Source organism: Panthera pardus, unplaced genomic scaffold, assembly GCF_024362965.1.
Source record: "Panthera pardus isolate Hobbes unplaced genomic scaffold, ASM2436296v1 HiC_scaffold_6, whole genome shotgun sequence".
NCBI lineage: Eukaryota > Metazoa > Chordata > Mammalia > Carnivora > Felidae > Panthera > Panthera pardus.
The window spans coordinates 94809851-94919103 of record NW_026526991.1 but is presented as its reverse complement, the minus strand read 5'-3'; the positions used below and the strand labels follow the sequence as shown (position 1 = coordinate 94919103).

The following is a 109253-nucleotide window of genomic DNA, read 5'->3' as shown; positions in this document are numbered from 1 at the left end:
GCCTTCATTTACCTCTCAAATTTTCCCGTCTCCTTCCCACTGCATTACCTCAGTTCAGCAGTCTCCCATGGGTTCCAGTAAAGAAAAAAAAAAAAAAAAAAAAAATCTTAGCCCCCTCAGATTTATTCCTTTAAGTCGCTCCCCGGGTTATCTTTCCAAACACATAAAAGTCATCCTTATTTTAAAACCTTGATCCGCTCTCTCACGCCCACTCCTTTATTATTGGATTCGCTGAAACCCTCCTCTCACACAGAATTCACACCCAATATACAAGGGAAAGAAGGGACGACTACGCAGTCATACAGAGTTATGACTGCAAAATCTTGAAGAACATAGCGGTGTGTGCTTGACTCCCTCGGACCTTTCTGGAGGGCCAAATTTGGTTTACTACTAACCCACAGAAAGTTTCAAAGTTTCAAACCTTGTTCCCGCGAAAAAGGATTTAGTCAGGCGCATGCGCAATCGTGCCCTTGGAAGTGCCGCTTTACTCTCGGGCAGATCTCGCGTTGTTTGGGGAAGCGCCCAAGAATAGCAAATTTTGTGCGGCGTTGTGAGGCCTTTTTTTTTTTTTAAACCCTCCCAAGCCGGGTGGATTAGTGTTGTGTACAGAAGATCAAAACTGCGGCGAGAACAAATGAAGCCGGTATAACTAGCTGACACGCTAGCGGCAGTTCTCGGGGGTCGAGGTATTCTACGGAATTCTCTGCAAGGCCCCAAGGCTGCGACACTCAGGAACCAAAGCCAGAAATAAATAAAAGTAGAAAAAGCCAACCAGTTTATCACCTCAAGAAGCAGCGTTTTGTTTTGCTTCTCCTCTTTTCGCTATACGAAAAATCCCCCATTGGCTACCAGGCCACCGCTTTACCCTCCTGCTGTCAGTGCGCCTGCGCGGCGTTTGTTTACCAACTCGGGCGACCGCTCTGTCCCGCTTCCTGGGCGCCGGCGTTTAGTCTTGATCTGTAATTCATACTGAAAGTCATGTTTTCAGTCAGGAAGGCGGACTGGAAGTTAAGAACAGGCCATTTTAAGTGTAATTCCGAAACTAGCGAAAATACGAACGGTAATGAAAACCCTGAAAGTTAGAAATCTTTGCCTTGTCAGACCTGTCGTGGAAGAGCTTTAGAATGAACGTGACGAAGGTGACAGCAGCACTCTCTCCATTACTGAGAAGTGACAGGCAGCAACAGTAAATCCAAAAGCTCAGGTAGTATTTAGGTACATATTTAAAATATGGGCTCTGTTATGGAAAAGATGCAAATAAACCTAGCCCCAAGGCCGTCTTGCCCGAGCAATGCCTCAGGATTAAGACTGACTTTTGAAGCAAAGTCAAAAGGCAGCCATGCAAATTTAGAAACCAAAAAGAGAGGTAACTCTAGAAGCAATAGCCATCAAAAGCACAAACCAATAAGCAAATGTTAAAAGGTGGTTTTAAGTTCCCTTCGGAATCCGTTTCAGATGGTTTAGAAGTCTGTGATACTAAGAAAAAAATGAGAAGACCTGGTGGAACTTAATGTTATGACTGGATCTGTTTGGGGAGAAAAAAAAAAAAAAAGGCAGGCAAGCTGATTTTTTTTTTTTTTTAAGTATCTTTATGGAAGAATTTCTAACGATGCATTTTAATGTGCTCAGATGCAAACTTACATAACTGGTAGATTGAGCTAAACCCGAATCTTAGAACTGTTATAAAAACATAGATGTTAGTAATTTGGCAACTTTATTGCGCTCTATTTGTTAAGTTTTAAATGATGAATTTGAAGACTTGGATTTGGGACAGAAGAAAATTTCTAGAAAGGAAAGTGTGATTTTTAGGTAGCATGAAATTAAGTAGAGAAAAACGTATGGATGTGTGCAGGTGCGGCCAAATTTTGAAGGCTTTGGACAGTTTCCAGCAAGGTTCACATAGAACCTCCATTTTAAAAAGCTAGCCCCTGGATTTTTCTATGTTCAAAATGATAGTAAAATTTAGTAAATCTTGTTAGTTTGGATACTCTACCTTTTAAAGCAAATTTGTGCCAAAGTCAGAAGTGACTTCAAAATCCTGCTCTGTTATCTAAAAGTACACTTATTTGGTTGAGGAAGGTGATAACCAGTTTTCGAAGCCAGGATTGAATTGACATTTTCTTCATGAAGGAAAAGAAATGTAGATAAGGTGAATTGATTCTTTGTTCACCTTAATGATTAAGACTGAGTCATAAAGACGGCTCGCTTACTTTGTCAAGGCAATCAACAACTGTAAAACAAACTGAATACTTTTATTGCACTAGATGAGATGGCTCTAATGAAAATTAAGTATGGGAATTGGATGAAGAGTTGATAAAGAACTGTGAATCCTTTGAGGCTCCTCGTTCATTTACATGTGATAAAAATGTTAGTGTAACACTGGTAAGTGGTCACATAAAGTTTCATCTTTGTTCCCGGAAAAAAATCCTTTGATGAGTAAAAGAAAGTCATTAGTGGGTTGGTTATCCATTCAGTCTGTCACATGACTCAGGAAATAGACTTACCAAAATTTCCACAATCGGCAGCTGAAAAAGCTACCCATACAATTTAAAACAAAAAAAGTTTTTTAGCAGTATTCTGGGTAGTGTGTCCTGTAACTACCCTGACACTATAAAGCAGTGAAAAACTGTTGTCATTTTTTATCCATGTATTTTTGTGAATCTGGGTTCTTGAATTATTGTGACCTCAAGACACATAAGAAATTGATGAACAATGAATCTGATATGCATTACCAATTACTCAAAATTGGTTGAATCGAAAGAATATGATCTTATTAACTGAGTGATGGAAATCTTTTTCAGGATAGAAAACTGTAAGAATTTTTTTTAAGTGTTAAATACTTATATAACAGCCAAATTGCAGTGTTTGTGCATGAAACCTTAATGATAAAATAAGGGACTTCAAGGAAATTTTGCTTCTGCTTCTAACTCTCCACTCTTCAGTGTTGGGAGTGATTTTAGCACTCTTGTCATACCTACAAGAATGTTCTCATCAGAAGGAACTGATTAGCCAGGGAGGGGGGTGGAAATGGAAGAAAAAAGGGTGAACTTCAGTTGTGAATATTAAGCAATGCCCATTGAGGATATCTTCTCTGCTGAAGCACCCTTCTGCTAGGTGACTCTGCTCTGACCTCCCTCCCACCCCCGTATTTGCATGGCTAGCTGCTTCATTGCATTTTAATCTCCGATAAGGAAAGATGCCTTTCTGTTCTGCCATCCTCAACATATTAAAGATTCGTCTATCATAGTCACAAGATGGCTGCCATAGCGTCAAACATCATGTTCTTCTATCAAATGTTCCAAACAAAAAGAAAGGGATATGGCGGGATGGGGTGGGGGTTGGGGTGGGAGGGGGGTGCTAGGTAAGCTTTCTCCTTGTGGCCTCTCTCTTATCAGGGTGAAACATTTTCCCATGTGACTTAACAGACTTCCCTTTACATTGCTCAGAACTGTATCATATGACTACCCATAGCTGAGAGGAAGGCTAAGAAACCATGTACAGGGAAAACAAGGTTCTTCAAAGTGATGTACTAAAAAATAACAGGACTTAGAGAAAATATAGGTTTAGGAGCAGACCCTCAAAACTTACGCAACTTTGTTACTTGAGGACAATAAAAGTTACTATGCTAATAAAAAATAATACCAATTAAATCTCCACTGGCCTTTGTATTCAACCTCACAGTCATCCTTTAAAGCTATACTGCCCAATATGGTATCCATTAGCCATGTGTGGCTCTTGGGCATTTAAATGTGTGAATCCAAAAAAAAAATTAAAATAAAAATAAATGTGCTAATCCAAATTGTGATGTGCTTGCTGTAAATGTAAAATATACAGCAGATTTCAAAGACTTAGTATGAAAAAAAGAATGTAAAATATCTCATTAATAGTTTTCATGTTGATTATATGTTGAAATATTTCACCTGTTTCTTTCTACTCTGCTTTTTAAAAATGTGGCTACTAGAAAACTTAAAATTGTATGTGTGTCTCATATTTCTATTATATAGCATTTCTTTAGAACCTTTAACCCTGGGACATGGGCTTCCCTCTTGTAACATGTAGGTCCTAGAGGACGCTGCTTCCAACTAAAAGCAGTTTCATCAAAATTAAAAATACGATTCAAGGGGTGCCTGGGTGTCTCAGTCGGTTAAACGTTCGACTCTTGATTTCAGCTCAGGTCATGATCTCACTATTCATGGGATCGAACCCCACATTGGGTTCCTTGCTGAGTGTGGAGCCTGCTTGGGATTCTCTCTCCCTCTCTGTCTGCCCCTCCCCCTCTCTAAAAATAAATAAACATTAAAAAATATATGTGATCCAAGATTTAGCCTTCTCAATCAGCACCCCCCCCACACACACACACACAGGAGAAAATGCTTTTATACTTTCATTTACACTGTGCAGTTTCACCATATAAGTTACTATTGTGAAAAACTGAAAGACTCTTGAAGCTACCAAACCTCTATTTATCCTAAGGAAAGGCATTCCCGAGAAATTGTCTGCTTTTTTCTTTTCTTTTTTTAATAATTCTTTTTTCTAAGTTTATTTATTTATTTTGAGAGAGAGAGGGAGAGAGAATTTCAAGCAGCAGCATGGAGCCCAATTTGGGGCTTCAACTCATGAACCGTGAGATCATGACCTGAGCAGAATCCAAGAGTCAGATGCTTAACTGAATGAATCACCCAGGTGCCCCATGAACCAACGTGATTTCTGAGTTATATTGACATTATTTCCCTATTTACCAATTGCAATGTGCTAATAATGACTATATCTAGCATATAAAGCTTTTATGGTAGGAGATAAGATTGTCAGTAGGCAAAACGAAGACAGAATTTCCTATATTTTTAAAGGATTGGTAAATTTGTGAGCTATCTTGGACAGTGACAATAAACAATAATGGGGGAATAAAATGACTCTTCAAGTTACCAAGTTAACATTTAATAAACTGTACCATTTGATTAATTCAGTTACTCCCCCCCTCTAGTTAAAACCCATTGAGTTTTCAAGACCCATTTCAAAAGCAACCTCTGAAGCCTTCCCTGATCTCCTCTAAAAACTTCGTTAACACTTTGCTTGTACTATCTTTTTAAAGCACACATATTTGGCTTTGCATTAATGTTATTGTCTCTTTGTTTGTATATATAGAATAAAACTCCCCCCATTGAAGGTAGTGATTGTATTTTGTTCACTTTTCAAAATTCCTCTAGTAATTATGGTTCACAAAATTACACACACTTAAATATTTGTTGAATTTTTTTAAAGTTTATTTTGAGAGAGAGAGAGAGAGAGAGAGAGAGTGTGTGTGTGTGTGTGCACGCGAGAAGTCTAGGGGCAAGAGAGAGGGAGAGAGAACTCCAAGCAGGCCCCACACTGTCAGCACAGAGCCCAACACAGAGCTCGAACCCACAAACTGTGAAGTCATGGCCTGAGCAGATGGTGAACACTTAACCAACTGAGCTACCCAGGTGCCCCAAGGGTTGTGTAACTCTTAAATCTAAAACATCAAACCACATTTAAACTCCTGAGAAGCCAGCACTCATGTTAAATAATGGTCATGATGAAATTAGTAATTATTAACCGTGTCCATCTAATTACACCATTCTACATCCCAATGAGCAAAGCACTCAAGAATGATGATTTAATTCTGTTCTCAACTATTCACTTGGGTGTACAATATGCTGACACAAATCTGTGTTAACTGATAAACTGGACTTGGATAGAAGAGCCCTATCAGGATGATGAACAAGCAAAAGAGAATCTACCACTTAGGCAATCGGTATACAATTTTTCCAAATTTTGTATAATTTGTTTCTTGTATAATCTTCCTATGTCTTTCCTGCTGAGCTTGGAGCCCCTCAAGTAGAGACCTTGCCTTATTTGTCTCTGTTGTTTATTTCTCTCTGTAACTCCAGCACTCATATAATGCCTGACATGTCATAAGTAATCAATAGATACTGAGTGAATGAAGTCCAGCTTTGATCATATAAGCATATGTTCTATGTGACCCTGGTTGGGATTAAATGTGGGTTTATATTGATTATGAAGAATATCTGTGGGTGATGGTATATAGTCTTTTGGTTGTGAGGAACAGTCCCGTTTGTTACCTTGAATGTGTGGGATATGTGTGCATGTGTGTTCACATGTTCTTAGCCATACTGCCAAGTCCTTAGAAAATACAAAGCCAAAACTGTGGGGCCTTGAAAGGGTCCCAGGTAAACAGGAATCAAAAGTTCATTTGGGATGTTGGGAATTCTAGACACGTATGCCTAGGAAGTCCATGGCCTGTCATTCTAGCACATAGTGACTACAGGGTCCCTACATGTCTTCTCTCTGCATCTGTCTGTTCTCTTTTCACCATGACCTTATGGTTCTTGCTATACTTCCTTGTTCTAAATCTTGAGTGAAAGTATAAGATTGACTTAGCTAATTACCATCTTGTTTCTTTCAGGCAGAGCTCTCTGTATCAGGCCCCATTATAAACCATAGCTCTTGGTCAGGAGCCCATGCCATAACCTTTGGTGGGGCTGTAGACTTGATGGGTTCTATAACTACCGTATCTAGGACCCCTACTAGAATGCAGTGGGAGGTATCTCTTTGAGCTATACTGGAATCGTGCGTATTGGTCACTAATACCTATTGGGTGCTATCTACTTTGCATTTATTTTGTTTAGAGCATAAGAATTGGCCTCACTGGAGACACAAAAAAGGCTGTCAATTTATATCTGAATTCAAGGTGAATATGTCATGGAGCCAGTACATGCGTTTTTATATGTTGGAGAGGCTGACTTTCTGAAAGAGCTAAGTTTAGTAGAAAAGAATCAGATTTAAGTTGTTACATTGACCTTATGCCTAATTGTGTGTGACCATAGATAAGTCACCTTTTATCTTTATTGTACTTCCTCACTTGTTAAGGGTTATAATACTTACCTTGATTGCATAGCTATTAAAACACTCTGCTTTGATAAAAGTTAAATTCAGATCACTGTGTGAGTAATGTATCTATTATTAATACAAAAAATAATCTGAAAACATTTAATAAGATCTATGTAAATTTATAGTTCAATTAAATTTGGTGGGGATTGAAACTCTTGTGTATGCATTTTAAGAAGTAAATTACAGTGGCACCTGGGAGGCTCAGTCAGTTAAGCCTCTGACTTGATTGTGACTCAGGTCATGATCTCACGGTTCATGAGATGGATCCCGGAGTTGGGTTTTTTTGCACGGACAGCACAGAGCCTGCTTGGGATACTCTCTTTCCCTCTCTCTATGCCCTTCCCTGCTCATGCGCTCGGTCTCTCTCTCTCTCCCCCAGAATAAATAAATAAACATTAAAAAAAAAAGTAGATTACAAATATGGTTGTGGTTTGGCATAGTTGCAGGATTAGGGCTGACAGTTCTGGCCTTGTGCTGCCCTCCTGTGCTGTTTAAATAGCGCAGCAGGTCAATTACATTCCTGCCTGATGAATGCTGTGGGGGGGGGGGGGAGGGAGAATTCTATCTTATTACTTACCCTCTTCTGTCCTCATGTGGCCACAGAGGGCCTAACTATTCTGGATGTTTCTGTTTCTTCAATAAAGGAAGAGATGGAAAACTACTCTGAAACATTCTAGGTCAGAAAATCTAATCCTGAGTTAAGGAAAAAGGTAACAAATTGCATTTGACACTGGAGATCTAATTACTCCACTGACACAGGAATATCCTAAGCAGATTATTGAGGTTTGTAGAATACCATTATGACAGAGTAAGGAAAGGGTTTTTGTCAAAAATAAATAAAAATGCAACTCATTGCCCTTTTGATACACCAAGAATTTATACTAGAGCCTTACATTGTTTATTTGGTAAATAAGACAGTCTATTATGATGGGAACAGAAGATGCTGTTGTACAATGAATTTCTATGCAGAACACTAGCTAGTTGAAATATGAGACTCCCAAGCAAAGCTAATTCCATACTAATTCTCTTAGCACAGGCTCCCAAAGCTATTCCTTTCAAAGAGGTTTAAGGAAGTTTGTTGACGTGATAATTTTTAGGAAAGTTAAGAAAAGATATTGAAGGAAGCCTTGTGAAACCATACAAAGAAATAAGTAGGGCAGGTAAGCAATGGGAGGCACCCTTATAATGTGTTTACTTCCCATCTGCCAATGCTCAGACCCCACCCCTGGCCTGCTTCCAGACTGATGCCTGATATTAGAACCTAGCTACCCTCCGCTTAGACTAGGTACATGTGTGCATATTTTATTCATGTGGATAGATAGCAGTCAGGCTTTCATATCTTCCAGTCTAGCAAAACTACTCTTGTCCAGATTACCAGTGACCTCCATGGCTAAATCTAGTGGTAGGTCTTCAGTCCTATTTCTCGTCAGCAGCAATTGAACCATTTGAACCAGTAATTCTCTCTTCCTTGAGACACATTCTTTAACTTGCTCTCTGGGTCACTTCTCCCTAGGCTCTCTTCTACTCCATCAGTGTCTCCTTTCCAGTCTCTTTTGCCTAGATCCTCCCCGTCTCCTTGATTTCTTACTGTTCAGGCCTCTTCTCTTCTCTGTCTAAACTCCCTTGGTGATCTTATCTGGTCCTGTGGCTTCTAGTCCCATCATCTAAATGCTGAAAATTTCCAAATTTGTATCTCCAGCACAAACCTCTCTCCCCTGAATTCCAGACTCATGTATACATCTACTTACTCAGCCTCTCCATTTGGATGTCTATGGATATCTCAGACTTAACACAAAGCAAAATTCGTCCATCCTTCAGCCCACCCCGTTTCAGTAAATAGCCAAACTTTTCTTCAGTTGCTTAGGCCAAAAAGCCTTGGCATCATTATGGACTCCTCTCGCTCATGCACACGCTCTATTTCCAATCCTTCAGCAAATCCCATTGGCTGTGTCTTTAAAAACACATCTATCAAGTCTATCCTTTTTCTCCTTACACTGCCACCATTCTGGTCTCAAATGACATGACCTCCTTTTTGGATTACTGCAATGGTCTGCTCACTGGTCTTTCTGCTTCTCTCTTGCTTCTTTGTAGTGCTTCCCACTCAGCAAAGTGATTAAAGTTAGCCAAAGTCCAATCAAAACTCTCAGCTCAAAGATGGCTTATCTTGACTGGAATAAAATCTAAAATCTTTAATCTGGCCTCCTACTTACTGTCTGATTTCATTTCCTACCTCCCAGGCCCTACTTTATTTCTGGCTTACCGTTCCCTTATTGTTCTTCAGCCATTCCAGGCACATTCCTACCTCAGGGCCCTTGGATTTGCTATTTCCTCTGCCTGGAACATAGAAAATTACATAGTCCATGCCCTCATTTCATTCAGGTCTCTATTCAAATGTCACTTTATCAAAGAATCCTTTCCTCTTGGGGCGCCTGGGTGGCGCAGTCGGTTAAGCGTCCGACTCCAGCCAGGTCACGATCTCGCAGTCCGTGAGTTCGAGCCCCGCATCGGGCTCTGGGTTGATGGCTCAGAGCCTGGAGCCTGCTTCCGATTCTGTGTCTCCCTCTCTCTCTGCCCCTCCCCCGTTCATGCTCTGTCTCTCTCTGTCCCAAAAATAAATAAAAAATGTTGAAAAAAAAATTAAAAAAAAAAAAAAAAAGAATCCTTTCCTCTTAATATTGCATCTGCCGTCATTACTCTCTGTACCCTAAAGTAGTTTGTTTCCTTTTAGCACTTGTAACAACATGACACACTATGCTTATTTGTTTGTGTATTGTCTGCCTTTCACACTTGAGTGTAAGCTCAATTCCATGAAAGCAGGACTTTGGCTATCTTTGTTTTCCACTGTGTCCCCAGAAAGGCTGGCATCTGGTAAGGGCTCATTAAAAATTTAATGAATGAAGGAATGAACAAATATTCATGTGAATAATTATTCAGAGAGTGATCAGGAGTAGAAAAAGAGCACTCCCCTCCCTTTTTAGGTGTAATTTTGCATAAATTAAATACAGATAATAATCGAAGGAGGTTTTCCCCATCATGTTTTCTCAATTTAAAGAATAGAATGTAATTGAAAACAGTGAATTGGTGGTGAACATATTTATTGTCCCAAATTCCATATTCTACTCACAGAAGTTGGCCACTTATGTTCCAGTCTTGGAAGCTGAATAAATCAGGTAAATAAATCATGTAAATCAGGTATGTGGTTATGACTCCAGGTTTTTCTATTTATTTCCCATTCTTTTGAAACCAGCAATACTAGTAAATCTGCCCTCGCTTACCATATTTTACTTGAAAATGAAGATTTTTCTCTAAGTAGAAATGCTTGATGCACTTTTTTCTTTAAAGAATGACCCCACCATATCAGTTTGATACCCTTCTTGCAACCCAATTTCTTTCAAAGATGTTATTTTTCTTTCCAGGAATTTAACTTTCATTTCCCCCAGAGATGGGGGGAAGTGTAGTGCATTGTAGGTAAATTAAGGCAATGATGCCTCAGTCATAAAATTTATGGAGTCCTTGCATCTTCTTCAAGTATCGTCACCATGGACTCTGGACTCTGCTTCATGAGAACAGGTATGCTCCTTCTAGTACCTTCCTCACTCTCTTCCTTAGCTTTGGAACACTCAGCCTTCCATCTTAGGACTTCATCTGAAAGACAACATGATAGCATTGGCCTCGTAACGGTTGTCTTATAAGGGCCAAATGTGGTAACACCAGAGAAGCTGCTTTCAAATATGTAAACCATTGAGTTCATCAGGAACATCTCAGGTTCAACAGAAACCTATAACAAACTAGCTTGGAAAAGAAGGGGGAAATTGTTTTATAAACATAGGGATGTCCCACAAAACTTAAGTCCAGGGAGAGGAACCTCATGAGTTGCAGGATCCAGAACCTGGGGAGTCTTTGGTTGCTAAGGGATATCTGTCTTTCTAAATCCCATGGTCTCTTCACTGCCTCTCTTTGCATGTCCGTTTCTTTCTTCTGGAACTCTACAGAAGATCATTATCTGCATCTCCATCACATGTGGGCTGAAGATATCTTTCTCTCTTTTTTTTTTATAACAATGCTCTTTTTAAAAAATTTTTATTGGGCACCTGGATGGCTCAGTCGGTTGAGCGGCCGACTTCGGCTCAGGTCATGATCTCGCGGTCCGTGAGTTCGAGCCCCGCGTCGGGCTCTGTGCTGACAGCTCAGAGCCTGGAGCCTGCTTTGGATTCTGTGTCTCCCTCTCTCTGCCCCTCCCCCACTCATGCTCTGTCTCTCTGTGTCTCAGAAATAAATAAACAAAAATTTATTTATTTTTTTTTTAATTTTTTTTTTAACATTTATTTTTGAGACAGAGAGAGACAGAGCATGAGTGGGGGAGGGGCAGAGAGAGGGAGACACAGAATCCAAAGCAGGCTCCAGGCTCTGAGCTGTCAGCACAGAGCCCGACGCGGGGCTCGAACTCACGGACCGCGAGATCATGACCTGAGCCGAAGTCGGTCCGCTCAACCGACTGAGCCACCCAGGCGCCCCCATAAAATTTTTTTTAAATAAAAAAATAATAATTTTTTAATTTATTTACGGGGGGGGGGGGGCACACAGTGGGGGAGGGGCAGAGAGAGAATCCCAAGCAGGCTCTGTGGGGTCAGTGCAGAACCTGAGGAGGGGCTGGATCTCATGAACTGTGAGACCATGTCATGAGCTGAAATCAAGAGTCAGATATTCAGGTGCCTCCTGAATATACCTTTTTAAAAAAAATTTTTTTTTAAAACTTATTCATTTTTGGGAGACAGAGAGAGACAGAGTGTGAGTGGGGGAGGGGCAGAGAGAAAAGGAGACACAGAATCTGAAGCAGGCTCTAGGCTCTGAGCTGTCAGTACACAACCCAATGCAGGGCTCGAACTTACAGACTGTGAGATTGTGACCTGAGCTGAAGTCAGACACTTAACCGACTGAGCCACCCAGGCACCCCTGAAGATTCCTTTCTTAAAACAACTCTTTCAACTCTGAATCTGCATCACTTTATTAATCTCTGACTGACAATTTACTAACCGGTTTCTGAGACCTGATTCCAAATTTTCATTAGAGGAATTTGGCCAAGTTTAGGTCAGATAGGACACCTGCTTTCCCCTCATCTGGTCAACTTCAGGATCAGAATGGGAACAGTGTCGTATAATCTGCTGTCCCTCAGCAGAAGAGGTTAAGTAAGAGGACAGACTCTCTGAGAAGAGAGCCTGGGGCAGTGAAGAAACAGTGTTGCACACCTCAAGTGCGACATAGACATCAAGGGATCGAGAAGCTACATGCATCCTTATTCCCATACCTTTGTAACAAAGTATCTGATGTGGCCATATGGTTAATGGCATATTTGTAAATATGGACGGGTCTTACAGAGCCCCACCAACCATGACACCCCTTCACATTATGGTTCAGATTTGTGTTTCTAATACCATCTCTGTTGCCCTCTTTTTTTTTTTTTTTTAAAGTTTATTATTTATTTCTGAGAGAGAGAGAGAAGGGAGGGGCAGAGAGAGAGAGAAAGAGGGAGACAGAATCCAAAGGAGGCTCCAGGCTCTGAGCCATCAGCACAGAGCCCGGCGCGGGGCTCGAACCCACGAACCACGAGATCATGACCTGAGCCAAAGTCAGATGCTCAACCGACTGAGTCACCCAGGCGCCCCTCTGTTGCCCTCTTAAGGAACACAGCCTCTCTTTCTTTTCTCGGGGGATCCAGTTTCAATGCACACACTGACTGTATCAAATTCTGAATCTTCCCTATTCCTTATTCCCTGATTTCCCCCTCTATGTTAATTAGAATTGACTACAAAATGCTATAGCAAATAGACCCAAAATTTCAACGAAATAGAAATCTATCTATCTATCTATCTATCTATCTATCTATTTATTTCTCAAGTCAGGCCAGGGACCCAGGCTGATGTAGTTCTATGTTCTTCAACATGTGGCTGCCAGGGGTGCTCAGTTGGTAGAGCATGTGACTCGATCTTGGGGTCATGAGTTCAAGCCTCACATTGGGTGCAGAGCTTTACGTAAAAAAAATGTGGCTTCCAAAATGGCGGTAGTATTCACCTTCATAGCCCATAGGAAAGGAAAGAGAGGCAGAAGTAGGAGGTTGATGTGACAGGTTTTATGTGCTAGGCCGGGAAGACACATATCCCTTTTTCTTACATTCTGTTGGGAAATACCTAATCCACAAGGCCACATCTATTTGCACAGGGGCTGGGAAATTTACTGTGGCTGGGCAGCTGTCAGCCCAGTTATAATTCTGATACTAAGGGAGAAAGAATGGGTTTTGGTGGACAGCTAGCAGTCTGTGTCACATTGACCCCCTGTGTTACTGTTCTTCATTAATGACAGTATTTCTGAAATACCCAAGCTTGAGTCCTTAAAGTTGTCCTCCATTTCTCCGTCTTTCTCTAATCTCCTTATCCCTTCTAACTACCGAGGCAATCCTACATTCGTTCTGTACATTTCATTTCCTCCTCCACAGCCCTGCTTAATGCTGTTGTGTCTCTTGCTTGAACAACTGCAATCAGGCTCCAAAATTACCTCACTGAGTCAGCCTCTCCAGGTTCATCGGACCCATGTTTTACTCTTGTCAGATGCCACTTCCTAATACAGAGATCTGATTGTTCAAGACAGTTTGGGCCCCTTAACACTTACGTCTCCACTTACTCTGGGGGCTGTAATCACCACATACAAAGCATCTAGAGCTATGCCTCTGTAGCTCAGGTGATCATGCCAGATTGCCTCCCACCTTCTGTTCCAAATACTCTCATCCTGGTCTCATGGTCCATGCTTCTACCCTCCTGCCTCACATTACACTTTGCCCAACAACCAGCTTCCTTAGGATTAACACCATAATGGGGCTGTCTACCCAGCTTTCCATTTAGCTCTGTCCCTGGACACTGTCTCTCAGGGCCCAGGCTTGCTCTTGTTCAAGAGACAAGCCTGGACAGTGATCACATTATTTACTGCACCAAAAGCTCCATCAGTTCCCATTGCTTGTTGAATAAACAGATTTTTTTTCAGCATGCCATCCATGGCCTGCCAACTGTCTGATCCCATCCCCCAACTACCAGCCCCACCAATACATCCTTATAATCTTGACATTTTTCTCATTTTATCAAGAACTGACTTGAACACTTCCTTGAAGACTTCCTCTTTCTGTTCTTCCATGTATTGCCTTCTACCTCTGTAGCTTTTTGTGCACCTGGTGGCCTCCCACACCTATGAAGTATACTCCCTAAAGGCAGGCTTTGTGACTTAAGTCATCCTTTTACCCCCACTGCTGCTGAGAATAATGCCATGGGGAATACCTTAAACACGGTAAGATCACATCATTCCCCTGCTCAGAACTTCCTAGTGTCCCAGTGGCTTCCCATGATAAAAACTCCACACAGGCCTACATGGTCTTGTACGACCTGAGTTTCTGCTACCACTCTCCCCTTGCTCCTTGCTGTTCCTGGAAGACATCGGACAAAGATCTCACATCAGGGGTTTTGCATTTGCTGTTCCTTTTACTGGGATACCCTTTCCCCAGCTACCCGCACGGCTTGCTTTCTCAAGCCTTCTGAGCTTCTCCAAGGCCAATTTCTCGATGAGGCATTTCTCTGCCACTCTGTTCGCACAGGGACTTCACAAACCCTTTGTTTTCTTTTCCTCTGCTTAGGGTTTCTCCATAGCATGTATCACTTCCCTTACATAGTATGTATTTTAGTCATGTATTTTGGGGTTTATTTTCTGTCTCCCCTCCCCCTACTTAGAAGTAAGCTTCATCCTAGTCTAAATCTGTTTGTTTACTTCTCTATCCCCAGAGCCTAGGATAAGGCCTGGCATATCCAAGGCAGTCTGTAACTATTTGTTGAAAGAAAAAAAGAATAAGCAAATTAATGGAAGGGGCCTAATAAATATTTGTTAAGTTGAATGCAAACGTCAGAAACAGATGACCGTGAAATCTTCAAACTGTAAAAGTATGTGGGTTTAGGAGGATAGTGAAATTGAGTGAAAGCTGCCTTATTATCAACATCGTCCAGGAAGGATTAAAAGCTCGTAGTTGTGGTGGGAGGGGCAACTGGGCCAGGAAACTCGGACTTTCGCAGAAACATTCGGGGCTGCCCAAGTACCCACCCCCCATCCTTGCCCCTAGGACTGCATCTGGGAGGCGAGCTGGCCCTACCACCCCCTTTGGACCCTTGTCTACTACGCAGGTGTTTAAAGTTATTTTGGTGTCTGCTTCTGTGTCAGTTTGTGAAGGACACAGAAATCTTGGCTGGTTTACGCGACACTTCTCAGCTCTAAGTAGGAAACCGTCAGGGGTGAAAACGACAAAAACACGGCTCAGGACTAGATTCTGGGTCTTGGGGAAGCAGAGCCCATTTTAGAGCAGTGCGAGGGGAACTTTCTGTCTTCTACCCAAGCTCCGCCTTCGCAGTGTTTTTCTGAAATTTTTCACCCTGGCTTACTCTTTTGCAGCCGCCCACTTTCCGCAAGGAGGATGGCGCTCGCTCGGATCTCCGCGTTCCCTCTTCCCTTGGGGACTCCATAGTATTTTTTTTCACGCTTCGTCGCTACTACTCATTATTTGCCTTACCGATCTCCGGTGCCCTGCCTGTAACCAAAACGCTTTCAGATCGCAGCAAGGTCGATTTAAGCACAGCCTTTCTTAAGGTGGCGTGACTGTGACTCATTTACTCTTCCAGAGTAACAAAGCAACAAAATGGTGCTCCCACATATTAATTGAAGAAAGATTCAGGGTGTGTAGGGGAGAGAAATATTAATTTTCTACTTTTATGTAAGATATTAATTCCATGAATAAAATCAAACTCTTGTGGTATGTTGTAATACTCTAGAATATCTCCTTTTACATCTATGTGGTAGTTTGTGTATTTATACATGTGGATTTATGCTTATGTATAATACAGAATTCCTGGGTAGTCTAGCAATTATGTTAAAATGTCAACAGTGATATAATTCCGGGAATAGTGTATAAAATATGGTTTTGAGGCCTACCCTAATTTTCCTGTCCCTCTCCCCCCTTCTCTAATCCAGGAAATTAAGTATAGCTCCTTAGGTGTACAAAAATAAAGGTGAGACCTCTCACGTGGATCGCAGGTGAAATATTTTCTGTCAATCAGGTGGAAAGTCCTGACTTTGAAACTAGTTTTGGGCACTGCCTCTCTCACTGCTCTCTTGGGTATCATCACCCTTGGCCTTCTGGAATCTGCGTTTTAGTTGAACTAGTGCATAGTGATACCAAAGGCCAGTGACAGCTGCATATAAATATCAGTGACCACAGGCCACATCTAGGAAACATCTGCAGGCAGCCCAGGGAATGAGCAGAAGCCATTTTGAATCCCTTGTAAGAGAGGAGGATCTGCAGACTACAGCACAGGCGAATCCAGGCAAAACCTGAACCATAAGGAAGGAAAGAAAGAGAAAATGAACCAGCCTGAGGGTTAGGGGACCTGGCTCTGCCGTCTACTGGATGTGTGTCCCTGGACAGGAAACCTCTCCTGCTCTCAATTTCCTCAGTGGTGGAAAGAAAGGGTTTGAGCCACAGGGTTCTGAAGGTCCCTGCCAGCTCTTACATTCTGGAGTGCCGAGGTGAGGCAGGCACACAAAGTGGAACACACTTTGGAACAATACGTGGTTAAGAAAAGTTAAAAATCAAACTCATCTGTAGCATAGATGCGTAAGAAAACATTGCTGCTGTGTACTATTAGAAGTGAAGGAGATTAGTTTCCAGTAAAATGTATCCACTTTGACCCAAACCAAGATTATATGTATGGGCGGGTGGTGGAGTCCGGTGTCTCAGAAACGACAGCCCTCCCCATACATCTTTAACTCTCACCATCCTGCTCAGGATCATGTTGATAGATAATTGCAAGTTGTAACGGGGAGCAGAGAAACGCCCAAATAATAGTATCAGAAGTGAGGACAGGGTTGCTGTGGTTTTATGAATCATTTCATAATCTGGACTTTCAGATTACTTTCACCCTTCAACGATTTGTAGCTATGTAAAGGCATTCACTTGCATCTAAATTTTGCTCTGGGTGGGTTGTAGCAGTGAATCTAGTGGGAGGGAAAGGTGGAGGAAGGAAGGAGCTGTTGTATTTGGCGGCGGGACTCAGGTAGAGGAAACTGCTACAACCCGGGAAAGAAGTGAAAAATACAAAGAGGAGACTAATTCCCACACGCAGCCCATGTCAGTGGCCTTAAATGTGCTCGGGAAGCAAGAACCTGGGTCAGGGGTGTGACCTCGCTTTTGAAACCTGTGTCTGAGACAGCTACAGGTTTTATTAGGGACCTGGGAGACCAGTCGAGTTTTTGATCTTGAAATCCTTATTTTTATTGAGGGAGAGAGCTTGGGTTCAGACTAGATTACAAATGCTGCGCCCACGTTCTCTTTGGCCTCTTCCCCAACCTCCCGCCACCCCCCAGAAGAGCAGAGACTTCTAGGTTAAGGGTGAGCTAACCACTGCTCACCCACAGCCGAGGCACCCAGGCAGGGGGGCTCCCAGGCCCTCGGCGAAGGCTCCCCCGCCCCCAGCCCCGCAGGGCCAGAGGTTGGGGCCACCGGCGAGAGCCCAGCTGGGGGCAGAACTCCCACTGTCCGCCTCCGCCCCCAGTGGCCCGCACCCGCGGCCCGGCGAGTGCCGGGAAAACACGATCGCCACCGAGGCGTAAAACGAGCCGCCAGCCACCTTGGAGATCATCTGATCCAGCCCCTCGGTTTCCCGGGCGCGGAGTGGGCGCGCCAGCCAGCGCAGCGCGGTGACCTGAACCCGAGGTCCCGCCGCCCCCGCCCCTCCCCGGCTCCCCGGCCGTTTGGCTAGTTTGTTTGTCTCGTTTTTAATTTCTCCGAGGCCAGCCGGAGCAGGTTTGCTGGCAGCGGCGCACCTCCGGCAGTCACGCGACCAGCCAATCTCCGGGCGGCGCTGTCGGAGTCGGCGCGCGCGCGCGCGCGGGCGGGGACGCGCCGGGCCACCTTAAGGCCGGGCTTGCCAGCCGCGGCGGGGCGGCTCCCGGCGCCGCAACCAATGGATCTCCTCCTCTGTTTAAATAGACTTGCGGTGTCAATCATTTTCTTCTTCGTCAGCCTCCCTTCCACCGCCATATTGGGCAACTAAAAAAAGGGGGCTCGTCTTTTCGGGGTGTTTTTCTCCCCCTCCCCTGTCCCCAGAGCCTCGCCGCTCCGCGACTCCGACGCCGCCAAGGTTTGGAGAGCCGCTCGGTTGGCGGGACCCGCGGGCTCGCAGCAGCCCGGGACCTGGACTGGCTTTGCCACCCCCCTCCTCTCTCCTCTCCCCTCCCCTCCCCGCCCTCCCGCTCGCCGGTACACTTGATCGGCGGCGGCTCTCGGCTGCCTGGCCGGGGCTTCCCCTCACCCCTCCCCCAGAGCCAGCGCGCCCCTGACGCTCGGGCAGTTACTTGTCCGTGTTTGTTTCTCTTGGCTCGGAGCGCAGTCGCAGGGCTTATAAGAGGGGTTCGGGCTGGGTCGGGGCGTTTTGTTTTGTTCAGTTTTGTTTTCGGAGAGCGCGCGCGAGGCGGTCGTAGAGACCCGGGAGGAAGATGTCAAACGTGCGAGTGTCTAACGGGAGCCCGAGCCTGGAGCGGATGGACGCCAGACAGGCGGAGTACCCCAAGCCCTCCGCCTGCAGGAACCTCTTCGGCCCGGTCAACCACGAAGAGTTGACCCGGGACTTGGAGAAGCACTGCAGAGACATGGAAGAGGCAAGCCAGCGCAAGTGGAATTTTGATTTCCAGAATCACAAGCCCCTGGAGGGCAAATACGAGTGGCAAGAGGTGGAAAAGGGCAGCTTGCCCGAGTTCTACTACAGACCCCCGCGGCCACCCAAAGGCGCCTGCAAGGTGCCGGCGCAGGAGAGCCAGGATGTCAGCGGGAACCGCCAGGCGGTGCCTTTAATTGGGTCTCAGGCAAACACAGAGGACACACATTTGGTAGACCAAAAGACTGATACATCGGACAACCAGACGGGGTTAGCGGAGCAGTGCCCTGGGATAAGGAAGCGACCTGCTACAGATGGTAATGACCCTTCCCCAAGTAGAAAATGTCTGTCTGTCTGTCCGTCCGGGGCACCGCTTTGCCTGCTTGAGGGTCTTAACCTAAGCTTTTTATTTATTTATTTGTTTGTTTGTTTATTCATTTATTTACTTACTTTTGTAGCATATTCTGATTTAGCTTGTGGGGAGCGAAGTGGCCTAATCTTGGGTTTTAAATGCTATCCGGCTGACTGCTTGCCTGTTTATTATTTTTAAGTCAGGAGCCTGAGATGGTATTATCTGATAATTTCTCTAACCGAAAACATGGCAGTTCCTCCCCGCTAGCCCGCGGTGGGTCTGTGACAACGTTGGGATGTGTATCCACGGCCTCCGTCTTCGCAATGGACAGAGAGCTTTGGGGCGTAGAATACACTTTCTGTTATGTGAAAACAACCTCATTCTGTGCCCTTAAAGGCCACTGGGAATGACGGATCCAGGATTGTGGGTGGAGGTGTGGGTTTTTCATCCCCTACCTATTGTGCCAACTTCTGTCAGCCATTGTTTTTCTAATAAAGATTGTGTGTTCTTTTTAAAATTCCCTCCTGCCCTTAGATTCCTCTCCTCAAAACAAAAGAGCCAACAGAACAGAAGAAAATGTCTCAGACGGTTCCCCGAACGCGGGTTCAGTGGAGCAGACGCCCAAGAAGCCTGGCCTGAGAAGACGTCAAACGTAAACTCATCGGTGGGTTGATGGCTAGGCGCAAGTAATTTACATCCCGAATTGGGCTTTCAAACCCCAAGATAACCTGATCTTAGTGGTTGCTGGCAGATTATAGAGTTTGTGGGTTTTTGTTTTTGTTTATATTTTGTGAGGTCAAAAAATAGGAACGGGAAAAGCTGGGGCATCACTGGATTCCGGGGTACTGTGGTGCTTCACGCTTTCCACGTCCTGACATAATTTTCCCTTGAAACATGGAATGACTAGACCAAGTGTCCTCGGCAAGTACTTGTGACCAAGGCCCAATGGATAGAAGGCCAATTTCCTGTGAATCCCACCAAAACATGTTGGGGAACAGTAGGTTCTTAACTTCTTCTGAACAAGAACTGGGGTATGCCCCAGTCTCACTTCATGAGAATTCATTTCCCAGGGATTCAAGTTGAGTCTGTAACAGATTTCGAGCCATACGTGGGGAAAATGGCAAGTAAATGATTAAAATTTGAGGGAAAAGTTAGGTACAAATGGTTCCTATTTGGTTAACCCAATGGTTACATGCTTTTATTTTTGTCATTTTCATAAACTGCCGCTTTCCCTGTTTTCTTACAAGTTTTGGGAACAAGAAAGGAACCCTGTGTATTTAAAAAAACCAAACTGGAAACCTCAAAAATACTAAGGTTCCTACAGAATTTCTGATGATAACTTCCGAAGTCACAAAGCAGAAGTTAAATTAACTCTGCTGGAGTAAGCAATCCAGGAACACGTCAGCATGTGTATGCTAATTGTGCTATAACAGGATGATTTGGATATTTTAGGGGAAACCGTGAATAGTCATAAGGGCCGGCAAGGGCAGGTCTGCCCCACAGAAGAGAAGTGGAGACTTTTTCCATATACTAAAATCTGGTCAATATGGACAGCTAATTTGAATAATTCAGCCCTCAATTTACCATGGATTGGCTATCTATAATGATCAAAGTGAATATGTTAATAGTTTGTAAACTTCTTACTGATAAGAACTGTGACCTCCCCCCCCCCCCCCCCATGCACTCGTAGCTTAGCACATAAAGAGATTTTAGTACATGTTGATCCTGGCTTTTAAAAATCCTCATTTATAAAAAAAAATAAAGGAACCTAGAGATTAAGGTGAGATTCAAGTTTGTTGTGTTTTTAAATCATAGTGTCATATATATGACTTCTTCACACACATCTGGCATTTTTCAAAGGTTATACAAAACATCACTATAGGACTTCTATATTACAGCTGTATACAAAGTGGGAAAAGTGCATGAAAAAAATTTTCTGAAGCCACCTGCAGCTTGGGACTTGTGGTTTGTGACCTGAAGCTTAGCTCATCAGATGAGCCACAGTGAATCACACCTATTGGATTTTGATCTGGTCCCATTCTGACATAGAGAGAGGCATTTGTTAGTAAACATTGCCAGTTCAGAGAATACTAGAAATAGTGGTAAGGACCTCCTCAAAAGCATTCTTGTGTATATTTTGCATATGACTGAGAAACAAGAATATTTTGAAAAAAAAAAAAAGTTAATAGAATTTTCTTTGGAGAGCATTTATAAGTTACAGTTCCACTTATTTTTCAAATTTAGAAAACTTTGATACTCTTAAGTGTTACAGTTTCTTAATTCTCCTTTCTTTCTCACTGTCTTTGACCCCGATTCTCTAGACCAGGGTTTCTCAACCTCTGCACTATTGACATTTTGGGCTGAATAATTCTTTGTTGTGGGAGGCTGTCCTGTACATTAGTAGAATGTTTGGCAGCAGCCCTGGCCTTTCCCAACAGATGCCAGTAGCAACCTCCCACCCCCAGTGTGACAACCTAAAATGTCTCCAAACATTGCCACACGTCCCCTGGGGGACAAATCTCCCCACTGTTGAGATCCCACTCCTCTAAACAAAAATAAACAACACGGAGAAAAGTAAAAAATCCAGTGAAGGAAACGTTGGATGGAGAGGACTATGGTCATCAGCTTTTAGTACACACTTTCTTTTCCATTGCTCAGGTATTTCACAACTAAGACAGTGACGAAATAATTCCTGTACTTTATTGGTAATGCTATTCTAGTGCTTTTTCTCCTAATTCTTTCTTCTTGTTTCTTTTGCAGAATTAAGAGCACGTTTCCTTGTTTATCAGATACATCACTGCTTGATGAAGCAAGGAAGATATAAATTAAAAATTTTAAATACATATCTCTGACTCCATGGAGTGGACATCCTGTATAAGCACTGAAAAGCAACAACACAATAACACTAAAATTTTAGGCACTCTTAAATGATCTGCCTCTAAAAGCATTGGATGTAGCATTGTGCAATTAGGTTTTTCCTTATTTGCTTCATTGTACTACCTGTGTATATAGTTTTTACCTTTTATGTAGCACATAAACTTTGGGGGGAGGGACGGCAGGGTGGGGCTGAGGAATTGGCGTGGGGGGGGGTTCTGAAGAGCTTGCTTCCATTTAGAGCAAGGAGAAAAATATTTGACTTGCATGAAGAGAAGCAGTTTTGGGGAAGGGTTTGAATTGTTTTCTTTAAAGATGTAATGTCTCTTTCAGTGAAAACTGATAATTCATTTTTAAAAAATCATCCAAATTTGAACACTGGTTGCAAATGATTGCTAATTTTTTTGTACATGAAGCTTTTTCTCATTTGGGAACTCTGATGATTCCGTTATGTAGTGGCAAATGGCTTTTTTTTTTTTTTTTTTAACAAAAAACTATCCTCTTATTCCCCCCGCCCCCCCCCCCCCTTCAGTTTCTCTTAAAATTGGAATTTACCATTTAATTATTCAGCAGTTAGGTAATCCTTTCAGGTAATTCTGGGCAAATATCTGGGGTGTATGGGGGAGTTCTAAATGCTCAGATTTAACCATCTAATTTTTATCAGGTTTGCTGAGAAGATTTCTTAATTTTCTTTGGACTTTGAGCTGTGTAGACACAGTCAAAATAATTCTAATACCTTGGATATTTTTTAAACATCTTTCAGTAACTTCACATAAAAATAATGAAATAATTTTAATTTAAAGGTTCTCGTTTTATTTGTTAATTTGCCCCAAGGAAATGGTGTTTTTAAAGGAAAGTGCATATAGAGAAAAGCATACGTGGAATTACTGAAATGGATACTACATCTTTAAACAGTATTTTTACATTGCCTGTGTATGTGTATGAAACAAAACCATTTGAAGTGTACCTGTGTACATAACTCTGTAAAGACACTGAAAAATTATACTAACTTATTTATGTTAAAAAGAGATTTTTTTTTTTTTTTAATCTAGACCATATACAAGCCAAAGTGGCATGTTTTGTGCATTTGTAAATGCTGTATTGGGTAGAATAGATTTTTTCCCTTCTTCTGTTAAATAATATGGCTATGCTTAAAAGGTTGCATACTGAGCCAAGTATAATTTTTTGTAATGTGTGAAAAAGATGCCAATTATTGTTACACATCAAGCAATCAATAAAGAAAACTTCCATAGCTATCGAGTTGAACTGTAATGTGCTTTACTAAGCTTTGAGGTATTTGACCTGGCATTATGGGTGTATTTACACAAATATAATATGAAGTGGCAAATATCTTGATAATTTAGGCCCACATCTCAGATGATGTTTGTGTGGTTCTGAATGTGATAGTATTTTCCACTTAGTTCTGTATGAGTGAACAAAGCTTTAGACGTGGAAAGTGGAAAAGCCACATTTTCATATAAATAAGATTGTCAAATCTCCATTAGTTCCAATATTTATATCTTCTAGGATATGTGTCCGACTCAAACATTTTTACATAAGTGTAGACTGTTCATACATTTGCAGGACTGAAAATGAAAGTAACATGGTGACTTCTCTAAATTCTGTATTTACACATGCAAGTGTTGTGGGAAATTAGAGCGATTGTTCAGACCACCTAATCTACACCTCTTGTCAAAAATATTTAGATATATATAGGTCCTTTAGAAATTGGAATTCCACACTAATTTAGATGGAACAGGTATTCTTCAAACTGGTCATAACAAATCCTTCAATCCTGAAATTTCCTGGTTATAATCTACACAACCCAAGACTGGTTAATCTAAATACCAAATCTGAGGGTTTGGGGCCCATGTTGACGTGGCAGAGGTAGATATTTTTTACTTTAATAAGAAAAACTTAAACAAGGTATTTTAAAGTCAAATTTACTAAAAATGATTCCTGTTATTACACATTCTCTTAAAAATGTGGCTAAGGTGTAAATTTTTTTTTCTAGGATTCTGCAAATGGTTAAATCGCAAACATTTGAACTTGGGTTAAATTGTTTACCTGAAATACTAGCATTTACATTATTGCACCCCAAAGGGGGCTCTACACAAGACAGTTTTAAAACTTATTTTGACCTGAAGCTGTTAAAGAAAAAAAAAAAAAAAAGAAGAAAGCAAAGCAAAAAAAAAAGAGCAGAGTTGACTCTCTTCGGCTGCCGGGAAGGAGAAAAGAAGGTCCTTTGGTGGCGGAGCTACATCTTCCAAGTAGGTATTATTTTAATTAAAGGCTAAAGGTGTTTTTGTGATTCTATTCAAAACACGCATACAGGGTGTTTTTCAGGAAGACACTGAGAAAGCAAGAAAAACAATTCAAAATGGGGAGGAAGGAATGGAGAGTCAGGAAATAATGAAATAAAATTAGTTTCTCTGAACCAAAAAGAGTACTTAAAAAGTGTCTCTAACAGAGGAAAAAAATCCTCTTAATTGCTGCCTGCACCCTATTTTCCTTCCCTCAAGCGGCATCCTTAATGTGAATTTTTAGAGACTGCGTTTTAGGAGTGTAGGGCCAGGAAGAAGTGGATGCTGGCCGCGCCAGGCACGTTCACAGGAACGCAGCCCCCAAGTCACCGGGTGGATCCTTTACACGTCTGTGTCAACTCTCCAAGTGCGTCCCCGAGATTCGGAGCGTCCCTTCCCTGGCCCCGGACCGCTGGGCCCGCCGCGGGCGTCCCTCTGAGGGGTCGCGGCAGCCGGCGCCAGCCAAACCCTGCTCCGCTACCCCGGCCACTGCGCCGTCGTCTCCCCAAACTGCCCCGAAGCCCCGCTCCCGCCTGCCGCGGCAGTTGCGGCGTCGGGCTGGCTGGCGCCCCGCGACGAAAAGGCCATCAAGTCTCGCTGCATTTCTGCCACTTGCAGCGCCCGCGCCGCCGGGGTGGCTGCGCGCAGTTCCCGCGCTCGGGGCGCCCCGCAGGCCGTGGAGGGCGGCTGCTCCCCGGCCCGCGCAGCGGCGCGGGGCGGTTTCTCGGAAACTTTCCTCCCTCATCATCTCTCCTCTGGGTTGAGAAAGAAGCGGAAGCCCCTACTTCCCTCCACAGTCAGACCCTCTACACCAAGCACCCTGCCATATTCCAGATCGGTGGGGGGATCTGAGCGAAGGGGAGAACCTTTCCGAATCTGCGGACCCTCCGGGGCAGCAGCCCGCTCCCACCCCCACCCTGGGCTCCAATGATCCGCAGCCCCGCGCATTTCGAAAGGCTTCCCGGCTCGCCGGCGGCCAAGGAGGACCGCAGCGACGCGCAGGAGGGGCCGAGCGCCACAGCCGCTTGCGGGGTCGCTTCCTCCTTTACAGCCGTTTTGCAAAATCCAGCTCCCCCCCAAACCCCACCCCCCATCGCATCCCCAGCTGTCCAACGCGTCGGACTGGGGCAGGGAAGAAATAGGAAAACGTGGGGCCAGGGGCATGACTGGGGGACAGAAGGGACCGTGCAAATCCACAGGATGGGAGCGGGGCGCGCGGCCTTTCAGGCCCGGGTGCGCCCACCGCCCCGGCCGCGCCAGGCGACCTTTCCCGGCGGCCGGGAAACGCCGTCTTCGCCATTTCATCTTCATCATTGTGAGCGTAACACTTGCTCTTCATAAGCTTTTTAGGACTGAAAAAGGTGTTTTAAAAGCCTATCTGGATCTCCAATCTGTTTTTCAGAGTGCGAATTTCTTTTTTAAATTTGCCATCTCTTTTACCTGAGCCACACCCTACGCCCGCTCCCCTCCCTCCCGGGCAACAGTAAGGTAAAAATCCTGTAAGCGAAACTGGGGAGGGGGGCGGCGGCAGAGAAGAAGCGCCCACAGTCAGGCTAGATCCCCCCCACCCCTGCCTCATCCACGGCGGGGTAAGGGGGAGGAAACCTCCCGGATCTTGGCTCGCGTGGGGGTGGGGTGGAGTGGGGTGGGGTCAGCCTCAGTCAGACCCTGCAGAAGCGAAAGTATTTACACGGACACTCAAGTCCCAGGCCTGTCTCGCGTGGGGACACACAGTAGGCAGGAATCAGAAAGCACAAAATACAACAAGAAATCGATGCGTGTTGGGCGCGAAGCGTCGACGCGCCTCAAAGGAACGCTAAGAAAAGGCAGGGAGAAGGGCGCGCAGCCGGGACGCGGGGCCGGGGGATTGCATCATTGCAGCTCCCCCTCCAGAAAATGGGCTCCGAACCGCGGCGACCATCATGGCGCTCGGGTCGGGCCGCGCTTCCCGCGCGCCTTCCCCGAGCGCTCGGGCCGCGGGCACCGAGCCCCAAACGAGCGTTTTGCAAACATTTACCCCCACCCTCCTCCCTCGGGCGCCTGTTCCACCACCCCTCCCACCCCCGCTTCCTTTTGTGTGCCCGCGTATGTGAGTGCGTGCGTCCGTCCGAGTGTGTATAGGACTAGGGAACTTGAAGATTATTTTTTTCCTCTCTTTTTTCCCTCCCGGGCTGGTGGTTGTAAACTTGATTGGCATTGGCTGCGCCCACTGACCCCTGCGCCGAGTCCACTGAAAATTTAAGGTGGATCCGAAAGCCTCCAGCTTCTCGCGCTTTAGCTGGTTTGGGAGGAAAGGGAAGAAAAAAAAAAAAAAAAAAAAAAAGCCCCAAACCTTGCGCCCGGCGCGTTTTCACGAATCCCCTGCGGTACCAGCCCCCGCGCCCGCCCCGCCCGCCCGCTGCGCTCTTCCTCCGCCCACCTCCCGCTCCTTCCCCATTGGCCCGACGGTGCAGTTTGAATTTTTTTTTTGGATGCTTGTTTGCTTGTAAAAAATACGGTACCCCACATCGTGTGACGAAACCTATTTCGGCGCCCCGAACTGGGGAGCTTCAGCTGGTTCTGGGGAGGAGGGTGGGCGGAGCATCTGTCTGTTCCAAAATTTTGCCCCAAAGTGCCGTTGACAGGGTGCAGGCGGGTGGGGGAGCGTGGGGCCGCGGTAAAGAAACCCGAGCAGCTTTGGCGGGGGCAGAGATGTAGTATAAAACGTTAATGGATGTCCGGGGCACGCCGTTTCGCCGGCTGCTGGCCAGAGGTGCTAGGGAGGCGCTGACGGAAGCCCAAGAGAAGATGCACCTTCCCCTGCCTTGGAAAGGTAGACTTGGGGAGGGAGGGGGCTGGGGATGAAGGTGGCCCGGAAAAGAGCACCTTACAACCTAGAGGGGAAAAAAAAAAAAAAAAAAAAGGAAAGAAAAGAAACCGGGGAGATGTAAAGACAGATCAGGTCTATTATTTCAAGTGCTACCCAGCCAGATTCCATCATAATTCAGCCAAGTCGCTGTCATTTTTATTGAAAAAATTTAAAGGAAGTTTTCTCTCTTTGATTTCCAGAGTGCTTTTGAGTAAGGAAAATGTTAAAATAAAATTGAGAAAAAAATTAAGAAAGGAAATATGACTTTTCAAGTGCCTTTTGATTTCTGGGTCTGGAAATTAATTCTTTTGATAAAGTACTTTAAGATTTAGGAGAATGTTGGTTGTATTACGGGTCTAATTGAAACGATATCCTGCATTAATTGTAACTCAATTATGTTTTACTTTGCTGTGAAAATTTCAAAAGTTTATAGTAATTCAAATTACTCTCTAAATCACTCTATTTTCACATTAGTGAAACTAGCATATATGCCTACATTTTGGGAGTCTCTTACTCTTGTGGCAGTGTAACTAATGATTTTAACCTGACGTCCAGCCCCAGCCTTCAGTCTTAACAGTTCTTAACTCCACTTAACTCCCCAGCCATTTTTTAGTTCTTACCTCCTCCAGTCCTTCCTAACCCAATCAATCCTTTACTTACACAACCTAACTTGGACCACCGTAAACTAACCTGCCTGTGCCCTTAGTAAGGAATTTGTTTGAGTTAAGAAAGTCCCCAGATGGACTGGCTAGCCTCAGGAAGTAGTGAGCTCATCATCCCTGGAAGTGTGAGTCAGGCACTAGTCTGGATGACCCCTTGATAAGGACATTGTAGACAGGGGAAAAATATCAAGTGAGTATGAGGACTAGTTACTTCCAAAGTCTGTTCTAGACCCTTGAGATATGGTATTTCCAATCTTGGACTTTATGGATATTCAATAAATTAAGCAATTTTCCTTGAGTTGCACTCAAGGAAGATTTCTTCTAGAGTTGTACCTTCCAATATGGTAGCCAGAAGCCATATGTAGCTATCGAGCATTTGAATGTGGCTCGTCCAAATTGAGATGTAACTGTGAAATATACACCAGGTTTCCAAGAATTAGTATGAAAAAGAATGTTAAATATCTCAATAATTTTTGTATTGATTACATATTGAAGTGATCATATTTTTGATATATTGGATCAAATAAAAATATGAAATTTAATTTTATCTGTTTCTTTTCCCGTTTTTTTTTTTGGTGTGGTTACTAGACCATTTTAATTTGCATATATGACTCCCATTATATTTCCGTTAGACATTGCTGTTCTAGACCAACACCTATGATCACTTGAAGCACTATCTTTGAGAGTAGCTGGTAACTTCCAATTGCTGTCCTAACTTCCCAACTGAAAGCAAGGCCCAAACTCAGCCTCTGGAAACTTTAAAAAGAATTCTGCCAACACCGAACACCTACTGTTTCATCTTTAACACTTAGTATTGGGTTTGGGCCCAGACTGTGGACCTATGGTACAGATATGTCTGATTAAATCTGACTTGATAACAGCTTTCCACATTATGTGAATAGAGAGAGACACTGGGGAATCCAATATGTTAGGAATGATGCTGGGAAGCAATTTAGACCCCAAACAAAGCCTCCACAGGTAACTTTTCACTACTTGTCACTCTTTAGTGGAGAGGAAGGCAGGGGGCAGATGGAGGAAGGTTCTCATTCTGTGGATGTATCTCTAACGGAAGACTTGAACAAATGAAAGGGTGTCCCATATTCTTGGATAGAAATACTCAAGATGATAAAGGGGATAATTAAATTTATGCTTTTATATTAAATTCTGTTAAGTTCTGATTATCCTATTCCATTCCATTGTTCTATTTGTTTATGCACTCAGGACTATATTATTTTAATTACTGTAATTTTACTTCTGGTAACACTAATATTCTACATCCAACCAGTCCCTTTAATCTGCTTTTTTCCCAGAATTTTCCCAGAATTTGGCTGCTTTTGCTTGACTTTTTTCCTATTTGGTTTTAAAATGAATTTGTCTAGCTGGAAATGTAATTCCTACTAGCATTTAAAAAAAATGGAGTGGGATCCTTATCTCATACTTTATACTAGGATCGATTCCTGAAGGATTAAAGAAGTGTAAAAACTTACACTTTTTTCCTGAAGTGTAAAAAAATGAAATTAGAGACACACTAGAAGAAACTTCAGGGGACTTTTCAAAAATATAATCTCAGAGCGGGGAAGGTCTTTCTAGGTATGAAACAAAGCAGAATCTATTAAATATAGTATTGTTAAATTCAATGACATAAGAGTAAAAATGTTCTGTATGGCAAAGGCTTTCAGAGCAAAGTCAGAGACAATGGCTTGGGGTAATAGTTGCACAACAACATGAATATACTTAATTCCACTGAGCTATGCATTTAAAAAATGGTTAGGGGCGCCTGGGTGGCACAGTTGGTTTAGCGACTGACTCTCGATCTCTGCTCAGGTCATGATCTCACGGGTCGGTTCGTGAGATCGAACCCCCACATTGGTCTCTGTACTGACAGCACAGAGCCTGCTTGGGATTCTTAATCTCCCTCTCTTTCTACCCCTCTCCTGCTTGCACTCTCTCTGTCTCAAAATAAATAAATAAACTTAAAAATAAATAAAAAATGGTTAAAGTGGCAAATTATATGCGTATTTAAATACATACATACATGCATATATACTTACGTACACTTCTACAGGCACACACACATACATACGCACACAACTACTGGAAACATTTTAAAGTCTGTCCATGTTCTGTCTAAAAGAATCTCCTACACAGTGTTCTGTGAATCCTTTGTGAGACATGGGTATGGTGGTTGCACTTCAGGCTCTGAAATCAGACTGCTTGGGTTTGAGTCCCAGTTACCTAACTCATTGCCTATAAGACCTTTTGCAAGTTACTTCACCTTTTAAAGTTTCTATTTCTTTGGCTATATCATGAGGATGCATTTACCTCTCTCACAGGATTATTAATCTATTCAGTGGGATAATGTATGGGCAGTACTTACCACAGTACCAGTTATATAATAAATACTAATCATTCCATATATTTATAAACGATATAATTAACAGAGACATCCAGTTCTTATCTTGGATTCTCAAGTAACCATCCACAATCTGCTATATTAACCTTGTAAATATGTTTCTCAGTTAAAAAAAAAATGTTTATTTTCAACAGAGACAGAGAGTGCGCGTGTGAATGGGGGGAGGGGCAGAGAGAGAGAGGGAGAGAGTGAGGATCCAAAGCAGGCTCAGCACTGTCAGTGTGAGCCCCATGCTGCGCTTGCTCATGAGCCATGAGATCATGACCTGAGTCAAAACCAAGAGTCAGATGCTTAACGGACTAAGCCCCCCGGGCGCTCCTATTTCTCAGTTTTAATTCTCACTTTTTTTTTTTTTTTAAGGTTTTAAATTTATTTGGAGAGAGAGAGTGCACGCACGCACAAGCTGGGGAGGGACAGAGAGAGGGAGAGAGAGAATTCTAAGCAGGCTGGGCACTACCAATGCCAAGCCTGAGCCCGTCATGGGGCTCAATCCTACAAACCATGATGTCATGACCTGAACCAAGATCAAGTCAGATGCTCACCTGACTGAGCCACTCAGGCACCCTGCTGCTGTTACCACTCTTAAGAACAATTTTTTTATGGAGTATTTAATAAACAGAATTAATATATTGCAAAAAATAGTTAAAATGGTCAAATTTTTGTTATGTATACTTAACACAATTTTTAAAAAAGTTTAAAAAGTAAGGCATTTGTTCAGTTTAGGGCCATCTCTAATTATCTCAAAAAGGACCTGGTATAGATTTGTTTGTGGTACTAAGTCAATAACATACACACACACTCACACAAATACAATGGCAAACTGGGAAAATGTTCACAACCCATATACTGAAGGGCTAATTTCCCTGATAAATATAAAGTTCCTACAAATCAATGAGAAAAAGCAAACCAACAGAAAAATAAGAAAGGATATAAACACAGTTTTCAGAAAGAGAACAAAAGGCTCTTAAAATATGAGAACATACTCAACTGTAGCTTAAAACTATTGGGATATAAATTACATATAGAATACATAAGTTTAGGCAACTATATTCACAATTAGCATCACTCAGATACAAATATCGCCATCATCCTTTCTTGATAGTTTAACCTTTGCTTCCCTCCTTTCTATCCAAGGCTGAGTGATTTTTTTTTTTTTTTTTTTTTTTTTTTTTTGGCTTCATTGGTGACCAGAGAAGCAAAGAGTTTGCATGTGTGGAAGCCATGACCACCTTTCAAATTCAGTGTAAGATTCCTCTCAATCCAAACCTGCTAGTCTTTGGCTTAGTGCCATCACCTTTTTTTGCCCATAGACATTCCCCTGAATCAGCCTCCTTTTTTTTTTTTTTTTTTAACACTATGGCCAGGTGGATTTATTTTATGTTTGCAAGTTTGGTTCAACATTTGAAAATCAATATAACCTACCACACTAACAGTCTAAAGAAAAATCATAAATCATATCAGTTGATGCAGCAAAAGTACTTGGAAAAATCCAACATCCTTCATGATAAAAACTCAGCAAAAAAAGGAATAGAAAACTTCCTAAATTGGATAATGAACATCTCCAAAAATTACCTAGGGCTAACATGATACCTACTGATGACAAACTGGATGCTTTACTACTAAAGCTGAGAGACAGCAAAAATATTATCTCTTAACACTCCTATTCAACATCATACTAGAAGTTCTAGCTGAGTCAGCCTCTTAAAATGAATACAACCACCTTTTTGACACATTTCATCCATTTCTGCTTTAAAATTTTTTTTAAATGTTAATTTATTTTTGAAAGAGAGAGAGACAGTATGAGCAAGGGAGGGGCAGAGAAAGAGGGAGACACAGAATCCGAAGCAGGCTCCAGGCTCTGAGCTGTCAGCACAGAGCCTGACTCGGGGCTTGAACTCACGAGTTGTGAGATGAACTGAGCTGAAGTCAGACACCCAACTGACTGAGCCACCCAGCTGCCCCCATCCATTCCTGCTTTTAATTTCTATATATCAGCTGGTAATCTGAGCTGATAAGTCATCACCTTAACTGGCTTTTGCTTCAACTTCTCTATTCTCTGAAAAGCTTCAAGCAGAATTTATTATATGATAAAACGCAAAATGTCAAATCAGTAGAGAGAGACTATATTATGGAATAAATGGTGTTAGGTTATAGCCAACCACATGGGAAAAATGTTAAATCTCTCCCCTGCCCCTCCCCACGCACACACACACACACACACACACACACACACACACACATTATATTTTACATTATATACTGTGGGTTTACTTTTTGATTTAACAATTCATCTTCTACAAGTTTACTTTTGGGAAATAATGACTAAAGATATATTTACCAGAATGACCATTGTGAAGTTATATATTTGATTATAAAAAGAAACAAAAAAGTAAACAACTGAACAACTCCTTAGATATAGGAACGTGGGATTGATTATTTGAATATGGTATATCCAAGAATGACATAGATCGCAGTCATTAAAACACCCCAGGTAGCTTTATCTGCGTTAATACGGAGAGTTTTCAATAATATTAAAGCAGGCACAGAGCAATATTTATGGTATGACCTCATTTTTGTAAACAGTTTTTAACAAGAAACAACTATAAACATGTTTCGAATTTGAAAAATAATTATCCTTACAGTTCTTTAATGCAGAATAAGTTTCTCTTTGTGTCTTAGTCTCTTTTCTCAGACATTGGCGGAGAACAAGCATTTCTATAATGCCTATCCCCTCCTTTTCTGTCTATTTCTGTCTAGTTTCAGATATCAGTAAATCCATATATGAATTATGAGGAGCGTGTGTCTTTGGGTATATGGTTTTCTTTCCAGGGCACACAAACGAGGTATAAATATCATTCCCATTAAGTCGGGAATATCTTAACAAACCATGGAAAATTGAGCCAATTCCATCTTTTTTGGCACAAGGGATCCTGTGGGTAACATTATCCCAAACCTCACATTCCTAGATCTTTGGGATTTGGCACACCCAGGGATTCTGCCCGGAATTCAACAGATTAACTAACTCCCTGTCTTAGTTTTGTTATGTCGGACATAGTGCTCAGGAGATTGTTTTAAATTTCTAGTTTGCTAACCAGACCAACCTTGAGCTGTCACTCTCCATGGGACTGGTTTGAGGCAAATCTTAGGATCTCAGAATACCGGGTATGGAAGATCACTGCATCCAGTGTTCATTTTACAGACGAAAATATTCTAATCCTTGATTTCCTGTAAAGTGGGGAAGTTAAACAAGTTGATTTATAGGTTCCTTCTGGCGCACAATTCTGTGATTTCTGTTTCCTAGTCAGGATCACGTAGTCTATCCCTGCGGATCAGGTTATTTTCCAGGGAAGCTAGAATCCTGATTTTTGGCTGAAAACCACATATTCGCAGGAGTCAAAGGAAGATGCTAGTACAACAGTACAGGCTGAACGGTGGACATTTATTATCTTGCTTCAAAAAAAAGCATGTGATAACTTCATGGTTGCTTAGTGATGCCAAACACTGCTTCATTGTTGCGTGCTAAGGGCCAGGCTCTGTTTTCAGCGTAACAAATGGGAGCATTGCCCTCTTCAGGCTGTTGGAGGAGATGGACAGGGCATCACAGCCATGATTATTACATGCAATTTAGGTGAGTGTTCTGAAGGATAAGTGTTGTGAAGGGATCTCAAAGATTCTGTCTTAGGCTCCCATGGTTTGGGCCCCATACAAAGGTGTCTAGCTGAGAGAGCAAAGGGGGACTGAAATCCAAATTCTTTCCCCTAGCCAGCCTGTGTTCACCAAAAAGAAACAAGTCTTGAAAAACCTGTCTCTCCACGAGGGGCTTTCTGTCGTTGGCCAGAAGTCCCCTGTGTTGTAGTCGTTGCCATGTAGGATGCTGTAAGCGTTAGAAACAGGGGGCCTAACCTAGTGGTGGCGGCTATCAAGTCTCTCCTAAGGAAATGACCTTCAGCTGAGATCTGGAGGCTGAGCGGGAGTTAACCAGTCTAAGGAAGGAGGGGAAGAAGAGAGACCCAGGCTGAGCCAGTCCAAAGCTCCAAGGCAGGGAAGGACTTTGAGGAAGTGAAGAAAGGTGCTTGTGGCTGGGAGTGAGTGCTGTGGGGGACCTGTGGGCAAGTCCAGATGGGCTTTTGAAGGAAGCCACATTAGGAATTCTGGACTTGACTTTAAGAGCAATGGGAAGCCATTGGATACTTGAAGAGTCTTGTGCAGCTTCAGTTAAACTTGCTTATTTCCTCATTTTATCTAATTCTGGTCAAAGCCCTTAGTCTTGATCAGGATTATTTCCATAAGAGGTGGGGGGCACCTGGGTGGTTCAGTCGGTTAAGTGGCCGACTTTGGCTCAGGTCATGACCTCCCAGTCCATGGGTTCAAGCCCCACATCAGGCTCTGTGCTGACAGCTCAGCCTGGAGCCTGCTTCAAATTCTGTGTCTCCCTCTCTGTGCTCCTCCCCTGCTCACACTCTGTCTCTCTCTCAAAAATAAATAAACATTAAAAAATTTTAAAAAATTTTCCATAAGAGGTGGGAAAGAATGTTTAGGCTTGCACCTTTTTATTTTTTATTTTATTTTTTGGGGGGAGAGAGCCAAGTGGGGAAGGGACAGAGAGAGGGAGACAGGATCCGAAGGAGGCTTCATGCTGACAGGCTGACAGCAGCAAGCCCCGTGTGGGGCTGGAACCCACGAACTATGAGATCATGACCTGTAGGCTTGCACCTTTATGTTTCTCTGTGATGCTGTTTAAACATACACCATATAAAACACATTTTAAAACTGGCTTCAGGGGCACCTGGGGACTCCCCTGCTCGCGCTCTGTGCCTCTCTCTTTCTCAAAAACAATAAACATTAAAAACAAAAAAACAAAAAAACCCCTGGCTTTGGGGCGCCTGGGTGGCTCAGTCAGTTAGGCGTCAGACTTCGGTTCAAGTCATGATCTCACGGTTTGTGCGTTGGAGTCCCGTGTCAGGCTCTGTGCTGACAGCTCGGACCCTGGAACCTGCTTTGGATTCTGTGTCTCCCTCTCTCTCTGCCCATCCCCCACTTGCTCTCTCTTTCTCTCTGCCTCAAAAATAAATAAATATTAAAAGAAAAATCCTGGCTTCAGTAAATGAAGGGGACACGAAGTCCTGGGACCATCAGGGGGGATACTGGCCACAACTAATATATTGTAGCTTCAATGCAGGACTCCTCCCCTCCTCCTGGAAAATACTATGGCCTGCTATGGGTCTTTAAATGATGGAGCTGAAGAAGTGAATCTCCCCACTTTGCCTACACCCACTAGCTGCTGGTTCACCTTGCCTCCTCACGGAAGCTGGTTGCCTGACTTGTTTTGGGTGCCGGCCTGTGTTTTGCCCTTTGCTGGTACAGGTGGTGTGAATCTTCTAAGCAGGTGAACAGTTTAGGAGTGGATACTGAATCCCTTTCTTCAAATAGCTCAACAGTTTTTGTCTTCCATTTTTACTGGGCGACTGGATTGAATGTTTGCAAATAATTTGGCCGAAGGAGTCACTATTTATTTGGTTTTGGAAAGAGACTTCAGAGGAGGGATGATAAAAATGGACAGCCCATGGAGTTGGGTTGTTGTTTTTTTTTTTTAACTGAAGCTTAGGAAAAGAGAGACCTCTGCTGGCTAAGCCGATAGAACCACCTGCATTCATTCGGTCTGCGACCCAGCAAGAAGCTGTCCCTTAGGCTTGTGCGAGGGGGGTTCGCAAATTCACTGCTCCCTGTTCATTTCCTCAGCTGTCAACTCAGGTGTTTTTGGAGTGAATCTAAGTGACCTGTAATTCCCAGCCCCAGTCATGGTTGTTTCGGTTTCAGTCTCTAGGAAGAGGGTGGGTCTTCCATACTGCTCGAAAACAAAAGCTCTAAATAGCAGCACCAGGGAGCACTCGGGTCTGAAATCACTCCTACACCTTCTCTTTGTTTCCTTTCTCTTCTCTGCCCTTCACCTCCCCGCCTCCCCTCTGCCAGGAAAACAAATCTTCACTGAAAAGGGAGCAGGCGTGATGGAGAGAGAGGAGGAAGTAACCGCTTATCTGTAGCATATCCTCCACTGAAGATTGTGGCTGGGGGCCCAGAGGTGGGGTTATATATATACCTGAGCAGCGCTGGGAACCCCGTGGATAGTGGAGTGGAGCTCCATCATCAGTGGGACACCCTTTACTCCGCTGCAGAAGATAGAGGGTGGTTATATGGGAGAAGGAAGTGGGGGGGAATCGTCTCCTTGAGCCCCTGGTTTGTCAGCAACAACAACGATGATGAGTGCCTATCACGTGCCAGGCCCTGGGCCAAGCATGTTACATACCTTAATTCTGCTTCTGCTTTGCCTCTCTGTTTACGATTTAAAAAAAAAATTTTTTTTTTAACATTTATTTATTTTTGAGATAGAGACAGACAGAGCATGAACGGGGGAGGGGCAGAGAGAGAGGGAGACACAGAATCCGAAGCAGGCTCCAGGCTCTGAGCTGTCAGCCCAGAGCCCGACGCGGGGCTCGAACGCACAGACCATGAGATCGTGACCTGAGCTGAAGTCGGACGCTCAACCGACTGAGCCACCCAGGTGCCCCTCTCTCTTTACCATTTAAAAGCCCTCTTTCTCTAGAAAAAAAATTAAAAATAGGTAAAGAATTTAGGACAAAGCCCGCATAAAAATAATAGCTATGTGTGTGTTTGCCATTTTATTAGTATTTTTTCGACTCTGGAGTATCCACCTTCCCCCCCCCCCCCCCCCCCAGCCCCCGCATAGGAGAAGAGGCCTTCCCTGTGCTGACTGGGCTAAGTCCTAAGCTCACATCCAAGATGACACCTCGGGCCTGTGGTACAGAGCAGCAAAAGGGCCTCTTTGGTCTGGCGCTTTGTTTCCAACGTTGGTTCCACGTCCCGTCTTCCCACACGTCCTGTCTTCCCCTGTCTAACCTGCTCTTGCTCCTTAAACACTCATTCTCGTAGATTTCAACAGCCTTTTCCGGATGGGCTGAAGTAGGAGCTCTTACTATCACCTAACGTTCACTTTAACGCTGTTGGGGGGACCTTGAATCATCTGGTTCAAGCCCCTCTTTGGGGAAAATTGAGGCCCAGAGAGGTTGTCGGCTGCCCAAAGTTACCCAGCTGGGGGGGGGGGGGGGTGGCTGAGGCAGGACTGGAACCCAGAGCTGGGGTCTTGATGCGGCACTCGTTTTATGACACCCACGCCGTCCTTGCTGTCCATCGTGCAAGAGATGGTTTCTGACTTTACTTTCTGCTTCTCCTCTCTGGTCGCCTGTCAGCCACCCCCTTTTCTAAGGGGTCCACTCCTTCATACTGCACAGGGGCAACCCGGGGCCAATTAGTACAGCCACCTGTCGCCCGCTCCAAGCAGCCCCCGGGCAGTTTCCCTCCCTCCCCTAAACTAACCTCTTCTGTTTGCACCTTGTTAGTGCAGTAACAAATCACTTGACTCACATTTACCAAGTGACATTCATGGACCTTTTACCCTGCTCTGAAATGCCTATTGATTTTGGCATTCCTGTGCTGCTAGGTAGTCTCGAGTTATATTTCATGCGTGCTTTAAGTTTGTGTGTGTCAGAAGCTGCCTTTACTTATTCTAACGCTCTCTGATTCCTCAGCATAACACAGTGCCTTTGACTGGAAACATAGTCTCTTAACCCAACAGAGTAAATCTCTTAACTCTGGGAATTTTAGTACTGTGGAAAGCCAATTATGCAGCTATTTTAAAGCGGGGTGTCCTCTCTTAAGAGTTTCAATCTGTGCCTGATAGTTTCTAATATGGTGCCCTGGGTCTACTTGTTAACATTTGCCAAAGTTTTCTAAGTGATAAATCGCCCTACTTGAGTACTGCCGCAGAATTTGTTCATTCATGGGGCTGGCAGTTATTTAAAGAGTGTTCCTGAAGTATGCTGGACTGCGTTAGGCCCCTGAAGGCATTTGAAAAAAAGTTTTCGACATCTGCGGCATTTGAGGAAAAGTTTGACATCTGCCCGTCCATCCCCTTCTGGCTGCCTGGAGGGTGGATAAGATGGATGCAACTTGAGGAGGCATCCTTTGTTTCTGAGGATAGAAGGTGCATTGTGGAGCACAAAGATACAGGAACTGTAGGCGATGCCACACCAGCTCTGTACCGCTTATCTCCCAAATTCCTCTAAGTAAAAGAAAAATACACTTTTATCTTGTTTAAACCACTATTATTTCTGGTCTCTGTTACTAGCTGCCAAATGCAAATCTTAACTGATATAGAAGTCCTTGAGGATTTTTGAGCAAGGGATTGATTCTGATTGGTAGCTATGCAAGAGCTAGATTTGGGGGGGTTGTTCCGGGCCATACAGAGAGATAAAGTTGGCTTGGCAGGTGGGGACGGATAGTTGGGGAGGCTTTGAATGAGGAGAATACAGATCTTGCACAGGGTCATTGATTTCGTTTTTTTTCCCCCAGGACACCTCTGCTGAATTCCTGTTCTATAGCGGTTATTTAAATATGTAGTTACTGAGTGATTTGCATTGTGCTATCGTCAGGTGGCCTGAAAGCTAGGGAGATTGAGAAGATGGGTATTCTTTGTGTTCTAAAAAGGAGCAGGCAAAAGCTGGCACAGGAAAAGAGTATCAGTGTTACAGTAAAGTGAAGTTACTATGTTTTCTGAACTCCTGCAGACTTTTTCAAGGAAAGGAACTTTTGTTACACGGGACTGTCTAATCAAGATACATTTGAAATGTATCCTTTCCTGGGGAGCAACTGTAAGTAATATTTAAAAAATATGTCTTGGAATAACTTGCAGGGTAGAGATACATTTCATATGTTAAAAATTTCTAAAAGGGGAAAATCTATTAACTTACTCTAAGCTTCACATCACATCTTCCTAGTGAACTTTTCATCTTCAGGTTGGGCAGATAATTTCACATCTTTTAGAAGCCATTTCATTCTTGTTTAAAAGGCTTATAAAAATATAATAGTATAGCTATAATAGAGCATAGCGTTCCTGTCAACTAGATGTGCTAACTTAGTATCTAGGTCTCTGTTTCCTTGAAAATGGGTTGGCCGTTCCAAAGTTCCTTCCCAACCCGGCTCAAACAGGTAATTGGAAGCTTACTACAAATCTCAAGGTCCCTTAAGGCACTTACCTTCAGTCTTTCTCTCCCTGCACATAGAAAGGCAGATGTGCCCAATGTTACCTGAAAATCCTTGTTCATTAATTATGTCTCCCTGCTCTTTCCTTCATTTGGAAAAAATACATTCGAATGCAAGTAACTGAACAGTAGGTTGTACCTGAACTATCTGTTGCAAACTTCATGCCAGCTCAATTTTAATAGTATCTATGATTGTCCCTCGTTCATAGTGGGAAAAAATAGGGGAAAAAATGATTGCAAATATTAGGTTTTGATTTATACCTCCCTGAAGTGCCTAGGTTGAATTTTGCACATAGGCAAAACAATCCCCAATAGTCTGATAAGCAGATGTTCTCTCCCTACAGATAGATAATAACAGGAACCAACTTTTATGGAGCACTCAATGTGTGCTAAGCCACTTATCTACATTTTTTCCTTTTAACCCTGACAAAAATTCTGAGAAATAGCTATATCAATGAGGAAACTGAGTTTTTGGAACTAACTCTTGCTCACCGTCACATTAAGCAGCTGAACGGGGGCTCAGATCTAGGTCTCGCTGACTCTTCTGACTCTCGCCTGGGTTTAGAGGCTGTCCTGTTATTCTTGTAAATAATCTCAATGAGAACAAGGCCAGCTGGCTCAGTGTGACACTCGATCCCAAGTCATTCTCTTTCACTTTCTGCCAGATTGGAAGACTGTATAGTGATTAAATATTTCTGGCCAGCAATGTCTTGCCATTTATGGAAAAATGATACCCCCTAATCTTTAATAATTGTTTCATTAAGAACAAAAACAAAGCTCCTGCTAAACTTTGGAATGACTATAGGAAAATCTTAGTACTTCTTCCACCTTAGTCTCCCTCTCTCCTCGGCAAGGAAAGAATAGTATCATTTTCCAAAGTTGCTTTAGGAAGAAGACAGAGGATGCTACTTAGTTTTGATCAGTAGACTTTTTTTTTTTTTTTTTTTTTTGTGGCAGGCTACAACTACCATGGGACATTTTAAGGTTAGGAAACCCCTTCTTAGGGGATAAGGCCATTTTACGGTAAAAGAGGCTCCGAAGGCCTAAGGAGGGAGGTTATTATTAAAGCATGAGCTTGCCTCTGAAGATCCATATAGATTCTGGTGTTTCTCCAAGGCCACCTTGTGAGTTAGGTAGGAAGACATCCAAGGCTTTATATTTGCTAAACTAGTTTGTGTTAGTTTCCTACCTCCTATCTCATTTGCCTGGGGCGGGGGGGGGGGGGGTGGGGGGGGGCCGCCCAACTTGTTTTTGGGGAAGTGTAGCAAGATAAGAGCCAAGTGAAGTTAGCTAATTTGTTAATTTGGTGAGAGGACTCACCAAAAAGATCATTTCATGGGGTGCCTGGGTGACTCAGTCAGTTAAGCGACCAACTTCATTCAGCTCAGGTCATGGTCTCACGGTTTGTGAGTTTGAGCCCCGCATGGGGCTCTGTGCTGACAGCTCAGAGCCTGGAGCCTGCTTCAGATTCTGTGTCTTCCTCTCTCTCTGCCCCTCCCCCGCTTGAGCCCTGTCTCTCTCAAAAATAAAATAAAATATGGGGCGCCTGGGTAGCGCAGTCGGTTAAGCGTCCGACTTCAGCCAGGTCACGATCTCGCGGTCTGTGAGTTCGAGCCCCTCGTCGGGCTCTGGGCTGATGGCTCGGAGCCTGGAGCCTGTTTCCGATTCTGTGTCTCCCTCTCTCTCTGCCCCTCCCCCGTTCATGCTCTGTCTCTCTCTGTCCCAAAAATAAAAAAAATAAATAAATAAAATAAAATAAAAAACCCTTAAAATTTTTTTAAAAAGTCCATTTCATTTGTGTGGATAAGAAGCTCTTAGGGTGGTTTTCTGTCCTTTGGGTTTTGAAGGTAATTTTGTAAAGAATAATTAAGCCTTAGGTTTTCTTTTGAGCCTGCGAGGTAGGTCCTGGGAAAGCCAGTTGCTTCGTGGATGGGAATATACCCACAGCTGGGGGTGGGAGTGGGTTGGGTGGGCAGAGGCAGATCTGATTAGATGAAGTCTACCGTCTTCCTTAATGAGCCACCACACACTTGTAGGTGGGGTCGTCATCTTCGCGTCACGATGTCTAGGCTAAGCTTACGAGGGAAAGGAATAACCTCCCCACAAGGTGGTCGACATGAGCCACTGAAATAACGTATCTGAGAGTGCTTTATAAAAACATTGTTATAATGTGTGGAAATGGTGGCTAAAGGAAGTGCTTCAAAATGTCAGCTATTATTAATGAGAGTGTAATTCAATATTAGGTCTAACTGGACACGGCTGATGGGGCACACACATGGGGCACACATGGGGCAACTTTTCAAAATATATCCTTTCCTTGCCTGTTCATGGATATTCCTCACCATCCATTCTCATTCCTCCCTGCTTTCTCCCCTTTGCATAGTATATTCATATAAATACATTTATCCATTCCGTTTTTGCCGTTGGGAGTGTGAGTGTGGTTTCCTTAGTTGCTCTGCTGTGTGTGAAGTGAACACTGACCACACATTATTCTTTACTTTGGGAAGGCTGGGAACAATTCAAAGCCAAGGGCATGTTGTAACACTACTTAATAATCTGATGTCACATGGCCCATTCTCGGAATAATAGGTATGTTTTCTTTAGGGCTGGTGTCTTAGACCTGCTTCCTAGGGTAGAGCCTCATTACTAAGCACAATATTTCTTAATTAATCAAATGAGAACCAGGCCATGTTGGTATGATGTCACTGCATTAGTGCTTGGCATAATTTCTTCTCTGGTCATCTGGCTGAATCATTAAGATAGCTAAAATAACTGTAGGAACAATGGCTCTCACACCTGGTATGAGGAAGAATTACCTAACGTAGCTTTGAGGATGCTCATTTGCACAAAGTTCTGGAAAATGTCGATATGGAAAGAAGTTCTGTGTCAGTTTTCTTTTCTTTTTTTCTGCGTCTGTTTTCTTTTACCTTCCTTCCTTCTTTCAATAAAAATGTATTAAGCACCTACTGTATGCTAAGCATTAGGTATAAAAAAAATCATCCCTGCTCTCAAGCCCTTAAGGAGCTCAAAGGTGTGTGCGTGACCACAGTACAATAAGTTATGAACAATGAGATAGGTTAGAATAACCCTCTGTGAGCATACACGTGGGAGAGGGCAGCTCTGGGAAGGCTTTGAAGAGAAGATGTTGTGTTAACTATTGAAGGATAAATAGGAATTTGCGGAGCCCAAACCCAACAAACAAGAGTAGCAGAAGGGGTATCCATGTGGCTGAACAAAATCTACAAGGGCACCAAGGCGTGGAGGAAGGTGATTGGGACGTATGATGTATAGTCTGCTAATACTCATAGTAGTCTTGTCATAGTCTGGTGTTACCAGTGCACGGATGCACAGTTTACAGCAGCAAACATTTTTGTGGACCTGCTCCTGAGGTGTCTCCACAGCTGTGGTAATCATCCGCTACAATCTGGTTTTGGCAGGCCACAACTCTTTTCCCTCTACTTCATGGTGTGGAATTCTGGAGGATCAGTAGAGCACTTCTCGGTCGATTCTCTGCGTGGAGATAGACATGAGGGAAGCTCTGAACCCTGAGTCAGCTACCAGTTGCCTACTGCCATGAGATGGGAGATGTGCAGAGAGTAGACTCCGGGATAAAATTACTTTATCTCATTTGAATGACCTGTTCTGGTAAATCATGCTAGATTTCAAGAGTTACACCAACTCCTTTTACCTAGACTAAGGTCGAGTTTAAGTGGCTTCCTCCGTCTCTTTTCTCCTGTGCTTCGATCTATTTCCTACCGACTGCCTACAACTGAGCCTTCCCCAGAAGTACAAACAGGCCCTGGACCATCTTACTTTGGGTGTGGAAGGATGCACAAAAGGGAGGTATGAGAAGTGACAGGTTTAAGATAGGAAAAGCCATGATGGATTGAGTGGTGTGGAAAGAACAGCCAGAGGAGTCTCATGGCTCCCAGGTATGGTCTTACTTCAGTATGGCTGTTGCGTTCAATCATTGGCTGGAGGCAGCCTTGGGAAGCATGGCCTCAGCACAAAGTCAAGTGTGGGTTTCAGGTGACTGGCTTGAGGACTCCCCAGTGGCCTTGCTGAACTTTCTTTACAACCGCACTGCGATCCAAGACACTTTCACTCAGCCTTCCTTCCTTCCCCCTCTCCTTCACTCAAGGTCAGATATGCATCATGGTTGGACAGCTTCCCCAACTTCTCTTGGCTCCTCTTCACTTCCTCTACAGATGTTTCCCCTGGTAAATGTCTTGCATGTCTAACTATATTTTGGTGGCTCCTTTTTGGAGGACCTGGAACAATACTGCATGGAAGGAGCAAAAGAATGCTGATTTTAGTTCTGTGCTATTTACTACTGAGATTCACCAGTAGGAAAATATATTGCTTTGATCAAAAGAAAAATTTTAAAAGAAAAGGGAGAACAGAAAGTGTGCCAATAAGGCAAGAGAAAGCTGTTGAAAAGGATTAAAGTTCAGTAAAATAGGGACAATAAGGAATGAGATACAAGAAGATGCAATGGTTTAAAAATATTTAGGGGCGCCTGGGTGGCGCAGTCGGTTAAGCGTCCGACTTCAGCCAGGTCACGATCTCGCGGTCCGTGAGTTCGAGCCCCGCGTCAGGCTCTGGGCTGATGGCTCGGAGCCTGGAGCCTGTTTCCAATTCTGTGTCTCCCTCTCTCTCTGCCCCTCCCCCATTCATGCTCTGTCTCTCTCTGTCCCCAAAAAAAAAAAAAAAAAAAAAAAAACGTTGAAAAAAAAATATTTGAATGAGCATGACGTGGAGGAAGGTATAATAAAAATGCAATGTCATGTGGGGTCACTCCCCCCCCCCCCCCCCACCAAGGTCTGTTTAGTGGGAGTCACTAGCCTTCACTTGTTCCTGTTTGAGTCTCAGTCTTGGGCTTCTGGAGCTTACTAGCTCACTCTTGTATAATAAAAACCCTCTTTCACAGTGTCAATTCAGTAACTAAAATTGTCCAGTTTGATGCTTAATCAAAATTCAATCTTCGGGGTGCCTGGGTGGCTCAGTCAGTTAAGCGTCTGACTTCGGCTCAGGTCATGATCTCGTGGTCCGTGAGTTCGAGCCCCGCGTCGGGCTCTGTGCTGACAGCTCAGAGCCTGGAGCCTGTTTCAGATTCTGTGTCTCCCTGTCTCTCTGACCCTCCCCCGTTCATGCTCTGTTTCTCTCTCTGTCTCAAGAGAATAAATAAACATTAAAAAAAAAATTAAAAAAAAATAAAACAAAAAAACTCAATCTTCATTCAAGTGAAAAACTTTTCTTCTCCTTACCTATTGACCAGGACAAGAAAGATCCTACAGCCTCTTCAATTCTAGACAAAATTGGTACTCTGTCTCTTCTGCTTCATTCTGTTTGCCAAAGCAAGTCACATGGTCAGCCCCAAAGGTAAAATCCAAGGAAATATACTTATTCCTGAGTCAGAAAAACTGAAATTACAGGGTAAAGTATGTGGGTAGAGGGAAAAGCAAAAGTTAGGGCTAGGAATTCAATCTCCCATAGTACTAAGGGGAGAAAGTCTCCAATTAGCTATGTGTGGCACCTGTGTTCATCCCTTGACCATTCCCTGTGGCCAGGGTGGGACATGGTAGTATGATTGGCAGCTACAATAGGACTACGTGCTTGATGTGAGTAAGAAGAATTGTTTCCCCAAAAGAAGGAGATGCTAATCCAGGAAGAAAGGAGGAGGCTAGAAACAGAACAATTCTACTCCCATGCTTCCCATGCCTTGGCTTCTTAGCCCTTATAATCACTCTTTCACATAGGTACTCCTAAGATCCTCTTTTTTTTTTTTTTTTTTTTAATGTTTATTTTTGAGAAAGAGAGAGAGAGAGAGCAGGGGAGAGGCAGAGAGAGAGAGGGAGACAGAGGCTCCCAAGCAGGCTCTGCGCTGACAGCTGAGAGTGCGATGTGGGGCTTGAATTCACAAACCGTGAGATCATGACTTGAGCTGAAATCAAGAGTTGGTCGTCTAACCCACTGAGCCACCCTAATATCCTTTTTATAGCTGAGAAAATTGATGTTAAGAGAGGTTATGTAACTTGCTCAAGATGACCCATCTTGAATGATAGAAATTTTGGATTAAAAAAATAGCTTTAGGAACTCCTGGGTGGCTTAGGTGGTTAAGCAACCGCCTCTTGATTTTGGTTCAGGTCATGATCTCATGGTCAGGAGACTGAGTCCTGTGTCTGGCTCAGCACAGAGCCTGGTTGGGATTCTTTCTCTTCTCTCTGCTTCTAGCCTGCTTGTGCTCTCCCTCACCCCCATCCTCCACCCCCAACCAAAATAAATAAATTAATTAAAAAAAATAGATATACCTAAGGGCAGCTGGCTGGCTCAGTCAGGAGAGCATGTGACTCTTGATTTTGGGCTCATGAGTTCCGGTTAGGTGTAGAGATTACTAAAAATAGATTTATCTAATCACCAAAGCCACAGTAATCAAGAGAGTGGTGTTTATTGAAAGGACAAACACAAAGATCAATGGAACAGAATGCAGAGTCTAGAAATAGACACACCCATGCATTGTCAACCAATTTTTTAAAGATGTTATTTCTAAGTAATCTCTACACCAATGTGGGGCTTGAACCCATAACCCCAAGATCAAGAGTTGCATGCTCTCCTGACTGAGCCAGCCAGGCACCCCAACCAATTTTTAATGAAAGTGCAAAAAGTCAATGTAGGAAGATAGTCTTTTCAGTAAATGATGTTGAAACAAGTAACAACCATATGCAAAAAAAAAAAAAAAAAAAAAAAAAACAAAGTAAAGAAAAAAAAAATCTCAACTTACACCTTTTACCTTGTGTAAAAATGGATATGCCCAAACCTCACAAAGAATCGTAGACCTAAATGTAAAATGTAAAACTGTAAAGCTTCTAGAAGAAAACATAGAAGAAAATGTTTGTGAACTTGGATGAGGGAAAGGTTTCTTAGATATGAAGCTAAAAAAGCACGATCCATCAAAAAAAAAAATCTGAATTGGGCTTCATCAAAATGAACAACTTTTGCTGTGTGAAAGTGACTGTAAAAGAGAATGAAAACACAAACCATAGACTAGGAGAAATAGTTTCAAATCACATATCTGACAAAGGACTTGTGTGCAGAATATATAAGAACTTTCAAAACTTATCAATGAGAAAATAACCCAATTAAAAATGAGCAAAAGATTCTTTTATTTTTATTTTATTCTTTTATTCTATATGTGAAAAATATATATATATTATCTTTAAATAATACTTTATTGTTATAATCTGAATTTTCTCCATGACATAAGCATTAAGGGGATAACTTAAAAATTTCAAATAGTTGAGCAATTTTAGAGGCTGCTTTTGTTATTTATCACACTACAAGGTGAAAATATATATAGTGATTTTCTGCCTTTTAAAATTTTTTTTTAACGTTCATTTGTTTTTGAGAGAGAGAGAGAGACAGAGTGCAAGCAGGGGCGGGGTAGAGAGAGAGGGAGACACAGAATCCGAAGCAGGCTCCAGGTTCTGAGCTGTCAGCACAGAGCCCTATGCGGGACTTGAACCCACAAAACACAAGACCATGACCAGAGCCGAAGTCAGATGCCTAACAGACTGAGCCACCCAGGTGCCCACCCCCCCCACCTTTTTTTAAGTACACTTCACACCCTGCATGGAGCTCATTGTGAGGTCTTGAACTCACGACCCTGAGATCAAGACCTAGGGTGAGATCAAGAGTTGGATGTTTAACTGACTGAGCCACCCAGACACGCTGATTTTTTGCCTTTCTGATACTTATCCTATTTTTCTTATCTAAGCGATCCAAACAAATAATTGACATGGACTTACTGAAAAAAAAAAGTTTTTCTTCTGTCTTGCCATTAAATTTTTACTATTACAGGGGTGCTTGGGTGGCTTAGTCAGTTGAACATCCAACTTGGGTCATGATCTCACAGCTCGTGAGTTCCAGCCCTGTGTCAGTCTCTGCTGACAGGTCAGAGCCTGGAGCTGTATGTATATATGTATGTATACATACATATATGTATATGTATATATACATAAATATATGTATATATTTAAGCTCTTCTTTATTCATCTATTGGTGGATACTTGGGCTGCTTCCATAATTTGGCTATTATAAATAATGTTGCAATAAGCATAGGGGAGCTTATCAAACTTTTCAAATTAGTGTTTTTCATATTCTTTGTAGAATTAATTTCTACATTAATTGCACTCATTAATGCAATTAGTGGATTATACGGTAATTCTTTTTCTCCTTCTCTTTTTAAAATGTTTTTTTATTTTGAGAGAGAGAGAGAGAGAGAGAATCCCAAGCAGACTATACACTGTCAGTGTGGAGCCTGAAGTGGGGCTCAATCCCACAAACCATGAGATCATGACCTGAGCTGAAATCAAGACTGAGCTACCTAGGTGCCCCTCATATGGTGATTCTATTTTTAATTTTTTGAAGAAACTTCATACTGTTTTCAATAGTGGCTATACCAGTTTGCATTCCCAACAACAGTGCACAGCAGTTCTTTTTTTTCCCCACATCTTCAACCTTCTTGTTTCCTGTGTTTTTGATTTTAGCCATTCTGACAGGTGTGACATGATATCTCATTGTAGTTTTGATTTGCATTTCTCTGTTGATGAGTGACATCGAGCATCTTTTTGTGTGTCTGTTGGCCATCTATATGTCTTCTTTGGAGAAATGTCTGTTCATGTCTCCTGTCCACTTTTGAATTGGATTATTTGGCTTTTTGGTGATGAGTGTTATAAATTCTTTATATATTTTGGATACTAACCCTTTAACAGATATAGCATTTGCAAATATCTTCTTCCATTTAGTAGGTACCTTTTAATTTTGTTGGTTATTTCCTTCACTGAACAGAAGCTTTTTATTTTGATGTGGTCCCAATAGTTTATTTTTGTTTTTGTTCCTCTTGCCTCAGGAGACATATCTAGAAAAATGTTGCTATGGCTGATGTCAGAGAAATTACCGCCTGTGCTCTCTGCTGCGATTTTTATGGTTTCAGGCCTCACATTTAGGTCCTTAGTCCATTTTGAGTCTATTTTTGGGCATGGTATAAGAAAGTGGTCCAGTTTCATTGTTTTGCATGTAGCTGCCCAGTGCTTTCAATGCCATTTGTTGAAGAGACTGTCTTTCCTATCGCATGATCTTTCCTCCTTTGTTGAAGGTTAACATAATAAAATAATCGTGATTTTACTGCTGGCTTCTCTATTCTGTTCTTTTGATCTATATGTCTGTTTTTGTGCCAGTATCATACTGTTTTGGTTCGTATAGCTTTGTAGAATATCTCAAAATCTGGGATGGTGATACCTCCAGTTTTGTTCTTCTTTTTCAAGACTGCTTTGGCTCGTTGGGGTCTTTTGTGGTTCTATGCAAATCTTAGGATTATTTGTTCTAGTTCTGTGAAAAATGCTTTTGGTACTTTGATAGGAATTGCATTAAATCTGTGGATTGTTTTGAGTAGTATGAACATTTTAACAATATTTGTTCTTCAAAAAATGGGCAAAGGGCTTTGAACAGATACTTCATGAAAGGAGATACACACAGATGGCAGATAAACACATGAACGTGTGTTCAACATCATCAGTAATTATGGAGTTGCAAATTCAAACACAATAAGATAATACCACATGCCTCTTAGAATGGCTAAAAACCCAAGCCAAGCCAACCCAACTAAACCCAAACTAAAACAAAACAAAACAAAACCTGAAATGCTCAATGCTGATGAGGCTATGGAGCCGCTGGAACTCCCATGCATTGCTGGTAGGATGCAAAATGGTGCAGCCACTTTGGAAAACAGTGTGGAGTTTTCTTACAAGGATAAACACACACCATATGACCCAGTAATTCTAGGTATTTACCCAAGAGAAATGAAAACTGAAGTTCACGTGAAAAAAAATGGTACATGAGTATTTGTTGCAGCTTTATTCACAGTCATCAAATACTGGAAACCAAAATGTCCATCAACAATTGAATGGATATGGGGCACCTGGGTAGCTCAGTTGGTTGAGCATCCGAGTTCGGCTCAGGTCACAATCTTGCGGTCTGTGAGTTCGAGCCCCTCATCGGGTTCTGTGCTGACAGCTCAGAGCCTGGAGCCTGCTTCGGATTCTGTGTCTCCCTCTCTCTCTGAGCCTCCCCTGCTCATGCTCTATCTCTGTCTGTCAAAAATAAATAAAACATTAAAAAAATTAAAAAAAAAAACCCAATCGAATGGATAAACACACTGTGGTGTAACCATACCATGGGATACTACTTAGCAGTAAAAAAGAATGAACTATACACACAGCAACATGGGTGAATCTCAAATGCATTTTGCTAAGTGAAAGAAGCCAGATCTGAGTGACTACCGATTGTGTGATGCCATTTGTATGGCATCCTCAAGAAGGCAAAAGTAAAGAGATGGAGACCAGATCCTTGGTTGTCAGGGACTTGGGCTGAGATGCGTTGGTTATAAAGACGCAGCACCAGGGGATTATTGGGGCTGATGTAACTCTTCTGTATCTTAATGGTGGTAGTGGCATCATGCTGCTGCTTTACTTCCAAGCAGAGAGAAGAGGACACATATTTTTACAATCTAGGGAGTTAAGAGGGAAGAATCTTTTGCTTTCTGACTAAATTGAGGTCGTTGTATCTACTAGTTGAATTCTCAAGGGCTTCTGTCAGAGCTCCAGCTGGAAATTTCAGGGTCAATGAGAAGCCTAGACACCTAGAAAATTCTATCACAGATAAGATGTGTAAGGCAGAATAATGGCTCCCCATGACGTCTACATCCGATTCCCCGGAACTTATGAGTGTTGCCTTAAGTGGCAAAAGGGTCTTTCCATATGTGATTAATGTTGAGGACCTGGAGACAGGGAGAATAGCTTGGATTATCTAGCTGGGCCCAATCTAATCAAATGAATCCTTCAAAGCAAAAGCAGCTGTGGTCAGAGACACGCCTATGGAAGACTGGTCATTCCTTCTCCCTCATCCCTGCTTTGTTTTTCTCCATAGCACTCAGTACCGTATTGTAGGCAGAATGATGGATCCCCAAAGATGCACACACTCTAATTCCCAGAATCTGTGAATATATGTTACATGGCTAAAGGGGAGGGAAGGTTGCAGATGGAATTAAGTTTGCTCATTTGCTGACCCACGAATAGGGAGATTATTTGGGATTATCTGGGTGGATCCAATGTCACAAGGGTCCTGAAAGGTGGAAGAGGAGGGCAGAAGACATCAGAGTGACGGGATGAGAGAACTCAACGTGCCTTTGCTGGCTTTGAAGGTGGAGGAAGGAACCGTGGAGCCAAGGAACACAGCCTCTAGAAGCTGGAAGAGGAAAGGAAAAGGAGCCTCCCCTAGAGGCTCCAGTAGGGAATGCAGCACCGTCAACACCTTCATTGCCACCCGTGAGACCCAGGTTAGACTTCTAGCCCACAGTCCTGCAAGGGATTAAGTTTGTGTTGTTTCAAACCACTAGGTTTGTGGTGATTTGTTATAGCAACAATGGAAACCAATACATAAGGAGAATGTATTGTTAAGTGTGAGGGGAGATGTTAATATTCACCAGGCTTCCTGGTTCTTCATCCCTCGAGTCCAGGCAAGTGATCCATTTGTCTACTTTCAGGATCAGTCTCATTGCCACTGGGATCAGTTCTGATCCTGGCAGTAAACATATGGGGTGTTTGTTGATATAAGATCGTGTATTAAACTGCACTCCTGTTGCCTGTGCCAGTGTTTCCTGAAAACACGTTCCCAGCTCCTGCCCTCCTTCAGCACAGGTGACTCACCTCATTCTGAACCCAATTTCAGGTCGTATCTGCCCCTGCCTCGAGATCCCTGTTCCCGATCTCCTTTTCCTCCACCAGATTGTACTACATACTTGAGCCTGCCGAGGCCCCACACTTGCATCACCCCTGACACAACTGTTTCTTCCCTCTGCTTGGGATTTTGTTTTATGCCCGTGCGACAGAGGGAAAGATGTATTATAATGATGTACTGGCAATACCTCCCTTCTTGTCCACGGGATGAATGCATGCTTTGTATACTCAGCTCACTCTAGAGGGCTTGCTGAATTAAGCAGGGTGGCTGGCAGTGAAGAGAATTAACATGTGAGGGAAGACCAAAGTTCTCCACCTACCACAGGCTGAGGGGGATCGTTGGAAGAAAATTTGATGAGAAGGTTGAATAAGCAGTAGAGATGGGTGAGCTATAAGCCTGGAGATGTTGAGGAAATAGAAACTGAACAAATATTTAAAAGGAAGGTTTCCTAAGGGCGCTTGGCTGGCTCAGTTGGTAGAGCATGCAATTCTTGATCTCGGGGGCATGAGTTCGAGCCCAATGTTGGATGTAGAGATTACTTAATAAAAAATAAAGGAAAATGAAGAAAAAAGAGGAACGTTTCCTATATGGTATGTAATGTAATATTGTCTTTGCTTCGCTGAGAAACACTCAGTAAATGTTGGCTTTGTGGGAGCTTGGAGGTGGTAAGTGCTGAGGGCTGCCCTAAGGTAAGGGCAGGATGACCCCAAACGGCCCAGATAGTTTCAGATGGAGAGAATGAGGAAAGGGACGGAAGTGGTCTTCCCAGTGGAAGGCCTTTCAGCAGGGATCCTTCAGAAAGGCTGCAGGAAGTAGCTGTCCCTCAGAGCAGTCCAAGAGGGACACATGAGGGCATTTACCTGCCTGCACGCTCCTGTCTCCATTTCCGTTGGCCAGGGTTCACCTCCTGAACTCCTAGATAGTGTCGTCTGGCCACTCTGTGACCACTCAGAAACTGATTTCACACACTGCCATTTCATTGAAGTCTGGAAATGGGCAGTGACTCACATGGGTGGGGCACTGACAAAATGAAAGAAGAGGCAGTGGAGGGAATCTGAGAAGGCTGAAAACATTTGTCTCCGTGATGAGAAAAGCTTTTATTAAAATCTGGCTCTAGGGGCACCTGGGTGGCTCAGTCGGTTAAGCATCTGACTTTGGCTCAGGTCATGGTCTCACAGGTTAGTGAGTTCAAGCCCCGCATCAGGCTCCCCACTGACAGTGCAGAGCATGCTTGGGATTCTTGCTCTCTCCTCTCTTTCTGCCCTCCACCACTCACACTTTCTCTCTCTCTCGAAACAAATAAATAAAAACTTAAAAAGAAAAAAAAGAAGCCATACCTTCTATTTCAAAAAAAAAAAAAAAAACTCACTCCAAATTGTAAATCATGTTTTCAAGTGCACAGCTAATAAATGTATGAACTTACTTTTTTTTTTTAATGGTTATTTATTTTTTGAGAGAGAGAGAGAGAGTGAGCAGGGGAGGAGCAGAGAAAGAGGGGGACAGAGGATCCAAAGCAGGCTCTGTGCTGACAGCAGAGAGCCCAATGCTGTCTCGTGGGGCTCCAACTCAAGAACTGTGAGATCATGACCTCAGCCAAAGTTGGACACTTAACTGACTGAGCCACCCAGGCACTCCAAATTTACGTTTTTTTTCATAAAGACATATGAAAAACTACTGAGGAAACATTCCCTAATGCTAATTAACAATGCCCCAGAAATCTCATCTTTAGAATTTCAAATTATAGCCATAGTGCTGCAGTCTAACAGGTGGGAAGCTTCTAGCATTTTGATTTTTAAAAGGTCATGCTGTCTCAAAAATAAATAAACATTAAAAAAAATTTAAAAAAAAAAGGGGGGGGGGGGGCGCCTGGGTGGCTCAGTCACTTGGGCGTCTGACTTCGGCTCAGTTCACGATCTCACCATTGGTGGGTTCTGGCCCCGTGTCGGGCTCTGTGCTGACAGCTCAGAGCCTGGAGCTTGCTTTGGATTCTGTCTCTCTCTCTCTCTCTCTCTCTCTGCCCCTCCCCTACTTCCCCTGTCTCTGTCTCAAAAATAAATAAACATTAAAAAATTTTTTAAAAGGTCATGCTGTTTAATTACTCAAGTAATACATATAATATTTTTACTAGTAAAAAAAAATTTTTTTTCAAGCCAAAACCACCCTTCCGAGTGAAGGCAGTTGCATTTTCTCTGCCCTTTCTTAACTCAGCCCTGAACGGAAAAGGGGCATGATTTGAGGGGCAGATTTGGGGAAAATAAAGTGGGCATGCTCAGTTCATTCCCACCCACTTTCCTCCTTGGAATCCAGCCAGCATGAGGTCCACTCTCAGGGCGGGCTGACGCTTCCACTCACGGCAAGGCAAATCCCCCTTGGACCTGGACTGCTGGATTTTATTCTGCAGCTGGGTGTTGGGAAGCTTTTCTGACTCTCAACCCAGCTTTATCAGGAACTAGGTACGACTTTGGCCTTCTCCTTCCACTCCTTTATCTCAGTTTGTTTTGAACTCAGAAAAGGAGGAAGGGGTGCTATTTATCGGGCTCTGCTTCAGTGTTCCGACATTTGATACATTGGCCAGAAAATTGGTGTGGGAGAAATACACAATTAGGGAGAAGCGAATGAATGCCCATGGAGTGACTGAGGCTTCTGGAGTGGCATGGGATTGGCCTTGGCCCTGTGGTCTTGCTCTTTAGTGTGTGTGTGCAGGACATTTCGATCTTGGCAGTCTTACATTGAGCCAGGTAGGTTTTTATGGTGGTGCAGTGGGCTCTTAACAGCTGTGGCCTGGGAAAAAAGACCTTAGAAAAGCCACTCTGAGGCTGTAAGAGGACTTTGGCAATGGCACAGGGGCCACAAGAGGGACTTATCAGGGGCCAGCAGGCTGAAGAGGTCTTAATAAGCAGTTACAGCTGAGGCAAGGGTTCAATTATAGGGAGAAAGAAACAGTCTTTTCATATACTGCCCTTTTAGATATTGAAGGAGTAGAAAAATATTTGCTGTTTTTAAACTGTGGGGGCAGCTGGGTTCTCTTTGGACCGCAGAGCACTAATGAGAGATTAGTTTTCAATGTGCTAGTACTAAGTTTAGGTGGGTAATGTAAACAAACTGTCCTGATTTTGATTCCTTTTTAATGTTGTTTTGAACTATCTTCAAGGGCAAAAGTGGATGGACTAAGTTTGCATTTATGTGGCTCAAGAATCACTCCCTCTACTTGTCCTCGAGGTTGCTAGAAACTGGTTACGGAAATGGGATGGAGAAATCCTCCCCAGGTGATGGTTTTCTTCCGCCTGAGGAATGCCACAGAAAGAGGCGGTGGAAAAAGCCACGGCAGCACAGGAATAAAAATGCTTACTGGTTACTTTGGGAGCTCTGTCACTGGATGGAATTCACCTTCAGTGCAACACTGCAGTGCAGACAACTAAAATTCAAAAGGGACTCGGAAATTAAGAGGTTTCTAATATCTGGGTGGGAAAGGACAGCTCCACAGATAAGATCTGATCAACGAAGACGTTGCCAGTGCTGCACGATTCTAACTTGGCAAGGAGGCAGCAGCCCCTCAAATGCCTTGCCAGAGGTGGAACTTCCTGGATGTGAAAAATGCAAGGTGCCATTGTGCGGAAATTAACCTGTAGCTAGTAGATTTCTCGTAACTAGGTTTTTAAATTTATTTTTAAAAAGTCTTTATTTATTTATTTATTTATTTATTTGTTTTTGAGAGAGAGAAGGAGAGCGAGCAGGGGAGACACAGAAAGAGAGGGAGACACAGAATCCAAAGCAGGCTCCAGGCTCCAAGCTGTCAGCACAGAGACTGACCCGGGGCTCAAACCCATGAACCGCAAGATCATGACCTGAGCTGAAGTCCGGCTCTCAACAGACTGAACTGCCCAGGTGCCCCCCTCCTAACTGGGTTTTAACTCACAGTCCATCAATTCTGGATTCTTGGTCTCACTCAACTGGCTTCTGGTGAGGCTGTTATTTCTGCAACAGTTTTTGGCGACCCAAAATACTGTTGGCGACCCGCACTACTGATTCTGGGAATGTATTTTGCTTGATAATTTGCTTGAAAAATCGGCTTGTTTTCTGCCTCTGGTGTGTGTAGAGTGGGTGCTGTGATCATTTTGCATGTTCTGTAAATCTATAGACTCTTGGAAAAAGCAGAGTACAGACTTGCTGGGGGTAACTATTGTTTTCTAATTGGGAGGCCCTCTAGGAGCTGCCCCCATTCCAGTGAGATCCAGCTTAAAATGTAGCTTAAAAGATCCCTGCCTCTACCCAAGCATCGAAATCCCCTCCATCTGAGACAGAGCAGCTCGAATAAAAAGTTGGGGGAAATGAATTTTGGACTTCAATTTCTTTGAATTTTAATTCACCAAAACAGGATAATTTTGTTTTGAACCTTGCTTTTTTTGAACCTTAATGTCTCATGATTTTTACTTCATGCCTTGGACCTTAATTTCTCTCTAGACATTTGATAAAGGGAAGATGTTTATGTTAAAATTTTTTCCCCTCAACATTATTAGCATTTTGTTATTGAGGTTTTGTTGTGCATATTATAATGGGAATAGTGCATTTGTCATTTTTATTTTAATTTTATTATTATTTTAAATAATTTTAATGTTTTTAAGTTTATTCACTCTGAGACAGAGAGAGAGAGACAGACAGAGAGAGAGAGTGCACACAAGTGAGGGAGGGGCAGAGAGAGGGAGAGAGAATCCCAAGCAGGCTCTGCACTGTCAGCACCAAGCCCAATGTGGTGCTTGAACCCACGAACCGTGAGATCATGACCTGAGCCAAAGTCAGACGCTTAACCGACTGAGCCACCCAGGAGCCCAGTTTTATCAATTTTTAAAAACGTTTATTTATTTATTGAGAGAGAGAGAGAGCAAGCATGTGTGGGGGAAGGGCAGAGAGCAGAAGAGAGAGAGAATCCCAAGCAGGCTCTGTGCTGGCAGCGTAGAGCCTGACGGGGGCTCAATTCCATGAACCCCTGAGACCATGACCTGAGCCAAAACCAAGAGTCGAAGATCAACCGAGTCACCCAGGCGCCCCTTTGTCATTTAATTTCAATCCCGGGGCATCTGGGTGGCTCAGTCTGTCAAGCGTCCGATTTCAGTTCAGGTCATGATCTCATGGTTTGTGGGTTCAAGCCCTGTTTTGAGCTTTGCGCTGACAGCTCAGAGCCTGGCGCCTGCTTCAGATTCTGTATCTCCCTCTCTCTCTGTCCCTCACCTGCTCAGTCACGCTCTCTCTGTCTCTCTCAAAAATAAATAAACATTGGAAAAAAATGTTCTTTAAATCTCAATCCTGATCCTCTGGTATGCTATGTGGAAAACATGGATAGGCATGATAAAAACGGATAATAGAAAAATGAAAAGTTCAGATTTGGGTACAAAATGGCATTGAACTATTTAATCAATGCATATAGGGAACTATTTTGGAACCTTTTGTGAGTGAAATCTGTCTTGCCCACCAGTGTTCCTGGGAGGGGACAAAGTTGGGTAATATAAGAGGGAGGAGTAGTCTCATGAAGATGGGGCAGGACTGTTCTGATAGGCTCCTGAGGTCCTCTCTTGAGGATGTCACACACACCTCTGCTGACATAGGCTTAATGGCTAAAACCAGCGGTTTAAGAGAACAAAAATCAAGGGAATATTAGTGGGGGGATAATTCTTAACTGACTTTTGATATTATCTTCTGCCATAGATTGAGTGATTCTCCAAGCATATCCATGTCCTAATTCCCGGAACCTGCGAACATATTCTTTTATGTGGTACCAACGACTTTGCAGATGTGATTAAGTTAAGATCCTGACGTGGGGAGGTTATCCTGGATTATCTGGTTGGCCTGATGTGACCACAAGGGTACTTAAAGGGGGACACAGAAGAGTCAGAGAGGAAGGTGATGTGATGACAAAGCCAGAGATGGGAATGACGAGCTTTGGCGACGGAGAAAGGAGACACAGGCAACAAGCACAGGCAGCCACTAAATGTTGAAAATGACAAAAAAAAAGTGGGGGGGGGGGGGAGTGGGATTCTTCCTCTTCCTCAGAGCCTCCAGAAGGAACCAGCCCTTCCAGCACCTGGACTTTACCTCTGAAAAGTGAAATGGATTTTGGACCTCCGACCTCCAGAACTACTAGAGAATAAAGATGCATTGTTTTAAGTAACAATGTGGTAATTTGTTACAGTCCCAACAGGGAATGAATACCACTTCCATCTGTGAAGGAACCTGACTTAGTAGATCTCCTTGTGTTCTTGGAGAGGGTGATGTAATCTGATTGGTAAATTCCAGAATAATAAATTGAGCATGAATGGCTTGGTTTCATTCTTCTTCCTCTTTGGGAGCCAGGCAGCCCAAGAAAGCACCCACTCTGCTATTTGCAGGGCAGGGCCACCCAGATGATGGGATCTGCCCCTCTTGGGGCTGCTGGGTTTGGCTGGTTCAGTCGGTATAATACTGTGTGGTTCAGTATTAGTAAGCTCATTTGCCTTCCATGCTAAGCTACATTCTCTAGTGGCTCTTTTTTTAATGTTTATTTATTTTTGAAAGAGAGAGAGAGAGAGAGAGAGCAAGTGAGCAGGGGAGGAGCAGAGGGAGAGGGGGACACAGGATCCAAAGCAGGCTCCAGGCTCTGAGCTGTCAGCACAGAGCCCGATACGGGGCTTGAACTCATGAACCACGAGATCATGACCTGAGCCGAAGTCAGACACTTAACCAACTCAGCCACCCAGGTGCCCCTTCGGTGACTTTTATCAGAAAAGGTGATATTTTGGTTCCCATGGATCACTTCTTTGTCTTATTTCTCTCTTTATGTATAACTCAAACATGATAAAAGGGTGAACTTGAAGATAATAGATTGAACAAAAGTGGCACAACCTTTTCTTCCAGCTCCAAATTTCTATAAGGTCTATAAGAAATGGAAAAGGTAGATGAAGAAAATCACAACTGCATGGGAAACAAGAGGGGGAAATTTCCAGGGACCAGAAATTGTGACAAATGCCTGTATAATACAGGCGCAGGTGAAAAAGATCTATGATAGCCAAAACTTGAATATTGTTTTTTTGTTTTTGTTTTTGTTTTGCTGCAAAATATAGGAAGGACACCCTGAATGCTCACTGCCCCAAACTGGTAGATGCTAGCAGCAGGAAAAAGTTCAAAGTTCAAATAAGTTGACTGATTCGGGTACTGCAGCAGGAATGTCTAGATGGTTTGATCCCTCCTTAGCACCACCTTCTCCTACCCCTTCCGCCGGATAATAGTAATGGTAGTGTCTATCTCCAGTGAAGAAAAATGGGGAGGAAGGTGACAGTAAGAAAGATAAGGCAGGGCCCCACCTTCAGTGTCTGGCAACGTCTGGGAAGAATGAGGAGCATCTGTACCAGAACACTAGCCACCGAGGTATAACCAGTGGTAATCCTATCCTTCCTCAAAACAGGCCAAGAGGGGCGCCTGGGTGGCTCAGTCGGTTAAGCGTCCGACTTCGGCTCAGGTCATGATCTCATGGTCCGTGAGTTCGAGCCCCATGTCGGGCTCTGTGCTGACAGCTCAGAGCCTGGAGCCTGCTTCCGATTCTGTGTCTCCCTCTCTCTCTGACCCTCCCCCGTTCATGCTCTGTCTCTCTCTGTCTCAAAAATAAATAAACATTAAAAAAAAAAAAAAAAAAGATGAAGAAGAAAAAAAAAAAAAAAACAGGCCAAGAAAAGCAATGTGACGTAGATCTAACAGATGCCCTCTACAGAGATGAGTGAAAAATCAAGAATGTCCAACTTTGAAGAATGCCACCACAACAGAGAGAGACGGTCAAACTTCCACCTGAGGAAATGGAGTCTGTAGAGCAAGAAGATTAGGGCTTTGCAACAAGTTATGACTTGTGTTCACATTCTTGTGAACGCTGAATACACATAAGTATGAATAAGCCAGAGATTATGGAATCTGATTGTTGAAATAATAAAAGGGCTCCATCAGATTTGCTGGAAAACAAATTAACGAACTGGAAAACAAAGCTAGAAAGTTCTCTACATAATCAAGATACGTGAAAGATCTAGAATTTTCAGTTTTATCTAATCAGAGTTCCAGAGAGAAAGACTATAGAATATGGAAGCGAGGCGGAGCATTTAAATAAGTCATTCAGAGAAGACTTGCTTCCTCAGATTGAAAGGACCTACAAATAGTATGAAATGTATGAATAGAAGAGATAAGGAAAAAAGCCTTAAAATCTTCCAGACAAAATAAACAGAATGCCTACAAAGGAGGGAGGGAGGGAGAATCAAACAGACATCAGATTTCTCATCAAAAACACTGTATTAAAAAATATCGGTGCAGGGGCGCCTGGGTGGCTCAGTCGGTTAAGCGTCCGACTTCAGCTCAGGTCACGATCTCACGGTTGGTGAGTTTGAGCCCCGCATCGGGCTCTGGGCTGATGATGGCCCAGAGCCTGGAGCCTGCTTCCGATTCTGTGTCTCCCTCTCTCTCTGATCCTCCCCCTGTTCATGCTCTGTCTCTCTCTGTCTCAAAAATAAATAAACGTTTAAAAAAAAAAAATATATCGGTGCAATGGTATCTTCATAATTTTAAGAGACGCTGACTTTTTAGAGCATTTTGACCACTTTTAATTGTACACAGTGGCATACAAGTATATTCACATTGTTGCGTGACCATCCAATCTATCCAGCTCCAGACCTCTTCATCATCCCCACTGAAACTTGATGCTCAGTAAACACTAATCCCCCATTCCCTTCTTCCCACAGCTCCTGGCAGCCACCATTCTTTCAGAAGGGACAATAACTTTTAATTTAGGATTTTCCAAGGCCCAATGAAACAGAAGAAAAGGATGGGGGTCTTTTCCTACCAGACATGCACCGTTAATATAGAGCTATTGTTATTAAAACAGAATGACATTAGTGCATGGATGGACAAGTAGACAACTAGGAACAGAACAGAAGCTCAGAACAGACCAAACTATTTATGAAAACGATTTATACAAAATGGACACTCTGGATCTATAGGGAAAAGAAGAACTATACTAGTGATGCTTGATAACCCCTTATACATAATTAGATCCCTAGCTCACAGATATACCAAAAATGAATTCTAGATAAGGACTCAAACTGAAAAGTAACTTTTATTTATATATTTTTTAATTTTTTTATTAAAAAAATTTTTTAATGGTTATTTATTCTTAATTTTTTTTTAATGTTTTATTTATTTTTGAGACAGAGAGAGACAGAGCATGAACGGGGGAGGGGCAGAGAGAGAGGGAGACACAGAATCGGAAGCAGGCTCCAGGCTCTGAGCCATCAGCCCAGAACCCCACGCGGGGCTTGAACTCACGGACCGCGAGATCCTGACCTGAGCCGAAGTCAGACGCCCAACCGACTGAGCCACCCAGGCACCCCTAATGGTTATTTATTCTTGAGACAGAGAGAGAGCATGAACAGGGGAGGGGCAGAGAGAGGGAGACACAGAATCTGAAACAGGCTCCAGGCTCTGAGCTGTCAGTACAGAGCCCCACACGGAGCTCGAACCCACGAACCGTGAGATCATGACCTGAGCCGAAGTCCGACGCTTAACCGACTAAGCCACCCAGGCGCCCCGAAAAGTAACTTTTAGAAGAGAAAATGGGAGAATGTTTTTATGGTCTTGCTCTTTAGGATAAAACGAAGCCGAAAACCCAAGCCATAAAGGAAAAAATTGGTAATTTCAACATTAACATGTAGAAAATGTCTGCTTATTAAAAGTCATTATAAACATTGAGAAGTTACAGGGGTGCCTGGGTGGCTCAATCGGTTAAGCATCGGACTCTTGATTTTAGCTCAGGTCATGATTTCATGGTTGTGAGATAGAGCCTCGCCTCAGGCTCCATGCTGGGTGTGGATCCTGCTTAAGATTCTCTCCCTCTCCTGCTGCCTTTTCCCTGCTCATGTGTGCACCCTCTCTCTCTCTCAATAAAAAAAAAAAAAAATCGAGAAGTTACAATCCAAAAGGTGATATTTGTAACAGATATAACCCACAAAGATTGGTGTGCAGATTACATAAAAAACTCCTACAGATCAATAAAATATAAATAACCCATTAGAAAAAGACAAAAATATAAACAAATTCACAGAAAAGTAAAACCAAATGACAAATAGGATGATCAACCTTCCTAAGATTCATAAAAAATGCAAAGAAAAATAATAATGTGATTCATTTTTTTTAGCCAGTTTGGCAAAAACGAATATAAATGTGATACCAATTGTTGGTGAGAACGTAGAGCCATAGGACCTATTCTGCACCATTGGCAGGAAGGTAAACTAGTATGTCCACTTTGGAGAACAATTTGGTAATGTCTAGAAGAATTACAAATGCACATAACCTAAGGCCTAGGATTTCATTCTGAGGATTCATTCTAGGAAGTCAACAAGACTTGCACAAGAATGTTCAGAGCAACATGGTACAAGTAAAAAAATTAGAAATCTGCATTAGAAATATACATCAAGGGCACCTTGGTGGCTCAGTCAGTTAAGCATCTGACTTCAGCTCAGGTCGTGGTCTCATGGTTCATGAGTTCGAGCCCTGCATCAGGCTCGCTGCTGTCAGCACGGAACCTGCTTCGGATCCTCTTTCCCTCTCTCTTCCTCTCCCCCACTCGTGCACTCTTTCTTTCTCAAAAATAATAAAAAAACATTAAAAAAAAGAAATACACATCAATAGGAAAATGAGTAGTTAACTCGGATTCTATTAATAAAAAGTTGTACTACAAGCAAATCTGATTAAATTATGATTAAGCTTGAGCTTCACCTTCAGGATAGGGATGTCTTTCACAAATGTAATGTTGAATGAAAAAAGCAAATTGGCAAAAAAATACACCTAGTAAGATATCATTTATAGAAAGTTTAAAACAACCAAAAGAATACTATGTATTGATTTCGGATACGTCTGTAGTAGTTAAAACCTAACAAAATGTATAGGATGATAAGCACCAAATAAAGGATAGTGTTTGCCACAAGAAGGAAAGGAGGAGGATGTGATCACTGAGAGAAAAACAGAGCCAAAGAAGTAACTATAGAAGATTTGAATCAGACAATTAAAAGCTTTTTGTTTTTTAATGTTTATTTTTGAGAGAGAGACAGAGACAGAGACAGAGCATAAGTGGGGAAGGGCAGAGAGAGAGGGAGACGCAGAATCTGAAGCAGGCTCCAGGCTCTGAGCTGTCAGCACAGAGCCTGATGCCGGGCCCGAACCCATGAACCAGGAGATCATGACCTGAGCCGAAGTCAGACGCATAACTGACTGAGCCACCCAGGCGTCCCCAGACATTAAAATCTTAATCAAGCATATGCAAATATATGTATCCCATATATATATATATATATCCAACAGGCAGAGAAATAGCATTTTCTTCAAATACACATAAAACATGGACAAAAATTGAGCATGTAGTAGGCCAGTTTCCCAACCTGTATACCATGTGGGACCTGTGTCCCATGGGCCAGAGGTTTGGGTATTATAGCCTGACTCCCACCAGCATCCTAGTCTGGGGCTCCAAATTCCTTTTACCCTAATGAGATGCACAAATATCATTTTTTACATGTACCACAACACCAAGAAAGTTTGGGAAGCAGACACTTGACCATAAAGAAAAGCTTAACAAATTTCAAGTCACATGCAGTGATCACAATGTAATAAAATTAGAAATTGAGGATAAAAAGAACCATTCCCAAACCTATACACTTAAAAACTAAGAATAAAAAGGGACACGTAAATAACTCTTGGATTAAGAGAAAGTCAAAATAGAAAATACAAATTATTGGGGCACCTGGGTAGCTCAGTCAGTTAGGTGTCCGACTTCGGCTCAGGTCATGATCTTACGGTTTGTGGGTTCGAGCCCTGCGTCGGGCTCTGTGCTGACAGCTCAGAGCCTGGAGCCTTCTTCAGATTCTGTGTCTTCCTCTCTCTCTGCCCCTCCCCTGCTTGTGCTCTGAATCTTTCTCTCTCAAAAATAAATAAACATTAAAAAAAAGATACAAATTATTTAGAATGGAACAAAAAAGAACATTACATATTAAGATCCACAGAATGGGACCAAACAAGGAAATCCATAGTATGTATGTATGTATTTAAAGTAATCTGTATGCCCAACACAATGTGGGGCTTGAACTCACAAGCCTGAGATCGAGTTGCACACTTTTCCAACTGAGTCAGCCAGGAGCCCCAGAGATCTGTAGTTTTAAATGCACTTTTTTGGAAAACAAGGAAGACAGAAAATAAGTGCCTGAGCTGAAGTCAAGAGTCAGAGGCTTAACTGACTGAGCCACCCAGGTACCCCTAAGATTTTATTTTTAAGTAATTTCTACACCCAGTGTGGGACTCAGATGTACAACCCTGAGATCAAGAGTCTCAAGCTCCATGGACTGAGCAGGTGTCGCATCTTACATTTTTATTTGATAAATCAGGCAACTCTAAAATTAATGAAAATAGAAAATAAAGATAGATTTTTTTGGGGGGGGGAAGCAATTAGGTAAACTTTTATAAAGTTTAATTAAAAAAGATAAACTTGGGGCGCCTAGGTGGCTCGGTCGGTTGAGCGGCCGACTTCGGCTCAGGTCATGATCTCACGGTCCGTGGGTTTGAGCCCCGTGTCAGGCTCTGTGCTGACAGCTCAGAGCCTGGAGCCTGTTTCGGATTCTGTGTCTCCCTCTCTCTGACCCTCCCCCATTCATGCTCTGTCTCTCTCTGTCTCAAAAATAAATCAACGTTAAAAAAAAAATTAAAAAAAAAGATAAACTTAACATTGGGATATAAAGAGACATACTACAGATATATAGAGGAGATTTTAAGAGTTATTACAGAGTACCATGTGTAATTTATGCCAATATATTTGATGAAATGGACAATTATTGAAGATAACCTAAATGTCAAATATTGGATCCACAATAAAGAAAAAGCCCGAATATACCAATAACCACAAAAGAAATTGAAATCGTTGTCAAAAAAATACCTACCGAAAAGGTACATGGTCCCAACGTGGTCTGTGTTCTACAGTGAATTCTTCCAAGCAGTTAAAGGACATAATTCCCATCCTATCCCAGCCTTTCTCGAGCACAGAATCAGATGGGAAGCTATGTGATTCATTTTATAATCCTGACATAACTCTGATACCAGCGAGGACAAAGGACAACACAAGAGAAGAAACAGGCCCAATCCCTTAGAGTCAGTCAGTCACTCAATATGCAAATCTAATTTAGGTGTATTTTGAAAGAATAATGCATCATGAGTAATTAAAGTTTATCTTAGAATGTAAGAATAATCTAAATTAAAATTGTTAACTAATCTACTACATCAAGAGATTCATTCGACAAATGGTTACTGAGCTCCTATCACGTACCACGCACTGTACTGGGAACTGGGAAAACAGCAGTAAACCAAAACTTAAAAAAAAGACGTTTAAGTCAACTTTACCCAAAAACTTATCATAATTCTGTAAATCTTTCATTTGAGTAAAAGTACAACCACTTGGGGCACCTGGGTGGCTCAATCGGTTAGGCATCCAACTTCAGCTCAGGTCATGATCTTATGGTGAATGGGTTCCAGCCCCACGTTGGGCTCTGTGCTGACAGCTCAGCCTGGACCCTGCTTCGGATTCCGTGTCTCCCTCTCTCTCTGTTCCGACCCCACTCGCGCTCTGTCTCTCTTTCTCTCTCAAAAATAAATAAACATTAAAAAAATAAAAAAAATATATAACCGCTTCGGTAATAGCAATTTCCTAAACTACAAATGAGCAACAATTCACAATTAATTTTGAAAAGAGATTTCTTAAAATAAGTCTCTAGTTCAGCAGTAGGTTTGACTGAAAGTGAAAGCCACTCTGAAGAGAACTCACCACGTCAGGATAGAGGGATGGCGGACTGAAACGGTACACGAGAGAACAAAAGGAGGCAAACATTTTGGTGAATAGGTATTTTTCATTGCTTCTGAAGGATGTGGCAGTAGAGAGAAAATCCTCCGGTGGAAAGGATTTTGGGGTGGCCTATATGTGCTTTCTGGAGAAGCAGGAGGAAGCAGTGATGCCTCTGAACACACTGGAACCCAGGATTGTGAATTAGAGAACGAGGTATGTGATAGTTAAATTTTTTTTTAATGTTTATTTGTTTATTTTGAAACAGAGGGTGTGTGAGCAGGGGAGAGGCAAAGAGAGAGAGAAGGAGAGAGAGAATCTTACGTAGGCTCCATGCTGTCAGCACAGAGCCTGCCACGGGGCTTGATCCCGCAAACCGAGAGATCATGACCTGAGCCAAAATCGAGAGTGGGATGCTTAACTGAGCCACCCAGGCGCCCCTGTGGTAATTTTATTTGTCAATTTGGCTAGGCTTTGGTGCCCAGTTGTTTAGTCAAACACCAGTCTAGATATTGCTATGAAGGTCATTTTTAAAGATGTGATTTGCATTTAAATCAATAGACTCTGAGTTAAGCAGATTACTTTCCATAATGTGGGTGGGCCTCGTCAAATCAGTTGAAGGCCTTCAAAGCAAAGACAGGTTTTCCCAAGAGGTAAGTCTGCCTCCAGATTGCACTCTCTATTCCCACTTGACTTTCCAGCCTGCAGATTTCACATTCAAAATTGCAACATCAACTTTCCCCTGAATTTTTAGCCTGCCAGTCTGCTCCACAAAATTCAGGCTTGTCTGCCCCACAATAGTGTGAGCCAATTCTTTAAGATAAATCTTTCTCCCTCTGTATATATCCTACTGGCTCTGTTTCTCTGGAGAATCCTACTACAAGGCAGAAGAGCAAAGGAGAGTCTGAATGGAAAGGCATGAAAAGATCTGCTCTCAGAGGAAGCTGACCCAGTGGCGAAGAAATGTATTGGAGAATATTTAGTGCCAGATGGAAAAGCCTGAGTGATTGCAGGGAGTTGGATTTATGTTCTGGTGTTTTTATCCTCCTTGCAATGCCAGCAATCAGTTTCCCAGATTTCTCTTTTTTGGTTCTTTTTCCATCAAACCTGCTTCACCACCACAGAATGCAGAACTGGACCCGTGTGGCTTTCCATCAGTAGCCTCCAGATTTGCTGCTCCCCATGACTCTTTACAAAGGCTGGCATCTTGTAAGGATAGCTCGCACTGTCTTAATTTCTTAATATGGCTAATCTCTTCAAGAATTTTACATTTTCCTCCAATTAGTTTGTTAAGTAGTAGAGCAAGCTTCCCCTCCTTCCTCTACAGCTGCTTTCTATTCCTTTTTTTTTTTTGTATTTTTTAAAAATTGTAGGGGCCCCTGGGTGGCTCAGTTGGTTAAGCATCCAACTCTCAGTTTCAGCTCAGGTCCTGATCTCACGGTTTCGTGGGTTTGAGCCCCGTGGCTGGCTCTGTGCTGACAATGCCAAGCCTGCTTGGGATTCTCTTTCTCTTCCTCTCTCTCTGCCCCTCCCCTGCTCATCCTGTCTCTGTGTCTCTCAAAATTAATAAATAAACTAAAAAAAAAAAAAAAAAGGAGAAGAAGAAGAAACAGAACCTTGTCAGCCACCCCAGAAACTCCTTTGTGTGTCCTGTCCCCATCTCAACCTCCTCCCTTGCCCCAAAAGTAACCACTTTTGATTTTTTGAATTACTTTATTGAGATATAATTCACATACCATATAATTCACCTATTTAAAGGGTATGATTAAATGGTTTGTAGTATATTCACAGAGTCATGCAACCATCTCCTGACTTTTACAGCACTTTCTTATACCTAGTACATATAGGAAAGGCAGGGTAAATGTTTGTTCTGTCCCTTAATTTATCAGTTTTCAAGATATTGAATTAATTTTCTTCCATCTTTCAAATACGACCAGTTAGTTGGGGTTTTTTTGTTTTGGGGTTTAAAAAAATGTTTGTTTATTTATTTATTTATTGAGAGAGAAAGAGAGAGAGAAAGAGAAAACACACAAGCAGGGGAGGGGCAGAGAGAGAGAGAGAAAGGGAGAGAGAGAATCCCAAGCAGGTTCTACATTCTCAGTGCAGAGCGATTCTCAGGGCTCGATCTCACAAACAGTGAAATCATGACCTGAACTGAAATCAAGAGTGGGACGCTTAACCCTGAGCCTCCCAGGCACCCCATGTTGTTGGGTTTTTTAAGCCATTATATACTCATGGTTTCAAATATATTTGATGAGTTTCAATCCATTGCAAATTATTAGTGAAGCCCAAATTGTCTCATTTTGACCAACATTGCCTCCTAGTTCCCTCTGACATAACTCTAGTTGTGTTTGATAGCTTTCTTGCTATCTGGTATGATCAGCTGCTACAAAGCATGTCAGGCTTTGGTAATTTTATTTTTTATTTTTTATTTTTTATTGAGAGAGAGAGAGAGAGAGGGAAAGAGAGAGAGAGGGAGCAAGAGAGCCAGGGAAGGGCAGACAGAGAGAGGGAGAGAGAATCCCAAGCAGGCTCTGCACTGTCATCACAGAACCCAACGTGGGGCTTGAACCCACGAACCGTGAGACCATGATCTGAACTGAAATCAAGGGTCTGTCACTCAACTGACTGAGCCACCCAGGCACCCCAAGACTTTGGTAATTTAGACCATGTGGGAATAAGCAAATGAGTTAATAAAAATATGGAGACTTAGTCATAAGGTTATATAGTGGACATCTTTTTTCTGTTTTGCTGCCAGCGTTTACTGCATTTTATACTAGGAAAAGTTTCCCAGAGTTCATTTTAGATATCACTCCTCATGCATTCAGCCTTACTGAAGTGTGTTGAGAGGGATTGACCACATCTTCAGCTCTAGTTGATACCTTGATTGATTTAAGCTAATCAGCCTATTTAGTTGCATTTTTCACAGTGACTGTTTCAGAGACAGGCATGACCAGGGTCCATGAAAGACAAGAAGACATTCACGGGGTCTTTTGGAGAGATGTTGGGATAATTTGCCTTCCTTTTGGAAGGAGATATTGAATTTCTACTTCTTACCATTTATACATATTAACTGAAGTGGTATTAAAAACTCAGAAGAGTCAATTATCAGAAGACACAGAAAGGTAAAAAGTCATATTGATAGATTGATAATTTGGTTACATGACGTTAGGACTACAAGCCACCATGAACAGAATTCAAAGACAGGCAACAGAATGAAAGTAAACATTTCCTACATACAAAACAAGAATTAGTACCCAGATCATTGTAAACCTTCTGCATGGGGATTAGAAAAAAGGTAAACCAGTAGAAATATGGGCAAATGATGTGAGCATATAATCCACATAGGAGGACACAGAAAGGGGAAGAAAACCCAGATATGAAAAGTGCACCAGTTCACTCATAATCAAGAAGGTACATTTTAAAACTGCAGCATAGGGTTCCATAGCATGGATGTACCACAGTGTAATTAACCGTTTCCCTACATGGTGGAAATTTAGATTATTTTTAATTTATTACAGTGTTCAATAAACATCTGTCTTGCCTCCTTGAATCTATTTCTGCTTTTGAGAAATTAAACCCGGTAAACTTAAACTTCAGAACATGATAGCAGACATCTTGGTGTCTGGGCCCCAAACAGAAGTTGCGTATAATGCAAAGGTCCTCTGAAACTTACCATCAGAATGTTCTTTGGATTATATTCTTAATCATGTGCTTAATCTAATACACTTAGGGACCACTGGAACTTTTTCTGGTCAGATTAGTTCGAACAGTCAGAAATTGTTCTCTTTCCTTGAAGTAAAGCTGATTGAAGGATTACATTGTCTGAATAGCTGCAGGATTCAGAAACTCCTTTATAAAGACTTACTTTCTTTTTAGGTTTAAAAATATCCATGATTTCTTTTGGATGAATGGTCTAAACATGCATGTTTTACCAGGGCCTTACTTTTTTATTTACCATAGCTATAGTTATTTGTTGCTCATTGTATGTAAATATGTTACAGGAGAGAAAATTGTTGACTCTCTGCCCAGGAGGGAGAAAAAATATTTATCAAATTCAAAATATGTATGCCTTTGTTTCAGAAATTCCACTTTTAGGAATCTCTCCTACCGAAATACTCACCAAGAATAGACACGAACACACTCTTGACCACATATGAGAATATTCACTGTACCACTGTTTGTAATAAACAATTCAATTGAAAATATGATAAATGCCCATCAATAAAGGAATGGATAAATAAATCATGACCTGCCCATAAGCTGAGCGACAGCTACATGTATCATCTTGGTAAAATATCTGTATACAAGAAGGTCTTGGCAGGAAAAAGAACTCACCCCAGATGGTCAAATGAAGGGATTTTAAGGAAGGATTTACTTATGGAGGTTGGGCAGTGTTAGGCCAGCAAAGAAGAGGTGGAGAAATGCCTACAGATTAGCAATAGTGGGAAGCTAATCCATGGGGTTGAAGGTACAAAGGAGAAGACATAACAGGAACCCGGTGAAATTTGGGACCATAGAGTCAGGGCCACAAGTGGAACTCAGCCAAAGAGGGGATACATCTACTGCAAAAAGACAGAGCTGAAGTGGGTAAATGCAGGGAAGGAACACTCTGATTTTTTTCTCTTATGCTCGGATATCTTGCTGGTGCCTCCCATTGGCTGAACCCTTGCAGAAGCATCTGGCAAGGGAGCCTGGTGAAATGATCCACAGGGGTCAGCCGGCTGGGACACAGAGCAGGGCAGACAGAAAGGCCAAAAAATGATCTATGGGGGTAGGGAAATGACTAACACAATGTTTATGTTATATTTTTTAAGTGGAAAAAAAAAGTTGCATAGCAATACATACAGCAATATGCTATTTTTGTAAAAGAAAGCCACAATGCATATTTGTATAATCATAAGCATTATGTAAGAATACATAGCAAACTATAAACCTCAGTGTTACTTCTGGAGGGTGAAAGCAAACAAATGGAGAGGGAAACCTTTCTAACCTTCTACATTTTTATATTATATAAACATGTTACAAAAAGTATTTCTTTTGTGTTGAGGGAAATAATGATAAACTATATTTTCCATGAAAAGAAAGCATTGTTATCCCTGAAGTGAAGACAAAGTAGGAGAAACCCCTGCATGATTATTAAATAGTTGATTCACTCATGGGCACTGCAGAGAAACACCTCCCAAAATCCACATTAATTATTTTAATGTGAAATTCAAAGAATGGATCTTGTATGCTTTGGTGTTGGTTAGGGTTCTCTGTTTGCAAAGATGAGAAATCAAATCAAGATCACTCAAGGAGTAAAAGGGGAGTTAAAAAAAAAAAAACCTAAGGGGGCACCTGGGTGGCTCAGTCAGTTGAGTGTCCAGCTTCAGCTCAGGTCATGATCTCGCAGTCTGTGAGTTCGAGCCCTGCGTCGGGCTCTGTGCTGACAGCTCAGAGCCCGGAGCCTGCTTTGGATTCTGTGTCTCCCTCTCTCTCTGCCTCTCCCCTGCTCGTGCCCTGGCTCTTTCTCTATGTCAAAAATAAATAAACATAAAAAAAAATTAAAAAAAAACTAAGGATATACAGATGGCTCATGGAACATAGGGATGGAGAGAAAGAAAAAGTGATTCTTTCTGTTTCCCTCCAGGTCCCTGTCTCTATACTGTTCCCCACAAACACACCTTTTCTGCTCTTTGGTGTACATAATAGGCAAAATGTAGCTGCCTCACAGATCTGGACTTCCATATATCAGTTGCAGCCACTGAGAGAAGACTAACTAACTCTCTTTGGGTCCTTATTCCAACCTCCCAGGAGAAAGAATCTGATTGGCTAAGTTGGGTTCAGATGGCCACCTCTGGTCCAGTTGGCTATGGTCAGTGGTGCAGGATCATACAATGTAGTGTGAACACAGATCCTGGAATCCTCTGCAAGGAGATAAAGAGATATTGCTAGATCAAGGATAGGGGATATGTTCCTAGGCTACCTACTACGGTTGCAAATAAGGCAGAGAATGTTATAAATTGATGAGTTAAAAATCACTTTTGGATTAAGCCATAGCTGAAAAGTAAAAAAGATATTCTGAGGGAACCATAGAAAGGCAATGGTAAAACACTGATATAAAATGAAATCAATTGGTAAATCAAATGCTATACTATGAGAATAATAAAGTATACATTTTTTTAACTATTTATTAAAAAAAATTTTTTTTTAACGTTTATTTATTTTTGAGACAGAGAGACACAGAGCATAAACGGGGGAAGGTCAGAGAGAGGGAGACACAGAATCTGAAACAGGCTCCCGGCTCCGAGCTGTCAGCACAGAGCCCAACGCGGGGCTCAAACTCACTGACCACGAGATCATGACCTGAGCCGAAGTCAGCCGCTCAACTGACTGAGCCACCCAGGCGCCCCTTAACTATTTTTTTTTTTTCAACGTTTTTTAATTTTTATTTTTGGGACAGAGAGAGACAGAGCATGAACGGGGGAGGGGCAGAGAGAGAGGGAGACACAGAATCGGAAACAGGCTCCAGGCTCCGGGCCATCAGCCCAGAGCCTGACGCGGGGCTCGAACTCACGGACCGCGAGATCGTGACCTGGCTGAAGTCGGACGCTTAACCGACTGCGCCACCCAGGCGCCCCGCCCCTTAACTATTTAAAAGGTTACAGATAATCAGAAATCACAGTCACTGTTTTGAAAATAGGTACTAATAATGTATTTATAACACACTTTGTAGGTCTCAAAAGGGTTCCACATGTATTTTATAATTCATTTAAGAAAACCCTCTAAAGGCAATTGAGGATCAAAGAGGTTAAGTTATTTGCTCAAAGTCATACGGGAACCAAAGGCTCAGGACTCAAGGCCAATGTTGTTACTCTATATGCAGGGCCCCACCTTATAGAATCTGCTTTGCCTGTTTTTCAAAGGTAATTTAACCTTTTTTTTTTTTTTTTTTAGCATAGAAAGTAGCAGCAGAAATAATTTTTAAAGTGCTAAATTTTAGGAGAGGTGGATTAAAAAGTTATTTTCTCACCTAACTCAAAAGCAAATAGAGTTGAAACCCTACCATTGAAGGGTTTATTATTATTATTGTTATTATTAAAGCAAATAACTAGGGACACCTTGGTGGCTCAGTTCGTTGAGCGTCTGACTCTTGATTTCAGCTCACTTCATGATCCCAGTGTCGTGGGATCGAGGCCCCCATTGGTCTCTGCACTGAGCATGGAGCCTGCTTGAAATTCCGTCTTTCTCTCTCTCTCTCTTCCTCTGCCCCTCTCCCCTGCTCACATGCATTCTCTCTTTCTCTCTCTAAAATAAAATAACAATAAAATAAAATAAAATAGCAAAGTAAATAACTAGAACAATAACAATCAACTTCCAGCGTATTGGAAGATACATCCCTGCTTCACTATAATGTTTACTGCGAAATGACTAAATTCTTCATTAAAAAACAGGCTTTGAGCAAAGTCAAAACAGAAAACTAATATCCAACATTCTCTTGCCTGTAGGAGACATGGTAAAAATGAAACTATTCAAGGTGTCTAAAAGTTGAGAGAGAGCTTAAGATTTATTATGCCTCTGTACATACAAAGCCAGCAGGTGCTCTAATCTAGGTTGCAATGATTATTGTATATGTCTGAGAACTTGAGAGATAATGACTAAGCTTGGGAAAAAGAGAGACAAAGGTAATAGTTTCCTGGTGTCCTGTCCTGGGAGATAAGAGAATCTTTATGGCTACTGGCAGGGTGTGGACTCAGCTGCAGTCTTTCTGGCACCAGAGGAAAAGGCATGTGGTAAAGAAGATATGCTGTAATAGAGCCCATCGGGTAAATGCTTCTATGTTAATGAGGTAATGTACGTTTCACTCACGTGATCCCAGGCGTGTTGTGCACACCTGTGGAGGGGGAAGTGGAACAAAATTAAAGTGTCTTCAATTGATCACCTTAGGGAGATTGGGGCAGTTGAAGAGCTCCCAGTCAGATTTTGCCAGAAAAATAAGTAAGATTATATCTTTTTTCCAGAAAAAGACAATGATGAGAGATTCTCACTATAAAAATAAAAATCCTGGGGCACCTGGGTGACTCAGCCAGTTAAGTGTGCAACTCTTGATTTCAGCTCAGGTCATGATCTCGTGGTTTGTGGGATCAAGCCCCTCATTGGGCTCTGTGCTAATGGGTAAGAGCCTACCTGGGATTCTCTCTCTCCTCTCTCAGCCTCTCACTCATGACACATGCACGCTCTCACTCTCAGATAAATAAATAAACATTAAAAATAAAAAATAAAAATCCTATTATTAAGCAGTGATTTTCAAAATTATATTATATTGAATCAAAAACAGAGAAATTGATCAGTGGAACAGAATAGAGTTTCTAGAAACAGATGTAGACAATAGTAACAAATCAACACAAGACAAATCAGAAATAACACATTTATAGAAAAGCATAAATGCTTTCTCACTTTCTGCTTAGCTTAACTCTCATCATGCACTAAAATGAACTCCAGGTGGGTCAAGATAGATGAAAATGTTTATGGTGGATGCTTTCTTTTTCTTTTTTCTTTTTTTCCTTAGGCATCGGTTTCCCTCTCCGCAACACCCCACCATAATTTCCTACTGTGAAATTTCTTCTCCCTGACTAGATGTAGTGTTAGTGAGAGGGTAAAGTTCTGCTACCATGTTGCATTTGGAAGCTGAAATTATTCACTCCCCTTCTCTCTACCCAGTACAGCCAGGGGATGGGCACTTGACCTAAGCTCAGCTACTCTGGGTTGACTCCTAGAATTTTGATATTAAACTGATGCTACTACAAGAAAGAACAGGGGTTGGTCCAGGGCATCCAAACAGCCTATTCCAGCTATAAAACAGCTAATATCCTTCCAGTTTTGGTTCGCCAGACCTCCTTAGTTCACTCTCAAGCATATTCCTGCAGACGCATACCAATAGTTTGATTATATTAGCCAGAGTGAGATTTTTTTTTCTATATCCACATAGAGACTATAATTCCAAAGAAATAACTAAGGAGGAAGAGAATTTATGAGACATGAGATGGTTGGTAGTATTGCGGTTCATCCTGGAATACATATCTCCTCCATAAGAAAAGCATTCTGGGACATGACCTGATGGTTTGCATTTCTTCTTCTTGCCTTCCCCTATGGCAGGAGTATACTTCTCTAGCCTATTGATGTTGGCTTGGCCACCTGACTTGATTGACCAATAGAATGGAAGTGGATATGATGGTCTGAGAGGCTTTAAGTATGACTTGTCAATTTTGTTTCCAAAATATATATTTTCTTTTATCTGCTCCATTCCATTTTACCAACACTGTATAAATCCATGATAATCTCATTCATGTATTTAAAAACATTTAAAGTGTTTTTATTTTATTTTTGAGAGACAGAGAGAGGCAGAGCGCAAGTGGGGGAGGGGCAGACAGAGTGGGAGACAGAATCCGAAGCAGGCTCCAGACCCTGAGTTGTCAGCACAGAGCCCCACGTGGTGCTAGACCTGTGAACCATGGGATCGTGACCTGAGCTGAAGTCAGATGATGCTTAACCAACTGAGCCACCTAGGCGCCTCACATTCATTTACTTTAACAGCCTTCTAACTCATCTCCGGCCTTTTAGCTGTGTACCTCTGAAAACCATCCTTCATACAACTGTAAAGCCACAGATTAAAGCCTTCAATGCCTCCCTCTCCCCGACATGGCATTTGAAAGCCATCACGAGGGGCGCCTGGGTGGCTCAGTCAGTTAAGCGTCCGACTTCGGCTCAGGTCATGATCTCATGGTTCGTGGGTTCGAGCCCCGCATCGGGCTCTGTGCTGACAGCTCAGAGCCTGGAGCCTGCTTCAGATTCTGTCTCTGTCTCTGCCTTTCTCTTACTCATGCTCTGTCTCTCTCAAAAATAAATAAATGTAAAAAAAAAAATTAAAAAAAAAGGAAAGCCATCACGATTTACTCCTATACATCCCCTCAGCCTCATCCCTGGACGTTCCCAGCTTCCCACTTTATGCTTAGCAATATGAAACTGCCTGAAGCATCCCGAATGCTACTCCACGCCTTCGACCATTCTGTTTCCTTATTCTGTCCTCCTCTTCCTTCTAATTTTATCCATATAATATCTGTTCAACTCTCTAGTTTCTACCAGTGCTTCCAGAAATTCTTCCCTGGTACTTCCTAGACATGCACTTTCCCTGTGCTTCCTTGGTGCACACACCTTTGGCACTTTCCATGTTGAATTGAAATGATCTGTTCTGATATTTCTCTCTAATAGATGGCCATTTCCCGGAAGGCAGGAAAGGTATCTTATTTAGCTTTTTATCCTCAAAATCAAGCATGATGTCTGGCACACTGTAGGTATTTCATACACATCCATGGAGCTGAAATAAACCAAGCAAATTAATATAAGAAAGCTAAGTTGTCTTTTTAAAAATGTTTATTTATTTATTTGAGAGAGAGAGAGAGAGAGAGAGTGCACACAGAGGAGGGGCAGAGAGAAAGGAAGAGAGAGAATCCCAAGCAGGCTCCAGGCTGCCAGCGATCTCATGAACTGGGAGATCATGACGTGAGCCAAAATCAAGAGTCAGAGGCTTAACTGACTGAGCCACCCAGGCGCCCCAGAAAATTAAATTGTCTTAAATCCTGCAGCTGGGATTCCTAAAAGCTAATGGCATTATGAAGTGGTTCTTCTGGAAAGAAGTATAGCAACATGCAACAAAAACTATGAAAATGTTCTTCCTCCTCCACTTGGTATTTTCCCATTTGTGAATAGCCTCAAAGAAATAATCCAAATGGGTGAAATGTACACAGATGTTCCCGGCAACTCTAGTTATAATAGTGAAAAAAAGAAAAAAACCCTGGAAGCCATCCAACTGTCTAATAGGGAAATGACTAAGCAAACAGTGGGATTATTACATAGCTATTAAAAATGACAAGGTGAGGACTATGTCAACACGAAGTGTGTATCTGCAGGAACGTTAAGTGGAAAAAAGAACAGACAGTGTTTAAACAATAGCGGTTAACGAGGAGTGTGTACATTAACAAAGATCAGAGGCCAGTTTGGAGAAATGAAAATGGCTAGAGTTCACTCAGCCCTTTTTTTCTTGTGCGTTTCCATGAGTTGATGAAATAATATTGAGATATCGTTGCAACATAGATATCCTGAAAGTCCTCTGCAGTGTAAGTGCTCTGAGTAACCTACCAGGTTGTATTTTCCAAGAGATAATTTCATGCTAAATTCTCATAAAATCATTATGAAAATAATGATATTTCTTTGAGAGAGCAAAATATTTTTCTTTAGTTTAATTCAACAAGCAATTCTGAGAACTATGTGCTAGAGTGCTTATGTTCTCATGACATTTACAAAACACATGGGCAAAAATGCTCAGATGGATCTGTGTTATTATTTTAACCTACTTTTATTTATTTGAGTGACTGTACATATTAAGACCATTAACACAGGAAAGTTTGAAAGACCTTTGGCCTAAACCTCTCATTCACAAATTGTTTCAATTTTATACTTTTGATGTTGACTCCAAAAGAGGTTCTATGTATAGTCACTAAGATATGCTGGTAAAGATTAAAAGGAAAAAATTATCATCATACAATTCTAAACTTGTGTTGCTTTACCAGTGTAGGGCACTGTGAATTAATATTTTATAAATCCTGTGATTATCTTGTGAATAGCAAAATATTGACATTGCAATATACATTACATTGCAATGAAAAGAAACCACATTTTTTTTTTATATCTTGTTTGAGAAATTTTTTACCTTTTTAATTCACTGAGATCCTCAAAAACATGGAGGTGGTCCAGGTGTCCCTGGATCTCTGGGAGACCCCTGGTTATAATCATCACTTTATCTTAAAATGTGATAGTTTTAACAAGGGTCCCCAAATTAATGGCTATTAATAACTGTATAAACACCTAACTCACAGGGGCACCTGGCTGGCTTAGTTGGTTAAGCATCGGACTCTTGATTTCGGCTCAGATCGTGATCTCCTGGTTTGTGAGATTAAGCCCCGTGTCTGGCTCCGTGCTGACAGCGTGGAGCCAGCTTGGGATTCTCTCTCTCCTAGTCTGTCCCTCCCTCACTCATGCACGCGCACACACACACACACACACACACACACACACTCTCTCTCTCTCTCTCTCTCTCAAAATAAATAAATAAGTAAACATTAAAAACAAAAACAAAAAAAATCACCTAACTCACAAACTGCTGTCACTTAGCCCTACTGTTTCTGCTGCCATGTAACCAGCAGTCAGAACATTCACACCTTTTAGAGCAGAGGTTCACAACCTTGGCTACAGATCAGAATCACCTACGTTTTCCCAGACCCCACTCTGGGCCTCTTGATTTAGACTCTTCGGGACTGGAGTCTGGAAATGACTATGCTTAAAAGGCTCTCTTCCTCTCTTCTTTCCTCCCCTGTATTTCCTTATGGTTCCAGAACTCAGAATTCAAGTTAGTACCGTTCATAGTATGGTTTATCTGCATCATAGGTTTAACAGATCTGAAGGCTAATCTGAGGGTCAGCCACCATTTTGAATGTAGTCTCTCTGGGACAATGTGTTACAAGTGCCCCAGACATAATTTAGAATAGAAGTTTGAGGATACAGGCCACAGATTTTTGCAGGAACAACTCACACAAAACTTTTTTTTTTGGCCTTCAGGAGCATGTTTATTGTGTCTGAGATGATACATCAGGTGCTCTCTGAGCTACAAAGGGTAAAAGGAAATCCTCTCATTACAAACTGACAAAGGTAAAAGGTAAAACATTTTTCACAACAGCATGAACCACATACTCAGAAATAGATCTGGGTTTAATACAAATGACGTCATTCCTAGTCATCTACGGCTACTTTTATAACTTCATACAGATAATGAATTAGGCTAAAATGCACTATAATATTTGGTAGACTTCAGGACCAGTATCCTTAATACATCACAAAATACATTTTGATATCCAAAAGAAGCAAGATTTGCAAGTAGGCATTTTAAACATAACTAATCTACAGCTCCAAAGTTCTACTCTTGACAGCATTTACCTTTTTGGGGTGTCTCCCAGTCTCCAAAGGATAAAAGCAGAGAGTGGAATCACTATAACATATGGGATGCCTGGGTGGCTCAGTTGGTTGAGCGTCTGACTTTGGTTCAGGTCATGATCTCGCGGTCCATGAGTTCGAGCCCTGCGTCGGGCTCTGTGCTGACAGCTCAGAGCCTGGAGCCTGTTTCAGATTCTGTGTCTCCCTCTCTCTCTGCCCCTCCCCTGCTCATGCTCTGTCTCTCTCTGTCTCAAAAATAAATAAATATTAAAAAAAAAAAAGAATCAGTATAACATATACACAGAAGTCCGTATCGTAAAGGCTATAAAGATTTGCAGCACAATGAGAAGAGGACAAAACTTTTGATCAAAAGTTTTCAATCATTCCTCAGATTTCTTATTGTGCTTAAATATATGAAAGTAAATGCTGAGATGAAAGTGTTATATTCAAGTGTTATAAGTAATTCAAGTTATATTCAAGTGTTATAAGTAATTCAAAGCCTTATGTTGACCCTTCTCCTCTACCTTCTGTTTCTTCACTATAGGTCTGTACTATGATTACTGATGTTCTGAAGATGACGACCCTCCTGTATCCCAATAAGATTCCTCGCCCAAGAAATACAAGCTTAACTGTGGTCTTCTAAACCCAAGCACCCAAGGAAATATCCAGGGAAGTTGGGAGCTGAAGAACCAGGGTACATTCCCACCTTGCCCCCTGCCCCAGTGCACTCTGGCTCACATTCCGTTTGGAGTGATTATGTCTATGGGGACAGAGGAAGATATGTTTCTACCTTTTACCTGAAAAGCACAGGGAGACACTGAAGGCATCTTGACTAAGTTCATATTTCTCCTTTGAGGAGCTGTAGCTGGAATATTTGGACATGGACCAAATTATGAAAAATCAAGTTCAAAAGGACTGCGGTTGTGAGTCATAGCAAATGGTGTCGTGTTGATAAATACAAAGCATAGTTATAAAGATGGAGAAATTCATTATGTTCCAGAAAGATATGGCTGTTAAGACTTTCCAGATGAACCAGAGAGTTGAGACCATAATTATTTAAGTGAAAAACCAATTTGGCCTTCTTATTCGAAGGTGGGAATATTAGAAGGATGATGTATTTGGGGCTTCCAGGCTGAGCTCCAACCACATATCTGAATGCCCCAGAAAGTATCCACAGATGCTGTATGTGTTTTTCCCTTCTGAATTATCCAGATGATTGCCCTTCAGCCCATGCTTCGCTAACCTAGGGATAGGATCCATTCATTTAACTATTGTATGGGCTATAATTGCCACTTCAAATGAAAACCCAGGAAGCCAAATCCAGGCTGTTGAAAGTGTATAATTAGCTCCTTGTACAGCCTGACCCCACTGATTTTTCTGACGCATTTGGTCTGCAGTGTGCCCTTTCTGAGACCTCCAGTAACTTCTCCACAGCTGGAGATGCCCAAAACTGCACGCAGCACTTCCTGTGGGTGTGGTCTTACATTCTTAAGGCTGTGGGCTGAATGAATCGCCTTTCAACCACTCAGATCCACAGTGATTTTCAAAATATGGGAGTGGATTATGAGTAGCTACCTCAAACACAAGAGGGTTCTCCCTCTTCTTTTTCTTTGTAAAAAATGATTTTGTGATGGTGCCCTCTCAAGAAACACTATAATTGGTCGGCCTGGGGTACGTTAGTTGTCCTCCCAGATAACGTCATTAGCTATTCTCAGGAGAGGAAAGGCAGGGTATGCCCCTGGGAGAATGACAACACTTGTTTCAAGTTGGGGAAGAGCCTGTGGTTCTTTTCCTGCGTTTGGGGGAAAGCGAACACACAATGTTCATTTCCTAGATACGGGATGTGCTGTGTGGCTGGCAGGTCATTTTCCACCATGTCACATCCTTCTGGTTGAAGGCAGCAGGGGCCAGGACAGGAAATGGCAAATTCTGAGAATGAGACCAGGCTTTCCCAGAGCAATCATTGGTTCTCTGGAACTATAAAGCATGCTCATCCAGAAACAGCCTCAGATTTTTCTTTCCTGGAGATAGCCAGAAGTGAATGGTAAGTGGGGGAGCCTAGAAGGATTCTGTCTGAAAGATTGCCATTGGGATTGTAATACGGGGGTTATATCCTTGGTCCACTATATATTTTGTGTGACTTTACCTCATTTTGCTAAGAGGTCTCTTTACTTGGAAATTTATCACTGGTGAATGGAATAATGGGGGCATGTGAATACAATTAAGACCTAGGAGTCAGGAGACCAAGATTCTAGATGGTTCTGTGAAGAATCCGCTGTATCTAGAATATGTCTGTGTTTCAATTTTCTCATCTTTCAGATGAGAATAATGATTCTATGCTGATATGTCACAGTATTGAAATGCTCTATTGCTATGGCTTATATGCCACTTTTAAGAAGGTCCTAATAATGATGAGTACAGTGGTTATGAAGGTGGGGATCTTTGGCAACTAGGAAGGATATACTTTTACCCCAGATGTACAGTTGTCTCTCTTAGTCATCTCCAATTGGCTTCAACTCAACTTGGTACTAGGTAGCCCTCAGTGAGTTGTTAAAAATGTTGGACACTTTATTTTATTCAGTGGCTACTCATTTTTTAAGGAAGCTTTTGGAATAAAGAAACATAGCAGTATTCATTTACTGGAACTTAGTTTTTTTTTTTTTTATTTTTAAATTTTTTTAACGCTTATTTATTTTTAAGACAGAGAGACAGAGCAGGAACAGGGGAGGGGCAGAGAGAGAGAGGGAGACACAGAATCTGAAGCAGGCTCCAGGCTCTGAGCTGTCAGCACAGAGCCAGACGCGGGGCCCGAACTCATAGACCGCGAGATCATGACCTGAGCTGAAGTCAGATGCCCAACCGACCGAGCCACCCAGGCGCCCCTACTGGAACTTAGTTTTAATGAAGCACCCATCAAAGAGTGAGACTTAGAAAAGATAGCCCAAATAACATTTTAGGCTTGATTGTAAGGTAAGAGCCTGGTAAAACAATAAGCACAAGAGTTGCTTCAGGGAAGCATCTAATATAGCAAAATTAGTCCCTTACATTTGATGGACAATATGATTTTTGAGTTTTGGGGGGACTTGTCTTTTTCACTCATCCCAGACGCAAAACAATGAATTGCAAAAGTGTTAGGATCCGAGTCCTCAGGTAAGGACAGGGCTTTGCGAACTGGTACAACTCACCACCTGTAAAGTGATGTTTTAAACAGAGCAGAGGCCTCAGTATTGCGGCAGAGTAATGCCGGCACCCCCTCCTCACTGAGCTTACCTCTTATTTAACAGTTAATAAAGCCCACCCTTAGCGTTCCCCGGGGGGAGAGAAGCGGACGACGGCATTGCATACGCGTTTTTAAGGTCCCGGGAACTGGGGTGCCTTGTCCCAGAGTACAGAACTGGTCCCTGCGCACCTGACCCACAGGACTCGCTGGAAAACGCCCCGCCCGTTCCCCCTCGCGTGGCAGTCGCTGCGGAGCCTCACTGGGGCGTGGGGGGAGCACCGAGACTCCGCGCTAACCGCGCGTCTGTGTCCCCGCAGGGCATGGAGAGGCCGGCGGCGCGGGAGCTGCAGGGCGCCGACGCGCTGCGCCGCTTCCAGGGGCTGCTGCTGGACCGCCGCGGCCGGCTGCACGGCCAGGTGCTGCGCCTGCGCGAGGTGGCCCGGCGCCTCGAGCGCCTCCGCCGGCGCTCCCTGGCGGCCAACGTGGCGGGCAGCTCGCTGAGCGCCGCGGGCGCCGTGGCCGCCATCGTGGGGCTCTCGCTCAGCCCGCTCACCCTGGGGGTCTCGCTGGTGGCGTCGGCCGTGGGGCTGGGGGTGGCCACCGCCGGAGGGGCCGTCACCATCACGTCCGACCTCTCCCTGATCTTCTGCAATTCCCGGGAGTTGCGCCGGGTGCAGGAGATCGCCGCCGCCTGCCAGGACCAGATGCGCGAGATCCTGAGCTGCCTGGAGTTCTTCTGCCGCTGCCAGGGCCGCGGGGACCGCCAGCTGCTGCAGTGCGGGCAGAACGCCTCCATCGCCCTCTACAACTCTGTCTACTTCATCGTCTTCTTCGGCTCACGTGGCTTCCTCATCCCCAGGCGGGCCGAGGGGGCCACCAAGGTTAGCCAGGCCGTGCTGAAGGCCAAGATTCAGAAACTGGCCGAGAGCCTGGAGTCCTGCACCGGGGCCCTGGACGAACTCAGCCAGCAGCTGGAGTCCAGAGTCCAGCTCTGCACGAAGGGCGGCCGTGGCCACGACCTCAAGATCTCTGCGGACCAGCCCGCGGGGCTGTTTTTCTGAGAACATCCTTTCCCCCTTGTGACCGAGGCCAGAAACCATCCCCATGGGATGCTCCAGATTTGTAGCTCCCTCAGGAAAACACCAAGTTGGATTAGGAGCTGAATTGAATGCAAAGGATGAGAAAAACTGTTCTTGAAATTGGGGGAAGGAGGGAGTCACAGACCTTCTTTCCCTAACACTAGGACATCCTGCCTGGGGCTGAATGCTAGGGACTTTTTACTTGCCATATCCTGTGGGACATGTGACCCGAAAATTATTTTTCCTTTATCAAAACGATTCAGTCTCCGCAACGGTGGGCGCTACTCTATTAAAGTTGTTTCAGGGTCCCTGCCACAGTGCAGGTGGTTTGAGCAGGTTGGGGAGGGTGCCACGCAGCCACCCTCTGGGTCCTCTCCAAGCCCCAGTAGGCTTTGAGGTCCTCAGAATGCCTGTGAGAGGAGACACTAGCTTTGAAACCTCTCTTTCAGAGTTTCTGAGTGTAAAAGAACTCCAGAATCCAGAGCAAATCAGACCCCCTCTGAACGGGCAGGGCTCATGACCCAAGAGGGTCCTCTCCCACTGATGTGCCCTTCCTTCGCCTCTACTTGTACACATTCACAAATCCAGCCTGGGGCAGAGTGCATCTTCCTGGGTGGGGGAGGGAATCATATCCAGACCTCCAGATGCTCTGGGAGAAAAACCAAGTAAACGGTCCTCTAATTCCTGCCCCCTTGCAACAAGAAGCAGAGGCCGAGGAAGATGAAGTGTCTAACAGCTTCATTTACTGACATTCTGGTGTACAGAAGAGAGCAGTGGCTTGGAGTGAGACAGTGCTGGGTTTGTTACTGGCTCTGTTGCTGCTGTGTGACCTTGGCCAGTTCATTTCTCTGAGACTTGGCTTCCTGGTCTGTAGAACAGATGCTAAACCCTCACCCTGTTGCGAGGTATTAAGTGAGATTAAGGTGCCAAGGGCAGTGTCTGGCTCACGAAGTGCGGGCCCCCGGACTGGCAACGTTAGAATCACCTCGGAACTTGTTAGAAAGGCAAATTCTTGGACCCAACTGTCAACTTAAGGGATCCTAAACCGGAGGTGGGGCCCATCAACCTGTGTGTAAGCAAGCCCACGGGGCGGGGGGTGGGGCGAGTGATTCTGATACCTATTAAGGTTTGAAAATCACCGCAGCAGATACTGGTATCCGACCCCCTTGTGGACATTCATGAAGTTTTATGGCCTCTCTAGGGGCTCCGTGGTCTTCAGAGTCATTCACAGAAGGTCAAGGACAGACAGTGTCCCAAAAGCAAAAGAAAGAATGTGTTTGTGCGTGAGATACGTCAGTGCATCCTGGGGCAATTTCCCACCATGTGAAGTAAGGGATATAACATAATAACCCCTTTAGAGGGCAGTGTTGCCCAATCATTGTAGAAACTGGTACCCGAAGGACTGTGAACTTAATGCAAATTGACCTTTGTTACCTTCTGTGAAAACCGCAAGACCATGTATTGTGTTTTTAATTTATTTTAAGTTTGTTATTTAATTACCGTTTATTATTTGCATTTAATTTTATTTAATCATCACACCACATTTAGGAAGTAATAGGAATAGCAGACTTCTGAATGGGAGACTATGGACGCTCTTTTAAGGAGATGAGGTTGAGTTTGCCTTCGTCAGGTGGCTCATGAGCTGGGAAAAGCATCGCTCTCCTTGAATAAGTCTCTCTCCATCAGAGGGGACTTTCATTCCCCAGCAAAGGTGGGAAGTTCTGAACAGAGAGATGGGGCCGAATTTAAGCTTATCAGTGGAGGTTTGACTTGTGGCTCTAGAAATGATGCAAGCATATTTATCCTGAAGGCAGTTGGCCAGCAAATAACACTTGATCTGAAAAGTGAACCTGTTTTATTCAGGGGAGAACCCCAATTTAGAGGCACGTGAAGGAAACACTCAGACCATGGGAAGTCTGATGTCCTGTGAAGTTATGTCTTAGGGATGACAGACAAAATAGCTTGTGTCATGGTGGCGATGTGTCATATTTTCACCTTGAGATCTGTAAGGAATCTGTAAGCTGTCTCTAAGAAAATACGTATAACTTTTTCAATTTCCATTCCTACAACTGTAATGTTAAAAAATATGTCGAAAAGTCTTTGGGACCACACATGCAATACTTGGCTGTGTTATTTAATTATTTAACATGCTTTAAATTTATCCAGTCTACCCCCATCTTTCCCAAATGATAGCCGAGTGTCTGAGGAACTGTACTTTCAGTGCTGGGGGAAGGGGTTAGTGGTTGTATATTTTTATTTTTACCACAAATTGCAATTGCTCTGTATCCTGGTTTCTTTTGAAGTTGGTACTGGTTTCTTTTTAAACTGGTGTCGTTTCTTAGGCTACCTTGCACAGATAGCTAGCATTGTAGATCACCAGAATGTACTTTGCATTGTTGTTTGTGTTATATCACACAGGTACAACCACTCCCTAACTCCAGCTTTTGTTAAAGCTTAAGTTTGAGTTATAGTCTTCCAGTGGGTAGGTTGTTCCTTCCCTAAAAATAAACTGGGCATTTCAGGAAGCAGCAATAGCAAACTTTTCCTATCATTAGGGTACTTCCTATCACTAGGGGATATCAAAGTCATAAACTCCCAGTTATCATTTCAGTGGCCCTCTTTACACCTAAGGAAGAGTGTCTACTTTGGAACAACACTCCGCACATAATAGGAGCACAATAAATGCATTTGAATAATTTAATGAACTGTTTAGCTACATTAATAGGAATTTGTCGATAATGAAAGCTTATCCACCCTCTTATGTGTCTGTTATAAAGATTGGAGCCTCTACCAGGATTTAGTCAATTTCAGTTAAATGGATCCTAGAGATAAATTTTTATTTATTTCTTTTGTGGGAATGTGAATAAGGCTTTTCCTTAAGGCCTTCATTCTATAAACAAACAGATTGAAATGGTATGTTGTAAAAGGAAGAAGGGAGAGGAGTATTTGGATTATAAGTGTATTTCAGGAAAATGTCCGAGTTTGAAAAATAAAAATTTGGTACTCGGGTCTAAGTGTGACTTAGTTTCTTGGGTTTCTAATTGTTCGGATTGTTTTTTTTCCCCCACAAAAAAAGGAGGTTTATTTAGCTCTGCATTTCAAGGATTCAGTAAAACTATGTTTTACTCTCTAAAAAAAATGGTCCTTAGCAAATATTCTGATCTTAATCACTTTGATGCATTTGCCCTCAGTCACCTGTCATTTCCAAGATGGCAAATGTCAAAGTCGAAAGTATTTACTGAGAGAAAAAAGAGAAGAGTGCTGTAGAAGCCACCCTATATCAGATAAGTTAAAGTCAGTCAACTTGATATATTTCTCATTCAATACCTTAGTGTGAAAAGAAAGTAGAGGGAAGTGAGACATTGAGATAAAAACATTGCGCAGAGATAAATGGGGATACAGTTCAATGCAGCGATTTCTGAATTCCACATTTTTTTCCCACTGTAGCAAAATAAGTTCTTTCCTTTCATTGAAATAAATTACCCATTCCTCAGACTTCTTGACCTTTCTGTAACTAATTACCTAATCTCATGTCTGCCTGTGTATGAATTAATAACTTTGAAAAGGGGCAGATGTGTAATTATTTTCACTTAGAATATTCCATATCAAGCTGTATAATTTTTAAAAAGTAATCAACTCGTATTACAGGAATTTTCTTATTATCTAGAAGTCTCAGCAAGTTTCAAAGCCTTTGGACACAATTACAATCTGGGAAGTAATTGAAAAGAAACCTAGAATCAGCCAAATCAGCCTTCACAAAAGCCAAGCACTAGAAAAAGGCAGAAAGGAAGGGTGAGGGGCAGGATCTCTATGAGGAAGGCAAAACTGTCCCAGAAATTTCCAGGAGATTTTACCTTGCAAGTAGCTGATCTTGACCATGGGAGGCCTGTTTTAGCTACAAATTTGCTGCTCCAAATATACCTAGGATTCTTTTGCAAAGAAGAAAAGGAGGCTGGACATCGAGTGAGAGGTCCAGCAATCTAAGCAAAGAGTCTGTAATGGTTGCTGCAATCTTTTGAGAACTTCTGTCCTGGAGGTGATCTCTGAGTGCCAGCCTCTGAGTCTCCACCTTGGAAACACCCCTGGGGCTGAATGTTGCGTTATTAATGACTGTGCAACCAAAAAAAAAAAAAAAAGTCTGTGTTGGTAGGATTGTTTGCAAAGGCCAGCCACAAGCTGGGATCCTATCTTTGCTGAAGCATATGGTGTTCCTGTCGTGACAAGTGTCTTTTTAGTTAATTGCAATAAATCTCTCCTTGTTGAGTTGACAGGAGGTTGGGATGTTGTTGCTTTTGGCTCCTGGCAAGCTCAAATGAGAGAAGGTAAATCCTGCTGTGGTCTGGAATAGGACCAAGAGTGAGCCCTAAGATCTGAATGTTCCTTTAGCAGAGAGTTTTAAGGAGAGGGCAAATCATGCTGATGAAGCAAGACCCCTGTAGGGGCTATGAAGGAACATTAGGGACCCTCAGCACCCCTGATCCTGACTGGCATTAGCATTAGGTTGTGGGGAGAAGGTCTTCCAACGTGCCCCTGCCTGCACCGGTAAAGCTTGTCTATACGAAGCTATATCTGCAAAGGACGGAGTTTAATCCCATTTTGTATTTCCAGCGCAACCCCAGGGCTGGGAGTGCAGGCAGGCCCGTGACCTGATTTGCCCCAGAACCTTAGCAGTGACTCACAGCCGCGGCCTCTGCCTCCCAAGTACACGGGAGCAGTCAGCGTATGGCTCATTCCAGCATTCGTGTGGATGCAGTTGCCAAATTTACCAAAATTTTTGTAGATGGAGTCAGGCAAGGGTTGGTGATGTCTCAAATCTTTCTTTTAGGTTCAAATTTATTTTTCCAGCCTCCCTGGTTGGCATGCAGACATTTATTCTGCCCTCACCTTGTTATTAAAACTGTACTCGTAGAGGCGCCTGGGTGGCTCAGTTGGTTGAGTGTCCGACTTCAGCTCAGGTTGACGAGTTCAAGCCCTATGTCGGGCTCTGTGCTGACAGCTCAGAGCCTGGAGCCTGCTTCAGATTCTGTGTCTCCCTCTCTCTCTGCCCCTCCCCTGCTAGCACTCTGTCTCTCTCTGTCTCAAAAGTAAATAAACATTAAAAAAAATTTTTTTTTAATGCACTTGTGAAATGTTGTTGAAGAACCATACTTTCCTTAGTGCTTAACAAAATGACATTTAGATGATAAATAAAAATGTGGATATTTAATGATAACAGTAATAGCTAACATTTCTTGAAAACTTACTTGTTGTAAGTACAATTTGACAGGCATTATCACACTTACCGTACAAAAATTTTACACAGTGTATGCAACGATTACCCCCATATTATTAGATAAAGAAAGTAAGGAAGTGGGAAGTCATAGAGTTAGCAAGAGGTGGCCCAGGCTTTGAATCCTGGCAGCCTGACTACAGAATTAGGCTCTTTAGCACTTCCGGGAGTGACTGTATTCGTGAGATAGCTCACAATAATGACAACACTATTAACAACAGGGTGACAGACTCATTCATTCATCCAGAAAACACTTACTGAGTACTAACCTACCAACCTCCTGCCTCCTGTCATTTGTCAGCAACGGAGACTGTGTTCTAGATCTTACAGTGCTAACAATCCAGTAAGCTAGGTAGGGTAATCTTATGCCATTAGGTTGATCAATAAGAAACTAAAATGTAGCTTTGCAAATGGCTAGTATTTGCAAAAAACAAAATCAAAAACGAAAACAAAAGCAAAAACAAAAACCAATGTATGATTTGAAAATGATCAAACTTCAGCTTAGATCATAAAAACTTGTGCATAGATATTTTGTAATGCTGTCCCAGATGTCCCAATCATGGCAAGATACTTGGGAACAAAACGTCTAGAAAGGAAGGACATGATTAATAAGAACTTTTTGCTAACTGCTGATGTGCCGGGAAGGCATCTTCAGAGACCACACAGACACGAATGAAGAAATGACTGGTTCAACAGGCTTTTCCAGCTCTTGTAGAAAAACCTCTGCAAATGAAACTTCTGGGGGTCATGCCACTGAAACCACCATAAAACCTGCTTGTTGGTTTTCTTCCCGTTAGGGGTATGTACTCAATTCCACTGCAGTTGTATGGCCTAAAACTACTGGAGGCTTGTGGGTGAGTAGATAGGTGTGAGTATAAATGAGATCTTAGGTATCATGAAACTATCCAAGATGATAATACTTTGTGGATGATTTGTGGTTGTTGTTTTAAGATTTTTTTGAATTTTTTTTATCCATTATTATTTTTTAACGTTTATTTAAGCATGACCTGAGCCGAAATCAAGAGTCAGACGTTTAACCTACGGAACCACCGAGGTGCCTCTAAGATTTTATTTTTTTAAGGAACCTCCACATCCAATGTGGGGCTTGAACTCACAGCCCCAAGACTAGGAGGTGGTGTGCTCTACTGACTGAGCCAGCCAGACACCCCCAGGATGACTTGTTTTTTAACATTGTTCCCTGAGATTTTGCATAGTAAACACTATTAATTGCTTTTTTAAATGTTTATTTATTCTTGAAAAAGAGAGAGAGAGAGAGAGAGCGAGGGAGGGGCAGAGAGAGAGGGAGACAAAGAATCCAAAGCAGGCTCCAGGCTCTGAGCTGTCAGCACAGAGCCTAACATAGGGCTCAAACTCATGGACTTCATCTGAAGTCAGACGTTTAACTGACTTAGCCACCCAGGCTCCCCAACACTATTAATTGTTGGACTTTCATTCTTTCTAACTTCTCTGTAGCATTTGACATTGTTGATTACCTAGTCTTAAAATATCCTTCTCTCTTGAATTCTGTGATGCTGGTCTTTCTTATTTGTCTCTCTGTTTAGCTTCCTTGATCGCTTTCTCCTCCATTCCTGAGATTCGAAGGTTCTCTGAGCCACAGACCTGCCTCTATTATAGAGGCTTTCACTGAGTCCTACATGTCTATTCCTAGCATATCACAGTCCTGGAGTGGATGTTGGTATGGATGAAACCAGTGACAAAGAATTCTTTTAGGGCAACTGAAATTGGTGTGTATTCCATGAGGTGCAAACAAAGGTGGAGGTCGTTGATGGAAGAAAACAGATTACAGGAGCGTGTGCAGAATTGAAAGCCCTAGCTGATTCCTCCTCATCAGAGTGCTGTACTTTGATGTCAGCCAGACATGGTTTTGCTCTTGACTGAACGTCTAAGAGCAATCTGTTTGTGTCTCTTACACAGACTTATCACATGGTGCCTTTTATTAGAGATATTTGTGCACACCTCAAGGCTCTTGAAGGACAGACACAGTATCTCAGGTAAGCTTCCCCACGGCGTCTCTCCAGCTCCTGCTACAGGACATGCTCCATAAGCATTTACTGAATGAATGAACAAATGAACCAGTGCTCTTTGTCCTCATTGGATTGGCTGGCATTGCTTCCCAGCACACCTAACTCTAAACATCTCCTCCCCCTCGGCAAAACTGGTGCAGTTTCACAACGCTTCCACGTCTGTCAAAGGTAGCAGTGGAATCCCAGGCGCCTACCTTGAAATCTCACTGTCTTTTTTTTTCTTTAAATTTTTTTTTAAATTTATTTTTGAGAGCGAGAGAGACAGACAGAGCATGAGTGGGGGAGGGGCAGAGAGAGAGAGAGAGAGAGGGAGACCCAGAATCTGAAGCAGGCTCCAGACTCTGAGCCGTCAGTACGGAGCCCGATGTGGGGCTCGAAATTGTGAACGAGATCATGACCTGAGCTGAAGTCAGACACTCAGCTGACTGAGCCGCCCAGGCACCCCTCACTTCATTTCTAAATCTTCCCCTTCCTTATTTCTATGATAAGGTTTTGCCAAAGGATTGCTTTCCTATTAAATGTCTCTCAACTCCATTTTGATCAATTCCACTGCTACGACGACTCATCTAGGCTTTTACCCTAATGCCTGCAACCATCTTCTATCTGGTTCTCCTGATTTGAGGTTCTTCCTGCTCAAATTCATGCTATACTCCAGTCTTTGATTCATTTACATGAATTACAGATTTTTCTCATATTCCAACCCAAGGGAATGTAACCTTAAAACTTGACTCTGAATTTGAGTATACATCCAGAAAGGTTTTGAGTTGCTGTGGTATTTGTTATGTTTTAACAGCATACTACGACTGGTGATACTGTGAAGGGCTAAGATGAACTTGATTCTGTGGTTTTAATGACAAAACAATGATGTAGTTTGGGGACTTTACGAGAAGAGCTGAATCAGGAAGAAAAGGTCCAAGAAGAGTGGTGGTGGGAGGAAGCCTGTGAGGGGGAGGAAGGAGGAAAGCAGAGAGAGAGGAGCCGGGATGGGCAGACTCAGGCCAGAACTAGGTGGATATCCTCCATGAAACTGCAGGCTTGGTGGTTTTGGTTTTTTTTTTTTCTTTCAGTTTCATTGAGATATAATTGACAAACAGCCTCATTTAAGTTATATGATGAACTGACTTACATATATTGCAAAATTATTACTATAATGAGTTTAGTTAACCTCCATTATCTCATATAGACGCAAAAAAAAAAAAAAACCCAGAAAATATTTTTCCTTGTGATGAGAACTTTTAGGATCTACTAATCGCTCAGCGACTTTCCAATATACTTTACAGCAATGTTACCTATAGTTGTCATATTGTACATTACATCCCTGTTACTTATTTATCTTATAACCAGAAGTTTGCACCTTTTGATTACTTTAATCCAATCCCCCTTCTCCTGCCCCTGCCTCTCTCGCGTGGTTTAATTCCACATATAAGTGAGATCATACAGTGTTGTGTTTCTCTGTTTGACTTATTTCGCTTAGCATAATGCCCTCAAGATCCATCCATGTTGTCACAAATTGCAATATTTTTTTCTTTTTTTATGGCTAAATAGAATACTGTTGTGTATATATGTATATATATCACATACACAAACACCCCAAGCCCAGCCCTAGGTCACCACTGAATCATAAATCCGTGGTGCTGACCTCTGAAAGCTTTCCTCCCTAGAGTGGCCTCCTTTAAAAGGGGTGTTTCCTAAAGGGGAGAAGACTTCAGGTAGCACTTCTCACCTCTTTAGTATGACCAGCTCTTTGAGCTTTCTCCTGTAGCTGTTGATCCACATTGACCACCCAGGACAGCACTGGAGTGTGGAGTCTTTCACACCATTTCCTTTGGTGTGCAGGAGCTAGTAAGAGAGAGAGTTTTCCTCTCTACACCATGGTCAGGTTGGAGCTTGTCCCCACACCCTTGCCTTATAAGTGGAAGGATGTTGGGCTTCTCCTCTCCTCGCCAGGATGACCAATCTGGGCCCAGGGTAATATAATCTGTTTCCAGAAGCGCAATCTAATTTACTGCCTCTTTTACACACAAGCATATAACCTTTTCACTTGACAACGGCTGTTTTGTCGTTCCTCTTCCTTGTTCCCTCCCAGACACATGACACACCTATAGACAAGTAGATATTCATTCATTCAACAAGGTATTTATGGAGTGCTCACTATATGCTAGGTATATTTCTGGGCGTGAGCACAGAGTTGTGAACAAAATAGCCACATATCTCTTCTATCGTGGAATGTGGAACGTGTAGTCTAATGATGATAGGGAATGCAGACACAAGAAAAGAAGTAAATATCTAGTTTGTAAGATAGTGTGTATTTGTTTCCTATTGGGGCTGTAATGAATTGCTGCAGACTTAGTGGCTTAAAACCACTACACACGGGGCGCCTGGGTGGCTCAGTTGGTTGGGCGGCCGACTTCGGCTCAGGTCATGATCTCGCTGTCCGTGAGTTCGAGCCCCGCGTCGGGCTCTGTGCTGACCGCGCAGAGCCTAGAGCCTGTTTCACATTCTGTGTCTCCCTCTCTCTCTGACCCTCCCCCGTTCATGCTCTGTCTCTCTCTGTCTCAAAAATAAATAAACGTTAAAAAAAAAAAAAAACCACCACACACATTTATTTTCCTACAGTCAGAAGTCTGACACGGGCCTCTCTGGTCTAAAATAAAGTAGCTGGTGGGGCTAGGATTCTTTCTGGAGGCTCTAAGGGAGAATTGTTTTTGTTTTTTTTTTTGCCTTTTCTGTCTTCTAGAGGCTGCTGGATTCTTAAGCTGGGACCCTCTTCCTTCCTCTTCAAAGCCTGCAATGATGGGTTGAGTCCTTCTATTACATCATTCTGGATTCCTCTTCTGCCTTTTCTTCCACTTTCCTGGACCCTTGTGATTACATTGGGCCTACCTGGACAGTCTATCATAATCTCCCTATTTTTTTTTAAATGTTTATTCATTTTTGAGAGAGAGAGAGAGAGAGAGAGAGCGTGAGTGGGAGAGGGGCAGAGAGAGTGAGACACAGAATCGCAAGCAGGCTCCAGGCTCTGAGCTGTCAGCACAGAGCCCAACATGGGGCTCAAACTTATAAACTGTGAGATCATGACCTGAGCTGAAGTCTGATGCTTAACGACAGAGCCACCCAGGTGCCCCCTAATCTCCTATTTTAAGGTCAGCTGATTAGCCACCTTAATTCCATCTGCAATGTGATTCCCCCTTGCCAAGTAAGAGAATGTGTTCACAGATTCTGGAGATTAGGATGTGCACATCTTTGGGGGCCATTATTCTGCTTACTCTATGGCGATAAGTGCCATGGAGAAAAGCCAAGCAGGGACAGGGGAGACAGTGCAAGGGCAGGGGAGGTGCTGCAAGGCCTCAACGAGAAAGTCACATCCGAGTGAAGACCTGACGCTGGCGTGTGGGAGAGAGCCATGCGGGCACCCGAGGAAAGAGCACACAAGGCTGAGGTGACCAGAAAGGACAGAGCTTCTGAGGCAGAAGCAGGCTAGATGTGATTTGGGGAGGGAAGAAGCTCAGCGTGGCTGCAGTGGGGCAGGGAAGGGGAGCAGGTGGGCGATGAGTTCAGAGCCGAGTGGTAGGGCTCTGTGGACTGCTGGAGGACTGACTTGTACTCTGAGGGAGGTGGAAAGTCATTGGAAATTTCCGAGCAGGGCAAGGATCTGATCAGACTTATGTTCTAAAAGGATCCCTTTAGTGCTACATTGAGAATTCCCTGCAGAGGGACGAGAGTAGAGGCAAGAAGACCAAATGGGAGGCTATTGCAATACGGCAGGTGGGAGATATTGGTAGCTGGCAGTGGAGAAGAGTAGTAAGATTCTAGGTATATTATCGGGGTAGACCAACAGGATTTGCTGATAGTTTAGATGTGGGAAGTGGGAGACAGTAAGGACTTGGGCCTGAACGGTTGAGATGGGTGACATTGCCATTTCCTCACCTGGGGACAGCTGCGGGTGGGGAGGAGTGGGATCAGGAGTGTTCCATTTTAGAGACGTTAAGTTTGACACACTGGAGACATTCAAGAAGAAAGACAAGTAGACAGTTGAATAAATGAGTCTGGAGCTTTAGGAGGACTTAGATAAGAGTTATGAACATAAGGATCCTTAGCAAATAGGTGACAGTTGAGCAATTAGGTTGGATAAGACACTTCAGGAGTGAGTCGACATAGACTATATAAGGAATAGCTCTAAGGACTCAGTTCAGGGCTTGCCAACCTTTAGAATGAGGGGTGCCTGGGTGGCTCAGTCGGTTAGGCATCCGACTCCTGATTTCAGCTCAGATCATGATCTCATGGTTTGTGAGGTCGAGCCCCCCATCACCAGGCTCTGCACTAACAGCACAGAGCCTGCTTGGGATTCTTTCTCTTCTCTCTCTCTGCCTCTGCCTCTCTCTCTCTCTCTCTCTCTCTCTCTCAAATCACATTAAAAAAAACTATTTAGAGTGAGGGGTTGGTGGGGATGAGGGAGAGCTAGCTAGGAAGATAGAAGGAGTGGTCATCAGGGCCGAAGAAAAACTTTGGAAGCCAAGTGAAAAGGATTTCTCGGGGAGGAGGGAGCCAAAGGTTTCTGGAGAATCAAGTAAAATGAAGAATAAGAATTGGGCATTGCGTTTAGCAGCATGGAGGTCACTCATGACCTTGACATGAGAACTATCTGTGGAAACAATGGGGACAAAAGCCTTACTGAAGTGGATTTGAGAGACAGGATTGGAAACAGCATGTACAGACAACTCTCTTGAAGGGTGTTGCTGTCGAGGGGAACAGAGAAGTGGGCAGTAGCTGGAGGGGGATATGGGGTCATGAGAAATATTTTGTAAGACGAAGAGAAATCATAGTACGTGTGGTGTGTGCTGTGGGAATGATCCAGGAGAGAGGGAAAAAGTGATGGTGCGGGAGAGAAAATGGAGACTTTAGAGGAGTGTTCTTGAGAAAGTAAGAGGACGGGGTTTGGCCCAGGTGCACAGTAGGGTTTGGCCTTCACTCGTAGAGGCGCTGAGCGCACCTCCTCCAAACAAGAGGGAAGGCCGTGGGGCAGGCAGGTGATAAGGTTGGTGTGGGAACTCGTGGAAGGTCTCTTCATTTTTCCCCGAATAGGAAGCAAGGTCATCGGTTGAGACTAACAATGGGAGAGGGTGTATTGAATGGTTGGGAGGATGTCTAGGACAGCGGGACAGACAGCAGACAGACACAGGAAACATGCTAGGCTCACCAGGCTGCGTGCGGCGCCACTTACAGAGGGCGGCTGAGGAGCGTGTTTTAATTGTGTAGAATCGGGGAAGCGTGGTTTCTTCTCAGCAGTCCTGCCACTTAGGTTCTGAGGTGCAAACAATAGAGGCTCTTCCAGCCAATTTAGCAGAAAAGAAACCTATTGAACATATTAGGAAGCTCACAGAATCTCCAAAGGGGTGCAAGTGAGGCTTGGGGGTAATGCTGCCGGGAACAATACTCAAACCTTGTGACGTCACCACACCAGCGGAAACTCCTCCGCAGCTGTCGCTAAGCTATGACACCTCAGACTGCATCTACGTGACCTGCACAGGCTGTTGACCCCAGGACCTCTGCCCTCCCCTTCCCCCCGCTGCCCCCTTAGCTGCCAATGCCAGGGACCACTTCCTTGCATTGCTCTGTTCTAAACTAAGCCCTGGCAGGGGTATTCCTGTTTGTAGAGACTGTGCCCTAGCAGTGAGGGAGGGTGGGCGAGTGAGGGTTTGGTTTCTACTTAAGGAGACAAATTGTACCTGGGTGGCTCAGTGGGTTAAGCTTCTGACTTTGGCTCAGGTCATGGTCTCACCGTTCATGATTTCAAGCCCCACATCCCACTCTGTGCTGACAGCTCAGAGCCTGGAGCCTGCTTCGAATTCTGTGTCTCCGGCTCTCTCTGCCCCTCCCCTACTCGCATTCTGTCTCTCTCAAAAGTAAATAAACATTAAAAAAAAAAAAAAAAAGATGTTGGACTATCACTGGGATGAGAAATGTCCAGGATAGCAGTTAATGTTTTATTTTATGTTTGTTTCAAACATTTAGACATCAAACTCATTGTACTTAAATTCACATGCCTCTATTTAAAAGTGCGGCTGGAGGGGTGCCTGGGTGGCTCAGTCGGTTAAGCGTCTGACTTCAGCTCAAGTCATGATCTCGTGGTTCGTGAGTTGGAGCCCCGCTTTGGGCTCTGTGCTGACAGCTCGGAGCCTGGAGCCCACTTCGGATTCTGTGTCTCCCTCTCTCTCTGCCCCTCTGCCCCTCGCGCTCTCTCTCTCTCTCTCTCTCTCTCTCTCTAAAATAAATAAAAACAGGGGCGCCTGGGTGGCTCAGTCGGTTGGGTGTCCGACTTCAGCTCAGGTCACGATCTCGCAGTCCATGAGTTCGAGCCCCGCGTCGGGCTCTGGGCTGATGGCTCGGAGCCTGGAGCCTGCTTCCGATTCTGTGTCTCCCTCTCTCTCTGCCCCTCCCCCGTTCATGCTCTGTCTCTCTCTGTCTCAAAAATAAATAAACGTTAAAAAAAAATTAAAAAAAAATAAATAAAAACATTAAAAATAAGTTTTTAAAAGTGCAGCTGGGGGCACCTGGGTGGCTCGGTCGGTTGGGTGTCCGACTTCGGCTTGGGTCATGATCTCACGGTCCGTGGGTTCGAGCCCCGCATCGGGCTCTGTGCTGATGGCTCAGAGCCCGGAGCCTGTTTCAGATTCTGTGTCTCCCTCTCTCTCTGCCCCTCCCCTGTTCATGCTCTGTCTCTCTCTGTCTCAAAAATAAATAAATGTTAAAAAAAAAAAATTTTTAAAAGTGCAGCTGGAAGCTGCCGTGTATTATTATTTCACTGTGGCAATGGTACCTGCATTGCCAAGGAATTACAAAAACACCTCTATTTCTAGCAATTTGTTAAATTGTGCATGCATTAACAATAAAACACTTATGTAAGAGGCTTGTGAAACAGCCAGGAAACCAGGAAATGACACAAAGCTGCCTTTCCTTTGTCAGCCACCCCACAGTATGAACTGACCTTGAAGCTTTAGCCTTTGTGGTTTTCTACGTAAGGATTATAACATACCATTTGAATTTCCTGCTTGTTGTCGACTTCAGGTTAATTCCATTCTTTCTATGTTTTGTTTACGTCTTAGAATATCGTCCTTTGCACTTGAATTCTTATGTCTGAAACAGCAGACTATTTTCGGGTCCCGGACATAAAAATCTCTTATCTGAAAGGCCTAAGGATGGTAGTAGACCAAGGGGTTCTGGCTAATGTTCAAGGGACCAAATGGCAGGGTGGCTTTACTGCCACACTGAGCTAGCTGCTCTTAGCCACCGCTTATGGGGTGGTGCCCATCACGGGAGCGGCTGTATGCAGCCTTGTCAGATTGGATTCAGAAACTCCCGTGATCCATATAATTAGGAAATAAGTAGGCTCTGGGGATTTGCTCATGATAAGCTCACTCATAGGAGACTAATCTACAAACCAGTCTCATTCATTCACTGGGCAACTATTTGCTGAATGCTTATTCTCTGCTAGGCACTGGGCATTGCAAGGGAATAGCACAGTTGTGGTCACTGCTCTTATAGAGCATATAGTCTGCTGGGACAGCAGACAAGGAGGAAGTCCATTTTGGGCCACGGTGGTAGTGATGGGAAGGGAGAAGTAGAGGGACTCAAGGAGTCTGTAGGACTTGCTGATGCGGAGGCTGGAGGGAAAGAAGAGGTGCGAGGGGGAGGATGGAGGGAGAAGCTGGTGGGGAGAAATCCAGATGCCAACGTTGTAATGTTCATTGGGAGATAAGGTCTAGTTGAGATTCAAAACTATCCACAGAAGAGATGCCTTTTGGGGTATGTACACTACACAGGAGACAGAATAATTTGCTTCAGCTAATTGAAACATTTAAGGACATATTACTTATATTTCTACCTCCCTTAGCCATACTAGGGATAACCTAGTGGCAATACAGTGTGGTGGTAAGATTGGGAGCTCTGGAGCCTGTCTGCTTGGGTTTGAGTCTTAGTTCCTCCAATAACCATTCCCTTCTGAACATGACCTTACTCCCTTTATCTGCCCACGTATTTGCCCCTCTTCCAGTGCTTCCTAGCTATGTAAAGGTTCCAGCCCATTTCTCCTCGCTTAAGCCAGACACTGGGGACCATCGACGCATCCCCGGCCTTCATCTTCTGAGTTAAATCAATCATGAGGATTTATCTAACCTCTCCACACCCTTTGAGTTTGTCCATTTCTCTCCAACTCATTTCTCTCCTGCCCCTTCCTGGTCCAAAATACCATCATCTTTGGCTTGATAACTGGTAAGTGATATTTCTGCATCCATCTCCCCTGACCCAATCTGTTCTGCACTGCAGCTGCCTGTCTGAGTGATCTTTTCAAGTGCGTCTCTGCCCAAATCTCTTCAAAGGCTTCCTTCCCATTGCCCTTAGCATAAAGCCCCAGATCGCCAGATCCTTTACATGGCCCATATGGTCCTAGACATTCAGTTCCCTACCTAGACTGCCAGCTTCCCCCCAAATCGTCATCTTATCATCTCTGTAAGCTTCATTTGATCTTTTATTTTTTCCCACCACAGAGCCAAACATAGAAGAAGCCTAACCACCCCCTATTCCCACACAGCTGGTCAATTTCAGGTCTCAGTTTAAAAGCCACTTCCATAGGGAAAATGGCCATGATTCACAGATAAAGATTAGGTCATCCCCTTGCTTTTTTCCTCGGTATCTTTCATCTCACTTGTGATTACTTTTCTGTGTAATCTTCTCCCTTCCTTCCTTTCTTCCTTCCTTCCTTCCTCTTTCTTTCTTTCTTTCTTTCTTTCTTTCTTTCTTTCTTTCCCTTTCTTTCTTTCTTTTCTTTCTTTCTTTCTTTCTTTCTTTCTTTCTTTCTTTCTTTCTTCTTAAGTTTATTTATTTATTTTGAGACAGAGAGAGAAAGAGGGAGTGTGAGCAGGGGGAGAGGCAGAGAGAGAAGGAAAGAAAGAGAATCCCAAGCAGGCTCTGCCTCATCAGCATGTAGCCTGATAAGGGGCTCAAACTGATGGATCGAGAGATGGTGACTTGAGCTGAAATCAAGAGTTGGACACTTAACTGACTGAACCACCCAGGCGCCCCAACTTTCTTATTTTTTAAACAGGCGTCTGCCCAACTGGAGCATAGGTTTCATGCTTCCTTCTGGATCCTGATGTCTGGCCCAAGGTCTGACATAATGTTTGAGAATTTTTGTTGAACAACAAAAAAAGAAACAAACACCGATTCCTCCGCATTTTAAGAAGCATTTAAGAATTTCAACATAGAATCAAAAAAAAAAAAAAAGAAAGCAACAAACAACTGGGACTAATTACCTTTTTTCCTCTAGACACAGATTGGTTATGTCACTAAGTAATTTGTACGTCAACTCTCTTTCTTCTGAATTCCACGTAGACTGTCCTCTTGTTTTTACCCTCGTTATAACATTATAAGACTCAGAACAGATTTTTAATTCATCAGTTAAACATAATTTTCTGACTGATTAAGTTTGGCACTGGATCCTTCTTGACGAATCCAGAACACTTTCAGAACTGAATGGGAGCCGTCTGTCTCCACAACAGACTATGGGGAATGCAGCTGCGGCAGGGGGGAGGGCGGATTTTGAGCAGAAACTGATGAGCAATGGATTCTTGTCTGCGTCTTCCACGGAAGCCTTGTCTCTAAGTTTGGGAGCTCACTTTGCGTTTGGTCCAGGAGCCCCTGGTGTCCTTATGCCCCACAGCAGCCCAGTGTCCCTGTCCTGCTGGAGGCTGTGCCATGGTCCTCCCCTTATCTGCCAGGTACAGTGGCCACAGTGTCTGGAGCCCAACATACTTTTAGAGGCCCACAAAAAAGGTTTTATTTTTTTTTTTTTTAAATTTTTTTAACGTTTTATTTCTTTTTGAGACAGAGAGAGACAGAGCATGAATGGGGGAGGGGCAGAGAGAGAGAGGGAGACAGAGAATCGGAAGCAGGCTCCAGGCTCTGAGCTGTCAGCCCAGAGCCCAACGCGGGGCTCGAACTCACGGACTGCGAGATCGTGACCTGAGCCGAAGTCAGACGCTTAACCGACTGAGCCACCCAGGCGCCCCCAAAAAGGTTTTAATTTCTTTTAACATCAAATGGAGGGGGGGGAAAGGACTTTTAAATCAGAGGAACTATGTTAATACGGAATATTTATGTATTTGTCCTTATGCTCATGCAGCCTTAAAATATACTTGTCAGTGATTTTTTTTTTTTTTTTTTTTTTTTTTTTTTTGTGGAGAAAGGGGCATATGAAAGCAGGAGTGTGTGGGAGCCTGTGAAAGGCTTTCAGAGTGGGGGTGGGGGTTGGGGGGCAGACACTTTGCCCTGTCCTTCTGGAGCCAGTATATTGTTTCAGGCTTGCTTTTCCCCCCTCACCATTTTGAGTGTTTATTTGGATTTCCTCTTCAATCTTCCTCATTGTTCTAAAGTACAGGATGTGACACCGCTCAGTTACTAGAACGACCTCTATTGTATCCCTGACCAGAGTATAAATATCCCAGCTACTCCAAGCCTGGTAGGAATAGGCAGAAGCAGACAGTGCCCTCAGTTGAAGCAGGTTCTTCTCTGTGGAAGCTTCTGTGGTCACCCTGCTGGTCTGACATGAATTGTGTCACCCAGGTGGGTGCTGGTTGAGGCCAAAACCTTGCCGGCACACCCCGGGACCAAGGAATGGTGCAAGCAGGCCATGTCGTCTTGACATCCCTGTGCACCTCGGGGACGCCGGCACGAGAGGAAGTTTTAACAATAGCTGATGCTTGAATTATCTGAAAACAAACAAAAAATTTTTGCTTGGCTGAAAAGGACAGGTTTTTTGTTTTTTTTAAAAATATGTTTTAGGGGCGCCTGGGTGGCTTGGTTGGTTAAGCATCCGACTTCGGCTCAGGTCACGATCTCACAGTCTGTGAGTTCGAGCCCCGTGTCGGGCTCTGTGCTGACCGCTCAGAGCCTGGAGCCTGTTTCAGATTCTGTGTCTCCCTCTCTCTCTGCCCCTCCCTGCTCATGCTTTGTCACTCTCTGTCTCAAAAATAAATAAACATTAAAAAAAAATTTTTTTTAAATATGTTTTAAAAATTTATTTATTTTGAGAGAGGGAGAGAGTGCACGAATCGGGGAGGGGCAGAGAGCGAGGGAGAGAGAGAATCCCAAGCAGGCTCTGCGCTGCAGAGCCCAATGCGGGGCTTGAACTCACAACCATAAGCTCATGACCAATATTGAGAATCCGACACTTAACAGATTGAGCCACCCAGGCGCCTCTTTTTAAATATATTTTTTTAAGAGGTTAGTTTTATATTATAATAGCAGCTGAGTAGTTTAAACAGATTTCCCATTACAAATCTTCTGTGTGAGGTTTTTTTTCTTTCCTGTAACACATTTTAACAAAACTTGGGTAACTTTAGACCCTATATGATATGAAATTTTTTAGTCCTTACAATTGCTTCCATCTGCCTTCCAGCTTCCCTCAACACTTCATTCCCCATTCCCCTCTTAAATGAAATCAGAAAACAAATGTCAGGGAGGCTGAATAAATACTTTAGCTGCTCTGTTGTTCTTACAGAAAACTCTGTGGGGCTGAGGAATCTGAGTGTGACTGCAGGACAGAGCTGCTCGTGGTCTTGGGAGATGATGTTCTCTGCGGTGAAAACACTGTCTGGGCCTCCAGAGGCCTGGGTTCTCCTCTTGTTTCTTGCTACCTTGCGTTGTCACATGTCGCTTGATATGACTCGAGTTTCTCACTTGTCAAACAAGTAACACAAAATTTCCAGCAGGTCTGATGAAGTTTTGGGGGTGCTGGGGGTTTGTGGGGGCCAGAGCCGACGGCCAAGAAAGAATTCTTGAAGATATCTTTGGTGTAAAAAGGTGATTTTATGAAAGCACAGGGTTGGGATGAGCACTGGGTGTTGTATGGAAACCAATTTGACAATAAATTTCATATATTGAAAAAAAAAAAAAGCACGGGGACAGGACCCATGGGCAGGAAGAGCTGCACTGGGGGCCTGATGGGTAACTCATTATATACCCTCAGCTTGGGAGGGGATCAGGGATAGAGTATGTCTCTGAGGAATTTTGGAAGCAAGGTTTCCAGGATCTTGAAGGGCTAGCTGTTGCTAGGGAAACGCTATTTGTTACCTTTAATAAAACCTCAGTCATGAGACCCTTCAGATATATATGGGGGGGGGGCATAAGCTTGGAGTATGATTGCCAGCATATATCTTGGGGCAGTTGAGATAAAGGAAGTAGACTTACAGGATCCTCCAGGTTGGGATAATGTTAAGGTTCTCTTTTGCCCCCAGCAAAGTGTTATCATGGAGGAAGCTGAGCTCTTAGAGGGAGGTCACTCTTCTATCTCAAGGACTTGTCAATGGGCTATAGGCAGAAGGGAATTTAATTTTTCATTTGCCTTTGTTTCCTACATTACCATGGCAAGCACTTAGACCCCTGTGCTTTGTTCTTGGGTAGCCAGGAGTGTCTGAGGAATATCACATATTCCACCTGGGGGAAGAGGGGTGGGGGCGGGTGCTAGCTTGTGCTTTGTCCCTCAGCCTGCCTCATGCTGACCCTCATCAGGTCTACAAAAGGAGACAGAGCTAGTTTGGGAGAACTTCTTTGGGATAAGTCAACTTCCCCTTATCTCAAATCGTATTACCTGCTTTGGAGATCACCTAAGGCGGTTTCATTGCCTGTCCTGGGAAGATGGAGAGGATGGCGGGGATGGGGGTGTGGGGGGTGTGGGAAGGGAGCTGAACAGACAGCTGGAAGGCCTCAGACTGTGTTGGCCCAAGCGGGTGATGATACAACCAGTTTCAGGGTGACCCGTTGTGGGTCTTCTCTCCTTCCCTTTAAGGTGGAGACACGGATATGAAAAGAGCAAAGACCCTAGTGTATTCTGCAGGAGGTAATCTCAAAGCTGGAAGCAGTTTCACTCCCGAAAGAAACACCAGTGCAGTTCTCTCCGATTTGCCATCATACTTGACCCCGGTGCTTTGCCGAGTTGTAATTCACCCACCAAGCAGTTACGGGGCATCCATTTTGCATCAGGCAGCGTGCTTAGAGCTTGGGGTATGAAGATCATCTCTTGCTTCTTAGGGAGTTTCTCTTTCCACCCTTTCCTCTCTACTATCTGTCTTCATAAAGAGTTAGAGTGATATTTTAGCTTATGTAGGTCACATGCCTCCCTGCTCAATACGCTCCAGAAGCTTCCTTTTGTATTCAGGATAACGTCCAACCCCAAACTCTTTTACTAACAGTGTCCTGCAGGGTCTGACCTGGGCCTGCTTCTCTGACTTCACCCTACCTGTTTTTGCTTTTGCAGACAGCAATGTGATTCCTAAGTCAGGACCTTTTTTCACTTGGTGGTGGGGAGGACCTCAGGCACACTGAGCTGAGTTGACAATTCTCAGGTCAAGGCACATTGTCACAAGTCCCTTCTCCTGCTTTGTGTATGTATTCTTTTATTTCCAGTTCCCTCATTCCCAGTTTTATCACAGTTCCTCTCTCTCCATGGTAACCATTCTCAAATGTCTGAAGTGTATCCTATTTGTATGTGCTCTAGCAGAAAGTGATATTTTTGTGGGCAAAATTTTTACCTTATTTTATTTTTAATGGAGTACATCTTTAGAAATTATTTTTTAAATAAAAAATATTAAAAAAATTTTATTACTATTAATTTTTTTAACATTTATTTATTTTTGAGAGAGAGAGAGAGAGACAGAGACAGTGTGTGTGGGGTAGAGGCAGAGAGAGAGGGAGACACAGAATTCGAAGCTGGTATCAGGCTCTGAGCTGTCAGCACAGAGCCTGACCTGGGTTTTGAACCGATGAACCACGAGATCATGACCTGAGCTGAAGTTGAATGGTTAACCTACTGAGCCACCCAGGTGCCCCTAATTTTTTTTTTTTTTTTTTAATTTGAGAGAGAGAGAGAGAGAGAGCAGGTGAGAGGGGCACAGAGAGAAAGAGAGAGGAAGAGAGAATCTTAAGCAGGCTCCATGCTCAGCGTGGACCCAGGGCTCGAGCCCACGACACTGAGATCCTGACCTGAGCCAAAATCCAGAGTCGGATGCTGACCCAACTAAGACACCCAGGCACCCTCTGGGTATATATTTTAAATGCACATGACATATTTTATACTTTTCCCACTCAGCACTAGGTTTTTAAGATCTAGCTGTATTGTTATAGGCCCATTTGCTCACACCGTGGACACGTTTTAATTATCCACTCTCCCAAGGATGCATACCAGCTGCCTCCAATAATATGAGCACTGTGGCTCCGTGTGAGAACCTGCATGCTGGAGGATTGTGCTTGCTGGGCACAGGCACCTGCAACATAAAATAACTTTTAATTTGCCTCAGTAGTGGCAGACTGTTTCCCAGAACAGCCTCATTGGCTACACTTCCTCTGGACCTTTGCGTTTGCTGTTCCTTTAGTCTGAAATAATTGTCCCCTGGACTCTTCAAGGGACTGTCTTCTCACCAGTGAGATCTCAGCTCAATTATCACTGCTTCCCAGAGGCCTTGCCCAAGCTCACAGTTGTCCCCACAACCTGTCCTCCCCAGGTTACTCTCCATCATTTTTATTTGTTTGTTACATCATAGCATTTTTCACAGTTTGAAATTATCTGTGATCATTTATTCATTATCTGTCTTCTCCACAGCAACGGATGCTGTCCTGGCCACTAGGCATCTAGTATAGCCCTAGCATATGGTGGGTTCAACTGAGTAAATGAATGAAACAATTATAATAAATAAATAATATTGCAGTATCACCCTGTTCAATGCTGTATGATTGGAGAAGCAAGCAACATAACAGGCGTGAGAGGTGGGAATAACTTCTTATAAGGATCCTAAAGGACAGACAGGAGGCCCAGGTCATCAGTGCCTTCTGCACTCCTCTCAGTTCCACAAGCCTACACGTTAATATCCATCCCCCACCCCCTTTTTAAAACTAAGTTCCACAGGGCCTCAGCCCTCCGGCCGGCAAATCCCAACCAGTCCGCAGGGGGGCGCCCAGAACACGCTGGCCGGGGAGAACTAAAACTACATTTCCCGGCACCCCGCGCGCCGGTGACCCGCTTCCGGAGTGCGCGGAAGACATGGCGGCGCCCGAGGAGCACGATTCTCCGACTGAAGCGCCTCAGCCGGCGGTGCAAGAGGAGGAAACTAAAACTTTTAAAGATCTGGTGAGCGTGGATGACTCAGGCTTTTCTTTGTACTGCTGACACTGGGCGCAGGCAGAGTCCATTTGCCTTAGGTTCCGGCTAACAGTGTATAGACGCAGCTGGGGCCTAGCTTGGGTTTCCTTCAGAATTTCCGAAACTTGGGTTCCAGACGCTCTCCCTAAGCCTCTGGGTTTGGATGGTGGGAGGGCTGCCCGTCCCTGAGAGTCCCCATTTGCGCTTTTCTCCCTTTTGGTGTGGCGACGTTTGTATTTGTAAGTTCCCCCCTCCCCCCCTCGGAGTAAGATGCAACGGGTTTGGATGCTGACCCAAGTCACTTACTAGGGGCACGTTGTTACCTCGCGGTGCCTCACTTTCCACATCTGTAAATTGGGGGTAATAATACGTACTTCAGCGAATTGTGAGGCTTGAATGAAATAGTGCACGTGAAGAGCTTGGGTTTGTCTCTTTGAGTAGAAAGTGTTAAGTCTTGAAGTACTGCTGTCTCCTAGTGCTCATGAAGAGCGGACCGAGTAGGCTCGCAATACTTCTTGAATCCAAGCGTGAGGGATGCACATGTCACCAGCAGGGTGGCTCCGATAGTCATTTAATTAGGATGGAGGCAGGGGCGCCTGGGTGGCTCAGTGGGTTAAGCAGCCGACTTTGGCTCGGGTCACGATCTTGTGGTTCCCGGGTTCCAGCCTGGCTGCGGCTCTGTGCTGACAGCTCAGAGCTTGGAGCCTGCTTCGGATTTTGTGTTAACCCCCTCTCTGCCCCTCCCCTGCTCATGCTCTCTCTTTCTCTCAAAAATAAAATAAACATTTAAAAAAAAAATTAGCTGGGAGGCAAGTGTGTGTGTTCCTCTTTGCTAAAGTGTATTTTTCTGAATTCTAAGGGTGTGACAGATGTGTTGTGTGAAGCTTGTGACCAGTTGGGATGGACAAAGCCCACAAAGATCCAGATTGAAGCTATTCCTTTGGCCTTACAAGGTAGGTTGAAATTAAACATGTGGCTTAATACAGGTTCAGTATGAAGTTATACTCAATCAACTACTTAACCACTTTTGAGAGCTGTTGTTGTATACTTCAAGTAATATAAAAATATGGTCACTAAAGATACAAAATTTGTGGCGTATTGGCTTTTGAAAAAGTAATTCTGTTCTGAGCTTACTTTCTATAAGGAGATTTGTTGTTTGCAACAGGTGCTAACTTTAAGGACACACTGGATTAAAGTGTATGAACAAGAAACTTGTTAGGAATTATGAATCAGTAAGTGCAGATTTACATAAGGGTGCCTGGAACACACATCAGTATCTAGAGGAGTTGGGAGCTCTCACTTTGTGAGACGTGTTTATCAGATTTTCAGAAGAATGGCTCACGTGTTTGATGACTAGTGGGACTGAAACTAACAGGGTGAACTTTCATGGGAGTAGAGGTAAAGTGCTGCTCTTAGATTCCCAAAGCCCAGCTTCACAGTGTTAGGGTTGGTGGTAAAAGAGACCTAGCAATGTTCACTGAAATTCATTAAGTTCCATAGAGAAAATGAATGGAATCTTAGCTACATTAGTATAAGAGATTTTCCAGGCAAGCAAAAAAAAAAAAAAAAAAAAAAAATGTATGAACGTATCCGTATGTAGAATTTACCCCTCACTCTGAATTCCTCTCCCATGTGTCCCAGGTTAAGAACTCTTGAACTAGCTCTAGTGAGAGAAATGCTTTTGCTTGTTAGAACACATCTAGAATATTATGCTTAGTTCTGGGGCCCAGTTTTGAGGGACCAAGAGTGGCAGTGAGTGTGGTATAGTAACAAGAATAGTCCTAAATAGTTAAAGGACCTGAGTGCATTCAGTCTGCAGAAGAGTAGATCTGGATGGGATATGGTAACTGACTTCAGTGATTTGGAGAGCTGTCATGTGGGAAAGTAATTAGACTTACTCTATGAAATTCCATTTGCTCCTTCTATAAATAGTAAGTATCTGATACAAGTGTAAGGCACCAGAAGTTAAGATTCTGCCCACTCTAAGAACTTAGAGTCTAGTAAGGAGACAATTATAAATCTATTACAAAGTGAACTGGGACATAAGAAAGTTACATTCCAAGTGCACTGAGGGAGGAGAAGAGATTACTACTCATTGGAATGGACTAGAGTAAACTTTAGTTTTTGGCTGGAAAGGTTGGAAGGACATTCAAGCGGAACCTTGAAGACTGAATAAGATTTAGACATTCGTGCATGATGGGAGGGGAGGACCTTCTAGGCATAGGGAACAATATGAAAAAAAAGCTAAGGAGGCTGGAACACATGGGCATGTGTGGAGGCTTGCAACTACTTAATAGAGAATAGGGAAGAGATTAGTAAAGTCTTTGGGGCCAGATTATGCAGGACTTAAATGTGGGTAAAGGAATTTGGTCTTTGTTCCATGTGCAGTGGAGTGCCTTTGGGGATTATTTTTTTAGCAGGAGAATGAAATGCTTAGAGTTGTTTTCTTGGACTATTAATCTCATAGCTTTATAAGGAAATTTAGAGATGAGAGACAAGAGGCTGGGAGACCAGTTAGGAGGGCATCGCGGTAATTTTGGCAATAAATAAAGGGTAGGGTAGAGGTAGTGAGAAAGAAAGAAAAATGATAGAAAAGGAGTCATCATGATTTTATAACTAGTTAGTTAATGGAAGGCAAGGGGTAGGGAAATCTAGGATCGTTGCCTGTGTGTTTAGGACATATTACTGGTGTAAAAAGGGAACATAGGAGGAAAAATAATTTCAGGAAAGAGGAGTTCAGTTGGAAATAATTGATTTCGGGCATCAAAGAAATAGACTTGACTGACGCACAGGTGGAATCTGGGAATTAGAGCTTGATTAAGAGTCCAGAACTGGATGCAGATACCACATCCAAAGAGAAGTTGTAGCTGAAACTGTGGAAATGGCTGAGGTTGCCACATAGGGTCAAGAGATGACAAGGGGAGAAATGGAGACTCAATAACAGGTTGAAAATCATGAGAGGACAGTTTCATACAAATTAGGTAAGGGAGAGTGTTTTAGGGAGGGGGTCGTAAACACTTTCAAGTTGTCTAGAGACGCTAAGAGGATGAGGATTGTGTAAAGGCCGCTAGTGGGGAAGAAGTTTCGGCAGTCAGAAGTACTGGAATTGCTTTAAAAAGCAAAAAGAAGGGTTGGTGCTTTCTGGCATTTTCCTGCCTGCCCTACAGCATGTGTTGGAAGAATGAACCCAAATTAGGGGGTGGTAATAATTCTTAAATTATTTATAATGTTTTCAGTAAAAAGTTTGTATTTAATGCAGAGAAAGTAGGAGTCCATGAAAGATCACTAGGAACTGAGTAATGTGACTGATATAATCATCATGGAAAGTATTCTTTTTTTTTTTTCAACGTTTTTTTTTTTTTTTTTTTTTATTTATTTTTGGGACAGAGAGAGACAGAGCATGAACGGGGGAGGGGCAGAGAGAGAGGGAGACACAGAATCGGAAACAGGCTCCAGGCTCCGAGCCATCAGCCCAGAGCCTGACGCGGGGCTCGAACTCACGGACAGTGAGATCGTGACCTGGCTGAAGTCGGACGCTTAACCGACTGCGCCACCCAGGCGCCCCACATCATGGAAAGTATTCTTATTCTTGAGGTTATCTCATTCTAAGGAGCAGTTTACAAATGCTTCATTTAAAAAACCTATAGACGCTGGCTCTAAGCAAGAGATTTAAATAATCTAACAAAGTTTTTCTTTTGTCTTCTCTTAAATTAACTTTAAAATTTAGTTTGAGTACTAATGATGGTGTCAGTTTCTACAAAATTATGGCATCCTGGGTCCATCCATTGTTCTTAAACTTACAACAATTCTGAAAGGCAGGAATGATTATTTTATTGGTGATGGCCAGTGGATTAAGTACCTTGGGTGGGTGCACATAACTTGCTATCAGTAGAGCTAGAATTTGAATAATAGGATGTTCTAGTGAAAAGCCTGTGTTCTTGGCCCTATATTATAGTGTTACAGTGGGGAGAGCAAAATCTTTTGATGATTTTTGAGGATGCTTTTCTTCCCATCTGTTTCATGTATTAAGTTTATTTTTCAAAAAAAATTTTTAACATTTTAATCTGTTTTTGAGAGACACAGCACGAACGGGGGAGGGACAGAGAGAGAGGGAGACACAGAATCCGAAGCAGGCTCCAGGCACCAATCTGTCAGCACAGAGCCCAATGGGGGCTCGAACCCACCATCCGTGAGATCATGACCTGAGCTGAAGTCGGACGCTTAACCGACTGAGCCACCCAGACACTCCATATTAAGTTTATTTTTAATTTTTTTTTTTCAACGTTTTTATTTATTTTGGGACAGAGAGAGACAGAGCATGAACGGGGGAGGGGCAGAGAGAGAGGGAGACACAGAATCGGAAGCAGGCTCCAGGCTCTGAGCCATCAGCCCAGAGCCTGACGCGGGGCTCGAACCCACGGACTGCGAGATCGTGACCTGGCTGAAGTCAGACGCTTAACTGACTGCGCCACCCAGGCGCCCCAAGTTTATTTTTAATTCAGAGATCACTCAAAGTCCTCTAGGAATTTCA

The 109253-nt window shown here is 43.2% G+C and overlaps 3 protein-coding genes and 2 long non-coding RNA genes across 11 annotated transcripts in view; 4 read left to right on the top strand and 1 right to left on the bottom strand.

The window, feature by feature from the left end:
• Nucleotides 1–10008: 10008 nt before the first annotated feature.
• LOC109268625 (uncharacterized) lies at nt 10009–15487 on the bottom strand. The gene is made up of 2 exons (XR_002080715.2): nt 15396–15487; nt 10009–10575 (listed from the first exon to the last, which is right to left on the bottom strand). It is a non-coding gene; the product is annotated as an uncharacterized LOC109268625 (long non-coding RNA).
• On the top strand, nt 15019–15766 carry LOC109268626 (uncharacterized). The gene is made up of 2 exons (XR_002080716.2): nt 15019–15140; nt 15406–15766. It is a non-coding gene; the product is annotated as an uncharacterized LOC109268626 (long non-coding RNA).
• Nucleotides 15767–17981: 2215 nt separating this feature from the next.
• On the top strand, nt 17982–23148 carry CDKN1B (cyclin dependent kinase inhibitor 1B). Its single transcript, XM_019452019.2, has 3 exons — nt 17982–18979; nt 19549–19678; nt 21775–23148. The coding sequence occupies exons 1-2, from the start codon at nt 18505–18507 to the stop codon at nt 19668–19670; spliced, it is 597 nt and encodes a 198-aa protein (XP_019307564.1). The 5' UTR covers nt 17982–18504; the 3' UTR covers nt 19671–19678; nt 21775–23148.
• A 939-nt stretch (nt 23149–24087) lies between these two features.
• Nucleotides 24088–85235, top strand: APOLD1 (apolipoprotein L domain containing 1). Of its 7 annotated transcripts, none has more exons than XM_053894593.1 (5): nt 26708–27003; nt 50488–50622; nt 72623–72727; nt 78467–79966; nt 81460–85235. In XM_053894593.1, exons 4-5 carry the CDS (start codon nt 79964–79966, stop codon nt 82201–82203), a joined length of 747 nt encoding a protein of 248 aa, XP_053750568.1. In that variant the 5' UTR covers nt 26708–27003; nt 50488–50622; nt 72623–72727; nt 78467–79963; the 3' UTR covers nt 82204–85235. The 7 variants fall into 7 exon arrangements, with proteins under 7 accessions (XP_019307552.1, XP_053750569.1, XP_053750568.1 ...); XM_019452010.2 differs by lacking the exon at nt 72623–72727 and adding an exon at nt 44509–44612; XM_019452007.2 differs by lacking the exons at nt 26708–27003; nt 72623–72727 and adding an exon at nt 24088–24158.
• A 19346-nt stretch (nt 85236–104581) lies between these two features.
• DDX47 (DEAD-box helicase 47) overlaps nt 104582–109253 on the top strand; it is a 15791-nt gene continuing 11119 nt past the window's right edge. The window contains exons 1-2 of the mRNA XM_019452020.2: nt 104582–104710; nt 105582–105675. Coding sequence (XP_019307565.1) covers nt 104624–104710; nt 105582–105675 — 181 coding nt within the window. The 5' untranslated portion in view covers nt 104582–104623. The remainder of the gene's footprint in view (nt 104711–105581; nt 105676–109253) is intronic.

Bases quoted from the DNA above. Each gene is read 5' to 3' on its own strand.
- CDKN1B (XM_019452019.2), top strand. From the start codon at position 18,505: ATGTCAAACGTGCGAGTGTCTAACGGGAGCCCGAGCCTGGAGCGGATG. The intron at 18,980-19,548 runs GTAATGACCCTT...TCCTGCCCTTAG, and splicing joins GAAGCGACCTGCTACAGATG to ATTCCTCTCCTCAAAACAAA.